The sequence below is a fragment of the Scyliorhinus torazame genome, chromosome 14, assembly GCF_047496885.1.
Source record: "Scyliorhinus torazame isolate Kashiwa2021f chromosome 14, sScyTor2.1, whole genome shotgun sequence".
NCBI lineage: Eukaryota > Metazoa > Chordata > Chondrichthyes > Carcharhiniformes > Scyliorhinidae > Scyliorhinus > Scyliorhinus torazame.
The window spans coordinates 621,399-765,577 of NC_092720.1; the positions used below are offsets into that span (position 1 = coordinate 621,399).

At 51.9% G+C, this 144,179-nt stretch overlaps 1 protein-coding gene across 2 annotated transcripts; it reads right to left on the reverse strand.

The window, feature by feature from the left end:
• Window positions 1–22,877: 22,877 nt before the first annotated feature.
• lrrc34 (leucine rich repeat containing 34) lies at window positions 22,878–119,688 on the reverse strand. 2 transcript variants are annotated; one of them, XM_072473617.1, is made up of 11 exons: window positions 119,584–119,688; window positions 118,666–118,787; window positions 115,271–115,395; window positions 94,061–94,125; window positions 91,112–91,195; window positions 90,433–90,561; window positions 83,889–83,984; window positions 81,071–81,225; window positions 75,926–76,081; window positions 49,447–49,573; window positions 22,878–23,821 (listed from the first exon to the last, which is right to left on the reverse strand). In XM_072473617.1, the coding sequence occupies exons 1-11, from the start codon at window positions 119,611–119,613 to the stop codon at window positions 23,540–23,542; spliced, it is 1,371 nt and encodes a 456-aa protein (XP_072329718.1). In that variant the 5' UTR covers window positions 119,614–119,688; the 3' UTR covers window positions 22,878–23,539. The 2 variants fall into 2 exon arrangements, with proteins under 2 accessions (XP_072329718.1, XP_072329717.1); XM_072473616.1 differs by having other exon boundaries at window positions 119,578–119,621.
• Window positions 119,689–144,179: the final 24,491 nt, after the last annotated feature.

A 144,179-nucleotide genomic window follows, 5' to 3' on the forward strand; every position in this document is an offset into this window, starting at 1 on the left:
CAGCGAGTGGGAGACAGTGAGTGGGAGACAGTGAGTAGGAGGCAGTGAGTGGGAGACAGTGAGTGGGAGACAGTGAGTGGGAGACAGTGAGTGGGAGACAGTGAGTGGGAGACAGTGGGAGACAGTGAGTGGGAGACAGTGAGTGGGAGACAGTGAGTGGGAGACAGTGAGTGGGAGACAGTGAGTGGGAGACAGTGAGTGGGAGACAATGAGTGGGTGACAGTGAGTGGGAGACAGTGAGTGGGAGACGGTGAGTGGGAGACAGTGAGTGGGAGACAGTGAGTGGGAGACAATGAGTGGGTGACAGTGAGTGGGAGACAGTGAGTGGGAGACAGTGAGTGGGAGACAGTGAGTGGGAGACAGTGAGTGGGAGACAGTGAGTGGGAGACAGTGAGTGGGAGACAGTGAGTGGGAGGCAGTGAGTGGGAGGCAGTGAGTGGGAGACAGTGAGTGGGAGACAGTGGGAGACAGTGAGTGGGAGACAGTGAGTGGGAGACAGTGAGTGGGAGACAGTGAGTGGGAGACAGTGAGTGGGAGACAGTGAGTGGGTGACAGTGAGTGGGTGACAGTGAGTGGGAGACAGTGAGTGGGAGACAGTGGGAGACAGTGAGTGGGAGCCAGTGAGTGGGAGCCAGTGAGTGGGAGACAGTGAGTGGGAGACAGTGAGTGGGAGACAGTGAGTGGGAGACAGTGAGTGGGAGACAGTGAGTGGGAGACAGTGAGTGGGTGACAGTGAGTGGGTGACAGTGAGTGGGAGACAGTGAGTGGGAGACAGTGGGAGACAGTGAGTGGGAGCCAGTGAGTGGGAGCCAGTGAGTGGGAGACAGTGAGTGGGAGACAGTGAGTGGGAGACAGTGAGTGGGAGACAGTGAGTGGGTGACAGTGAGTGGGAGACAGTGAGTGGGAGACAGTTAGTGGGAGACAGTGAGTGGGAGACAGTGAGTGGGAGACAGTGAGTGGGAGGCAGTGAGTGGGAGGCAGTGAGTGGGAGACAGTGAGTGGGAGGCAGTGAGTGGGTGACAGTGAGTGGGAGACAGTGAGTGGGAGGCAGTGAGTGGGTGACAGTGATTGGGAGACAGTGAGTGGGAGACAGTGGGAGACAGTGAGTGGGAGCCAGTGAGTGGGAGCCAGTGAGTGGGAGACAGTGAGTGGGAGACAGTGAGTGGGAGACAGTGAGTGGGAGGCAGTGAGTGGGAGACAGTGAGTGGGAGACAGTGAGTGGGTGACAGTGGGAGACAGTGAGTGGGAGACAGTGGGGGACAGTGAGTTCAGACAGTGAGTGGGTGACAGTGGGAGACAGTGAGTGGGTGACAGTGAGTGGGAGGCAGTGAGTGGGAGACAGTGAGTGGGAGACAGTGACTGGGTGACAGTGGGAGACAGTGAGTGGGAGACAGTGAGTGGGAGACAGTGAGTGGGAGACAGTGAGTGGGAGACAGTGAGTGGGAGACAGTGAGTGGGAGACAGTGGGAGACAGTGAGTGGGAGACAGTGAGTGGGAGACAGTGGGAGACAGTGAGTGGGAGACAGTGAGTGGGAGACAGTGAGTGGGAGACAGTGAGTGGGAGACAGTGAGTGGGAGACAGTGGGAGACAGTGAGTGGGAGTCAGTGGGAGACAGTGAGTGGGAGACAGTGAGTGGGAGACAGTGAGTGGGAGACAGTGAGTGGGAGACAGTGAGTGGGAGACAGTGAGTGGGAGACAGTGAGTGGGAGACAGTGAGTGGGTGACAGTGGGAGACAGTGAGTGGGTGACAGTGGGAGACAGTGAGTGGGAGTCAGTGGGAGACAGTGAGTGGGAGACAGTGAGTGGGAGACAGTGATTGGGAGACAGTGAGAGGGAGACAGTGAGTGGGAGACAGTGGGAGACAGTGAGTGGGAGACAGTGGGAGACAGTGAGTGGCAGACAGTGAGTGGAAGACAGTGGGAGACAGTGAGTGGGTGACAGTGAGTGGGAGACAGTGAGTGGGAGACAGTGGGAGACAGTGGGTGGGAGACAGTGAGCGGGAGAAAGTGACTGGGAGACAGTGAGTGGGAGACAGTGAGTGGGAGACAGTGAGTGGGAGACAGTGAGGGGGAGACAGTGAGTGGGAGACAGTGAGCGGGAGAAAGTGAGTGGGAGACAGTGGGAGACAGTGAGTGGGAGACAGTGAGTGGGAGACAGTGAGTGGGAGACAGTGAGTGGGTGACAGTGAGGGGGAGACAGTGAGTGGGAGACAGTGAGGGGGAGACAGTGAGTGGGAGACAGTGAGTGGGAGACAGTGAGTGGGAGACAGTGAGCGGGAGAAAGTGAGTGGGAGACAGTGGGAGACAGTGAGTGGGAGACAGTGAGTGGGAGACAGTGAGGGGGAGACAGTGAGTGGGAGACAGTGAGCGAGAGAAAGTGACTGGGAGACAGTGGGAGACAGTGAGTGGGAGACAGTGAGTGGGAGACAGTGAGTGGGAGACAGTGAGTGGGAGACAGTGAGTGGGTGGCAGTGAGTGGGAGACAGTGAGGGGGAGACAGTGAGTGGGAGACAGTGAGTGGGAGACAGTGAGTGGGAGACAGTGTGTGGGAGACAGTGAGTGGGAAACAGTGAGTGGGAGACAGTGAGTGGGAGACAGTGAGTGGGAGACAGTGAGTGGGAGACAGTGAGTGGGAGACAGTGAGGGGGAGACAGTGAGTGGGAGACAGTGAGTGGGAGACATTGGGAGACAGTGAGTGGGAGACAGTGAGTGGGAGACAGTGAGTGGGAGACAGTGAGTGGGTGACAGTGAGTGGGAGACAGTGAGTGGGAGACAGTGAGTGGGTGACAGTGAGTGGGTGACAGTGAGTGGGAGACAGTGAGTGGGAGACAGTGAGTGGGAGACAGTGAGTGGGTGACAGTGAGTGGGTGACAGTGAGTGGGAGACAGTGAGTGGGAGACAGTGAGTGGGAGACAGTGAGTGGGAGACAGTGAGTGGGAGACAGTGAGTGGGTGACAGTGAGTGGGAGACAGTGAGTGGGAGACAGTGAGTGGGAGACAGTGAGTGGGAGACAGTGAGTGGGAGACAGTGAGTGGGAGACAGTGAGTGGGAGACAGTGGGAGACAGTGAGTGGGAGACAGTGAGTGGGAGACAGTGAGTGGGAGACAGTGAGTGGGTGACAGTGAGTGGGAGACAGTGAGTGGGATACAGTGAGGGGGAGACAGTGAGTGGGAGACAGTGAGTGGGAGACAGTGAGTGGGAGACAGTGGGTGGGAGACAGTGAGTGGGAGACAGTGAGTGGGAGACAGTGAGTGGGAGACAGTGAGTGGGAGACAGTGAGTGGGAGACAGTGAGTGGGAGACAGTGGGAGACAGTGATTGGGAGACAGTGAGTGGGAGACAGTGAGTGGGAGACAGTGAGTGGGTGACAGTGAGTGGGAGACAGTGAGTGGGAGACAGTGAGTGGGAGACAGTGAGTGGGAGACAGTGAGTGGGGGACAGTGAGTGGGAGACAGTGGGAGACAGTGAGTGGGAGACAGTGAGTGGGAGACAGTGAGTGGGAGACAGTGGGAGAGAGTGAGTGGGAGACAGTGAGTGGGAGACAGTGGGAGACAGTGAGTGGGAGACAGTGAGTGGGAGACAGTGAGTGGGAGACAGTGGGAGAGAGTGAGTGGGAGACAGTGAGTGGGAGACAGTGGGAGACAGTGAGTGGGTGACAGTGAGTGGGAGACAGTGAGTGGGAGACAGTGGGAGACAGTGAGTGGGAGACAGTGAGTGGGAGACAGTGAGCGGGAGAAAGTAACTGGTAGACAGTGGGAGACAGTGAGTGGGAGACAGTGAGTGGGAGACAGTGGGAGACAGTGAGTGGGAGACAGTGAGTGGGAGACAGTGAGTGGGAGACAGTGAGTGGGAGACAGTGAGTGGGAGACAGTGAGTGGGAGACAGTGGGAGACAGTGAGTGGGAGACAGTGAGTGGGAGACAGTGGGAGACAGTGAGTGGGTGACAGTGAGTGGGAGACAGTGAGCGGGAGAAAGTAACTGGTAGACAGTGGGAGACAGTGAGTGGGAGACAGTGAGTGGGAGACAGTGAGTGGGAGACAGTGAGTGGGAGACAGTGAGTGGGAGACAGTGAGCGGGAGAAAGTAACTGGTAGACAGTGGGAGACAGTGAGTGGGAGACAGTGAGTGGGAGACAGTGAGTGGGAGACAGTGAGTGGGAGACAGTGAGTGGGAGACAGTGAGTGGGAGACAGTGGGAGACAGTGAGTGGGAGACAGTGGGAGACAGTGAGTGGCAGACAGTGAGTGGGAGACAGTGGGAGACAGTGAGTGGCAGACAGTGAGTGGGAGACAGTGAGTGGGAGACAGTGAGTGGGAGACAGTGGGAGACAGTGGGTGGGAGACAGTGAGCGGGAGAAAGTGACTGGGAGACAGTGGGAGACTGTGAGTGGGAGACAGTGAGTGGGAGACAGTGAGTGGGAGACAGTGAGGGGGAGACAGTGAGTGGGAGACAGTGAGCGGGAGAAAGTGAGTGGGAGACAGTGGGAGACAGTGAGTGGGTGACAGTGAGGGGGAGACAGTGAGGGGGAGACAGTGAGTGGGAGACAGTGAGGGGGAGACAGTGAGTGGGAGACAGTGAGCGGGAGAAAGTGAGTGGGAGACAGTGGGAGACAGTGAGTGGGAGACAGTGAGGGGGAGACAGTGAGGGGGAGACAGTGAGTGGGAGACAGTGAGCGGGAGAAAGTGACTGGGAGACAGTGGGAGACAGTGAGTGGGAGACAGTGAGTGGGAGACAGTGAGTGGGAGACAGTGTGTGGGAGACAGTGAGTGGGTGGCAGTGAGTGGGAGACAGTGAGGGGGAGACAGTGAGTGGGAGACAGTGAGTGGGAGACAGTGAGTGGGGGACAGTGTGTGGGAGACAGTGAGTGGGAGACAGTGAGTGGGAGACAGTGAGTGGGAGACAGTGAGTGGGAGGCAGTGAGTGGGAGACAGTGGGAGACAGTGAGTGGGAGACAGTGAGTGGGAGACAGTGAGTGGGAGACAGTGAGTGGGAGACAGTGGGAGACAGTGAGTGGGAGACAGTGAGTGGGAGACAGTGAGTGGGAGACAGTGGGTGGGAGACAGTGGGAGACAGTGAGTGGGAGACAGTGAGTGGGAGACAGTGGGAGACAGTGAGTGGGAGACAGTGAGTGGGAGACAGTGAGTGGGAGACAGTGGGTGGGAGACAGTGGGAGACAGTGAGTGGGAGACAGTGAGTGGGAGACAGTGGGAGACAGTGAGTGGGTGACAGTGAGTGGGAGACAGTGAGTGGGAGACAGTGGGTGGGAGACAGTGGGTGGGAGACAGTGAGTGGGAGACAGTGAGTGGGAGACAGTGGGAGACAGTGAGTGGGAGACAGTGAGTGGGAGACAGTGAGTGGGAGACAGTGAGTGGGAGACAGTGAGTGGGAGACAGTGGGAGACAGTGAGTGGGAGACAGTGAGTGGGAGACAGTGGGAGACAGTGAGTGGGAGACAGTGGGAGAGTGAGTGGGAGACAGTGAGTGGGAGACAGTGAGTGGGAGACAGTGAGTGGGAGACAGTGAGTGGGAGACAGTGAGTGGGAGACAGTGAGTGGGAGACAGTGAGTGGGAGACAGTGGGAGACAGTGAGTGGGAGACAGTGGGAGACAGTGAGTGGCAGACAGTGAGTGGGAGACAGTGGGAGACAGTGAGTGGGAGACAGTGAGTGGGAGACAGTGAGCGGGAGACAGTGAGTGGGAGACAGTGGGAGACAGTGGGTGGGAGACAGTGAGTGGGAGACAGTGAGTGGGAGACAGTGAGGGGGAGACAGTGAGTGGGAGACAGTGAGCGGGAGAAAGTGAGTGGGAGACAGTGGGAGACAGTGAGTGGGTGACAGTGAGGGGGAGACAGTGAGTGGGAGACAGTGAGGGGGAGACAGTGAGTGGGAGACAGTGAGCGGGAGAAAGTGAGTGGGAGACAGTGGGAGACAGTGAGTGGGAGACAGTGAGTGGGAGACAGTGAGGGGGAGACAGTGAGTGGGAGACAGTGAGCGGGAGAAAGTGACTGGGAGACAGTGGGAGACAGTGAGTGGGAGACAGTGAGTGGGAGACAGTGAGTGGGAGACAGTGAGTGGGAGACAGTGAGTGGGAGACAGTGTGTGGGAGACAGTGAGTGGGTGGCAGTGAGTGGGAGACAGTGAGGGGGAGACAGTGAGTGGGAGACAGTGAGTGGGAGACAGTGAGTGGGGGACAGTGTGTGGGAGACAGTGAGTGGGAGACAGTGAGTGGGAGACAGTGAGTGGGAGACAGTGAGTGGGAGACAGTGAGTGGGAGACAGTGGGAGACAGTGAGTGGGAGACAGTGAGTGGGAGACAGTGAGTGGGAGACAGTGAGTGGGAGACAGTGAGTGGGAGACAGTGAGTGGGAGACAGTGAGTGGGAGACAGTGAGTGGGAGACAGTGAGTGGGAGACAGTGAGTGGGAGACAGTGAGTGGGAGACAGTGGGAGACAGTGAGTGGGAGACAGTGAGTGGGAGACAGTGGGTGGGAGACAGTGAGTGGGAGACAGTGGGTGGGAGACAGTGGGAGACAGTGAGTGGGAGACAGTGAGTGGGAGACAGTGGGAGACAGTGAGTGGGAGACAGTGAGTGGGAGACAGTGGGTGGGAGACAGTGGGAGACAGTGAGTGGGAGACAGTGAGTGGGAGACAGTGGGAGACAGTGAGTGGGTGACAGTGAGTGGGAGACAGTGAGTGGGAGACAGTGGTGGGAGACAGTGGGAGACAGTGAGTGGGAGACAGTGAGTGGGAGACAGTGGGAGACAGTGAGTGGGAGACAGTGAGTGGGAGACAGTGGGTGGGAGACAGTGGGAGACAGTGAGTGGGAGACAGTGAGTGGGAGACAGTGGGAGACAGTGAGTGGGAGACAGTGGGAGAGTGAGTGGGAGACAGTGAGTGGGAGACAGTGAGTGGGAGACAGTGAGTGGGAGACAGTGAGTGGGAGACAGTGGGTGGGAGACAGTGGGTGGGAGACAGCGAGTGGGAGACAGCGAGTGGGAGACAGCGAGTGGGAGACAGTGAGTGGGAGACAGTGAGTGGGAGACAGTGGGAGACAGTGAGTGGGAGACAGTGAGTGGGAGACAGTGAGTGGGAGACAGTGAGTGGGAGACAGTGAGTGGGAGACAGTGGGTGGGTGACAGTGAGTGGGAGACAGTGGGAGACAGTGAGTGGGTGACAGTGGGAGACAGTGAGTGGGAGACAGTGGGAGACAGTGAGTGGGAGACAGTGGGTGGGAGACAGTGAGTGGGAGACAGTGGGAGACAGTGAGTGGGTGACAGTGGGAGACAGTGAGTGGGAGTCAGTGGGAGACAGTGAGTGGGAGTCAGTGGGAGACAGTGAGTGGGAGTCAGTGGGAGACAGTGAGTGGGTGACAGTGGGAGACAGTGAGTGGGAGTCAGTGGGAGACAGTGAGTGGGTGACAGTGAGTGGGAGACAGTGAGTGGGAGACAGTGAGTGGGAGACAGTGAGTGGGAGACAGTGAGTGGGAGACAGTGAGTGGGAGACAGTGAGTGGGAGACAGTGAGTGGGAGGCAGTGAGTGGGAGACAGTGAGTGGGAGACAGTGAGTGGGAGACAGTGAGTGGGAGACAGTGAGTGGGTGACAGTGAGTGGGAGACAGTGAGTGGGAGACAGTGAGTGGGTGACAGTGGGAGACAGTTAGTGGGAGGCAGTGAGTGGGAGACAGTGAGTGGGAGACAGTGAGTGGGAGACAGTGAGTGGGAGACAGTGAGTGGGAGACAGTGAGTGGGAGACAATGGGAGACAGTGAGTGGGAGACAGTGAGTGGGAGACAGTGAGTGGGAGACAGTGAGTGGGAGACAGTGGGAGACAGTGAGTGGGAGTCAGTGGGAGACAGTGAGTGGGAGACAGTGAGTGGGAGACAGTGAGTGGGAGACAGTGAGTGGGAGACAGTGGGTGGGAGACAGTGGGTGGGAGACAGTGGGAGACAGTGAGTGGGAGACAGTGAGTGGGAGACAGTGAGTGGGAGACAGTGAGTGGGAGACAGTGAGTTGGAGACAGTGAGTGGGAGACAGTGAGTGGGAGACAGTGAGTGGGAGACAGTGAGTGGGAGACAGTGAGTGGGAGACAGTGAGTGGGAGACAGTGGGAGACAGTGAGTGGGAGTCAGTGGGAGACAGTGAGTGGGAGACAGTGAGTGGGAGACAGTGGGTGGGAGACAGTGAGTGGGAGACAGTGGGAGACAGTGAGTGGGAGTCAGTGGGAGACAGTGAGTGGGAGACAGTGAGTGGGAGACAGTGGGAGACAGTGAGTGGGAGACAGTGAGTGGGAGACAGTGAGTGGGAGACAGTGAGTGGGAGACAGTGAGTTGGAGACAGTGAGTGGGAGACAGTGGGTGGGAGACAGTGAGTGGGAGACAGTGGGAGACAGTGAGTGGGAGACAGTGAGTGGGAGACAGTGAGTGGGAGACAGTGAGTGGGTGACAGTGAGTGGGAGACAGTGAGTGGGTGACAGTGAGTGGGAGACAGTGAGTGGGAGACAGTGAGTGGGAGACAGTGAGTGGGTGACAGTGAGTGGGAGACAGTGAGTGGGAGACAGTGAGTGGGAGACTGTGAGTGGGAGACAGTGAGTGGGAGACTGTGAGTGGGAGACTGTGAGTGGGAGACAGTGAGTGGGAGACAGTGAGTGGGAGACAGTGAGTGGGAGACAGTGAGTGGGAGACAGTGAGTGGGAGACAGTGAGTGGGAGACAGTGAGTGGGAGACAGTGAGGGGGAGACAGTGAGTGGGAGACAGTGAGCGGGAGAAAGTGAGTGGGAGACAGTGGGAGACAGTGAGTGGGTGACAGTGAGGGGGAGACAGTGAGTGGGAGACAGTGAGGGGGAGACAGTGAGTGGGAGACAGTGAGCGGGAGAAAGTGAGTGGGAGACAGTGGGAGACAGTGAGTGGGAGACAGTGGGGGACAGTGAGTGGGAGACAGTGAGTGGGTGACAGTGGGAGACAGTGAGTGGGTGACAGTGAGTGGGTGACAGTGAGTGGGAGACAGTGAGTGGGAGACAGTGAGTGGGAGACAGTGAGTGGGAGACAGTGAGTGGGAGACAGTGAGTGGGAGACAGTGAGTGGGAGACAGTGAGGGGGAGACAGTGAGTGGGAGACAGTGAGCGGGAGAAAGTGAGTGGGAGACAGTGGGAGACAGTGAGTGGGTGACAGTGAGGGGGAGACAGTGAGTGGGAGACAGTGAGGGGGAGACAGTGAGTGGGAGACAGTGAGCGGGAGAAAGTGAGTGGGAGACAGTGGGAGACAGTCAGTGGGAGACAGTGAGTGGGTGACAGTGAGTGGGAGACAGTGAGTGGGAGACAGTGAGTGGGAGACAGTGAGTGGGAGACAGTGAGTGGGAGACAGTGAGTGGGAGACAGTGAGTGGGAGGCAGTGAGTGGGAGACAGTGAGTGGGAGACAGTGAGTGGGAGACAGTGAGTGGGAGACAGTGAGTGGGAGACAGTGAGTGGGTGACAGTGAGTGGGAGACAGTCAGTGGGAGACAGTGAGTGGGAGACAGTGAGTGGGAGACAGTGAGTGGGAGACAGTGAGTGGGAGACAGTGAGTGGGAGACAGTGAGTGGGAGACAGTGAGTGGGAGACAGTGAGTGGGAGGCAGTGAGTGGGAGACAGTGAGTGGGAGACAGTGAGTGGGAGACAGTGAGTGGGAGACAGTGAGTGGGAGACAGTGAGTGGGTGACAGTGAGTGGGAGACAGTGAGTGGGAGACAGTGAGTGGGTGACAGTGGGAGACAGTGAGTGGGAGGCAGTGAGTGGGAGACAGTGAGTGGGAGACAGTGAGTGGGAGACAGTGAGTGGGAGACAGTGAGTGGGAGACAGTGAGTGGGAGACAATGGGAGACAGTGAGTGGGAGACAGTGAGTGGGAGACAGTGAGTGGGAGACAGTGAGTGGGAGACAGTGAGTGGGAGACAGTGAGTGGGAGACAGTGAGTGGGAGACAGTGAGTGGGAGACAGTGGGTGGGAGACAGTGGGTGGGAGACAGTGGGAGACAGTGAGTGGGAGACAGTGAGTGGGAGACAGTGAGTGGGAGACAGTGAGTGGGAGACAGTGAGTTGGAGACAGTGAGTGGGAGACAGTGAGTGGGAGACAGTGAGTGGGAGACAGTGAGTGGGAGACAGTGAGTGGGAGACAGTGGGAGACAGTGAGTGGGAGTCAGTGGGAGACAGTGAGTGGGAGACAGTGAGTGGGAGACAGTGGGTGGGAGACAGTGAGTGGGAGACAGTGGGAGACAGTGAGTGGGAGTCAGTGGGAGACAGTGAGTGGGAGACAGTGAGTGGGAGACAGTGGGAGACAGTGAGTGGGAGACAGTGAGTGGGAGACAGTGAGTGGGAGACAGTGAGTGGGAGACAGTGAGTGGGAGACAGTGAGTGGGAGACAGTGGGTGGGAGACAGTGAGTGGGAGACAGTGGGAGACAGTGAGTGGGAGACAGTGAGTGGGAGACAGTGAGTGGGAGACAGTGAGTGGGAGACAGTGAGTGGGAGACAGTGAGTGGGAGACAGTGAGTGGGAGACAGTGGGTGGGAGACAGTGGGTGGGAGACAGTGGGAGACAGTGAGTGGGAGACAGTGAGTGGGAGACAGTGAGTGGGAGACAGTGAGTGGGAGACAGTGAGTTGGAGACAGTGAGTGGGAGACAGTGAGTGGGAGACAGTGAGTGGGAGACAGTGAGTGGGAGACAGTGGGAGACAGTGAGTGGGAGTCAGTGGGAGACAGTGAGTGGGAGACAGTGAGTGGGAGACAGTGGGTGGGAGACAGTGAGTGGGAGACAGTGGGAGACAGTGAGTGGGAGTCAGTGGGAGACAGTGAGTGGGAGACAGTGAGTGGGAGACAGTGGGAGACAGTGAGTGGGAGACAGTGAGTGGGAGACAGTGAGTGGGAGACAGTGAGTGGGAGACAGTGAGTGGGAGACAGTGAGTGGGAGACAGTGGGTGGGAGACAGTGAGTGGGAGACAGTGGGAGACAGTGAGTGGGAGACAGTGAGTGGGAGACAGTGAGTGGGAGACAGTGAGTGGGAGACAGTGAGTGGGTGACAGTGAGTGGGAGACAGTGAGTGGGTGACAGTGAGTGGGAGACAGTGAGTGGGAGACAGTGAGTGGGAGACAGTGAGTGGGAGACAGTGAGTGGGAGACTGTGAGTGGGAGACTGTGAGTGGGAGACAGTGAGTGGGAGACTGTGAGTGGGAGACAGTGAGTGGGAGACAGTGAGTGGGAGACAGTGAGTGGGAGACAGTGAGTGGGAGACAGTGAGTGGGAGACAGTGAGTGGGAGACAGTGAGTGGGAGACAGTGAGTGGGAGACAGTGAGGGGGAGACAGTGAGTGGGAGACAGTGAGCGGGAGAAAGTGAGTGGGAGACAGTGGGAGACAGTGAGTGGGTGACAGTGAGGGGGAGACAGTGAGTGGGAGACAGTGAGGGGGAGACAGTGAGTGGGAGACAGTGAGCGGGAGAAAGTGAGTGGGAGACAGTGGGAGACAGTGAGTGGGAGACAGTGGGGGACAGTGAGTGGGAGACAGTGAGTGGGTGACAGTGGGAGACAGTGAGTGGGTGACAGTGAGTGGGTGACAGTGAGTGGGAGACAGTGAGTGGGAGACAGTGAGTGGGAGACAGTGAGTGGGAGACAGTGAGTGGGAGACAGTGAGTGGGAGACAGTGAGGGGGAGACAGTGAGTGGGAGACAGTGAGCGGGAGAAAGTGAGTGGGAGACAGTGGGAGACAGTGAGTGGGTGACAGTGAGGGGGAGACAGTGAGTGGGAGACAGTGAGGGGGAGACAGTGAGTGGGAGACAGTGAGCGGGAGAAAGTGAGTGGGAGACAGTGGGAGACAGTGAGTGGGAGACAGTGATTGGGAGACAGTGAGGGGGAGACAGTGAGTGGGAGACAGTGAGCGGGAGAAAGTGACTGGGAGACAGTGGGAGACAGTGAGTGGGAGACAGTGAGTGGGAGACAGTGAGTGGGAGACAGTGAGTGGGAGACAGTGAGTGGGAGACAGTGTGTGGGAGACAGTGAGTGGGTGGCAGTGAGTGGGAGACAGTGAGGGGGAGACAGTGAGTGGGAGACAGTGAGTGGGAGACAGTGAGTGGGAGACAGTGTGTGGGAGACAGTGAGTGGGAGACAGTGAGTGGGAGACAGTGAGTGGGAGACAGTGAGTGGGAGACAGTGAGTGGGAGACAGTGAGTGGGAGACAGTGAGTGGGAGACAGTGAGTGGGAGACAGTGAGTGGGAGACAGTGGGAGACAGTGAGTGGGAGACAGTGAGTGGGAGACAGTGGGTGGGAGACAGTGAGTGGGAGACAGTGGGTGGGAGACAGTGGGAGACAGTGAGTGGGAGACAGTGAGTGGGAGACAGTGGGAGACAGTGAGTGGGAGACAGTGAGTGGGAGACAGTGGGTGGGAGACAGTGAGTGGGAGACAGTGGGAGACAGTGAGTGGGAGACAGTGAGTGGGAGACAGTGGGTGGGAGACAGTGGGAGACAGTGAGTGGGAGACAGTGAGTGGGAGACAGTGGGAGACAGTGAGTGGGTGACAGTGAGTGGGAGACAGTGAGTGGGAGACAGTGGGTGGGAGACAGTGGGTGGGAGACAGTGGGAGACAGTGAGTGGGAGACAGTGAGTGGGAGACAGTGGGAGACAGTGAGTGGGAGACAGTGAGTGGGAGACAGTGGGTGGGAGACAGTGGGAGACAGTGAGTGGGAGACAGTGAGTGGGAGACAGTGGGAGACAGTGAGTGGGAGACAGTGGGAGAGTGAGTGGGAGACAGTGAGTGGGAGACAGTGAGTGGGAGACAGTGAGTGGGAGACAGTGAGTGGGAGACAGTGGGTGGGAGACAGTGGGTGGGAGACAGCGAGTGGGAGACAGCGAGTGGGAGACAGCGAGTGGGAGACAGCGAGTGGGAGGCAGTGAGTGGGAGACAGTGAGTGGGAGACAGTGAGTGGGAGACAGTGAGTGGGAGACAGTGAGTGGGAGTCAGTGAGTGGGAGACAGTGAGTGGGAGACAGTGAGTGGGAGACAGTGAGTGGGAGACAGTGAGTGGGAGACAGTGAGTGGGAGACAGTGAGTGGGAGACAGTGAGTGGGAGACAGTGAGTGGGAGACAGTGAGTGGGAGACAGTGAGTGGGAGACAGTGGGAGGGTGACAGTGAGTGGGAGACAGTGGGAGACAGTGAGTGGGTGACAGTGGGAGACAGTGAGTGGGAGACAGTGGGAGACAGTGAGTGGGAGACAGTGGGTGGGAGACAGTGAGTGGGAGACAGTGGGAGACAGTGAGTGGGTGACAGTGGGAGACAGTGAGTGGGAGTCAGTGGGAGACAGTGAGTGGGAGTCAGTGGGAGACAGTGAGTGGGAGTCAGTGGGAGACAGTGAGTGGGTGACAGTGAGTGGGTGACAGTGGGAGACAGTGAGTGGGAGTCAGTGGGAGACAGTGAGTGGGTGACAGTGAGTGGGAGACAGTGAGTGGGAGACAGTGAGTGGGAGACAGTGAGTGGGAGACAGTGAGTGGGAGACAGTGAGTGGGAGGCAGTGACTGGGAGGCAGTGAGTGGGAGACAGTGAGTGGGAGACAGTGAGTGGGAGACAGTGAGTGGGAGACAGTGAGTGGGAGACAGTGAGTGGGAGACAGTGAGTGGGTGACAGTGAGTGGGAGACAGTGAGTGGGAGACAGTGAGTGGGTGACAGTGGGAGACAGTGAGTGGGAGGCAGTGAGTGGGAGACAGTGAGTGGGAGACAGTGAGTGGGAGACAGTGAGTGGGAGACAGTGAGTGGGAGACAGTGAGTGGGAGACAGTGGGAGACAGTGAGTGGGAGACAGTGAGTGGGAGACAGTGAGTGGGAGACAGTGAATGGGAGACAGTGAGTGGGAGTCAGTGGGAGACAGTGAGTGGGAGACAGTGAGTGGGAGACAGTGAGTGGGAGACAGTGAGTGGGAGACAGTGGGTGGGAGACAGTGGGTGGGAGACAGTGGGAGACAGTGAGTGGGAGACAGTGAGTGGGAGACAGTGAGTGGGAGACAGTGAGTGGGAGACAGTGAGTGGGAGACAGTGAGTGGGAGACAGTGAGTTGGAGACAGTGAGTGGGAGACAGTGAGTGGGAGACAGTGAGTGGGAGACAGTGAGTCGGAGACAGTGAGTGGGAGACAGTGAGTGGGAGACAGTGAGTGGGAGACAGTGAGTGGGAGACAGTGGGAGACAGTGAGTGGGAGTCAGTGGGAGACAGTGAGTGGGAGACAGTGAGTGGGAGACAGTGAGTGGGAGACAGTGGGTGGGAGACAGTGAGTGGGAGACAGTGGGAGACAGTGAGTGGGAGTCAGTGGGAGACAGTGAGTGGGAGACAGTGAGTGGGAGACAGTGGGAGACAGTGAGTGGGAGACAGTGAGTGGGAGACAGTGAGTGGGAGACAGTGAGTGGGAGACAGTGAGTGGGAGACAGTGGGTGGGAGACAGTGAGTGGGAGACAGTGGGAGACAGTGAGTGGGAGACAGTGAGTGGGAGACAGTGAGTGGGAGTCAGTGGGAGACAGTGAGTGGGAGACAGTGAGTGGGAGACAGTGAGTGGGTGACAGTGAGTGGGAGACAGTGAGTGGGAGACAGTGAGTGGGAGACAGTGAGTGGGAGACAGTGAGTGGGTGACAGTGAGTGGGAGACAGTGAGTGGGAGACAGTGAGTGGGTGACAGTGAGTGGGAGACAGTGAGTGGGGGACAGTGAGTGGGAGACAGTGAGTGGGAGACAGTGAGTGGGAGACAGTGAGTGGGAGACAGTGAGTGGGGGACAGTGAGTGGGAGACAGTGAGTGGGAGACAGTGAGTGGGTGACAGTGGGAGACAGTGAGTGGGAGACAGTGGGGGACAGTGAGTGGGAGACAGTGAGTGGGTGACAGTGGGAGACAGTGAGTGGGTGACAGTGAGTGGGTGACAGTGAGTGGGAGACAGTGAGTGGGAGACAGTGAGTGGGAGACAGTGAGTGGGAGACAGTGAGTGGGAGACAGTGAGTGGGAGACAGTGAGTGGGAGACAGTGAGTGGGTGACAGTGAGTGGGTGACAGTGAGTGGGTGACAGTGAGTGGGAGACAGTGTGTGGGAGACAGTGAGTGGGAGACAGTGGGAGACAGTGAGTGGGAGACAGTGAGTGGGAGACAGTGAGTGGGAGACAGTGGGAGACAGTGAGTGGGAGACAGTGGGTGACAGTGAGTGGGTGACAGTGAGTGGGAGACCGTGAGTGGGAGACAGTGAGTGGGTGACAGTGGGAGACAGTGAGTGGGAGACAGTGGGTGGGAGACAGTGGGTGACAGTGAGTGGGTGACAGTGAGTGGGAGACCGTGAGTGGGAGACAGTGAGTGGGTGACAGTGGGAGACAGTGAGTGGGAGACAGTGAGTGGGAGACAGTGGGTGACAGTGAGTGGGTGACAGTGAGTGGGAGACCGTGAGTGGGAGACAGTGAGTGGGTGACAGTGGGTGACAGTGAGTGGGAGACAGTGAGTGGGAGACAGTGAGCGGGTGACAGTGGGAGACAGTGAGTGGGAGACAGTGGGGGACAGTGAGTGGGAGACAGTGAGTGGGTGACAGTGGGAGACAGTGAGTGGGTGACAGTGAGTGGGTGACAGTGAGTGGGAGACAGTGAGTGGGAGACAGTGAGTGGGAGACAGTGAGTGGGAGACAGTGAGTGGGAGACAGTGAGTGGGAGACAGTGAGTGGGTGACAGTGAGTGGGTGACAGTGAGTGGGTGACAGTGAGTGGGAGACAGTGAGTGGGAGACAGTGAGTGGGAGACAGTGAGTGGGAGACAGTGGGAGACAGTGAGTGGGAGACAGTGAGTGGGAGACAGTGAGTGGGAGACAGTGAGTGGGAGACAGTGGGAGACAGTGAGTGGGAGACAGTGGGTGACAGTGAGTGGGTGACAGTGAGTGGGAGACCGTGAGTGGGAGACAGTGAGTGGGTGACAGTGGGAGACAGTGAGTGGGAGACAGTGGGTGACAGTGAGTGGGAGACAGTGAGTGGGAGACAGTGAGTGGGAGACAGTGAGCGGGTGACAGTGAGTGGGAGACAGTGGGAGACAGTGAGTGGGAGACAGTGAGTGGGAGACAGTGAGTGGGTGACAGTGGGAGACAGTGAGTGGGAGACAGTGGGTGACAGTGAGTGGGTGACAGTGAGTGGGAGACCGTGAGTGGGAGACCGTGAGTGGGAGACAGTGGGAGACAGTGAGTGGGAGACAGTGAGCGGGTGACAGTGAGTGGGAGACAGTGGGAGACAGTGAGTGGGAGACAGTGAGTGGGAGACAGTGAGTGGGTGACAGTGGGAGACAGTGAGTGGGAGACAGTGGGTGACAGTGAGTGGGTGACAGTGAGTGGGAGACCGTGAGTGGGAGACCGTGAGTGGGAGACAGTGGGAGACAGTGAGTGGGAGACAGTGAGTGGGAGACAGTGAGTGGGAGACAGTGAGTGGGAGACAGTGAGTGGGAGACAGTGAGTGGGTGACAGTGAGTGGGAGACAGTGGGAGACAGTGGGTGACAGTGATTGGGAGACAGTGAGTGTGAGACAGTGGGAGACAGTGAGTGGGAGACAGTGGGAGACAGTGAGTGGGAGACAGTGAGTGGGAGACAGTGAGTGGGTGACAGTGAGTGGGATATATGACTGGGAATGGCGGAAGCAGTGTCCGGGAATACCGGGGGCTGTGTCCGGGGCACATAGGCACTAACGAAATAGATAAAAAAACAGGATCAGGTCCTACAAGCTGAATTCAGGGAGTTAGGAGTTAAACTAAAAAGTAGGACCTCAAAGTTAGTAATAACATAGAACATAGAACCTAGAACGATGCAGCGCAGTACAGGCCCTTCGGCCCACGATGTTGCACCGAAACAAAAGCCATCTAACCTACACTATGCCATTATCATCCATATGTTTATCCAATAAACTTTTAAATGCCCTCAATGTTGGCGAGTTCACTACTGTAGCAGGTAGGGCATTCCACGGCCTCACTACTCTTTGCGTAAAGAACCTACCTCTGACCTCTGTCCTATATCTATTACCCCTCAGTTTAAGGCTATGTCCCCTCGTGCTAGCCATTTCCATCCGCGGGAGAAGGCTCTCACTGTCCACCCTATCCAACCCCCTGATCATTTTGTATGCCTCTATTAAGTCTCCTCTTAACCTTCTTCTCTCTAACGAAAACAACCTCAAGTCCATCAGCCTTTCCTCATAAGATTTTCCCTCCATACCAGGCAACATTCTGGTAAATCTCCTCTGCACCCGCTCCAAAGCATCCACGTCCTTCCTATAATGCGGTGACCAGAACTGTACGCAATACTCCAAATGCGGCCGTACCAGAGTACTGTCCAGCTGCAACATGACCTCCCGACTCCGGAACTCAATCCCTCTACCAATAAAGGCCAACACTCCATAGGTCTTCTTCACAACCCTATCAACCTGGGTGGCAACTTTCAGGGATCTATGTACATGGACACCTAGATCCCTCTGCTCATCCACACTTTCAAGAACTTTTCCATTAGCCAAATATTCCGCATTCCTGTTATTCCTTCCAAAGTGAATCACCTCACACTTCTCTACATTAAACTCCATTTGCCACCTCTCAGCCCAGCTCTGCAGCTTATCTATATCCCTCTGTAACCTGCTACATCCTTCCACACTATCGACAACACCACCGACTTTAGTATCGTCTGCAAATTTACTCACCCACCCTTCTGCGCCTTCCTCTAGGTCATTGATAAAAATGACAAACGGCAATGGCCCCAGAACAGATCCTTGTGGTACGCCACTTGTGACAGAACTCCATTCTGAACATTTCCCATCAACCACCACCCTCTGCCTTCTTTCAGCTAGCCAATTTCTGATCCACATCTCTAAATCACCCTTGAATGCATATAACTAATAAGCAAAATATTAAAAGTGTCTTGACTATGGGAACCCAGTCATTTTCTCGTATAGGGCAGCACGGTAGCATGGTGGTTAGCACAGTTGCTTCACAGCTCCAGGATCCCAGGTTCGATTCCCCTCTGGGTCACTGTCTGTGTGGAGTCTGCATGTTCTCTCCGTGTCTGCGTGGGTTTCCTCCGGATTCCTCCCACAGTCCAAAGATGTGCGGGTTAGGTGGGTTGGCCATGATAAATTGCCCTTAGTGTCCAAATAATGTTAAGTGGAGTTACGGGGATAGGGTAGATACGTGGGCTTCAGTAGGGTGCTCTTTGTAAGGGCTGGTGCAGACTCGATGGGCTGAATGGCCTCCTTCTGCACTGTAAATTCTATGGTTCTATGATAATGAATTAACCATTGTATTCAATACTGAGATCAGAGTGTTCTTGTGCAATCAACTAATCAGTTTTAGTTATGATGTGGCGATACTGGCGTTGGACTGGGGTGAGCCCAATAAGAAGTCTTACAACACCAGGTTAAAGTCCAACAGGTTTGTTTCGATGTCACTAGCTTTCGGAGCGCTGCTCCTTCCTCAGGTGAATGAAGAGGTCTGTTCCAGAAACACATATATAGACAAATTCAAAGATGCCAAACAATGCTAGGAATGCGAGCATTAGCAGGTCATTAAATCTTTACAGACCCAGAGATGGGGTAACCCCAGGTTAAAGAGGTGTGAATTGTGTCAAGCCAGGACAGTTGGTAGGATTTCGCAGGCCAGGTGTTGGGGGATGAATGTAATGCGACATGAATCCCAGGTCCCGGTTGAGGCCGCACTCATGTGTGCGGAACTTGGCTATAAGTTTCTGCTCGGCGATTCTGCGTTGTTGCGCGTCCTGAAGGCCGCCTTGGAGAACGCTTACCCGGAGATCAGAGGCTGAATGCCCTTGACTGCTGAAGTGTTCCCCGACTGGAAGGGAACATTCCTGCCTGGTGATTGTCGCGCGATGTCCGTTCATTCGTTGTCGCAGCGTCTGCATGGTCTCGCCAATGTACCACGCTTCGGGACATCCTTTCCTGCAGCGTATGAGGTAGACAACGTTGGCCGAGTCGCACGAGTATGTACCGCGTACCTGGTGGGTGGTGTTCTCACGTGTAATGGTGGTATTCATGTCGATGATCTGGCACGTCTTGCAGAGATTGCCATGGCAGGGTTGTGTGGTGTCGTGGTCACTGTTCTGAAGGCTGGGTAGTTTGCTGCAAACAATGGTTTGTTTGAGGTTGCGCGGTTGTTTGAAGGCAAGTAGTGGGGGTGTGGGGATGACCTTGGCAAGATGTTCATCTTCATCGATGACGTGTTGAAGGCTGTGAAAAAGATGTAGTAGTTTCTCCGCTCCGGGAAAGTACTGGACGACGAAGGGTATTCTATCGGTTGTGTCCCATGTTTGTCTTCTGAGGAGGTCGGTGCGTTTTTTTGCTGTGGCGCGTTGGAACTGTCGATCGATGAGTTGAGCGCCATATCCCGTTTGTACGAGGGCATCTGTCAGCGTCTGTAGATGTCTGTTACGCTCCTCCTCATCTGAGCAGATCCTGTGCATACAGAGAGCTTGTCCATGGGGGATGGCTTCTTTAATGTGTTTAGGGTGGAAGCTGGAGAAGTTTTAGTTAGGTCTCCGCCAAACTATGAAATATGGCAAGGTGTGAGAAAACACATCCAGTTCTTTTCCTAAGACTGCACGCGCAAACGCGAAGCTAGTTTTGATAGACCCCAATCAATCTCAAGTACAAATAACAAAGAGCAAAGGAAAGTACAGCACAGGAACAGGCCCTTCGGCCCTCCAAGCCTATGCTGACCATGCTGCCCGTCTAAACTAAAATCTTCTGCACTTCCAGGGTCCATATCCCTCTATTCCCATCCTATTCATGTATTCGTCAAGATGCCCTTTAAACGTCACTATCGTCCCTGCTTCCACCACCTCCTCCGGCAGCGGGTTCCAGGCACCCACTACCCTCTGTGTAAATTAATACCCTCTAAAGTAATGCCCAATGGTTGATTGACAAGTTATCCTCTAAACAACAGACATTCACAATAACCTTTATTATTGTCACAAGTAGGCTTACATTAACACTGCAATGAAGTTACTGTGAAAAGCCCCTAGTCGCCACACTCCAGAGCCTGTTCGGGTACACAGAGGGAGAATTCAGAATGTCCAATTCATCTAAAAAAAGCTCGTCTTTTGAGACTTGAGGGAGGAAGCCAGAACACCCGGAGGAAACCCACGCAGACACGGGGAGAACGTGCAGACTCCGCACAGACAGTGACCCAGCAGGGAATCGAACCTGGGACCCAGGTGCCGTGAAGCAACAGTGCTAACCACTGTGCTACTGTGCCGCCCAACAAAGAGTTTAAAAAAAATAAATTTAGAGTACCCAATTTTTTTTTCCCCCCAATTAAGGGGCAAGTTAGCATGGCTAATCCACCTACCCTGCACATCTTTGGGTTGTGGGGGTGAGACCCACGCAGACACGGAGAATGTGCAAACTTCACACGGATAGTGACCCAGGGCACGGATCGAACCTGGGTTCTCGGTGCCGTGAGGCAGCAGTGCTAACCACTGCGCCACCGTGCTGCCCAACAAAGATAAAATCACAGTGGAGAATCTGGGCATTGATCCCACTACCTCTCACATGCAAAGCGAATGCTCTAACAATTGAGCTAATTCCCCCAGTCCGCTGAACAAACCATGAGGTCCCAGCTGAGAATTGGAAGCTGGTGAACACAAGTGAGGGGTTAAACCAGAGATAAGTTTCCATAAAATAGGAGGTTCTTTGTTCCTGAATTCTTGAATCATCTGTTTGTGTTTAGTGATCTCTTTCTGCTTTTGCCCATGTGCTTGACTTTTCTGTATTGTTCGATATTACGTTTCTCAGTTTTATGCAGTTTACTCGCCCATGGACCCAATTTTATTCAGTTCTTTGTTCTTATTCAAGTGAGTAACTAACAATAAATTTGTATCTTTGAATCTCCGCCAACCAGACTTCTGATTCTTATTAGAAGATAAAAATAAGAGACCCTGCAGCTCATGTTGGAAGCTCGTTCCCCACGAGTCCCACAGGGAGATCAGTGATGGTTTCCTCTTGGTTCCTGTGGAGGTTCTGACAAGGACAAAATAGTCACATAGACAGGTGCAGACTAACTCAAGAAAGCTGGCATGGATTCATTAACGGAAAATCTTGTTTAATTTACTTGTTCGAGTCTTTTGATCAGGTAGCAGAGAAAGTTGATAAGGGCAACACTGTTGTTGTGGTTTATGCGGATTTGCAAAAGGCATTTGATACAGTACCACACAACAGACTGGGGAGAAAAATTCCAGCTCCTGGAATAAAAGGGAAAAGTAGGAACCTGGATAAGAAATTGACTGAGTGACAGGAAACAGTTGTGGAAAATGGTTGTTTTTAAGATTGGGGGAAGGTTTGTAATGGAGTTCCCCAGGGGTCGGTGTTGGGACAATTGTTCTTCCTGATATAGGTTAATGACCAGACTGTGGTGTTCAGGGCATTATATCAAAATTTGCAAATTATTTGAAGATTGGAAACCTTGTCAATTGTGATGAGGATGGCCTTATTTTCAACAGGACACAGACCTGTTGGTGGATTGGGCAGACAAGTGGCAGATGAAGTTCAATGCAGAGAAGTGTGAGGTGATTCATTTTGGCAGGAAGAATGTGGAGAGACAAAAAGCAAGAGACTCTAAAGGAGGGACAGCGGGACCTCGGTGTATCTGTACATAAATCATTGAAGATGGCAGAGCAGGTTGAAAGAGTGGTTAATAAAAAATATTGGCCGGAGTTCTCCGGCTGTTCGCTGGCGGTAAGATTCTCAGTTGCTGCTGGCAGCACACCCCTGCTCGAGGCTTTCCCAACGGAATGCTGGGTCTTCAATGGGAATTCCCATTGACAGCGGCAGGAACAGAGAATCCCGCTGCCAGTGAATGGCACCCTGCCTCCCGCCTCCGGAGAATCCAGCCCATAATATCCTAGGTTTAATTAATAGGGGAATTGAGTACAAGAGTAAGGGAGTCATGTTGAACTGATATAAGACATTAATTTGGCCTCGTCTGTAGCACTGTGTCAAGTTCTGGGCACCATACTTGAGGAAGGATGTGACTGTGTTGGAGGGAGTACAGAGCAAATTAATAATGATTCCAGAGAGAGGTTGGAATTGCGATCCTTGGAGAAAAGGTGGTTGAGAGGAGACTTGAACGAAAATCGCTTATTGTCACAAGTAGGCTTCAAATGAAGTTACTGTGAAAAGCCCCTAGTTGCCACATTCCGGCGCCTGTTCGGGGAGGCTGTTACGGGAATCGAACCGTGCTGCTGGCCTGCCTTGGTCTGCTTTCAAAGCCAGCGATTTAACCCTGTGCTAAACCAGCCCCTATTATTCAAAATCCTGAGAGGTATGGACAGGGTAAATGGAGAGAAACTTGCCTCTCAAGAAAGCATCAAGAACGAGCCGACACAGATTCAAATTAATGGGGAAAATGAGGAGAAGTGAAGTGAGGGAATAATTTTCACCCAAGAGGTGTTTGGAATCTGGAACAAACTTTCTGAGTGGTGGATCCAGTTTCAATTGAGGTATTCAAAAGGGAATTGGATTGTTAGCTTAAACATGTGCAAGGTTATGGTGACGAGAGAGGGCAGTGGGACTAGATAGATTGCCCTTTTGGAGGATCAGTGCAGACTCGATGGTCAAATGGCTTCCTCTTCCACTGTAAAGATTAGTGATTCTGTGAAGTCAGAATGGCGTGTCTTGGAGGGAAACCTGCCGGTGGGGGGTGCTGTTCCTATACATCTGCTGCCTTTGGCCTTTCAGACAGTAGAGATGGTGGGTTTGGAAGGTGCTATTGAACTGCTGAGTTCCTGCAGTGAATCCTTTGGGTGGCACACCTCCGGTTTGACACCTAGAGCTTCGCTGAGTGAGAATTAGAGCAAAGGCTAAACATGACAATTAACAGTAACAGAAAATCCACACTGATACGATTGATCATTAGGTTAAATATTTATTTGAACAACTATTTGCTTCAACAATCTGAGGTTACATATGTTTAAATGGTATAATTTAAACGCGTGTATGTGAACAGCAATGTAGCGTTCACAAGCACCAATCCTTGAAGTTGCCAAGTTAAAGCTGTTAAAAAGATCTCTGGAATTTTTGGCTGAATCAATTGAAGGACAAAGTACAAAACTAGAGACATTATCGTAAACCTTTCATAAAACAGAGTCAAGCATTGCTGCAGTGTTGTGTTCAACTTGGAGCAGCTCACTTTAGGAAGGAGAATGTTTTCAGGGATGTGGAAATTCTGTTATTTGGAGGGACTGGAAACGCTGGACTTTTCTCCTTCAGACAAAGAAGATTATGAGGTGGTAAAAATTTTGAGGGGTTTTGATGGAGTAAATAAGGAGACAACTGGCTAAGGAATCAATAATTAAAGGACATAAGTTTAAGGTAATTAGCAAAAGAATCATATGGGAGATGAGAATACGTTTTTGGAATAGAGCTTTTGTGATTTGTGCTGTCTGAAAGGTTGGTTGAAGTCGGTTCAATGGTCAATTTTGAAGGTAATTAGATTGTTTACTTCAAAAGGAAACATCTACAGAACTATGGGGGGAAAAGCAAGAGAATGGAATTCATTGGAAAACTGTTAGAACGAGCTAGTCGAGAAGTAATGTCCCCCTTCTGGACTGGAAACATCTGTTGATTCTTCTATATCGATCTGGCTCAGTGAACTATGTGCATCTTTCAGCAGGTATGTGCTGGCATTCAAAGCTGCATCATCCTTCTCACCATGTGGGGGAGCCCAGTAATAATTCATCTGCAGCCCATTAGCAAGTTCAGCCAGGTAGACCCGCCCGTCAATCCAGTATGGGCTGACGTCCGTCCGCTTCGGTTTCAGTCGCCCAGATTTTAATAGACTTGCAAAATCCTGAAATATTAAATGAGAAAGTTAAATGGCACTAAGCTGGTCAGCTGTTGTCCCAAATGACATACTTTAACTTTCCTTGCTCCTTTCGAGTTTCAATAATACTCATTAAAGAATATGAAATTCTGGTTCCTGTCCAAGCTCTCTGACACAAGACAATCACCCTCTTCATCTTGGAATGTCAATGTAATTGTCCAATTATCTGACCCTCATACTTTACCCAATTCAAAATGCATGCTGGAAAAACACAGCATTTTGAGGCACTAAGATTCTGTGCTAAATTAACTGCTCCATGTGCAGTGTGGTTTCGGGGTGGGTGGTTTGGGAGGTGGCTGGGTTCTGGGCTGGAGGAGATCATGAACGATTTGCTTGAACATCAGGATCCATTAAACCCCTTGGCATGACCAGCCCTGGCAGATTACCCCTCAACTGCTTTCCAGGCCAATTCTGTGCCATGGACAAAAACATTTGCTACAATGTCAATTCATTTTGCCACCAAACCCACCATTGTTTATGGTCTTTGACATTGTCCCAGGTAGGTAGCATGCCCCTTTAAGGGGGTGGGTTCCCAGATTGTCATGTGACCCACTCGGCCAATGGGCGGGAGCATATGAACCCTGGGGCGGAGTACGGTTTTCCCAGTTGGTCAGGAATTTGGACTCTTGGACAAGGGTAACTTTTTTATCTCACACCTTGTATATAGTTATTACTTTAATAAACTGCTATTCGTTAATCAACTTGGTTGTCACCCGTCTGCCAGGGTGTTACATTCGGGCCTTCCTACTGAAGTAACTCATTCAGCAGTCTGTCAGTGTCAAAATACCTCCTTTTGGCAAACGAGAACCATTTGACCCCAATACAGAGAAATGGGCGCGAGATGTCGAATGCCTCTGCTTTTTTTTTTAAGGCCAACAAGAGAAGAGAAGCAGCGGATAATCCTATTAGCAGCCTCCGGGGCTCCCACATATAATCTGATTAGGTGTCTGACTTCTCCAGAAGCTCCCGACTCAAAAACCTTCGATGGGCTTGTGGGATTAGTCAAGGGAATAATCACCAAAAGCCTTCAATGATAATGCAACAATACAAGTTCAATTCAACAACAAGGGACACAGGGAGATGATTGTGGTGTTCGTGGCATGCCGAAAACAAATGACTGAACAATGCACTCAATGACATGTTGAGAGACAGGCTGGTCTGTGGTGTTAACGACGCGGCCAGACAAAGAATTGCTAGCAGAGGCAGAGATTGCCTTAAAGAAGGCATTAGAGGTCACCCAGACTTTAGAAAGTGCTGTGGTTGGGGGGTGGGGGGACGGGGGAATGGAGTTACAGAACGTGCAAGCAGGCAAGGTCCAGCAGGTTTGGTGCGAAGCCTCTGGCAGTCTTGCCGTTAAAGATGAAGAATTCTACTGGCGCAGGGGTGACCATCCCCAGGAAAGTTGTAAATTCAGGGAAGCGACATGTTCTGCCTGCAATAGGGGCGGCACATTATGAGAAAATACAAGACTGGCAGAGCCACAGGGGGCCAATAAAAAGAAAACTCCGACGCCAGCACATAGCATTGAGAATAACTCTGGAAACCGATGTGAAGTTTACAGTTTAAACAAAATAAAAGTGAGAAAGACACCCCCAATGTTGATAATGGAGGTGGACACGGGGGCCTCCACTACAGTTGTCGCTATCATTATTTGCAAGGTGGGATCCAGCCCCTGAAGTTAAAAGCACGATGGCCAGGATGGTCAGGTATTCTGGGAAGCTTTAAGAATCCTGGGAATAACCACAATGCCCGTAGGCTACTGGCACCAGTTCAAAGTGCATGTTAGGTGGGTTGGCCATGGTAAATCGCCTCTTAGTGTCTACGGAGGTGCAGGTTAGGTTATGGGGTTCCGGGGATAAGGGGAGAGGGCAAGGATGGACATTTGAAGGGTCGGTGCAGACTCGGTGGGCCGAGTAGGGATTCTATGATTCTATCAACTCAACTGCAGTTAATGGAAATGAAAGTCTCTGCCCAAAACATAATTAGCTAGCCTCTTATCCATCCGCTGGTGGAGAGCGAGGTGACAGAAACCTGCCCCACCCACTCACGCTTTAACTTTAAATGCTCCTTGTCATTCAAATGAGGGTCTTGTAACAAGGCTCTGTCTACGTTCTCCGTTTTAAGGGCAGTTTCCTTTGATAGGATGATGAATTCCTCGCACGTTCCAGGAGGGAAGTTTTAAATCACCGGCTGCCATTGCACAATCCACCACATTCTCCATCGGCTGACGCTGGAATCGGGAAACGCAATTGGACGGAGGATCGGTTTCGCCGCCAAAATCATGGCAGGCGCTGATTTGACGCCAAATCACAATTCTCCGGTATCTCGACAGCGCCGTCAATGCGTTCCGCTCCACACACACAGTAAACACCGTTCGCATCTCAATAGGATGCCTGACATGGTATTCCCCGGATCCTCCGCAATTCTCCACCTCCACGGCGGCAATTCCCGATGGCAAGGTTCACTTGTGCTGGGCTGGGAATTGTGAGGGAGAGCGAGGAGGTCGGACACAGAGAGGCGCGACCGTGTGCTGCCGGTCCTGAAACTGGCATGGTCAGCTGGGGGGGGGGGGTGACAGGTGGTAGGGCCGTGGGACCAGGGTGACCCCCACAGGACTGGGGTGGCATTCAGAGATGGACCACCATTGCCGCGTCCTGCAAGCCAGCCATGGTTCATGGTTCGCAGTGATTGGGGGAGGGGATGTGAAGGCGGGATTGTGGGGGGGGGGGGGGGGTCGCATGGAGTTGGGGGAAATTGAGCCCTTGGTCTCTGGATTACTAGTCCAGTGACAATACCTCACTGTGTGGGAGGGAGAGGGTGGGCAGGACATGGGGCCTGGGTAGGCATTGGAGGCCCCCAACGTGTGCGCCAAGGCCAACACGTACGGGTTCATGGGATGGAGGATGATGATAGCCCGCTCTGCGATGAGCTCTGTGCTCCACATCGTTAGACAATGTCTGACTCATGCCCACAATAGCATCTTCCATCCCTGCATGTGAGCTGGCCAGTCCATCACACAGTCACGTCGAATCCTTGGGGTAAGGGTGCTGGGGATGGTCGGGGTATGGGGATTGTTGGGGGGGGGGGGGGGAGCACGGTCCACCTACAGGGCCTGCATTCATCCCCCACCCCCACTCCATCTGGCCAGCATTGACCGCCACACCCCCACGCCCATCAGGCAGAGCACAGAGGCAGGTTTGAACGGTGTGAACAGGTGTTTAATGTGAAGAGGTATATACAGTCTACACCCTGTAACTAAACTGTGCCCTTCACCCGTGCCAACCTAACCGGTGTTTAACTTTCTGGCCTTATGGGCCCTAACATTACATCTAGGTGGTTCGCTCAAGTACAGCAGGAGTGGAGGTGGCCTGCTGTGACTCCTGCCCTGCGACAAGGGACCCTGTTGGCGCACGTCTCCTGGGGGGGTCCAGCCTGGATGGACTCGGCCGCTGCTCGGCGTCCCGGCTGGTGTGGTGCCACCCTGTTCTGCCCGCTTCCCACCAGATGCGGCAGGGACAGGAGGGGAGCAGTCCGAGGTGCTGTGCTGCTTTGGCACCTCCACTTTGGGGGTCACTGGCATGGGCCCCATCTGTGAGAGGGCAGCCCTGTCCTGGGCCTCGGCCCCCGCCTGTACAGAATGCCCCAGGTCTTCACACACTGACCCATATCCAACACCATTGCCTCCACCCCCGGACGACACCCGTGCGGTGTCGGCCTGGGTGGCACCCATGGCTGGCATCACCCCCTGCACGCAGATGGACTCCTCCGCCTGCCCCTGCAGGTGCTGGAAGCCGGCCATCCCCTCCCGTAGTCCCTGGCTCTCTGCACCGGCACTGTGGATGGGACTGGATGTTGCAGGAACCCGGGACCAGTCTGGGTGGCAGCTGGTTCCTGGAGCCAGTCTGCCCTCCGACCGTCCGGCCCCTCGGCTGCTCCTACCTCCACCTGCTGCACCAGACCGACTGTGTGGTGTGCATCAGATAGTGTCCCAGGAGGCTCTTCACTAATTTACCCAACCGAGGTGATAGTGTTTGAGATGGTGGAGGGTGTTGGAGAAGCTGTGACGGAAAGTCCGTGTCCTCCTCCGACCCGAGCTCGGGGTCTCCTGAGTCTCGGGCGGAGGGCTGGTGGTCCGGCTGCTCTCCCCGTCAGTGCTCGGCTGTCTGGGGGCATCGGCTCCGGCACTGGCTGGGGGTGGGGGGCTCCGGATGGACCGGCCCCATCTCCGGCTAGGTCCTGTAAGAGACAAGATGGCAGAATGGAGGCATGGGGGTGGGGTGGGTTGCGGGGGGGATTGGATTGGATTGGATTTGTTTATTGTCACGTGTACCGAGGTACAGTGAAAAGTATTTTTCTGCGAGCAGTTCAACAGATCATTAAGTACATGGGAAGAAAAGGGAATAAAAGAAAATACATAATAGGGCAACACAACATATACAATGTAACTACATAAAGACTGGCATCGGGTGAAGCATACAGGGTGTAGTGTTAATGAGGTCAGTACATAAGAGGGTCATTTAGGAGTCTGGTAACAGTGGGGAAGAAGCTGTTTTTGAATCTGTTCGTGTGTGGTGGAGGTGGGGAGGGGTGTGGGGAGGTAGGGGTGGGGGTGGGGGGGAAGTGTGTGGAGGTGGGGGGGGTGGTGGGGAGGTGGGGGGGTGGGGAGCTGGGGGTGGGGGGTGTTTGGGGGGGAGGTGGGAGGGGTGGTGTGGGGGGATGGGGAGGTGGGGGGTGGGGAGGTGGGGGGGTGTATGGGGGGTTGGGAGGTGGGGGTGTGTGGGGGGGGTGGGAGGTGGGGGGGCGGTGTGGGGGGATGGGGAGGTGGGGGGGTGGGGAGGTGGGGGGGTGTATGGGGGGTTGGGAGGTGGGGGTGTGTGGGGGGGGTGGGAGGTGGGGGGGCGGTGTGGGGGGATGGGGAGGTGGGGGGGTGGAAATGGGGGGGGCAGTGTGGGAGGATGGGGAGGTGGGGGTGTGTGGAGGTGGGGGGCGGTGTGGGGGGGTGGGGAGGCGGGGGCGTGTGGGGAGGTGGGGGGTGTGGGGGTGGGTGGGGAGGTGGGGGGGGGTGATGTGTCGGGTGCTCTGGATCCGTGGAACACATACAGGCCACCAACACTTAAAATAGTGCAACACTATTTTATTAAGTTAGAAACTGTTGAACATACTTTCACTGTGGGTTAACACGATGTTAGATTAAACTAAAGACCTATGCCTGTCCGAACCAGTCTATGCACTCAGCACATGGTGAATATCTGTGCTGCAGGCTGTAAGCTCTGTCCTCCTAGCTAGCTGCAGCTCGAATGAGCGGGAACTTTGATGCCCCCTGTCTTTATAGTGCGTGTGCTCTCACTGGTGATTGGCTGCGGTGTTGTGTGTGTTGATTGGTCCCACTGTGTGTCCATCAGTGTGTGTCTGCACCATGATATACTGGTGTATATTATGACATCCCCCCTTTTATAAAAAATGTATGTGTGCGGCAATAAATAATGTGTGGTGAGAATGTTCCTCACTACGTGTGGGGTGCGCAGACATATTTACAGGACTCCGTACATGAGAACTAAGCTATTTACATTGGAAGGTGCCTGGTGCAGAGAAGCAGTATACAACAAGAGTAACGAGATCAACACTATATACAAACCAGGGAAACGATCAAACAAAGCAACAAAACAATTCAGAGTCCATGGGCGCGATTCTCCACTCCCATGCCGGTTGGGAGAATCGCCTGGGCCGCCAAAATTTCCGGGGACGCCGGTCCGACGCCCTCCCGCGATTCTCCCAAGCGGCGGGAACGGCCCGGTCGAGTTTCGCAGGCCGCAGGCCGGAGAATCGCCAGAGACACCGAAAAAGGCGATGCTCCGGCACCCCCGCTATTCTGAGGCCCGGATGGGCCGAGCGGCCAGGCCAAAACGGCGGGTTCCCCCGGGCGACGTCCACACCTGGCCGCTGCAGTCGTGAGCGGTGCGTGAACGCTGGGTGGGGGGCGGCCTGTGGGGAGCGAGGGGGGTTCCTGCACCGGGCTTCACCTGGAATGTGGGGTGGCCCGCGATCGGTGCCCACCGATCGTCGGGCCGTCCTCTCTGAAGGAGGACCTCCTTCCTTCCGCAGCCCCGCAAGATCCGTCCCCCATCTTCTTGCGGGGCGGACGTAGAGAGGGCGGCAACCACGCATGCGCGGGTGACGTCCGTTATGCGGCGACGCTTTTACGCGGCGACAAGGCCTGGCGCGTGTAGATGACGCGGCCCCGAAAATGGCCCGTTGTCAGGGCCTGAATCGGTCGGGACCGGGGCCGTTCCGCGCCGTCGTGAACCTCGACGGCATTCACGACGGCGCGGCCACTTCGGCGTGGGGGTGGAGAATCCCGCCCATTAAATTTGAAAAGTTCATAAATCTAGTCTCTGACGTGGGCGACGAATTCTGGTTGACCGCCTCAAGGGTGGGTCGAGAGCCGCCGGTTCAGGAGCGGGCTGGACCGCGTCAGAGTCAGGGGGAGGCAGAGTGACAGGGAGCTCTGAAAAGTCCATGGCAGGGTCAGCAGGAGGGCGAGGCGACACTGGAGGATCACGTGGCGAGCGTGGAACGAGGCGAAGGGCGCGTCGATTGCGGCGCAGAATGGAGCCATCCGGTAGACGAACCAGGAACGAGCGGGGGGCCACCTGCCGAAGGACAACAGCGGTTGCAGACCAGCCCCCATCCGGAAGATGGACGCGGACGTTGTCATCTGGAGCCAGAGCCGGGAGATCAGCTGCACGGGAGTCATGAGCCGCCTTGTGCTGTGCACGAGACAGCTGCATCCGGGCGAAGGACCGGAACGTGGTCGAGGTCTGGGACATGAATGGACGACACCGTCGTCCTCAGGGTGCGACTCCTGAGTAACTGGGCTGGCGACAGGCCAGGGGACAGTGGAGCGGAGCGACAGGCCAGCAAGGCAAGGTAGAAATCGGACCCAGCATCGGCAGCCTTGCAGAGGAGCCGTTTGACGATATGTATTCCCTTCTCCGCTTTGCCGTTGGATTGGGGGTACAGGGGACTGGATGTCACATGGGCAAAATTGTACCGCCTGGCAAAGTTGGACCATTCTTGGCTGGTGAAGCAGGGGCCATTGTCCGACATAACCGTGAGCGGGATGCTGTGTCGAGCAAAGGTTTCCTTACACGCACGAATGACTGCAGACGAGGTGATGTCGTGCATCCGTATCACCTCCAGGTAATTCGAAAAGTAGTCCACGATCAGGACATAGTCTCTACCCAGCGCGTGGAACAGGTCGATGCCCAGCTTGGTCCATGGTGACGTGACCAACTCATGGGGCTGCAGGGTCTCACGTGGTTGGGCCGGCTGGAAGCGCTGACAAGTGGGGCAGTTGAGCACTGTGTTGGCGATGTCCTCATTAACGCCGGGCCAGTACACTGCCTCTCAGGCCCGTCGGCGGCACTTTTCCACGCCAAGGTGGCCCTCGTGTAGTTGTTCCAAGACGAGCTGCCGCATGCTATGCGGGATGAAAATGCGGTCCAGTTTTAGAAGAACCCCGTCTACTGCCGTCAGATCATCTCTGACATTATAGAATTGAGGGCATTGGCCCTTGAGCCACCCGTCCGTTAGGTGGCGCATGACACGCTGTAGCAAGGGGTCAGCCGCCGTCTCGCGGCGAATTTGGACGAGGCGTTCATCCGTGGCAGGTAGATTGGAGGCCGCGAATGCCACATGGGCGTCAACCTGGCAGACAAATCCCGCTGGGTCACACGGAGTGTTGACAGCCCTGGAGAGAGCGTCGGCATTGATTAGGTCTTTGCCCGGGGTGTATACCAGCTGGAAGTCATATCGCCAGAGCTTGAGAAGAATACGCTGGAGGCGAGGCGTCATGTCGTTCAAGTCTTTCTGTATTATATTGACCAGCGGGCGATGGTCGGTCTCGACGGTGAATTTAGGAAGTCCGTAGACATAATCGTGAAACTTAACCACACCGGTCAGAAGGCCCAGGCACTCCTTTTCTATCTGCGCGTAGCGCTGCTCCGTGGGGGTCATCGCACGTGACGCATATGCAACGGGGGCCCATGATGAGGCCTCATCACATTGAAGGAGCACTGCCCCAATGCCGGATTGACTGGCATCGGTCGAAATTTTGGTCTCCTTTGCTGGATCAAAGAAAGCGAAGACCGGGGCCATGGTCAGTTTTGTTTTGAGTTCTCTCCATTCGCGCTCGTGGGCAGGGAGCCATTGGAAGTCTGTCGTCTTCCTGACCAGGTTCCTGAGAGCCGTGGTATGAGAGGCGAGGTTAGGGATGAATTTCCCTAAAAAATTGACCATGCCCAGAAATCGGAGGACCGCCTTCTTGTCCTCTGGCGTTTTCACAGCTGTGATGGCAGCCACCTTGTCCGCATCGGGCTGCACAAATTGGGAGATGTGGTCCCCGAGGAACTTAAGTTCTGTCTGACCCAAAGAGCATTTGGCCCTGTTGAGGCGGAGGCCATGCTCATGTATACGTCTGAATACGCACTGGAGGCGACTAACATGCTCCTGCGGGGTGGTGGACCAAATGATTATGTCATCGACATAGACGCGAACACCTTCAATGCCTTCCATCATTTGTTCCATAATCCTATGGAACACTTCTGATGCAGAGATGATCCCGAACGGCATCCTGTTGTAACAATATCTGCCAAAGCGGGTGTCAAATATGCAGAGTTTCCTGCTGGATTTATCGAGCTGGATTTGCCAGAATCCTTTTGAGGCATCAAGTTTGGTAAAGAGCTTGGCGAGAGCCATCTCACATGTGAGCTCTTCGCGCTTGGGAATTGGATAGTGCTGTCTCATAATATTGCGATTTAGATCCTTGGGATCAATGTAAAGTCTCAATTCGCCGGAAGGCGTTTTTACACATACCATGGAACTGACCCAGTCGGTCGGTTCCGTCACTCTGGAGATCACTCCTTGGTTCTGGAGGTCCTGCAGCTGCTGCTTGAGGCGGTCCTTAAGGGGTGCTGGGACCCTGCGAGGTGCGTGCACCACAGGCGTGGCATTCGGTTTTAATAAAATCTTGTAGGTGTATGGGAGCGTGCCCATGCCCTCGAAGACGTTGTGGTGCTGGTTGATAATGGTGTCGAGCTGCGCCCTGAAGTCGGTGTCCTGAAAGGCAGATGCGTCAGCAGGAGAGAGAGAGTGAACTCTCTGAACTAGCTTCAACAGCTTGCATGCCTGCGCGCCAAGCAGGGAGGCTTTCGAGGAGCCCACGATTTCAAAGGGAAGGATGGCTTTGCGTGACCTGTGCGTCACTTCAAGTTGGCACGAGCCACTGGAAGCAATGGCATTGCCATTATAATCTAATAGCTGGCAGGCTGATGGAAGGATGGCTGGTTTGACACAAAGGCTTTGGAGGTCAGACCGCGCAATGAGATTGACGGAGGCACCAGTGTCCAGGCGGAATCGGATTTGGGACCGGTTGACCGTAAGGGTGGCACACCACTCATCGTTCGGATCGATGGTGTATACCGATAGAGGCTGGATTCTTTGCTTCGGGGACACCCTGTTTTTTGTAATGATACCGACTCGACAGGTGCCTTCGGGTCCTCGGTGTCAATGTCGGGTAGCAGGTCCGCACCGGGCTCGGTGACCGTGGGTTGAATGGCCCGGATATTCCTGCGAGGCTGGCTGGAGCGACAAGAGTTGGCAGGCTGAGCTGATCTGCATAAAGCAGCCTAGTGGCCAAGTTTGCCACATCGCAGGAATCGTCGGGATTTGGCAGGACATTGCCGCTTTAAGTGGGCGGAGCCACAGTTGCCACACGTTGTAGCGTCAGTACATTTGCTGCACCACAGCGCATGCGAGTGTGGTCGTACGTGGTGCGCGCCTGCGCAGTACGTTCGTCAATGTCGCCGTCCCCTCGTTCGGTGCGCACAAGCGCGGGAGTCCGCGAAAAACGAGCGAAATGGCCGCCATCATCCAGGCTGAGGCCCTGGAGTTGCTCGATTGCTTGGACCCGTTCTGCCTTGTGGGGACCTTGTCGCGCCGTTTCAGCCGCTTGGATGTGGGAATACCGACTAGTGGTGTGTTCGTGTAGCACGCAGGTCTCGATGGCGGTCGCTAGGGTGAGCTGCTTTACCTCGAGGAGCTGCTGGCGTAGGGGGTCCGACTGAACACCGAAAACGATCTGGTCGCGTATCATGGAGTCGGAGGTGGGCCCGTAATTACAGGACTGCGCAAGGATGCGGGGGTGGGTGAGAAAGGACTGGAAAGGTTCATCCTTACCCTGCAAACGCTGTTGGAATACATAGCGCTCGAAACTTTCATTATGCTCGATGTTGCAGTGAGTGTCAAACTTGAGGAGGACCATCTTGAATTTTGATTTATCTTCACCATCAGGAAAGGTGAGAGAATTGAAAATGTGGATGGCATGGTCCCCGGCCGTGGATAGGAAGAGAGCGATCTTCCTGGTGCCTGAGGCAGCTTCCCGGTCTGTGGTTCAAGGTAGAGCTGGAAGCGGTGTTTGAATATCTTCCAGTTGGCCCCCAGGTTACCGGTGATGCGGAGCGACGGCGGCGGGCGGACGCTGTCCATTTTGCAGGATGGCTGTATGCTGGTGGAAGGCAGATCACTTGCAGGTAGGTCTGAGAAGTTCTAATATCCCTCAACTCCTGGTATCATGATGTGTTGGGTGCTCTGGATCCGTGGAACACATACAGGCCACCAACACTTAAAATAGAACAACACTAACATTAAGTTAGAAACTGTTGAACATACTTTCACTGTGGGTTAACACGATGTTAGATTAAACTAAAGACCTATGCCTGTCCTAACCAGTCTATGCACTCAGCACATGGTGAGGACCTGTGCTGTAAGCTGTAAACTCTGTCCTTGTAGGAGGCTGCATCCCGAATGAGCGGGAACTCTGATGCCCCCTGTCTTTATAGTGCGTGTGCTCTAACTGGTGATTGGCTGCGGTGTTGTGTGTGTTGATTGGTCTTGCTGTGTGTCCATCAGTGTGTGTGTCTGCACCATGATATACTGGTGTATATTATGACAGGTGGGGGGGGGGGTGGAGATGGGGGAGGTGAGGGGTGTGTGGGGGGGATGGGGAGGTGGGGGGGCATGGGGAGGTGGGAGGTGTGGGGAGGTGGGAGGTGGGGGTGTGTGTGTGAGGGGGGTGCGGGTGGGTGTGGGGGGATGGGGAGGTGGGGGTGTGTGGGGGGATGGGGAGGTGGGGGTGTGTGGGGATGTGGGAAGGTGGGGGGGGGGAGGGGTGGGGGGGGTGGGGGGGCTGTGGGGGGAGGTGGGGTGCCAGGGGCAAGCGCTGCCAACTCACCGTGGCCACCCTGAGGAGATCGTGGAGTTTCTTCCGGCACTGCTGGCCAGTCCGGGTGACGTTACCCACGGCGCTGACCGCGCCTGCCACCTGCGCCCAGGCACGACGAACAGCGGGCGTTCACAAGAACATAAGAACATAAGAACTAGGAGCAGGAGTAGGCCATCTGGCCCCTCGAGCCTGCTCCACCATTCAATGAGATCATGGCTGATCTTTTGTGGACTCAGCTCCACTTTCCGGCCCGAACACCATAACCCTTAATCCCTTCATTCTTCAAAAAACTATCTATCTTTATCTTAAAAACATTTAATGAAGGAGCCTCTACTGCTTCACTGGACAAGGAATTCCATAGATTCACAACCCTTTGGGTGAAGAAGTTCCTCCTAAACTCAGTCCTAAATCTACTTCCCCTTATTTTGAGGCTATGCCCCCTAGTTCTGCTTTCACCCGCCAGTGGAAACAACCTGCCTGCATCTATCCTATCTATTCCCTTCATAATTTTATATGTTTCTATAAGATCCCCCCTCATCCTTCTAAATTCCAATGAGTACAGTCCCAGTCTACTCAACCTCTCCTCGTAATCCAACCCCTTCAGCTCTGGGATTAACCTAGTGAATCTCCTCTGCACACCCTCCAGTGCCAGTACGTCCTTTCTCAAGTAAGGAGACCAAAACTGAACACAATACTCCAGGTGTGGCCTCACTAACACCTTATACAATTGCAGCATAACCTCCCTAGTCTTAAACTTCATCCCTCTAGCAATGAAGGACAAAATTCCATTTGCCTTCTTAATCACCTGTTGCACCTGTAAACCACATTTTTGCGACTCATGCACTAGCACACCCAGGTCTCTCTGCACAGCAGCATGTTTTAATATTTTATCATTTAAATAATAATCCCTTTTGCTGTTATTCTTACCAAAATGGATAACCTCACATTTGTCAACATTGTATTCCATATGCCAGACCCTAGCCCATTCACTTAACCTATCCAAATCCCTCTGCAGACTTCCAGTATCCTCTGCACTTTTTGCTTTACTACTCATCTTAGTGTCGTCTGCAAACTTGGACACATTGCCCTTGGTCCCCAACTCCAAATCATCTATGTAAATTGTGAACAATTGTGAGCCCAATCCCTGAGGGACACCACTAGCTACTGATTGCCAACCAGAGAAACACCCATTAATCCCCACTCTTTGCTTTCTATTAATTAACCAATCCTCTATCCATGCTACTACTTTACCCTTAATGCCATGCATCTTTATCTTATGCAGCAACCTTTTGTGTGGCACCTTGTCAAATGCTTTCTGGAAATCCAGATATACCACATCCATTGGCTCCCCGTTATCTACCGCACTGGTAATGTCCTCAAAAAATTACACTAAATGAGTTAGGCACGACCTGCCCTTTATGAACCCATGCTGCGTCTGTCCAATGGGACAATTTCCATCCAGATGCCTCGCTATTTCTTCCTTGATGATAGATTCCAGCATCTTCCCTATGACCGAAGTTAAGCTCACTGGCCTATAATTACCCGCTTTCTGCCTACCTCCTTTTTTAAACAGTGGTGTCACGTTTGCTCATTTCCAATCCGCCGGGACCACCCCAGAGTCTAGTGAATTTTGGTAAATTATCACTAGTGCATTTGCAATTTCCCTCGCTATCTCTTTTAGCACTCTGGGATGCATTCCATCAGGACCAGGAGACAGGTCTACCTTTAGCCCCATTAGCTTGCCCATCACTACCTCCTTGGTGATAACAATCATCTCAAGGTCCTCACCTGTCATAGCCTCATTTCCATCAGTCACTGGCATGTTATTTGTGTCTTCCACTGTGAAGACCGACCCAAAAAACCTGTTCAGTTCCTCAGCCATTTCCTCATCTCCCATTATTAAATCTCCTTTCTCATCCTCTAAAGGACCAATATTTGCCTTAGCCACTCTTTTTTGTTTTATATATTTGTAGAAACTTTTACTATCTGTTTTTATATTCTGAGCAAGTTTACTCTCATAATCTATCTTACTCTTCTTTATAGCTTTTTTAGTAGCTTTCTGTTGTCCCTAAAGGTGTCCCAGTCCTCTAGTCTCCCACTAATCTTTGCCACTTTGTATGCTTTTTCTTTCAATTTGATACTCAATTTGTTCCTCCCGGGCCGGGATACAGGATCATCTGCCTCTCCTCCACGGCCTCCAGGAGGGTGTCCAGCTCAGTGTCCCTGAACCGTGGCTGCTCTCCTTGCAGCCATCTTGTTGGCTGGGATGGTGTGTGGGGGGGGGGGATGGATCATTTAAGTGTGGCTACGGCGTGTGAGTCTCATGTGCGGCAATCACAGACCCGGCGAATCCGGCGCCGCTGTGCTTGGAACCGGTTGCGTGCCACGTGGCGATGGTGCTGACCTATTCAGAGTTGCTGAATCGCTGCAGCTGTTGCGCCATTTTTGCTGCCGTAAAACACCACGGTCCCCACGCCGGCGTCAGCACTTAGTCTCAGAAACAGAGACCAGCCCCTTATCTTTTTCTGTCTCTTCAACAATTAGTTTCAACTTTGTGTCTGCTACTGGCAGTGTTCAGTGATCATGTTGATGTGAGCCTGTACATCTTCCCCAGCGTAGCAGACATTGCGTACTGTTGGAGCTCTGGATAAAGCATCAGCTACCACTATATGTTCGCCAGGCGTGTATATCAACTCAAAGTCGTATCTTTGAAGCTTTATCATGAGACGCTTATTCGTGGAGACATGTCATTCAGATTATTTTTACTGATTGCAACCAGTGGTCTCAACGGTAAATGTCGGTAGGCCATATATATATATATATATATATTATATAGAACATAGAACGATACAGCGCAGTGCAGGCCCTTCGGCCCACGATGTTGCACCGAAAAAAAAGCCATCTAACCTACACTATGCCATTATCATCCATATGTTTATCCAATAAACTTTTAAATGCCCTCAATGTTGGCGAGTTCACTACTGTAGCAGGTAGGGCATTCCACGGCCTCGCTACTCTTTGCGTAAAGAACCTACCTCTGACCTCTGTCCTATATCTATTACCCCTCAGTTTAAAGCTATGTCCCCTCGTGCTAGCCATTTCCATCCGCGGGAGAAGGCTCTCACTGTCCACCCTATCTAACCCCCTGATCATTTTGTATGCCTCTATTAAGTCTCCTCTTAACCTGCTTCTCTCCAACGAAAACAACCTCAAGTTCATCAGCCTTTCCTCATAAGATTTTCCCTCCATACTAGGCAACATCCTGGTAAATCTCCTCTGCACCCGCTCCAAAGCCTCCACGTCCTTCCTATAATGCGGTGACCAGAACTGTACGCAATACTCCAAATGCGGCCGTACCAGAGTTCTGTACAGCTGCAACATGACCTCCTGACTCCGGAACTTAATCCCTCTACCAATAAAGGCCAACACTCCATAGGCCTTCTTCACCACCCTATCAACCTGGGTGGCAACTTTCAGGGATCTATGTACATGGACACCTAGATCCCTCTGCTCATCTACACTTCCAAGAACTTTACCATTAGCCAAATATTCCGCATTCCTGTTATTCCTTCCAAAGTGAATCACCTCACACTTCTCTACATTAAACTCCATTTGCCACCTCTCAGCCCAGCTCTGCAGCTTATCTATATCCCTCTGTAACCTGCTACATCCTTCCACACTATCGACAACACCACCGACTTTAGTATCGTCTGCAAATTTACTCACCCACCCTTCTGCGCCTTCCTCTAGGTCATTGATAAAAATGACAAACAGCAATGGCCCCAGAACAGATCCTTGTGGTACTCCACTTGTAACTGAACTCCATTCTGAACATTTCCCATCAACCACCACCCTCTGTCTTCTTTCAGCTAGCCAATTTCTGATCCACATCTCTAAATCACCCTCAATCCCCAGCCTCCGTATTTTCTGCAATAGCCTACCGTGGGGAACCTTATCAAACGCTTTGCTGAAATCCATATACACCACATCAACTGCTCTACCCTCGTCTACCTGTTCAATCACCTTCTCAAAGAACTCAATAAGGTTTGTGAGGCATGACCTACCCTTCACAAAGCCATGCTGACTATCCCTGATCATATTATTCCTATCTAGATGATTATAAATCTTGTCTCTTATAATCCCCTCCAAGACTTTACCCACTACAGACGTGAGGCTCACCGGTCTATAGTTGCCGGGGTTGTCTCTGCTCCCCTTTTTGAACAAAGGGACCACATTTGCTATCCTCCAGTCCTCTGGCACTATTCCTGTCGCCAATGATGACATAAAAATCAAAGCCAAAGGTCCAGCAATCTCATCCCTGGCCTCCCAGAGAATCCTAGGATAAATCCCATCAGGACCCGGGGACTTATCTATTTTCAGCCTGTCCAGAATTGCCAACACCTCTTCCCTACGTACACAATGCCATCTATTCTAATAGCCTGGGTCTCAGCATTCTCCTCCACAACATTATCTTTTTCCTGAGTGAATACTGACGAAAAATATTCATTTAGTATCTCGCCTATCTCTTCAGACTCCACACACAACTTCCCATCCCTGTCCTTGACTGGTCCTACTCTTTCCCTAGTCATTCGCTTATTCCTGACATACCTATAGAAAGCTTTTGGGTTTTCCTTGATCTTTCCTGCCAAATACTTCTCATGTCCCCTCCTTGCTCGTCTTAGCTCTCTCTTTAGATCCTTCCTCGCTACCTTGTAACTATCCATCGCCCCAACTGAAACTTCACACCTCATCTTCACATAGGCCTCCTTCTTCCTCTTAACAAGAGGTTCTTTGGTAAACCACGGTTCCCTCGCTCTACGCCTTCCTCCCTGCCTGACCGGTACATACTTATCAAGAACACGCAGTAGCTGATCCTTGAACAAGCTCCACTTATCCAGTGTGCCCAACACTCGCAGCCTACTTCTCCACCTTATCCCCCCCAAGTCACGTCTAATGGCATCATAATTGCCCTATATATGGAATTTTTCCAGAACAACTGTTTCAACCTGTGCATATCTGCACTCAGACCCCGTCATTGACCCGAGAAGCATATGCCACATGTTTCCAGTTGTTTCCATCTTCCTGTTGCAGCAATACTGCACCTATACCATCCTTTGATGCATTAGTAGATATTTTGGTGCTCCTTGTTGGATGAAAAGCATCAGCACGGGCGTGGGTGTAAGAACTTTCTTTAGCTGGAGCCACTCCTGCTCATGTTGCTCTGCCCAAGACAAATCATTCACTTTCCGTACGATGTCTCTGAGACGCTGTTTTGGCTGAGATGCCCATCATTTGTAGTAATCCGTTTTTATCCGTCAGTCGGGGCATGTTTAGTATGTCACTAATCTTCATTTCATCTGGCCCTAATCCGTGAACAGAAAGCTTGTCACCCAGGAATAGAACATAGAACATTACAGCGCAGTACAGGCCCTTCGGCCCTCGATGTTGCGCCGACCTGTGAAACCACTCTAAAGTCCATCTACACTATTTCCTTATCGTCCATATGTCTATCCAATGACCATTTGAATGCCCTTAGTGTTGGCGAGTCCACTACTGTTGCAGGCAGGGCATTCCACGCCCTTACTACTCTCTGAGTAAAGAACCTACCTCTGACATCTGTCTTATATCTATCTCCCCTCAATTTAAAGCTATGTCCCATCGTGCTAGACATCATCATCCGAGGAAAAAGGCTCTCACTGTCCACCCTATCCAATCCTCTGATCATCTTGTATTCCTCAATTAAGTCACCTCTTAACCTTCTTCTCTCTAACGAAAACAGCCTCAAGTCCCTCAGCCTTTCCTCATAGGATCTTCCCTCCATACCAGGCAACATTCAGGTAAATCTCCTCCGCACCCTTTCCAATGCTTCCACATCCTTCCGATAATGCGGCGAGCAGAATTGCACGCAATACTACAATTGCGGCCACACCAGAGTTTTGTACAGCTGCAACATGACCTCATGGCTCCGAAACTCAATCCCTCTACCAATAAAAGCTAACACACCGTACGCCTTCTTAACAACCCTCTCAATCTGAGTGGCAACTTTCAGGGATCTATGTCCATGGACACCGAGATCTCTCTGCTCATCCACACTGCCAAGAATCTTACCATTAGCCCAGTACTCTGTCTTCCTGTTATTCCTTCCAAAATGAATCACCTCACACTTTTCTGCATTAAACTCCATTTGCCACCTCTCAGCCCAGCGCTGCAGCTTATCTATCTCCCTCTGTAACTTGTAACATCCTTCCGCACTGTCCACAACTCCACCGACTTTAGTGTCATCTGCAAATTTACTTACCCATCCTTCTACGCCCTCCTTCAGGTCATTTATACAAATGACAAACAGCAGTGGCCCCAAAACAGATCCTTGTGGTACACCACTAGTAACTGGACTCCAGTCTGAACACTTCCCATCAACCACCACCCTTTGTCTTCTTCCAGCTAGCCAATTTCTGATCCAAACTGCTAAATCTCCCTGAATCCCATGATTCCGTATTTTCTGCAGTAGCCTACTGTGCGGAACCTTATCAAACGCTTTACTGAAATCCATATACACCACATCAACTGCTTTACCCTCATCCACCTGTTTGGTCACCTTCTCAAAGAACTCAATAAGGTTTATGAGGCACGACCTACCCTTCACAAAACCGTGTTGACTATGTCTAATCAAAATATTCCTTTCAGATGATTATACACCCTATCTCTTATAAACCTTTCCAAGATTTTGCCCACAACAGAAGTAAGGCTCACTGGTCTATAGTTACCGGGGTTGTCTCTACTCCCCTTCTTGAACAAGGGGACAACATTTGCTATCCTCCAGTCTTCTGGCACTATTCTTGTAGACAAAGATGACTTAAAGATCAAAGCCAAAGGCTCAGCAATCTCCTCCCTAGCTTCCCCGAGAATCCTAGGATAAATCCCATCCGGCCCAGGGGACTTATCTATTTTCACACTTTCCAGAATTGTTAACACCTCCTCCTTATGAACCTCAAGCCCGTCTAGTCTGGTAGCCTGAATCTCAGTATTCTCCTCGACAACATTGTCTTTTTCCTGTGTGAATACTGACGAAAAATATTCATTTAGCACCTCTTCTATCTCCTCGGACTCCAAGCACAACTTCCCACTACTGTCCTTGACTGGCCCTACTCTTACCCTAGTCATTCTTTTATTCCTGACATGTAATCTCCTGGACTCCAAACTGATATTTGGCCTTATTGAGCCTCAGCCCATTCCGCCTGATGCTTTGCAAAACCTTGATCAGTCTGTCATTGTGTTGCTCTGAGGTGGAACCCCATACAATGATGTCGTCTACACAGACAGACCTGTACCCCCTCAATGCCCTCAATGAGATGTTCCATAGCTCTGTGTCATATCTCAGACACAGATATAATGCCAAAAGGTTTGCGAAGAAAGCAATATCTGCCAAAAAGAGTATTGAATGTGCAAAACTTGGTACTTTTTCATCAAGCTTGAGCTGCCAGAATCCCTGCGATGCATCAAGTTTGGCAAAATATTTCACACCAGACATCTTGTTTGTGACCTCTTCCCTATTTGGAATCTGATGATGCTCCCTTTTGATGTTTGCGTTCAAATCCTTGGGATCCATACAAAACCTGAGATTATTCTTCTTTTTCACACAGACCACTGAGTTTATCCAATCTTTAGGTTTTTCTATTTTCCTTATGAATTCATGTTGTGTCATCCTGTCTAACTCTGCCTTGAGACGGTCACACAATGGTGCTGGAACACTTCGAGGAGCGTGTATCACCAGTTGAGCATCCTCTCTGTGTACTCAGTGCACAGCACAGTCAGTGCCATAGACTATTCACACCAATTCCTGTGCCTCACACACTTCATCGCCCAATAATGATTCACGGCCTCAGCAACAATTCAGAACTTCAGCTTGGCACATTGTTTTTTTCTTGCATGTCTAATTCGCACATACCAAAGTGTCACTCTTCTTACCATTGTTTAAGTAAGACCGGCTTATTTTGAATTCTCAGCTTTAGCTGCATAGTCTTAATATCACTTATACTGATCAGGTTTGCCTTCGCACCAGTATCTAATTTAACAGAAATTAGCGAACGATTGATGATTACAGGTACAGTCCATTTGTCCCTTGTTACTGCTGCATTATGGCAATGACAGCACAGTAGCACAAGTGGATAGCTGTAGAAGCTAGGTATTTTGAATACAACTAGTATAGGTAAAAGATAGCTGTTTAAGTATAAATATTAAGCCCCAGTTTTAAATACTCATTTAAAAAATGAGAATTTCAGCACCCATAAATTCAGGTCTTCAATAGATACATGAAACAGCATAAAATTCCATCATAGATTAAAACACCACAGTTGCAAGACAATTTGACACTGCTTGTGCTAATTGTCAAGGACAAGGGCTGAGTTCCATGGCAACGAGGTGGCAGGAGTCCAGTTCAGTTTGTAGAGCATTGAATCAAATATATATTTGATTCAATCTTTCTCGATATGAAGTCTCCATTGTTACATTAGCCAAGCCATCTTAAAACCAGTTTATTGCTGGTAAAGATTAGCAGAATATCACATTCCATAACATGTAGACATGAAACAATTAAAAGCTAATGTTGCACATTGAAGATGGACGGCTTGCCATCAAATCAAATGTGTTTGAGTCTAACCCAAACCAATTAGGATTATATTGGGGTGTGATTAGATGACTTAAGACAGATATGAAAGTGTATAACTGAAAAGTTTCCCCCGCCATTTTAGTTTTGTTTATTTTGGGGGGTCGGTCGGTCGGTCGGTCTGTCAGTCTGTTAGTCTGTTTAGTACTTTGAGTTTGAGTTTAGCTGAAGATTAGCTCTCTCTCTCTCTTCATGTTTCATTTCCAGACTTTGACCTTTTAAAAGTTACTTTCGAGCTGTCTGCCTAAGCAAAAAGATAATGTCTGTAATTCTTCTGAAAGCGTCAAATTGCCTTTTAAATGACTTTCAAATTGTAATCAATAGAAGACAAATAAAATAATTCCTTTTGGCCCCTGAGAAGTTTTAACTGCAAATTTCTGCTGAGTCCCAGTAATCGCAAAGTGCTACTGATAACCGAATAGCAGAAATAATATAAATTCCTTCAACTTTACACAGTCGAATAATACAAGGAATCCATCAACTTGGCGTAGTCCAAAAATATTACAAATCTTTCAACTTGTCGTAGTGCGCCAGGACTTTGATTCATCAACTAAGCTTCCCCCAACTTGCCGTAGTTTGGCAGGTTAAGAGCCTTCAAATTAAAGATTCCAACAATAGCACTGTGACTTCACAGCACTAGGGTTTCAGGTTTGATTCCCCGCTGGGTCACTGTCTGTGCGGAATCTGTACGTTCTCCCCGTGTCTGTGTGAGTTTCCTCCAGGTGCTCCGGTTTCCTCCCACAGTCCAAAAGACGTGCAGGTTAGGTGGATTAGAACATTGAACATAGAACAGTACAGAACAGTACAGGCCCTTCAGCCCACGATGTTGTGCCGACCATTTATCCTAATCTAAGATCAACCTAACCTACACCCCTTCAATTTACTGCTGTCCATGTGCCTGTCTCAGAGTCGCTTAAATGTCCCTAATGACTCTGACTCCACCACCTCTGCTGGCAGTGCATTCCACACACCCACCACTCTCTGTGTAAAGAACCGACCTCTGACATCTCCCCTATACCTTCCTCCAATCACCTTAAAATTATGTCCCCTCGTGACAGCCATTTCGACCCTGGGGAAAAGTCTCTGGCTATCCACTCTATCCATGCCTCTCATCACCTTGTACACCTCTATCAAGTCACCTCTCTGCCTTCTTCGCTCCAGTGAGAAAAGCCCTAGCTCCCTCAACCTTTCTTCATAAGACATGCCCTCCAGTCCAGGCAGCATCCTGGTAAATCTCCTCTGCACCCTCTCCAAAGCATCCACACCCTTCCTATAATGAGGCGACCAGAACTGGACACAATATTCCAAGTGAGGTCTAGCTAGAGTTTTATAAAGCTGCAGCAAAACCTCGCGGCTCTTAAACTCAATCCCCCTGTTAATGAAAGCCAACACACCATAGGCCTTCTTTAACAATCCTATCAACCTGGGTGGCAACTTTGAGGGATCTATGTACGTGGACCCCAAGATCCCTCTGTTCCTCCACACTTCCAAGAATCCTGCCTTTAACCCTGTATTCAGCATTCAAATTCGATCTTCCAAAATGAATCACTTCCCATTTATCTAGGTTGAACTCCATCTGCCACTTCTCAGCCCAGCTCTGCATCCTGTCAATGTCCTGTTGTAACCTGCAACAACCCTCAACACTATCTACAACTCCCCCAACCTTCGTGTCATCGGCAAACCTTCGTGTCATCGGTGAAGTTGCATGTCTGCACTTTCAGCTTAAGGTCAGTAAGAAAACTATTGAATGATTCGCCAGTCTTCTGGATGCACATTCGAAAAATGAGGCTTTCAAGTGCTTCATTTTTCTTAGGTGTACAATGCTCATCAAATTTTTTGATCACAGCATCAAATTTCTTACTGTCTTCCTCATGAATGTATTTTATATTTAAATCATCTGGGGGTTTGCGACCGTGAGCAATAACACAATTTTTCTCCATCCGGCTGTGCCTGCAAGCTGGTCCACACAGCGTGAGGTGCTGCTTAAACACGTGCCAATTTCCATCCACATTATCAATAAGTTGAAGCTGTTCCTGTGATGTGAATCCCTGCCTCACTTACATTAGTCGTGTTGAACATAGAACATAGAAAAATACAGCACAGAACAGGCCCTTCGGCCCACGATGTTGTGCTGAACCTTTGTCCTAGATTAATCATAGATTATCATAGAATTTACAGTGCAGGAGGCCATTCGGCCCATCGAGTCTGCACCGGTTCTTGGAAAGAGCACCCTACCCAAGGTCAACACCTCCACCCAACACTAAGGGCAATTTTGGACACTAAGGGCAATTTATCATGGCCAATCCACCTAACCTACACATCTTTGGACTGTGGGAGGAAACCGGAGCACCCGGAGGAAACCCACGCACACACGGGGAGGATGTGCAGACTCCGCACAGACAGTGACCCAAGCCGGAATCGAACCTGGGGCTGTGAAGCAATTGTGCTATCCACAATGCTACCGTGCTGCCCTTAAGAACAAATTAATCTACACTATATCATTTTACCGTAATCCATGTACCTATCCAATATCCGCTTGAAGGTCCCTAATGTTTCCGACTCAACTACTTCCACAGGCTGTGCATTCCATGCCCCCACTACTCTCTGGGTAAAGAATCTACCTCTGACATCCGCCCTATATCTTCCACCATTCACCTTAAATTTATGTCCCCTTGTAATGGTTTGTTCCACCCGGGGAAAAAGTCTCTGACTGTCTACTCTATCTATTCCCTTGATCATCTTATAAACCTCTATCAAGTTGCCCCTCATCCTTCTCCGTTCTAATGAGAAAAGGCCTAGCACCCTCAACCTTTCCTCGTACGACCTACTCTCCATTCCAGGCAACATCCTGGTAAATCTCCTTTGCACCTTTTCCAAAACTTCCACATCCTTCCTAAAATGAGGCGACCAGAACTGTACACAGTACTCCAAATGTTGCCTTACCAAAGTTTTGTACAGCTGCATCATCACCTCACGGCTCTTAAATTCAATCCCTCTGTTAATGAACGCTAGCACACCATAGGCCTTCTTCACAGCTCTATCCACTTGAGTGGCAACTTTCAAAGATGTATGAACATAGACCCCAAGATCTCTCTGCTCCTCCACATTGCCAAGAACTCTACCGTTAACCCTGTATTCCGCATTCATATTTGTCCTTCCAAAATAGACAACCTCACACTTTTCAGGGTTAAACTCCATCTGCCACTTCTCAGCCCAGCTCTGCATCCTATCTATATCTCTTTGCAGCCGACAACAGCCCTCCTCACTATCCACAACTCCACCAATCTTCGTATCGTCTGCAAATTTACTGACCCACCCTTCAACTCCTTCATCCAAGTCATTAATGAAAACAAAAACAGCAGAGGACCCAGAACTGATCCCTGCGGTACACCACTGGTAACTGGGATCCAGGCTGAATATTTGCCATCCACCACCACTCTCTGACTTCTATCGGTTAGCCAGTTCGTTATCCAACTGGCCAAATTTCCCACTATCCCATGCCTCCTTACTTTCTGCATAAGCCTACCATGGGGAACCTTATCAAATGCCTTACTAAAATCCATGTACACTACATCCACTGCTTTACCTTCATCCACATGCTTGGTCACCTCCTCAAAGAATTCAATAAGACTTGTAAGGAAAGACCTACCCCTCACAAATCCGTGCTGACTATCCCTAATCAAGCAGTGTCTTTCCAGATGCTCAGAAATCCTATCCTTCAGTACCCTTTCCATTACTTTGCCTACCACCGAAGTAAGACTAACTGGCCTGTAATTCCCAGGGTTATCCCTAGTCCCTTTTTTGAACAGGGGCACAACATTCGCCACTCTCCAATCCCCTGGTACCACCTCTGTTGACAGTGAGGACGAAAAGATCATTGCCAACGGCTCTGCAATTTCATCTCTTGCTTCCCATAGAATCCTTTGATATATTCCGTCAGGCCCGGGGGACTTGTCTATCCTCAAGTTTTTCAAAATGCCCAACACATCTTCCTTCCTAACAAGTATTTCCTTGAGCTTTCCAGTCTGTTTCACACTGTCCTCTCCAACAATATGGCCCCTATCATTTGTAAATACAGAAGAAAAGTACTCGTTCAAGACCTCTCCTATCTCAATACACAATCTCCCGCTAATGTCCTTAATCGGACCTACCCTCTCTCTAGTCATTCTCATATTTCTCACATATGTGTAAAAGGCCTTGTGTTTTCCTTGATCCTACCCGCCAAAGATTGTTCATTACCTCTCTTAGCTCTCCTAATCCCTTTCTTCAGTTCCCTCCTGGCTATCTTGTACCCCTCCAGCGCCCTGTCTGAACCTTGTTTCCTCAGCCTTACATAAGTCTCCTTTTTCCTCTTAACAAGACATTCAACCTCTCTTGTCAACCATGGTTCCCTCACTCGACCATCTCTTCCCTGCCTGACAGGGACATACATATCAAGGATACGTAGTACCTGTTCCTTGAACAAGTTCCACAGTTCAATTGTGTCCTTCCCTGACAGCCGATGTTCCCAACTTATGCACTTCAATTCTTGTCTGACAACATCGTATTTACCCTTCCCCCAATTGTAAACCTTGCCCTATTGCACGCATCTATCCCTCTCCATTACTAAAGTGAAAGTCACAGAATTGTGGTCACTATCTCCAAAATGCTACCCCACTAACAAATCTATCACTTGCCCTGGTTCATTGCCAAGTACCAAATCCAATATGGCCTCCCCTCTGGTCGGACAATCTACATACTGTGTTAGAAAAGCTTCCTGGACACACTGCACAAACACCACCCCACCCAAACTATTTGATCTAAAGAGTTTCCACTCAATGTTTGGGAAGTTGAAGTCACCCATGACTACTACCCTGTGACTTCTGCACCTTTCCAAAATCTGTTTCCCAATCTGTTCCTCCACATCTCTGCTACTATTGGGGGGCCTATAGAAAACTCCTAACAAGGTTTTTCTTTTCAAGGTTGCTCCTTTCCTATTTCTGACTTCAACCCATACTACCTCAGTAGGCAGATACTCCTCGAACTGCCTTTCTGCAGCTGTTATACTATCTCTAATTAACAATGCCACCCCCCACCTCTTTTACCACCCTCTCTAATCTTATTGAAACATCTATAACCAGGGACTTCCAACAACCATTTCTGCCCCTCTTCTATCCAAGTTTCCGTGATGGCCACCACATCGTAGTCCCAAGTACCGATCCATGCCTTAAGTTCACCCACCTTCTTCCTGATGCTTCTTGCGTTGAAGTATACACACTTCAACCCATCTCCGTGCCTGCAAGTACTCTCCTTTGTCAGTGTTCCCTTCCCCACTGCCTCACTACACGCTTTGGCGACCTGAATATCGGCTACCTTAGTTGCTGGATTACAAATCCGGTTCCCATTCCCCTGCCAAATTAGATTAAACCCTCCCGAAGAGTACTAGAAAACCTCCCTCCCAGGATATTGGTGCCCCTCTGGTTCAGATGCAACCCGTCCTGCTTGTACAGGTCCCACCTTCCCCAGAATGCGCTCCAATTATCCAAATACCTGAAGCCCTCCCTCCTACACCATTCCTGCAGCCACGTGTCCGACTGCACTCTCTCCCTATTCCTAGCCTCTGAGGACGGAGACATTAAAATCAAAAGGAAAGGATATGTTTTTTCTTACTGAGCAAGATGATTCATCAAAGTTATTTCCCCAGATGTACACATTACTTAAAGTTCTGTTGGATTTCAAGGCATTTGCAAGCGCCATCAGGCCAATGCCAGAGATGTTGTTCCTGGCCACAGATAATCTGGTGGGGAAAAATATATAAATTAATTCCATAAATGGGTTTCAAATCTTTGAGCATAATTACTTCTGTATTTTAGTGTTTGGAAACTATGATTTTATTTCAAATCAAGCCATTGGGCTGGATTCTCTGTACCTCGATGCCAGAATCGCGGGCGGCGCCGGGGCGGTGAATCCAGTTTGACGCTGAAATCGGGCCCGGCGCAGGTTCGTCAATTCTCCGGGCACCGAAAATCGGCTTCACCGGGAAGTGCTCTGCACCGTCGGGGCCATTGCCAGAGGCCTGCTGCAGCACCGGCCGGGTTCCGACGGCGTGAATCTAACCTGGTATTGCCGGTCGGGATACCCGCGTGGTGGCTGCGGACTCGGTCCGCGGCCGTCCTGGTCGGGGGCGGGCCGATCAGAGGCTGGGGGGGGGCCTTATAGGTGGCCGGGGAATGATTGCGCGGGGTTTGAGCGTTGGGCACACGGCCGATCAGGGGGGGGTCTCTTTCTGAGGTCTGGCTCCGCGATCTGAGTCCACCATGAAGCACGGCGCGGTCATGCACGGCCTCTGACCCAGGCGTGCGGGGGTATCTGCAGCAAAAGGCTGTGAGATTCACTCCGGGTCGCTGCCAGCCCCCTGCAGGGCTGGGTCTCTTTGATCCAGGATTTTCAGGAGTAACTCTCCACCGGTTTGACGCTGGCGTGGGGACATAGTCCCAATAATGGAGAATCCAGACCCTCGTGTCCAAGTCTATCACTGACTTCATCACCTCTGGAGATATTACCCCCACAACTTCCAACTTCATAGTCCCCCAACCCTGAACAGCCTCTTCCACCTCCTACCCAAAATCCATAAACGTGACTGTCCTCGTAAACACGTCATTTCAGCCAATTCCGAGCCCACAGAACTCATGCGGGATTCTCCGTTTCTGACACTAAGTGTTGATGCCGACGCAGGATTCGTGGAAAAGCTGTCGGCGGATCTGGAGCAATTCAGCGACTGTGGAGGGGCAGCACCGGGGCCGCGTGGAACACACTCGATTCCAATGGGACACGGGGCCGGATTCACCGGGTCCGTGATTGACACTCGGGAGGCTGACAAGCTGCAGCCGCGCACACACATTACACTCCCCACACACACTCATCCCAGCCGCACACACACATTACACTCCCCACACACGCTCATCCCAGTCGCACACACACATTACACTCCCCACACACACTCATCCCAGCCGCACACACACATAACACTCCCCACACTCACTCATCCCAGTCGCACACACACATTACACTCCCCACACACGCTCATCCCAGTCGCACACACACATTACACTCCCCACACACGCTCATCCCAGCCGCACACACACATTACACTCCCCACACACACTCATCCCAGCCGCACACACACATTACACTCCCCACACACGCTCATCCCAGTCGCACACACACATTACACTCCCCACACACACTCATCCCAGTCGCACACACACATTACACTCCCCACACACACTCATCCCAGCCGCACACACACATTACACTCCCCACACACACTCATCCCAGTCGCACACACACATTACACTCCCCACGCACACTCATCCCAGCCGCACACACACATTACACTCCCCACACACACTCATCCCAGCCACACACACACATTACACTCCCCACACACACTCATCCCAGCCGCACACACACATTACACTCCCCACACACACTCATCCCAGCCGCACACACACATTACACTCCCCACACACACTCATCCCAGCCGCACACACACATTACACTCCCCACACACACTCATCCCAGCCGCACACACACATTACACTCCCCTCACACACTCATCCCAGCCGCACACACACATTACACTCCCCACACACACTCATCCCAGCCGCACACACACATTACACTCCCCACACACACTCATCCCAGCCGCACACACACATTACACTCCCCACACACACTCACCCCAGCCGCACACACACATTACACTCCCCTCACACACTCATCCCAGCCGCACACACACATTACACTCCCCACACACACTCATCCCAGCCGCACACACACATTACACTCCCCACACACACTCATCCCAGCCGCACACACATTACACTCCCATCACACACTCATCCCAGCCGCACACACACATTACACTCCCCACACACACTCATCCCAGCCGCACACACACATTACACTCCCCACACACACTCATCCCAGCCGCACACACACATTACACTCCCCACACACACTCATCCCAGCCGCACAGACACATTACACTCCCCACACACACTCATCCCAGCCGCACACACACATTACACTCCACTCTCACACTCACCCCAGCCGCACACACACATTACACTCCCCACACACACTCATCCCAGCCGCACAGACACATTACAATCCCCACACACACTCATCCCAGCCGCACAGACACATTACACTCCCCACACACGCTCATCCCAGCCGCACACACACATTACACTCCCCACACACACTCATCCCAGCCACACACACACATTACACTCCCCACACACACTCATCCCAGACAGACACACACATTACACTCCCCACACACACTCATCCCAGCCGCACACGCACATTACACTCCCCACACACACATCCCAGCCGCACACACACATTACACTCCCCACACACACTCATCCCAGCCGCACACACACATTACACTCCCCACACACACTCAACCCAGCCGCACACACACATTACACTCCCCACACACACTCATCCCAGCCGCACACACACATTACACTCCCCACACACACATCCCAGCCGCACACACACATTACACTCCCCACACACGCTCATCCCAGTCGCACACCCACATTACACTCCCCGCACACACTCATCCCAGCCGCACACACACATTACACTCCCCACACACACTCATCCCAGCCGCACAGACACATTACACTCCCCACACACGCTCATCCCAGTCGCACACACACATTACACTCCCCACACACACTCATCCCAGCCGCACACACACATAACACTCCCCACACACACTCATCCCAGTCGCACACACACATTACACTCCCCACACACACATCCCAGCCGCACACACACATTACACTCCCCACACACACATCCCAGCCGCACACACACATTACACTCCCCACACACGCTCATCCCAGTCGCACACACACATTACACTCCCCACACATACTCATCCCAGTCGCACACATACATTACACTCCCCACACACGCTCATCCCAGCCGCACACACACATTACACTCCCCACACACACTCATCCCAGCCGCACACACACATTACACTCCCCACACACGCTCATCCCAGTCGCACACACACATTACACTCCCCACACACACTCATCCCAGTCGCACACACACATTACACTCCCCACACACACTCATCCCAGCCGCACACACACATTACACTCCCCACACACACTCATCCCAGTCGCACACACACATTACACTCCCCACGCACACTCATCCCAGCCGCACACACACATCACACTCCCCACACACACTCATCCCAGCCACACACACACATTACACTCCCCACACACACTCATCCCAGCCGCACACACACATTACACTCCCCACACACACTCATCCCAGCCGCACACACACATTACACTCCCCACACACACTCATCCCAGCCGCACACACACATTACACTCCCCACACACACTCATCCCAGCCGCACACGCACATTACACTCCCCACACACACTCATCCCAGCCGCACACACACATTACACTCCCCACACACACTCATCCCAGCCGCACACACACATTACACTCCCCACACACACTCATCCCAGCTGCACACGCACATTACACTCCCCACACACACTCATCCCAGCCGCACACACACATTACACTCCCCACACACACTCATCCCAGCCGCACACACACATTACACTCCCCACACACACTCATCCCAGCCGCACACACACATTACACTCCACACACACACTCATCCCAGCCGCACACGCACATAACACTCCCCACACACACTCATCCCAGCCGCACACACACATTACACTCCCCACACACACTCATCCGAGCTGCACACACACATTACACTCCCCACACACACTCATCCCAGCTGCACACATACATTACACTCCCCACACACACTCATCCGAGCTGCACACACACATTACACTCCCCGCGCACACTCATCCCAGCCGCACACACTGCACTCCCCACACACACTCATCCCAGCCGCACACACTGCACTCCCCACACACACTGCACTCCCCACACACACTGCACTCCCCGCACACACTGCACTCCACACACACACTCATCCCAGCCGCACACACACATTACACTCCCCATGCACACTCATCCCAGCCGCACACACATTACACTCCACACACACACTCATTCCAGCCGCACACACATTACACTCCCCACACACACTCACCCCAGCCGCACACACACATTACACTCCCCACACACACTCATCCCAGCCGCACACACACATTACACTCCCCACACACACTCATCCCAGCCGCACACACACATTACACTCCCCACACACACTCATCCCAGCCGCACACACATTACACTCCCCACACACACTCATCCCAGCCGCGCACACACATTACACTCCCCACACACACTCATCCCAGCCGCACACACATATTACACTCCACACACACACTCATCCCAGCCACACACACACATTACACTCCCCACACACGCTCATCCCAGTCGCACACCCACATTACACTCCCCGCACACACTCATCCCAGCCGCACACACACATTACACTCCCCACACACACTCATCCCAGCCGCACAGACACATTACACTCCCCACACACGCTCATCCCAGTCGCACACACACATTACACTCCCCACACACACTCATCCCAGCCGCACACACACATAACACTCCCCACACACACTCATCCCAGTCGCACACACACATTACACTCCCCACACACGCTCATCCCAGTCGCACACACACATTACACTCCCCACACACGCTCATCCCAGTCGCACACACACATTACACTCCCCACACACACTCATCCCAGTCGCACACACACATTACACTCCCCACACACACTCATCCCAGCCGCACACACACATTACACTCCCCACACACACTCATCCCAGCCACACACACATTACACTCCCCACACACACATCCCAGCCGCACACACACATTACACTCCCCACACACACTCATCCCAGCCGCACACACACATTACACTCCCCGCACACACTCATCCCAGCCGCACACACATTACACTCCCCACACACACTCATCCCAGTCGCACACACACATTACACTCCCCACGCACACTCATCCCAGCCGCACACACACATTACACTCCCCACACACACTCATCCCAGCCACACACACACATTACACTCCCCACACACACTCATCCCAGCCGCACACACACATTACACTCCCCACACACACTCATCCCAGCCGCACACACACATTACACTCCCCACACACACTCATCCCAGCCGCACACACACATTACACTCCCCACACACACTCATCCCAGCCGCACACACACATTACACTCCCCTCACACACTCATCCCAGCCGCACACACACATTACACTCCCCACGCACACTCATCCCAGCCGCACACACACATTACACTCCCCTCACACACTCATCCCAGCCGCACACACACATTACACTCCCCACACACACTCATCCCAGCCGCACACACACATTACACTCCCCACACACACTCATCCCAGCCGCACACACACATTACACTCCCCACACACACTCATCCCAGCCGCACAGACACATTACACTCCCCACACACACTCATCCCAGTCGCACACACACATTACACTCCCCACGCACACTCATCCCAGCCGCACACACACATCACACTCCCCACACACACTCATCCCAGCCGCACAGACACATTACACTCCCCACACACGCTCATCCCAGCCGCACACACACATTACACTCCCCACACACACTCATCCCAGCCACACACACACATTACACTCCCCACACACACTCATCCCAGACAGACACACACATTACACTCCCCACACACACTCATCCCAGCCGCACACGCACATTACACTCCCCACACACACATCCCAGCCGCACACACACATTACACTCCCCACACACACTCATCCCAGCCGCACACACACATTACACTCCCCACACACACTCAACCCAGCCGCACACACACATTACACTCCCCACACACACTCATCCCAGCCGCACACACACATTACACTCCCCACACACACATCCCAGCCGCACACACACATTACACTCCCCACACACGCTCATCCCAGTCGCACACCCACATTACACTCCCCGCACACACTCATCCCAGCCGCACACACACATTACACTCCCCACACACACTCATCCCAGCCGCACAGACACATTACACTCCCCACACACGCTCATCCCAGTCGCACACACACATTACACTCCCCACACACACTCATCCCAGCCGCACACACACATAACACTCCCCACACACACTCATCCCAGTCGCACACACACATTACACTCCCCACACACACTCATCCCAGTCGCACACACACATTACACTCCCCACACATACTCATCCCAGTCGCACACATACATTACACTCCCCACACACGCTCATCCCAGCCGCACACACACATTACACTCCCCACACACACTCATCCCAGCCGCACACACACATTACACTCCCCACACACGCTCATCCCAGTCGCACACACACATTACACTCCCCACACACACTCATCCCAGTCGCACACACACATTACACTCCCCACACACACTCATCCCAGCCGCACACACACATTACACTCCCCACACACACTCATCCCAGTCGCACACACACATTACACTCCCCACGCACACTCATCCCAGCCGCACACACACATTACACTCCCCACACACACTCATCCCAGCCACACACACACATTACACTCCCCACACACACTCATCCCAGCCGCACACACTCATTACACTCCCCACACACACTCATCCCAGCCGCACACACACATTACACTCCCCACACACACTCATCCCAGCCGCACACACACATTACACTCCCCACACACACTCATCCCAGCCGCACACGCACATTACACTCCCCACACACACTCATCCCAGCCGCACACACACATTACACTCCCCACACACACTCATCCCAGCTGCACACGCACATTACACTCCCCACACACACTCATCCCAGCCGCACACACACATTACACTCCCCACACACACTCATCCCAGCCGCACACACACATTACACTCCCCACACACACTCATCCCAGCCGCACACACACATTACACTCCACACACACACTCATCCCAGCCGCACACGCACATAACACTCCCCACACACACTCATCCCAGCCGCACACACACATTACACTCCCCACACACACTCATCCGAGCTGCACACACACATTACACTCCCCACACACACTCATCCCAGCCGCACACACACATTACACTCCCCACACACACTCATCCCAGCCGCACAGACACATTACACTCCCCACACACACTCATCCCAGCCGCACACACACATTACACTCCACTCTCACACTCACCCCAGCCGCACACACACATTACACTCCCCACACACACTCATCCCAGCCGCACAGACACATTACAATCCCCACACACACTCATCCCAGCCGCACAGACACATTACACTCCCCACACACGCTCATCCCAGCCGCACACACACATTACACTCCCCACACACACTCATCCCAGCCACACACACACATTACACTCCCCACACACACTCATCCCAGACAGACACACACATTACACTCCCCACACACACTCATCCCAGCCGCACACGCACATTACACTCCCCACACACACATCCCAGCCGCACACACACATTACACTCCCCACACACACTCATCCCAGCCGCACACACACATTACACTCCCCACACACACTCAACCCAGCCGCACACACACATTACACTCCCCACACACACTCATCCCAGCCGCACACACACATTACACTCCCCACACACACATCCCAGCCGCACACACACATTACACTCCCCACACACGCTCATCCCAGTCGCACACCCACATTACACTCCCCGCACACACTCATCCCAGCCGCACACACACATTACACTCCCCACACACACTCATCCCAGCCGCACAGACACATTACACTCCCCACACACGCTCATCCCAGTCGCACACACACATTACACTCCCCACACACACTCATCCCAGCCGCACACACACATAACACTCCCCACACACACTCATCCCAGTCGCACACACACATTACACTCCCCACACACGCTCATCCCAGTCGCACACACACATTACACTCCCCACACATACTCATCCCAGTCGCACACACACATTACACTCCCCGCGCACACTCATCCCAGCTGCACACGCACATTACACTCCCCACACACGCTCATCCCAGCCGCACACACACATTACACTCCCCACACACACTCATCCCAGCTGCACACGCACATTACACTCCCCACACACACACATTACACTCCCCACACACACTCATCCCAGCCGCACACACACATTACACTCCCCACACACACTCATCCCAGCCGCACACACACATTACACTCCACACACACACTCATCCCAGCCGCACACGCACATAACACTCCCCACACACACTCATCCCAGCCGCACACACACATTACACTCCCCACACACACTCATCCGAGCTGCACACACACATTACACTCCCCGCGCACACTCATCCCAGCCGCACACACTGCACTCCCCACACACACTCATCCCAGCCGCACACACTGCACTCCCCACACACACTGCACTCCCCACACACACTGCACTCCCCACACACACTGCACTCCCCGCACACACTGCACTCCACACACACACTCATCCCAGCCGCACACACACATTACACTCCCCATGCACACTCATCCCAGCCGCACACACATTACACTCCACACACACACTCATTCCAGCCGCACACACATTACACTCCCCACACACACTCATCCCAGCCGCACACACACATTACACTCCCCACACACACTCATCCCAGCCGCACACACACATTACACTCCCCACACACACTCATCCCAGCCGCACACACATTACACTCCCCACACACACTCATCCCAGCCGCGCACACACATTACACTCCCCACACACACTCATCCCAGCCGCACACACATATTACACTCCACACACACACTCATCCCAGCCACACACACACATTACACTCCCCACACACGCTCATCCCAGTCGCACACCCACATTACACTCCCCGCACACACTCATCCCAGCCGCACACACACATTACACTCCCCACACACACTCATCCCAGCCGCACAGACACATTACACTCCCCACACACGCTCATCCCAGTCGCACACACACATTACACTCCCCACACACACTCATCCCAGCCGCACACACACATAACACTCCCCACACACACTCATCCCAGTCGCACACACACATTACACTCCCCACACACGCTCATCCCAGTCGCACACACACATTACACTCCCCACACACGCTCATCCCAGTCGCACACACACATTACACTCCCCACACACACTCATCCCAGTCGCACACACACATTACACTCCCCACACACACTCATCCCAGCCGCACACACACATTACACTCCCCACACACACTCATCCCAGTCGCACACACACATTACACTCCCCACGCACACTCATCCCAGCCGCACACACACATTACACTCCCCACACACACTCATCCCAGCCGCACACACACATTACACTCCCCACACACACTCATCCCAGCCGCACACACACATTACACTCCCCACACACACTCATCCCAGCCGCACACACACATTACACTCCCCACACACACTCATCCCAGCCGCACACACACATTACACTCCCCACACACACTCATCCCAGCCGCACACACACATTACACTCCCCTCACACACTCATCCCAGCCGCACACACACATTACACTCCCCACACACACTCATCCCAGCCGCACACACACATTACACTCCCCTCACACACTCATCCCAGCCGCACACACACATTACACTCCCCACACACACTCATCCCAGCCGCACACACACATTACACTCCCCACACACACTCATCCCAGCCGCACACACACATTACACTCCCCACACACACTCATCCCAGCCGCACAGACACATTACACTCCCCACACACACTCATCCCAGCCGCACACACACATTACACTCCACTCTCACACTCACCCCAGCCGCACACACACATTACACTCCCCACACACACTCATCCCAGCCGCACAGACACATTACAATCCCCAGACACACTCATCCCAGCCGCACAGACACATTACACTCCCCACACACGCTCATCCCAGCCGCACACACACATTACACTCCCCACACACACTCATCCCAGCCACACACACACATTACACTCCCCACACACACTCATCCCAGACAGACACACACATTACACTCCCCACACACACTCATCCCAGCCGCACACGCACATTACACTCCCCACACACACATCCCAGCCGCACACACACATTACACTCCCCACACACACTCATCCCAGCCGCACACACACATTACACTCCCCACACACACTCAACCCAGCCGCACACACACATTACACTCCCCACACACACTCATCCCAGCCGCACACACACATTACACTCCCCACACACACATCCCAGCCGCACACACACATTACACTCCCCACACACGCTCATCCCAGTCGCACACCCACATTACACTCCCCGCACACACTCATCCCAGCCGCACACACACATTACACTCCCCACACACACTCATCCCAGCCGCACAGACACATTACACTCCCCACACACGCTCATCCCAGTCGCACACACACATTACACTCCCCACACACACTCATCCCAGCCGCACACACACATAACACTCCCCACACACACTCATCCCAGTCGCACACACACATTACACTCCCCACACACGCTCATCCCAGTCGCACACACACATTACACTCCCCACACATACTCATCCCAGTCGCACACATACATTACACTCCCCACACACGCTCATCCCAGCCGCACACACACATTACACTCCCCACACACACTCATCCCAGCCGCACACACACATTACACTCCCCACACACGCTCATCCCAGTCGCACACACACATTACACTCCCCACACACACTCATCCCAGTCGCACACACACATTACACTCCCCACACACACTCATCCCAGCCGCACACACACATTACACTCCCCACACACACTCATCCCAGTCGCACACACACATTACACTCCCCACGCACACTCATCCCAGCCGCACACACACATTACACTCCCCACACACACTCATCCCAGCCACACACACACATTACACTCCCCACACACACTCATCCCAGCCGCACACACTCATTACACTCCCCACACACACTCATCCCAGCCGCACACACACATTACACTCCCCACACACACTCATCCCAGCCGCACACACACATTACACTCCCCACACACACTCATCCCAGCCGCACACGCACATTACACTCCCCACACACACTCATCCCAGCCGCACACACACATTACACTCCCCACACACACTCATCCCAGCTGCACACGCACATTACACTCCCCACACACACTCATCCCAGCCGCACACACACATTACACTCCCCACACACACTCATCCCAGCCGCACACACACATTACACTCCCCACACACACTCATCCCAGCCGCACACACACATTACACTCCACACACACACTCATCCCAGCCGCACACGCACATAACACTCCCCACACACACTCATCCCAGCCGCACACACACATTACACTCCCCACACACACTCATCCGAGCTGCACACACACATTACACTCCCCACACACACTCATCCCAGCCGCACACACACATTACACTCCCCACACACACTCATCCCAGCCGCACAGACACATTACACTCCCCACACACACTCATCCCAGCCGCACACACACATTACACTCCACTCTCACACTCACCCCAGCCGCACACACACATTACACTCCCCACACACACTCATCCCAGCCGCACAGACACATTACAATCCCCACACACACTCATCCCAGCCGCACAGACACATTACACTCCCCACACACGCTCATCCCAGCCGCACACACACATTACACTCCCCACACACACTCATCCCAGACAGACACACACATTACACTCCCCACACACACTCATCCCAGCCACACACACATTACACTCCCCACACACACTCATCCCAGCCCCACACACACATTACACTCCCCACACACACTCATCCCAGACACACACACACATTACACTCCCCACACACTCATCCCAGCCACACACACACATTACACTCCCCACACACACTCATCCCAGACAGACACACACATTACACTCCCCACACACACTCATCCCAGCCGCACACGCACATTACACTCCCCACACACACATCCCAGCCGCACACACACATTACACTCCCCACACACACTCATCCCAGCCGCACACACACATTACACTACCCACACACACTCAACCCAGCCGCACACACACATTACACTCCCCACACACACTCATCCCAGCCGCACACACACATTACACTCCCCACACACACATCCCAGCCGCACACACACATTACACTCCCCACACACGCTCATCCCAGTCGCACACCCACATTACACTCCCCACACACACTCATCCCAGCCGCACAGACACATTACACTCCCCACACACACTCATCCCAGCCGCACACACACATTACACTCCCCACACACGCTCATCCCAGCCGCACACACACATTACACTCCCCACACATACTCATCCCAGTCGCACACATACATTACACTCCCCACACACGTTCATCCCAGCCGCACACACACATTACACTCCCCACACACGCTCATCCCAGTCGCACACACACATTACACTCCCCACACACACTCATCCCAGTCGCACACACACATTACACTCCCCACACACACTCATCCCAGCCGCACACACACATTACACTCCCCACACACACTCATCCCAGCCACACACACACATTACACTCCCCACACACACTCATCCCAGCCGCACACACACATTACACTCCACACACACACTCATCCCAGCCGCACACGCACATAACACTCCCCACACACACTCATCCCAGCCGCACACACACATTACACTCCCCACACACACTCATCCCAGCTGCACACATACATTACACTCCCCACACACACTCATCCGAGCTGCACACACACATTACACTCCCCGCGCACACTCATCCCAGCCGCACACACTGCACTCCCCACACACACTCATCCCAGCCGCACACACTGCACTCCCCACACACACTCATCCCAGCCGCACACACTGCACTCCCCACACACACTGCACTCCCCACACACACTGCACTCCCCGCACACACTGCACTCCACACACACACTCATCCCAGCCGCACACACACATTACACTCCCCACACACACTCATCCCAGCCGCACACACATTACACTCCACACACACACTCATTCCAGCCGCACACACATTACACTCCCCACACACACTCACCCCAGCCGCACACATACATTACACTCCCCACACACACTCATCCCAGCCGCACACACACATTACACTCCCCACACACTCTCATCCCAGCCGCACACACACATTACACTCCCCACACACACTCATCCCAGCCGCACACACATTACACTCCCCACACACACTCATCCCAGCCGCGCACACACATTACACTCCCCACACACACTCATCCCAGCTGCACACACATATTACACTCCACACACACACTCATCCCAGCCACACACACACATTACACTCCCCACACACACTCATCCCAGCCGCACACACACATTACACTCCCCACACACACTCATCCCAGCCGCACACACATTACACTCCAGACACACACTCATTCCAGCCGCACACACATTACACTCCCCACACACACTCACCCCAGCCGCACACACACATTACACTCCCCACACACACTCATCCCAGCCGCACATACACATTACACTCCCCACACACACATCCCAGCCGCACACACACATTACACTCCCCACACACGCTCATCCCAGTCGCACACCCACATTACACTCCCCGCACACACTCATCCCAGCCGCACACACACATTACACTCCCCACACACACTCATCCCAGCCGCACAGACACATTACACTCCCCACACACGCTCATCCCAGTCGCACACACACATTACACTCCCCACACACACTCATCCCAGCCGCACACACACATAACACTCCCCACACACACTCATCCCAGTCGCACACACACATTACACTCCCCACACACGCTCATCCCAGTCGCACACACACATTACACTCCCCACACATACTCATCCCAGTCGCACACATACATTACACTCCCCACACACGCTCATCCCAGCCGCACACACACATTACACTCCCCACACACACTCATCCCAGCCGCACACACACATTACACTCCCCACACACGCTCATCCCAGTCGCACACACACATTACACTCCCCACACACACTCATCCCAGTCGCACACACACATTACACTCCCCACACACACTCATCCCAGCCGCACACACACATTACACTCCCCACACACACTCATCCCAGTCGCACACACACATTACACTCCCCACGCACACTCATCCCAGCCGCACACACACATTACACTCCCCACACACACTCATCCCAGCCACACACACACATTACACTCCCCACACACACTCATCCCAGCCGCACACACACATTACACTCCCCACACACACTCATCCCAGCCGCACACACACATTACACTCCCCACACACACTCATCCCAGCCGCACACACACATTACACTCCCCACACACACTCATCCCAGCCGCACACGCACATTACACTCCCCACACACACTCATCCCAGCCGCACACACACATTACACTCCCCACACACACATTACACTCCCCACACACACTCATCCCAGCCGCACACACACATTACACTCCCCACACACACTCATCCCAGCCGCACACGCACATTACACTCCCCACACACACTCATCCCAGCCGCACACACACATTACACTCCCCACACACACTCATCCCAGCCGCACACACACATTACACTCCCCACACACACTCATCCCAGCCGCACACACACATTACACTCCCCACCCACACTCATCCCAGCCGCACACACACATAACACTCCCCACACACACTCATCCCAGCCGCACACACACATTACACTCCCCACACACACTCATCCGAGCTGCACACACACATTACACTCCCCACACACACTCATCCCAGCTGCACACATACATTACACTCCCCACACACACTCATCCCAGCCGCACACACTGCACTCCCCACACACACTCATCCCAGCCGCACACACTGCACTCCCCACACACACTCATCCCAGCCGCACACACTGCACTCCCCGCGCACACTCATCCCAGCCGCACACACTCCACTCCCCACACACACTGCACTCCCCACACACACTGCACTCCCCACACACACTGCACTCCCCGCACACACTGCACTCCACACACACACTCATCCCAGCTGCACACACACATTACACTCCCCATGCACACTCATCCCAGCCGCACACACATTACACTCCACACACACACTCATTCCAGCCGCACACACATTACACTCCCCACACACACTCACCCCAGCCGCACACACACATTACACTCCCCACACACACTCATCCCAGCCGCACACACACATTACACTCCCCACACACACTCATCCCAGCCGCACACACACATTACACTCCCCACACACACTCATCCCAGCCGCACACACATTACACTCCCCACACACACTCATCCCAGCCGCGCACACACATTACACTCCCCACACACACTCATCCCAGCCGCACACACACATTACACTCCACACACACACTCATCCCAGCCGCACACACACATTACACTCCCCACACACACTCATCCCAGCTGCACACACACATTACACTCCCCATGCACACTCATCCCAGCCGCACACACATTACACTCCCCACACACACTCATCCCAGCTGCACACACATTACACTCCCCACACACACTCATCCCAGCCGCACACACACATTACACTCCCCACACACACTCATCCCAGCCGCAAACACACATTACACTCCCCACACACACTCATCCCAGCCGCACACACACATTACACTCCCCGCACACACTCATCCCAGCCGCACACACACATTACACTCCCCACACACACTCATCCCAGCCGCACACACACATTACACTCCCCACACACACGCATCCCAGCCGCACACACACATTACACTCCCCACACGCACTCATTCCAGCCGCAAACACACATTACACTCCCCACACACACTCATCCCAGCCGCACACACACATTACACTCCCCGCACACACTCATCCCAGCCGCACACACATAACTCTCCCCACGCACACTCAACCCAGCCAACAAGATGGCACTGGTTGTGCTGGAGGGTGCCCATGCAGCTGATGGGTCGGCTGGGGCCAGAGGGCACCCAGGGGGGTGACCTGGGGGGGACCCATACGACCCGTGACCCTCAGTTCACAGTGTGCTGTCAGCGATGCGCAGCTGCGTGGCTGCCTTGCCGGCTGCGGCAATGGTGTTCCGTGTCCGTCCACCCCCACCCCACAGCCCACCTCCTGGCCACCACCCACTACTCCCTTCGACCCTGGCAGAAGCCCCCGGCCTACGGCACAACTGTCAGCAAACTATGGTGATGTTGGACACTTTCCGTCCCCCTCTCTCTCCCTCAGCAGCTGCCTCGCCGTTTCACGATTTTTTAAAGCACAAGCGAACTTCGCAATCGGGAACTTGGCCCATCGAAGGTGGAGAATCGCAGAATTTAGAGTGCAGAAGGAGGCCACTTGGCCCATCAAGTCTGCACCGGCTCCTGTAAAGAGCAACCACTCAAGCCTACGCCCCCACCCTATCCCCGTAACCCAGCATCGTGGAGGCTCCGGAGAATACCGGGCCGGGCCCGCTAATGATATGCAAACGGTGTTTACTGTACGTGCGTCCCGGTACGCATTGACGCCGCTGTCGAGGTGACGGAGAACCGTGGTTTGCCGTTTTATTGCCACCCGCTTTAGCGTGGGAGTACATTCTCCGCCCAATCACGTTTCTTGATTTTGGCGCCAGCAAACGCAGAATCCCGTTTCTTCCTTCACCGGATCCATCTTCTCTCCTCCTGTCCAGTCCCTTCCCACCTACATTTGTGATCCTTCCAATGTCCTACTTCATATCAACAACTTCCACTTTCCTGCCTTAACTGTTCCCTCTTCACTCTGGATGTCTAATCCCTCTACACATCCACCCCCCACCAGGATGGTTTGTGGACTCTCTGCATCTCCATCCACCACCTCTTTGTACCTGGAAAGACATCGACTTTTGCTTCCAATTTCTCTCTCACCTTCACATGGTCCATCCCTTTGACCATTTCTGGTGATAACCTGACTACCGATATTCATTACAAACTCACTGACTCCCTCAGTGACACCTTGACCCACTCCTCCATCACATCCAACTCCTCAACCCCTTCCCATGGCCCCTTCCCAGGCAATTGCAGAAGGTGCACACCGGCCCCTTTACCTGCCCCCTCCTCACTAAGGCCCCAAATATTCCTTTCAGGTGAAGCAGTGTTTCATTTGCAGCTTATTCAATTTGTTCTCCTGTATTGGCTGCTCCCAGTGTGGTCTTTACACGGGAGTCGAAACGCAGACTGGGTGAGCCGTTTGCGGATCACCTTCGCTCCCACTGTATGGAGGACCCTAACCTTCCTGTCACTCTCCATTTCAACTCACCCTCCTGCCCACTTGTCGGTCCTCGGCCTACTGCAGAGATGTTGCAGTGAAGCTCAGCCTGGAGGAGCAGATCCTCTTGTCCTAATTGGAAATGTCACAGCCCTCAGTACTCAATCGCTTCAGGCTGTCAATTCTCTCCTCCACCTTGTTCCCTTTGTTAAATTCAAAGTTGTTGTTCCAATAGCCGTCGCCATCCTTCCCACAGGGCCGTCTGTCACAGTCTTGCTTTCACTCCGCACTGAGCTTTGTTCTCATATCAACACATTCTACTTTCTTAATATGTTACAACAGCACCTTTTGTAATCAAAGAACAAAGAAATGTACAGCACAGGAACCGGCCCTTCGGCCCTCCAAGCCCGTGCCGACCATGCTGCCCGACTAAACTACAATCTTCTACACTTCCGGGGTCCGTATCCCTCTATTCCCATCCTATTCCTGTATGGATGAATCCTTAACACTTCCTTTGTCCAATCTCTCCGAGTTTACACCTATCACAGACCGACTAATTTGCTCCACCCTCTCTGAAACACTAATCCATCACACTTCTCGCTGTCTTACAAACTCGAAACATGAACTCGCCTTCTCCCTCCACAGCTGCTGCCAGATCTGCTGAGATTTTCCAGCATTTTCTGTTTGTATTTATGATATTATGGGGGATTTGGCAATACTATTTCATAAATTTGAGGAGAAGGTTGGCTTCTCGCTTGCTGGAGATGCGCATTGTCTGGCACGTGTGTGACATGAATGTTATTTGCCACTCAGCAGCCCACGCCTGAACATTGTTCATGTGTTGCTGAACTGTTTCAGTGCCTGAGATGTGACTGGAACAATTAGCAGCGAACATCCCTACTTCTGACTTTATGATGGAGAACTTTATTGATGAAGATAGTTGGGCCTAGAAGATATCCCTGCAGAAATCTACTCATTTCACTCTTGAAAACGTTTGATCGACATCCAGCATCCATGCCCTCAATTGAGTAAAAACTTGAAATGGCACAGAAATAAGCCATTCAGCCCATCTAGGACATGCCAGTGTTTAGGCTCCACATGAGCCTCCACCCTCACCTCTTCATCTGACCCTATCACCATATCGTCTACATCTTTTCCTGTTCATGTGTTTATTTAGCTCCCCCTAAAGGTCCCACACCCGTCCCTGGGTAAAGGAGTTTTCCTGTCTACTCCATTAGATTTATTAGTGCCTGTTTAATATTTATGGCTCTCAGTTCTGATCTTACCCACGCTGGAGAGTGTAATCACTGGATGTCTATAATTTGTGGAATTTAAACACTGTGCCTCTGTTTGTGCATCTCAGAGAGTGGATCTCACTGGATCTCAGAGATTGAATCTCAGAGACTGGATGTTAGAGAGTGGATCTCAGACAGTGGATCTCAGACAGTGGATCTCAGAGACTAGATCTCAAGGGATCTCAGAGACTGGGTCTTAGAGAGTGGATCTCAGAGACTGGATCTTAGAGAGTGGATCTCAGACAGTGGATCTCAGAGACTGGATCTAAGAGACTGGATCTCAGAATGTGGATCTCAGAATGTGGATCTCAGAGACTGGATCTCAGAGACTGGATCTCAAAGACTGGAGCTCAGAGACTGGATCTCAAGGGATCTCAGAGACTGGATCTTAGAGAGTGGATCTCATAGACTGGATCTCAGAGACTGGATCTCAAGGGATCTCAGAGACTGGTCTCAGAGACTGGTCTCAGAGACTGGATCTCAGAGACTGGATCTCAAGGGATCTCAGAGAGTGGATATCAGAGAGTGCATCTCAGAGACAGGATCTCAGAGACTGGATCGCAGAGACTGGATCTCAGAGAGTGGATCTCAGAGAGAAGATCTCAGAGAGTGGATCTCAGAGAGTGGATCTCAGAGAGTGGATCTCAGAGACTGGATCTCAGAGACTGGATCCCAGAGACTTGATCTCATGGAGTGGATCTCATGGAGTGGATCTCAGAGACTGGATCTCAGGTAGTGTATCTCAGAGACTGGATGTCAGAGACTGGATCTAAGGGTGTGGATCTCAGAGTCTGGATCTCAGGTAGTGGATCTCAGAGACTGGATGTCAGAGACTGGATATAAGGGAGTGGATCTCAGAGACTGGGTCTCAGGGAGTGGATCTCAGATGCTGGAACATGGAGAGTGAATCTCAGAGACTGGATCTCACTGAATTTCAGAGACTGGATCTCAGAGACTGGATCTCAGATACTGGATCTCAGAGTCTGGCTCTCAGAGACTGGATCTCAAAATAGATTTCACAGAGTGGATCTCAGAGACTGGATCTCAGAGACTGGATCTCACTGGATCTTGGAGTAGATTTCAAAGAGTGGATCTCGGAGAATGGATCTCAGATACCGGGTCTCAGAGACTTGATCTCAGAGACTGGATATCAGAGAGTAGATCCCAAAGAGCGGATCTCAGAAAGTGGATATCAGAGCGTGCATCTCAGAGACAGGATCTCAGAGACTGGATCGCAGAGAATGGATCTCAGAGAGTGGATCTGAGAGAGTGGATCTCAGAGACTGGATCGCAGAGACTGGATCGCAGAGACTGGATCTCAGCGAGTTGATCTCAGAGACTGGATCTCAGAGAGTGGATCTCAGAGCCTGGATCTCAGAGCCTGGATCTCAGAGACTGGATCTCAGAGAGTGGATCTTAGAGAGTTGATCTCAGAGAGTGGATGTCAGAGAGTGGATCTCAGGGAGTGGATCTCAAAGACAGGATCTCAGAGAGTGGTTCTCAAAGACAGGATTTCAGAGAAAGTGACTGGGACTCACTTAGTGCCAGGGGCTTAGACGGGGCAGAGTTTGTAAGGAGCATCCAGGAGGGCTTCTTAAAACAATATGTAGACAGTCCAACTAGGGAAGGGGCGGTACTGGACCTGGTATTGGGGAATGAGCCCAGCCAGGTGGTAGAAGTTTCAGTAGGGGAGCATTTCGGGAACAGTGACCACAATTCAATAAGTTTTAAAGTACTGGTGGACAAGGATAAGAGTGGTCCTAGGGTGAATGTGCTAAATTGGGGAAGGCTAATTATAACAATATTAGGTGGGAACTGAACAACTTAGATTGGGGGCGGATGTTTAAGGGCAAATCAACATCTGACATGTGGGATGCTTTCAAGTGTCAGTTGAAAGGAATTCAGGACCGGCATGTTCCTGTGAGGAAGAAGGATGAATACGGCAATTTTCGGGAAACCTGGATAACGAGAGATATTGTAGGCCTCGTCAAAAAGAAAAAGGAGGCATTTGTCAGGGCTAAAAGGCTGGGAACAGACGAAGCCTGTGTGGAATATAAGGAAAGTAGGAAGGAACTTAAGCAAGGAGTCAGGAGGGCTAGAAGGGGTCACGAAAAGTCATTGGCAAATAGGGTTAAGGAAAATCTCAAGGCTTTTTACACGTACATAAAAAGCAAGAGGGTAGCCAGGGAAAGGGTTGGCCCACTGAAGGATAGGCAAGGGAATCTATGTGTGGAGCCAGAGGAAATGGACGAGGTACTAAATGAATACTTTGCATCAATATTCACCAAAGAGAAGGAATTGGTAGATGTTGAGTGTGGAGAAGGGTGTGTAGATAGCCTGGGTCACATTGAGATCCAAAAAGACGAGGTGTTGGGCGTCTTAAAAAATATTAAGGTAGATAAGTCCCCAGGGCCTGATGGGATCTACCCCAGAATACTGAAGGAGGCTGGAGAGGAAATTGCTCAGGCCTTGACAGAAATCTTTGGATCCTCACTGTCTTCAGGTGATGTCCCGGAGGACTGGAGAATAGCCAATGTTGTTCCTCTGTTTAAGAAGGGTAGCAAGGATAATCCAGGGAACTACAGGCCGGTGAGCCTTACTTCAGTGGTAGGGAAATTACTGGAGAGAATTCTTTGAGACAGGATCGACTCCCGTTTGGAAGCAAATGGACGTATTAGTGAGTGGCAGCATGGTTTCGTGAAGGGGAGGTCGTGTCTCACTAACTTGTTTTTCGAGGAGGTCACTAAGATGATTGATGCCGGTAGGGCAGTGGATGTTGTCAATATGGACTTCAGTAAGGCCTTTGACAAGGTCCCTCATGGTAGACTAGTACAAAAGGTGAAGTCACACGGGATCAGGGGTGAGCTGGCAAGGTGGATACAGAACTGGCTAGGTCATAGAAGGCAGAGAGTAGCAATGGAGGGATGCTTTTCTAATTGGAGGGCTGTGACCAGTGGTGTTCCACAGGGATCAGTGCTGGGACCGTTGCTCTTTGTAGTATATATAAATGATTTGGAGGAAAATGTAACTGGTCTGATTAGTAAGTTTGCAGACGACACAAAGGTTAGTGGAATTGCGGATAGCGATGAGGACTGTCAGAGAATACAGCAGGATTTAGATTGTTTGGAGACTTGGGCGGAGAGATGGCAGATGGTGTTTAATCCGGACAAATGTGAGGTAATGCATTTTGGAAGGTCTAATGCAGGTAGGGAATATTCAGTGAATGGTAGAACCCTCAAGAGTATTGAAAGTCAGAGAGATCTAGGTGTACAGGTCCACAGGTCACTGAAAGGGGCAACACAGGTGGAAAAGGTAGTCAAGAAGGCATACGGCATGCTTTCCTTCATTGGCCGGGGCATTGAGTATAAGAATTGGCAAGTCATGTTGCAGCTGTATAGAACCTTAGTTAGGCCACACTTGGAGTATAGTGTTCAATTCTGGTCGCCACACTACCAGAAGGATGTGGAGGCTTTAGAGAGGGGGCAGAAGAGATTTTCCAGAATGTTGCCTGGTATGGAGGGCATTAGCTATGAGGAGTGGTTGAATAAACTCGGTTTGTTCTCACTGGAACGATGGAGGTTGAGGGGCTACCTGATAGAGGTCTACAAAATTATGAGGGGCATAGACAGAGTGGATAGTCAGAGGCTTTTCCCCAGGGTAGAGGGGTCAATTACTAGGGGGCATAGGTTTAAGGTGAGAGGGGCAAGGTTTAGAGTAGATGTACGAGGCAAGTTTTTTACACAGAGGGTAGTGGGTGCCTGGAACTCGCTACCGGAGGAGGTGGTGGAAGCAGGGACGATAGTGACATTTAAGGGGCATCATGACAAATACATGAATAGGATGGGAATAGAGGGATACAGACCCAGGAAGTGTAGAAGGTTGTAGTTTAGTCGGGTAGCATGGTCGGCACGGGCTTGGAGGGCCGAAGGGCCTGTTCCTGTGCTGTACATTTCTTTGTTCTTTGTTTGGATCTCAGAGACTGGTTCGCAGAGAGTGGATGTCAGAGAGTGGATGTCAGAGAGTGGATCTCAGAGAGTGGATCTCAGAGACTGGATCTCAGAGACTGGATCTCAGAGACTGGATCTCAGAGAGTGGATTGCAGAGACTGGATCTCAGGTAGTGCATCCCAGAGACTGGATGTCAGAGACTGGATCTAAGGGAGTGGATCTCAGGGACTGGATCTCAGGGACTGGATCTCAGAGACTGGATGTCAGAGACTGGATCTCAGGGACTGGATCTCAGAGACTGGATGTCAGAGACTGGAGCTAAGGGAGTGGATCTCAGAGACTGGGTCTCAGGGAGTGGATCTCAGAGACTGGGTCTCGGAGACTGGATCTCAGAGACTGGATCTCAGAGACTGGGTCTCAGAGACTGGATCTCACTGGATCTCGGAGTAGATTTCAAAGAGTGGATCACAGAGAGTGGATCTCAGAGAGTGGATCTCAGAGACTGGATCTCATAAAGTAGATCTCAGAGAGTAGATCTCAGAGAGTAGATCTCAAAGAGTGGATCTCAGAGAGTGGATGTGAGAGTGGATCTCAGAGACTGGATCTCAGAGACTGGTTCTCAGAGACTGGATCTCAGAGACTGGATCTCAAGGGATCTCAGAGACTGTATCTTAGATAGTGGATCTCAGAGACTGGATCTTAGAGAGTGGATCTCAGAGAGTGGATATCAGAGAGTGGATCTCAGAGACTGGATAGCAGAGACTGGATATCAGAGAGTGGATCTCAGATACTGGATCGCAGAGACTGGATCTTGGTGAGTGGATCTCAGAGACTGGACCCCAGAGAGTGGATCTCAGAGAGTGGATCTCAGATAGTGGATATCAGAGACTGGATCGCAGAGACTGGATCCCAGAGAGTGGATCTCAGATAGAGGATCTCAGAGACTGGATCTCAGAGACTGGAGCTCAGAGTCTGGATGTCAGAGACTGGATCTAAGGGAGTGGATCTCAGGCACTGGATCTCAGGTAGTGGATCTCAGAGACTGGACCTCAGAGACTGGATCTCAGAGAATGGATCTCAGAGCCTGGATCTCAAAGACTGTATCTTGGCGAGTGGATCTCAGAGACTGGATCCCAGAGAGTGGATCTCAGAAAGTGGATCTCAGAGAGTGGATCTCAGGGAGTGGATGTCAGAGAGTGGATGTCAGAGAGTGGATCTCAAAGACAGGATCTCAGAGAGTGGTTCTCAAAGACAGGACTTCAGAGAGAGTATCTCACTGGATCGCAGAGAGTGGATCTCAGAGAGTGGATCTCAGAGAGCGGATCTCAGAGACTGGATCTCAGAGAGTGGATCTCAGAGAGTGGATCTCAGAGAGTGATCTCAGGGATCTCGGAGCTGTTTCAGCCTCACAGTACTGAAGAACTTATAGATTTCAGGACTTTGGTTTTTCCAGTTTGATTGTCACACTTTTCCAGATAATGTTTTCATAGTATTGAGTCAGAGTCATACAGCGATCTCCATTTCCAGAACTTAACACAGAGAGTCAAACAGCACAGAACAGTCCGTTTGGCCCATCACGTCTGCGCCGGTCAAAAACAACCATCTAACTATACTAACCCCATTTCCCAGCACTTGGCCCATCGCCGTGTCTGCCCTGGGATCGCTGGTGCACATCTAAATACTTCCTAAATGTTCTGAGGGCCTCTGCCTCCACCTTTCAGGCAGCGAGTTCCAGACTCCCACCCCCCTCTGGGTGAAAGGTTTTTCCTCACATCCCCTCGAAACCTCCTGCCCCTCACCTTAAATCTCTGCCCCCTGGTCATTGATCCCTGCACCAAGGGGAAAAGTTTCTTCCTGTCTACTCTATCTGTACCCCTCATAATTTTATACATCTCAATCCTGTCCCCCCTCAGTCTCTCTGCTCCAAGGAAAACAACCCCAGTCTATCCAATCACTCTTCATAACTAAAACTCTCCAGCCCGGGCAACATCCTGGTAAATCTCCTCTGCTCCCTTTCCAGTGGCTATCACATCCCTCCTGTAATGTGGATTCCAGAACCGAACACAATACTCTCGCTGTGGCCTAACCAACGTTTTATACACTTCCAGCATAACCTCCCTGCTCTGAAACTCTATGCCTCGGCTAATAAAGGCAAATATACCACAGGCCTTCTTAACCACTATCCACCTGCTCTGCCACCTTAAGGGACGGGTGTACATGCCCACCAAGGTCCCTCTGATCCTCGGTGCTTCCCAGGGTCCTGCCATTTATCCTGTATTCCCTTTGCCTTGTTTGTCTTGCCCAAGTGTATCACCTCACACTTATCCGGATTGAATTCCATTTGCTCCTGACCAGCCCATCTAACCAGCCCGTCTGTATCCTCCTGCAATCGAATACTGTCCTCCGTACTATTTAACCAATTTTCATATCTCCGTGAGTTCATCCTCAAATGACTGAATTTACTCACTCTGGTCCTAACTGTAGCATGGGACTTAGGAACAGGATGAGGCCTTCCCCTCAAGCTTGCTCTTCCATCCTATTACAAATGGAGGATGGAACTTAATTGAGCTGCACCATTCCAGGCATTGGGATGGGGGCTGGTTACTAGGGGAATAGGACTGTCCGGTGGCACAGTGGTTAGCACTGCTGCCTCAAACTGGCACAGTGGTTAGCACTGCTGTCTCACGTTGGCACAGTAGTTAGCACTGCTGTCTCACACTGGCACAGTGGTTAGCACTGCTGCCTCACAGCTCCGGGGTTCCGGGTTCAATTCGGGCCTCGGGTGACTGTGTGGAGTTTACACGTTCTCCCCGTGTCTGCGTGTTTCCTCCGGGTGCTCCGGTTTCCTCCCACTGTCCAAAGATGTGCAGGTTAGATGAATTGGCCATGATAAATTGCCCCTTAGTGTCCAGGGATGAATTAATGAGAGTCTCATGCCTCTCCTGTGCTCTCTGTAGGCCACCTAGCAAAACCCCGTCAGGTTCCCTGTGCCCTTGTCGGGTGAGCAGTTTATGCCCAATTGTGGGACCCGGCATTGCTCAAAACCAACCTCCTGTCCTGGCCTCCAATCACACTGCACCCCATCCCAATGCCCCTACCTCTCTGGAAATGCCTTTTCCTGCAAACACCATCCCTCCTCCACTCTCCTGTGCACCCTGTCCTTGGGACTGGCATTCAATCCTCCAAATGGTGGGAGGGACCCCCATCATTAACTGGGGGAATCACCCCAATGTGAAAATAAACATTTATTCCTGACTTATGAGGAAGAATTCTTTTACCCAAGTTAGTGAATGTTGAGGTTTTTAATTAGGAGGGTTCCTTAGTCCTGAAAACCTGTTTATCAGACTACATTTTGGACAGGTTAGATTATAGAGCTGGGAGACTCACGCTAACAGCTGGTCATTCAGGTAGCGAATGGCTTCACTAATGTAAACCAGTCCATCATCCTCAATTCTGTTTGCTGCCAAATCGAGAATCCTTAGCGCAGTGTTGTGTTTCAGCAGTTCAGCCAACGACTTTGCTCCATCAGAAGATATCTTGTTACTGTCACAACACATTGAATGATTTGTCTCCGCTACACATTGAGATAAATCGACAGAATAATCCCCCATCCCTCCCCCACATCCCCCTGCCCCATCACCCACTCAAACAGCCCAAAGAGGAGTGAGATAGAGCGGAAGGTAGACAGAGGGGTTTCCACTGCAATGGGTCCAGGGAGCTACTGTCATGGCCGCCATTGACACAGATGTTAAAATTAGGATGGTTGATAGGCCAAACTTAGAGGAGCGTACATATCTCAGAGGATCATAGAATGGAATGAGGTTACAAAGATAGGGAGGTGTGAGGGCATCGAGGGATTTAAACACAAGGATGAAAATACTTTAAATTTGAAACGTTGTCAGATTAGACGCCAATTGTGAGCAGTGACAACAGGGAGTGTAGGGGACTTGCCATGTGTTAGAGAGCAGGCAGCAGATTCTCAGATGAACTTGTTCACAGAAGGTGCAGAGTGGGCACCTGAACAAGCGGCCATCGCAATAGTCAGGTGTGGAGGTAAAGAAAGTCTGGGTGAAGTTTCAGCTGCAGATCAGCTGACAATGCCAGCAATGTGGAAACAGTATTGGTGCCTTTACGTGACCGCGTGTATTATACTGGCAAAGACAGAGAGGAACACATTTGAAGAAAAATTGAAGGGAAATGCAAATGTAGCGACGATGGAGAAATTTAATTATCGTACTACAGACTGGAACAACGGCAATGGGAAGAATGTAACCCGCCCTCTCCCCACCATTTCTAGGGAGGGGTTGAGCATAACATTTGTCAGGTAGTCTTTCCGCCTGTCCTAACTGCTGTGCAATTTTACACAGGGAGGGCGAGGCCTACTCTTGCCCCAATTGAGGCTCTTAGGTGGTCAATACCCAGGCTGGCCGCAGGAGTTCCAGAAACAGTGTCGGATTCGCCGGGTCCGCGATTGACACTCAGGTGGTTGGCAAGCTGCAGCCGCATATTGTCAATATGCACTCCCCACGTACCCTGCACTCCCCGCGCACCCTGCACTCCCCGCGCACCCTGCACTCCCCGCGCACCCTGCACTCCCCGCGCACACTGCACTCCCCGCGCACACTGCACTCCCCGTGCACACTGCACTCCCCCCGCACACTGCACTCCCCCCGCACACTGCACTCCCCCCGCACACTGCACTCCCCCCGCATACTGCACTCCCCCCGCACACTGCACTCCCCCCGCACACTGCACTCCCCCCGCACACTGCACTCCCCGCGCACCCTGCACTCACCGCGCACCCTGCACTCCCCGCGCACCCTGCACTCCCCGCGCACACTGCACTCCCCGCGCACCCTGCACTCCCCGCGCACACTGCACTCCCCGCGCACACTGCACTCCCCCCGCACACTGCACTCCCCCCGCACACTGCACTCCCCCCGCACACTGCACTCCCCCCGCACACTGCAATCCCCCCGCACACTGCACTCCCCGCGCACACTGCACTCCCCGCGCACACTGCACTCACCGCGCACACTGCACTCCCCGCGCACACTGCACTCCCCACGCACACTGCACTCCCCGCCCACACTGCACTCCCCGCACACACTGCACTCCCCGCGCACACTGCACTCCCCGCGCACACTGCACTCCACGCACACACTGCACTCCACGCACACACTGCACTCCCCGCACACACTGCACTCCCAGCACACACTGCACTCCCCCCAGACACTGCACTCCCCCCACACACTGCACCCCCCCGCACACACTGCTCTCCCCGCACACACTGCACTCCCCGCACACACTGCACTCCCCGCACACACTGCACTCCCCGCACACACTGCACTCCCCACACACACTGCACTCCCCTCACACACTGCACTCCCCGCACACACTGCACTCCCCGCACACACTGCACTCCCCACACACACTGCACTCCCCTCACACACTGCACTCTCCGCACACACTGCACTCCCCGCACACACTGCACTCCCCAGATACACTGCTCTCCCCACACACACACTGCACTCCCCTCACACACGGCACTCCCCGCACACACTGCACTCCCAGCACACACTGCACTCCCCCCAGACACTGCACTCCCCCCACACACTGCACCCCCCCGCACACACTGCTCTCCCCGCACACACTGCACTCCCCGCACACACTGCACTCCCCTCACACACGGCACTCCCCGCACACACTGCACTCCCCAGATACACTGCTCTCCCCACACACACTGCACTCCCCTCACACACTGCACTCCCCACACACACTGCACTCCCCTCACACACTGCACTCCCCACACACACTGCACTCCCCTCACACACTGCACTCCCCCCACACACTGCTCTCCCCGCACACACTGCACTCCCCACACACACTGCACTCCCCACACACACTGCACTCCCCTCACACACGGCACTCCCCGCACACACTGCACTCCCCAGATACACTGCTCTCCCCGCACACTGCACTCCCCACACACACTGCACTCCCAGCACACACTGCACTCCCCTCACACACTGCACTCCCCACACACACTGCACTCCCCACACACACTGCACTCCCCACACACACTGCACTCCCCACACACACTGCACTCCCCTCACACACTGCACTCCCCAGATACACTGCTCTCCCCGCACACTGCACTCCCCACACACACTGCTCTCCCCGCACACACTGCACTCCCCGCACACACTGCAGTCCCCGCACACACTGCACCCCCCGCACAGACACCATCCCAGCCAACAAGGTGGCAGCGAGGATGGCGGCCCCAAGATTCACCGACTCTGAGGAGAGATGGCTACCCTGAACCTCGGTGGATGGAGGTTGCCACCCGTCACCGTGCACTGTGATTGGGCGCAGGTGGCAGAGGTGGTCAGTACCGTTGGTATCACCATCCGGGCACTTCCGGTAGAAACTGGACAACCTCCTCATGGCGGCCAGGGTGAATAGGCAGCGCTGTGCCCCGGCACCAACCCCCCTGCCCCCCGACCTGGAGGTTGACCGAACCCATACCGGCCGCCATGGCCGAGTGCCCGGGCCACAAAGACCACCAGCTACCCACCCCTATGCTGGAAGCGTCCAACTGTCGAACACTGTGCGCTTTTTATCGCCACCTCCAAGGCAGCTCACAACCTGAGTGAGAGTGAAAAGACCGGGGGGCGCCCGCCCGCCAGACCTGCAGCCCCACACCACAGCAGAGCAGCGGGCACTGCACCTGGGAGAGGCTGATCACCGAGGCAGAGGTTGGCATTGGGCGAGTAGGTGAGACCCCGCTGAGTTGCGGTACCCCATGGCACGTATCGCCACTGACATCACCACCACCACAGCCCCCACCATCCCCGCCCCTCCTGACAACCCCAACCCACCATCCAATAATACGTCATGTCGTGGAGGGTCTCCTGGCGACGAGGCGGGCGCTTCTGCTTTGATAGAATCACAGAATTTACAGTGCAGAAGGAGGCCATTCGGCCCATCGAGTCTGCACCGGCTCTTGGAAAGAGCACCCTACCCAAGCCCACACCCCCGCCCTATCCCCAGTAACCCAGTAACCCCACCCAACACTAAGGGCAATTTTGGACACTAAGGGCAATTTAGCACGGCCAATCCACCTAACCTGCACATCTTTGGACTGTGGGAGGAAACCGGAGCAGCCGGAGGAAACCCACGCACACACGGGGAGGACGTGCAGACTCCGCACAGACAGTGACCCAAGCCGGGAATTGAACCTGGGACCCTGGAGCTGTGATGTAATTGTGCTAACCACTGTGCTTCCCCAACCCTAGGCGGAGAGCAGCAAGGCAGAGGATACGGACAGAGACGGGAAACCTCGACCCGCAGCTCGAGACCCCCGAGAGCCACAGGGCCATGACAGGGGACGACGTGGACTTTTCGTAACAGCTGTCCCCAACAACCCCGACCATTCGTGAGACACTCACCTCAGCTTGGCATGTCAGTGAAGAGGCTCCTGGGACACTATCTGGTGTTCCAGGACAGCTGGTGGAGGTAGGAATTCCCGGGGGGGGGGAACAGTTGGAGGGCGGCCGGCCCCCGGGACGAGCTGCTGTCCAGACAGGTCTCGGGCTTCTGGAACGGACAGTCTCATCGACTGAGGAGATGCTGTTACAGAGCCAGGGACTACATGAAGGGTTGTTAGCGAGCATCCAGCAGCTGCAGGCACAGTTGGAGGAGTTAAACCGCGTGCCGGAGCAGGAGGCTGTGCCGGTCATGTGTGCTGACACCCAGGCCAACACTGCAGGGGTGGCGTGCGTGGCGAAGGCCTTGGGGGCGCAGGTTTTGGCCATGTGCCACGGTGTCCAAGGCCTGGGGCATTCTGTGCAGGCGGGGGCCGGGGCCAGGCCCGCTCACAGGCAATCATGTGCCAAAGCCACCTGGACATCACAGCGGCTCGCCTCAGCATGGCCCAGGCACAGCAGGCCATGGCTGAGGGTGTCAGCAGCATCGCCCAGCGACTGGCCGGCATGGCCCAGTCACAGCAGGCCATGGCTGAGGGTGTCAGCAGCATCGCCCAGCGACTGGCCGGCATGGCCCAGTCACAGCAGGCCATGGCTGAGGGTGTCAGCAGCATCGCCCAGCGACTGGCCGGCATGGCGCAGACCCAGAAGGTGGTGGCAGTCGCAGCGTGATGTGGCGGTGTCCCAGAGGGAGGCGTTCCACTCCCTGTGCTCCATGGTATCGAAACTCTGGTCAGGACAGGAGGGGGCCTCCAGGACTGGCAGCGGGGGAGGGAGCCTCAGGGGTTAGCTGTGCTCGCTCCCCTGTCCCATGGTGTGACGGGGGCCATTGGGCCGTCACGGGCTGGGGAGGGTGGGGTGGGGGGGAGGGGGGAGAGACGGGTCCCCAACCAACATCTTGTAAAATCCACGCTAGTTACAATTTCTTAACTGCCCTCCCCAACCCGAAACAGAACCAAATTCTCAAAACATTCGACAAAGAAAGAGGCCATTCAATTCCTCAGGGTCCTGGCCACTGAAAAGAAAAAGTACAAATATCATTTACCAGCGGAGATCAAGGAGCCGGAGACCTTGGTTCTGAACTAATTTTTCACAAAGTCGCTCCACCCCAAAGTTGGTCATTCCCATTTTCGCCAGATGCAGCTCCTGAAGAGTTTGGTTGACATGAAGCATGTAGGCCAAGTGCACAATAGCCTCTTCCTGAAAGACAAGAGCAAGGCAGCTGGTGGGAATTTAAAGTTTGGTTCCTGTCTGATGCGAAGGACAAGCTGCACATAAAGGGGGCTGTTTAGCACTGGGCTAAATCGCTGGCTATGAAAGTAGACCAAGGCAGGCCAGCAGCACGGTTCAATTCCCGTATCCGCCTCCCCGAACAAGCGCCGGAATGTGGCGACTAGGGGCTTTTCACAGTAACTTCATTTGAAGCCTACTTGTGACAATAAGCGATTTTCATTTTCAAGAGGAGGTCAGCTGCTGGGAGATAACTCAGTGTGGAGCACGAACAACTCAGTGTGGAGCACGAACAACTCAGTGTGGAGCACGAACAACTCAGTGTGGAGCACGAACAAAGATTATTGGTTAGGAAGGAAAATTCTTTCCTTCGATCGCATTTGAGTCTCGATAAAAGCTCATTTAACAGGAGCAGAGGCTGCATCAGCCCACTCCCCATCGCCCACTGCCCATCGCCGACTCCCCATCGCCCACTCCCCCATCGCCCACCGCCCACTCCCCCATCGCCCACTCCCCATTCGGCCCATCGAGTCTGCACCAGCTCTTGGAAAGAGCACCCTATCCAAGCCCATGCCTCCACCCTATCCCCATAACCCAGTAACCCTACCCAACACTAAGGGCAATTTTGAACACTAAGGGCAATTTAGCATGGCCAATCCACCTAATCTGCACTTCTTTGGACTGTGGGAGGAAACCGGAGCACCCGGAGGAAACCCACACAGACACGGGGAGAACGTGCAGACTCCGCACAGACAGTGACCCAAGCGGGAATCGAACCTGGGACCCTGGAGCTGTGAAACATTTGTGCTAACCACTGTGCTACCGTGCTGCCCACGTGTTGGGGACGTGTTGGGAATGTCCAGAACTCGGGGTCACAGCCTAAGATTAAGGGGTCAGCCATTCAGGACTGAGATGAGGAAGAACTTCTCTCAGAGAGTTGTGAACTTGTGGAATTCTCTCCCACAGGAAGCTGTTGGGGCCGGTGTTGGATATATTCAAGCGGGAGCTGGACATGGCCCTTGCGGCTAAAGGGATCGAGGGGTATGGAGAGAAAGCGGGATTGCATGATCAGCCAGGATATTGAATGGTGGTGCCGGCTCGAAGGGCCGAAGGGCCGCCTCCTGCACCTAGTTTCTATGTTTCTGTGTTTCTATCTGCCGTGGCTCCCAGAATGTTGTACAGTAAGAAGCCTTACAACACCAGGTTAAAGTCCAACAGGTTTGTTTCAAACACTAGCTTTCGGAGCGCTGCTCCTTCCTCAGGTGAATGGAGAGGTATGTTCCAGAAACATATATACAGACAAATTCAAAGATGCCAGACAATGCTTGGAATGCGACCATTAGCAGGTGATTAAATCTTTACAGATCCAGAGATGGGGTAACCCCAGGTTAAAGAGGTGTGAATTGTCTCAAGCCAGGACAGTTGGTAGGATTTCGCAGGCCAGATGGTGGGGGATGAATGTAATGCGACATGAATCCCAGGTCCCGGTTGAGGCCGCACTCATGTGTGCGGAACTTGGCTATCAGTTTCTGCTCGGCGATTCTGCGTTGTCGCGGGTCCTGAAGGCCGCCTTGGAGAACGCTTACCCGGAGATCAGAGGCTGAATGCCCTTGACTGCTGAAGTGTTCCCCGACTCGAAGGGAACATTCCTGCCTGGCGATTGTCGCGCGATGTCCGTTCATTCGTTGTCGCAGCGTCTGCATGGTCTCGCCAATGTACCACACTTCAGGACATCCTTTCCTGCAGCGTATGAGGTAGACAACGTTGGCCGAGTCGCACGAGTATGTACCGCGTACCTGGTGGGTAGTGTTCTCACGTGTAATGGTGGTATCCATGTCGATGATCTGGCACGTCTTGCAGAGATTGCCATGACAGGGTTGTGTGGTGTCGGTGGTCACTGTTCTGAAGACTGGGTAGTTTGCTGCAAACAATGGTTTGTTTGAGGTTGCGCGGTTGTTTGAAGGCAAGTAGTGGGGGTGTGGGGATGAACTTGGCAAGATATTCATCTTCATCGATGACGTGTTGAAGGCTGTGAAGAAGATGACGTAGTTTCTCCGCTCCGGGAAAGTACTGGACGACGAAGGGTATTCTGTCGGTTGTGTCCCATGTTTGTCTTCTGAGGAGGTCGGTGCGGTTTTTCGCTGTGGCGCGTTGGAACTGTCGATCGATGAGTCGAGCGCCATCTCCCGTTCGTACGAGGGCATTCCAGAATGTTGCCTGGGGATTACCAGCCCAGAGGCAATACCACTGTGTCACCATCTTCATACCTGACTGACCTGGCCTTATCTTTATCCACTTTTTGAATAACTATAGAGCCGGCTGTGTGAGTTGCTACATTGTGTAATGACAAAGAGTTAATGCCTCTGAGGTGGAACAGACTCTGGGGAAGTGTGAGAATAATGTGCTTGCAATTTATACTGAGTTTGAAAGTGATTTGTTTAATTTTGATGGTTAGGGTTGACCGCTGAGGTAGAGCAAGAAACTAGCTTAAAATATATAATAGCGGATAAACAATGTCAAACATTTAGAGGATTGATTCATGATTAAGTAAACATTCCCATAAGGAATAAAAACACCCTTCAGAAAAGTGGCTCGGGGGACAAGTTTCCTCAGCCAGTGATTCCAAACCGTACCTGAATGCTGTAAAGGATTGGTCGACCAACATCGAGGGCTTTGAGAGTTTTGTTGTTGTTTAAAACTGTCGCAAAAGCAATCAGGCTTTGAATTTCCTGAAAATACGGAATGAAAAAAAATCAGAAATTCTACACCAAAAATAACGTTTCCTGAAACCAACTGAGAGAACTTGGTGCAGCTTCACACATCAATGGTTCTAGTGACAAAACATTTGTCAAAAGATTTTAATGTTCTTTAAAATGTTAACATTTCAGTGAGAAAGGAACAATAACTGGAGAGTAACAATTCGGCAACAGTAGGAGTGAAGATTACAGAAGATTCAAGTGCACATGGAGGACATTCGGGTCACTGGACTGCTGCTGGCTCCCCAGTTAGTTCCACTCCCTTCTCTATCCCATTAGTATTTTCCATTTTAATGTTAATTTAGGCGTAGACTATTTTCTAACTGGGGAAATGCTCAGGAAAGCAGAAGCACAAAGGGACTTGGGAGTCCTTGATCACGATTCTCTTAAGGTTAATGTGCAGGTTCAGTCGGCAGTGAAGAAGGCAAATGCAATGTTAGCATTCATGTTGAGAGGGCTAGAATACAAGACCAGGGATGTACTTCTGAGGCTGTATCAGGCTCTGGTCAGACCCCATTTGGAGTATTGTGAGCAGTTTTGGGCCCGTATCTAAGGAAGGATGTGCTGGTCTTGGAAAGGGTCCAGAAAAGGTTCACAAGAATGATCCCTGGAATGAACAGCTTGTCGTATGACGAACAGTTGAGGACTCTGGGTCTGTACTCGTTGGAGTTTATAAGGATGAGAGGGGATTTTATTGAAACTTACAGGGTACTGCGAGGCTTCGATAGAGTGGGCGGGGTAGGAAAAACTAGAAGCAGAGGACACAATTTCAGACTAAAGGGACGATTCTTTAAAACAGAGATGAGGAGGAATTTCTTCAGCCAGAGGGTGGGGAATCTGTGGAACTCTTTGCCGCGAGGCTGTGGAGGCCAATTCACTGAGTGTCTTTAAGGCAGAGATAGATAGGTTTTTGATTAATAAGGGGATCAGGGGTTATGGGGAGAAGGCAGGAGAATGGGGATGAGAAAATATCAGCCATGATTGAATGGCGGAGCAGACTCGATGGGCCGAGTGGCCTAATTCTGCTCCGATGTCTTATGGTGTTATGGCAAAGTATTAATTTGGTACCTTGCCCATTTCCTCTGGCCCAACACATAAATTCCCCCCACTGTCCTTAATTGGTCCAATCCTTTCCCTGGCCACCCTCTTGCTTTTTATATATGAATAAAAAGCTTTGGGATTCACCATAATCCTACTTGCCAAGGACGTTTTATGTCTCCTCCTCGCCCTCCTAATTTCCCACTCAGTATCTTCCTACTTTCTTTATACTTAAGAGTTTTGATTGTTCCCACCCTTCCATGCCGTACAAAAGTCTCCTTTTTCTTCTCGACGAGGTTCACAATACCCCTCATTATCCAAGGCTCCCTAAACTTCCCATACTTATCCTTTGTTGCCTCAGGAACGTGATTTTTGTTTTGTTATGCTCTGGTCGTAGCATAAGCTGCTTCCTTGATGTGCACTCTGACAAAGGAAGGTTCAGACTTGGAGATAGCTTTAACACATTTATTAAATTATTAACAATTCTCCTACTTGGATTTGACGCTACTGTTAATCCTGCTATAGCTACTCAGACTGACGAACCAGTCTGCTACAATCCACGTGGTGGGTGTGATGTTCAATCAACCCTGTGTCTGTGCTCACTGAGAGTCTCCACTGGAAAGAGACTGAGCATGTGTGATGTGTCCTTTTATATATGGGTTGGTGTAATGCCCCACTGTGGTAGTGTCACCTCTGTGTATCGTGACTGCCCATTGGTCATGTGTCTGTGTGTCATGTCTCTGGTGTTCCCTCTAGTGTCTAGCTAGGTGTAGTGTATGTACATTAACTCTTTGTGTACTTACAGTGATGTATATCACCACAACATGCCTGAATCCTAATCAACTGTCGCTTGAAAGACTCCCACATTTCCAATGTTGATTTACCCTCCAACAGCTTGACCTAATCCAGATTCTTCAATTCCTGCCTGTTATCGTAATTTGCCTTTCCCCAGTTTAGCACCTTAGCGCGAGGGTTACCCTCATCCCTGTCCAAAAGTACCCCAAAACTTACAGAATTGTGGTCACTGCTCCCAAATTGTTCCCCTACTGAAACCTCAGCCACCTGTCCGGGCTCATTCCCCAATACCAGATCCAGTACTGCCCCTTCCCGAGTTGGACTATCTACATATTGCATTAAGAAGACTTCCTGGATACACAATCACCAAAATCAGAAGATAACACAGGGTTCAAGTTAATACAGTTCATTTCAATCAAATAAATTAGAAAATTAACAGCAAAAATTTTCATTAGGGGCTCAGATTCTTCGGAGGTTTGGTCAGACTATTGGACTTTTTTGGATTTATGTTTATTGTCACGTGTACCGAGGTTCAGTGAAAAGTATTTTTCTGCGAGCAGCTCAACAGATCATTAAGTACATGGGAAGAAAAGGGAAGAAAAGAAAATACATAATAGGGCAACACAACATATCCAATGTCACTACATAAGCACCGGCATCGGGTGAAGCATACAGGGTGTAGTGTTAATCGGGTCAGTCCATATTGGGGGGGCCAAATTGATCTGGAGTTAAATTGTGAGGGGGGGTTAGATCATAGCGGGGTTAGATTGTTGAGGGGATAGATTGTTTCATAGAAACAGTGTGTGCTAGAATGTTGGGGGTTAGATTGGTTTGAGGTTAGACTATGGGGAGTTAGATTGTTGACTATAGAAAGATAGATTATAAGAGTAAACTTGCTCAGAATATAAAAACAGATAGTAAAAGTTTCTACAAATATATAAAACAAAAAAGAGTGGCTATGGTAAATATTGGTCCTTTAGAGGATGAGAAGGGAGATTTAATAATGGGAGATGAGGGAATGGCTGAGGAACTGAACAGGTTTTTTGGGTCGGTCTTCACAGTGGAAGACACAAATAACATGCCAGAGACTGATGGAAATGAGGCTATGACAGGTGAGGACCTTGAGAGGATTGTTATCACCAAGGAGGTAGTGATGGGCAAGCTAATGGGGCTAAAGGTAGACAGGTCTCCTGGACCTGATGGAATGCATCCCAGAGTGCTAAAAGAGATGGCTAGGGAAATGGCAAATGCACTAGTGATAATTTACCCAAATTCACTAGACTCTGGGGGTGGTCCCAGCGGATTGGAAATTAGCAAATGTGACACCACTATTTAAAAAAGGAGGTAGGCAGAAAGCGGGTAATTATAGGCCAGTGAACTTAACTTCGGTAGTAGGGAAGATGCTGGAATCTACCATCAAGGAAGAAATAGCGAGGCATCTGGATGGAAATTGTCCCATTGGGCAGACGCAGCATGGGTTCATAAAGGGCAGGTCGTGCCTAACTCATTTAGTGGAATTTTTTGAGGATATTACCAGTGCGGTAGATAACGGGGAGCCAAGGGATGTGGTATATCTGGATTTCCAGAAAGCCTTTGAAAGGTGCCACACAAAAGGTTGCTGCATGAGATAAAGATGCATGGCATTAAGGGGAAAGTAGTAGCATGGATAGAGGATTGGTTAATTAATAGAAAGCAAAGAGTGGGGATTAATGGGTGTTTCTCTGGTTGGCAATCAGTAGCTAGTGGTGTCCCTCAGGGATCAGTGTTGGGCCCACAATTGTTCACAATTTCCACAGATGATTTGGAGTTGGGGACCAAAGGCAATGTGTCCAAGTTTGCAGACAACACTAAGATGAGTAGTAAAGCAAAAAGTGCAGAGGATACTGGAAGTCTGCAGAGGGATTTGGATAGGCTAAGTGAATGGGCTAGGGTCTGGCAGATGGAATACAATGTTGACAAATGTGAGGTTATCCATTTTGGTAGGAATAACAGCAAAAGGGATTATTATTTAAATGATAAAATATTAAAACATGCTGCTGTGCAGAGAGACCTGGGTGTGCTAGTGCATGAGTCACAAAAAGTTGGTTTACAGGTGCAACAGGTGATTAAGAAGGTGAATGGAATTTTGTCCTTCATTGCTAGAGGGATGGAGTTTAAGACTAGGGAGGTTCTGCTGCAATTGTATAAGGTGTTAGTGAGGCCACACCTGGAGTATTGTGTTCAGTTTTGGTCTCCTTACCTGAGAAAGGACGCACTGGCGCTGGAGAGTGTGCAAAGGAGATTCAGTAGGTTAATCCCAGAGCTGAAGGGGTTAGATTACGAGGAGAGGTTGAGTAGACTGGGACTGTACTCGTTGGAATTTAGAAGGATGCGGGAGATCTTATAGAAACATATAAGATTATGAAGGGAATCGATAGGATAGATGCGGGCAGGTTGTTTCCACTGGCGGGTGAAAGCAGGACTAGGGGGCATAGCCTCAAAATAAGGGGAAGTAGATTTAGGACTGAGCTTAGGAGGAACTTCTTCACCCAAAGGGTTGTGAATCTATGGAATTCCTTGCCCAGTGAAGCAGTAGAGGCTCCTTCATTAAATGTTTTCAAGATAAAGATAGATAGTTTTTTGAAGAATAAAGGGATTAAGGGTTATGGTGTTCGGGCCGGAAAGTGGAGCTGAGTCCACAAAAGATCAGCCATGATCTCATTGAATGGTGGAGCAGGCTCGAGGGGCCAGATGGCCGACTCCTGCTCCTAGTTCTTATGTTCTATTTAGACTGTTGCAAGTAACAGATTGTTGCATTGTTGGATTGGAGGGGGTTACAGTGTTGAGGGCTTGATCATTGGAGGGGGTGGAATGTTGGGGGAATGGATTGCGTTGGGGGTTTGATTGTTCAGAGGGTTAGATTCTTTGGAGGGTGGATGGTTAGGGGTCCGATTGCTTGGGGATTTTGTTTGTGTTGGGGAGTTCAATTGTCTGGTGGTTTTGATTTTTGGGGGGTTCTGTTGTTTGGGGTGTTTGGGATGGTTGATTGTTTGGGGAGTTGGTTTTTTGGGGAGTTGGTTGTTTGAGACGGTTGATTGTTTGGGGAGTTGGTTGTTTGAGAGGTCTGGTAGTTTGGGGTTTTGATAGTTGGGTGGTTTACATAGAATCTACGGCACGGAGACAGACCCTTCGGCCCACACTGGTCCATGCCAACCAAAAAGTCCATCTAAGCTAACCCCATTTGCCTGCATTTGGCCCATATCCCTCTAAATCTTTCCTATCCATATATGTGTCCAAATGCCTTTCAAATGTTAGCAACGTCCCTGCCTCACCCACTTCCTCCGGCAGCTCATTCCACATACGTCCCACCCTCTGCGTAAAAAAGTGGCTCCTCAGCTTCCCATTAATGCTTTCCCCTCTTAACTGAAACCTGTGCCCTCTAGCTCTCGATTCCCCAACCCTGGGTGAAAGACTAAGTGCATTCACCCTATCCATGCCTCTCATGATCTTATTCACCTCTATAAGATCACCCCTCAGTCTCCTACGCTCCAAAGAAAAAAGTCCCAGCCTGTCCAATCTCTCCCTGTAACTCTGTCCCTCGAGTCCTGGAAACATCCTTGTAAATCTCTTCTGCACTCTCTCCAGTTTAATAACATCTTTCCTACAGCAAGGCGACCAAAACTGAACACAATACTCCCGGTGTGGCCTCACCAACTTCCTGTACAACTGCAACATAACTTCCCAACTTCGATACTCAGTGCTCTGACTGATGAAGGCCAACATGCCAAAAGCCTTCTTCACTGCCCTATCTACCTGTGACTCCACCTTTAGAGAACCGTGCACCTGAACTCCAAGCTGCCTCTGTTCCACGAGACTCCCCAAGATCCTCCCCATGTGAAAGTCCTACCTTAATTTGACTTTCCAAAATGCAACACCTCACACTTATCTGTATTGAACTCCATTTGCCATTTCTCAGCCCACTTCCCCAGCTGATCAAGATCTTCCTGCAACTTTTGATAACCTTCCTCACCGACTTCAGTGTCATCTGCAAACTTACTGATCATGCCTTGTACATTCTCATCCAAATCGTTGATATAGATAACAAACAGCGATGGGCCCAGCACTGAGCCCTGAGGCAGACCACTAGTCACAGGTCTCCAGTCCAACAAGCATCCTTCCACCATTACCCTCTGCTCCCGACCATCAAGCCAATTGTATATCCAATTTGCCAGCTCTCCCTGGATTCCATGTGATCTAACTTTCCAAGCAGCCTACCATGTGGAACCTGAACATTGACAATCTGACATACTCAAGCTGAGACAGACTAACATATATGTTCATCGAATCATAGAATGTACACTGCAGAAGGAGGCCTTCAGCCTGTGAGGACTACCCCAGCTCTTGGACAGAGCACCCGACTTAAACCCATGCCTCCACCCAGTAACCCCACCGAACCAGTTGCACAGTCTCTGCGCTCTGCAGCTTTTGTTCCACCAGGAACCCCTTGATCGCACAAAGCCAACACCATCACTGTCTCAGGGATCATGGGAAACTGCTAATTGTCCATTCGTGATTGGTTTGTGTTAATGAATCTTGCTGAACGACTCACCAAATCACAGTCACCGAGATCCAGAGATTCCAACGTCTTGTTTAGCTGAAGCATTGTTGCAAAATGCATCCCACCTGCGTCGCCAATTTTATTCCCATTCATCCTCAGAGTCTTCAGTGATCTGTTCAACTGCATTAAAGTTTTTTATTTACAATGAGATTGTGTCCTTGTGATAAAGTTTCGATAGATTTTACTTTGAAGCTTTTTATCTCCCACAATGCTGCTTCAGGACCCAAACTGCAAACCAATCCCAACAAATTTTCTTCTTTAACCTAATTTGAAACGACCCCTCAATCCATGGTCTGCTCAAACTCTCCCCTGGCTGGGTAAATACTCACATGCACCTCTCCCTGACCCCGAGCATCACTCAATCCAAACCCCAAGACAGAGAGGAAGAAATATCATCCGCAAAACACCGGCTCATATTCCGTTTGCAGTGACCCCATTGCAAGGGTAAACCGCAATCAAACCAGGGACAACGTGCCCCCTGGCCTCAGGTTTCCATTGGACATTAACTCTGTTTCCATGGTGATAGGGTGCTCTGTTGCAGTATTGGCTTGTGTGCGTCAGGCATTACCATGTGTAAGATCTGTCTGTGGGTGACAAAGTGGCCATTGATCTCACAGAGCAGCACTGCTTCCAGCCCTATCCGGCGATGTCTGAGAAATCAGGTACTCACCTGTAAACCTTTTGCCAACCATTCAGCACCATTGCGGCCAATGTCATTGCACATCAGGTTCAGATCAGTAACTGTGCAGGATTCCTAGGAAGTGAAGACCCAGGTGTGAAACCAACAGGGTAACAATCAGGATGGAGTCACCAGAAACACCCACACAAAGGTCATATTCCACCCATATTCGCAACATAGGATCAGCAGATTCAAACTATCACTTTTGTTACATCAAAATCCCAAACTAATCCCACTGCCCCGCTTTCTTCCCATAGCCCTGTATCAATCCCAAACTAATCCCACTGTCCCGCTCTCTCCCCATAGCCCTGTATCAATCCCAAACTAATCCCACTGCCCCGCTTTCTTCCCATAGCCCTGTATCAATCCCAAACTAATCCCACTGCCCCACTCTCCCCCCATAGCCCTGTATCAATCCCAAACTAATCCCACTGTCCCGCTCTCTCCCCATAGCCCTGTATCAATCCCAAACTAATCCCACTGCCCCACTCTCTCCCCATAGCCCTGTATCAATCCCAAACTAATCCCACTGCCCCACTCTCTCCCCATAGCCCTGTATCAATCCCAAACTAATCCCACTGCCCCACTCTCTCCCCATAGCCCTGTATCAATCCCAAACTAATTCCACTATACCGCTATATCCCCACAGCCCTGTACCAATCCCAAACTAATCCCACTGCCCCGCTCTCTCCCCATAGCCCTGTATCAATCCCAAACTAATCCCACTGCCCCACTCTCTCCCCATAGCCCTGTATCAATCCCAAACTAATCCCACTGCCCCGCTCTCCCCCCATAGCCCTGTATCAATCCCAAACTAATTCCACTGGCCCGCTCTCTCCCCATAGCCCTGTATCAATCCCAAACTAATCCCACTGCCCCGCTTTCTTCCCATAGCCCTGTATCAATCCCAAACTAATCCCACTGTCCCGCTCTCTCCCCATAGCCCTGTATCAATCCCAAACTAATCCCACTGCCCCACTCTCTCCCCATAGCCCTGTATCAATCCCAAACTAATTCCACTATACCACTCTCTCCCCACAGCCCTGTACCAATCCCAAACTAATCCCACTGCCCCGCTCTCTCCCTATAGCCCTGTATCAAATCCAAACTAATCCCACTGCCCTGCTCTCTCACCATAGCCCTGTATCAACCCCCAAACTAATCCCACTGCCGCACTCTTTCCCCATCGCCTGTCTCAATCCCCACACTAATCCCACTGCCCCTCACTCCCCATAGCCCTGTATCAATCCCAAACTAATCCCACTGTCCCGCTCTCTCCCCACTGCCGTGTATCAATCCCAAACTATTCCCACTGGCCCGCTCTCTCCCCATAGCCCTGTATCAATCCCAAACCAATCCCACTGCCCTGCTCACTCCCCATAGCCCTGTATCAATCCCCAAACTAATCCCACTGCCCTGCTCTCTCCCCACAGCCCTGTATCAATCACCAAACTAATGCCACTGCCCCTCTCTCCCCATAGCACTTTATCAATCCCCAAACTAATCCCACTGCCCCGCGCTCTCCCCATAGCCCTGTATCAATCCCCAAACTAATCCCACTGCCCCGCTCTCTCTCCCCATAGCCCTGTATCAAACCCAAACTAATTCCACTCTCTCCTCATAGCCCTGTATCAATCCCCAAATTAATCCCACTGACCCGCTCTCTCTCCCCATAGCCCTGTATCAATCCCAAACTAATCACACTGCCCCGCTCTCTCCCCATAGCCCTGTATCAATCCCAAACTAATCACACTGCCCCGCTCTCTCCCCATAGCCCTGTATCAATCCCAAACTAATCACACTGCACCACTCTCTCCCCATAGCCCTGTATCAATCCCCAAACTAATCTCACTGCCCCACGCTCTCCCCATAGCCCTGTATCAATCCCCAAACTAATCCCACTGCCCCGCTCTCTCTCCCCATAGCCCTGTATCAAACCCAAACTAATTCCACTCTCTCCCCATAGCCCTGTATCAATCCCAAACTAATCACACTGCCCCGCGCTCTCCCCATAGCCCTGTATCAATCCCCAAACTAATCCCACTGCCCCGCTCTCTCTCCCCATAGCCCTGTATCAAACCCAAACTAATTCCACTCTCTCCCCATAGCCCTGTATCAATCCCAAACTAATCACACTGCCCCGCGCTCTCCCCATAGCCCTGTATCAATCCCCAAACTAATCCCACTGCCCTTCTCTCTCCCCATAGCCCTGTATCAATCCCAAACTAATCCCACTGCACCGCTCTCTCCCTATAGCCCAGTAGCAATCCCCAAACTAATCCCACTGTCCCACTCTCTCCCCATAGCCCTGTATCAATCCCCAAACTAATCCCACTGCCCTGCTCCATCCCCATAGCCCTGTACCAATCCCAAACTAATCCCACTGCACCGCTCTCTCCCCGTAGCCCTGTATCAATCCCCAAACTAATCCCACTGGCCCGCTCTCTCCCCATAGCACTGTATCAATCCCAAACTAATCCCACTGTCCCGCTCTCCCCATAGCCCTGTATCAATCCCCAAACTAATCCCACTGCCCCGCTCTCTCCCCATAGCCCTGTATCAATCCCAAATAATCCCACTGTCCTGCTCTCTCCCAGTAGCCCTGTATCAATCCCAAACTAATCCCACTGGCCCGCTCTCTCCCCATAGCACTCTATCAATCCCAAACTAATCCCACTGTCCCGCTCTCTCCCCGTAGCCCTGTATCAATCCCAAACTAATCCCATTGTCCCGCTCTCTCCCCGTAGCCCTGTATCAATCCCAAACTAATCCCACTGCCCTGCTCTCTCCCCATAGCCCTGTATCAATCCCAAACTAATCCCACTGCCCCACTCTCTCTCCCCATAGCAATGTATCAATCCCCAAACTAATCCCACTGGCCCGCTCTCTCCCCGTAGCCCTGTATCAATCCCAAACTAATCCAAGTTGATTAACACATACCAGAAGCATTTTGCCAAACAATTCTGCCCCACAGTTTGTGATGTTGTTGTATTTTAAATCAAGACCTGAAAAATAAATTGGAAAATGTTGAGGACATTTCACGAGATATTTATTTCCCTTCAGTCCCGAATCCCAACTGAATCTAAAACCATCTTGACCTTTGCAAGTTGTAGTGTGAGAAAAGTCATCAAATCATGGGGGAAATCGCAAACTAACCCCACAGCCCCACTCTCTCCACAAACTAACCCCACAGCCCCACTCTCTCCACAAACTAACCCCACAGCCCCACTCTCTCCACAAACTAATCCCACAGCCCCACTCTCTCCACAAACTAACCCCACAGCTCCACTCTCTCCACAAACTAACCCCACAGCCCCACTCTCTCCCCAAACTAATCCCACAGCTCCACTCTCTCCACAAACTAACCCCACAGCTCCACTCTCTCCACAAACTAACCCCACAGCCCCACTCTCTCCTCAAACTAACCCCACAGCCCCACTCTCTCCTCAAACTAACCCCACAGCTCCACTCTCTCCACAAACTAATCCCACAGCTCCACTCTCTCCACAAACTAATCCCACAGACCCACTCTCTCCACAAACTAACCCCACTCTCTCCACAAACTAATCCCACAGCCCCACTCTCTCCACAAACTAACCCCACAGCCCCACTCTCTCCACAAACTAACCCCACAGCCCCACTCTCTCCTCAAACTAACCCCACAGCCCCACTCTCTCCACAAACTAACCCCACAGCTCCACTCTCTCCACAACCTAACCCCACAGCCCCACTCTCTCCACAAACTAACCCCACAGCCCCACTCTCTCCACAAACTAATCCCACAGACCCACTCTCTCCACAAACTAACCCCACAGCCCCACTCTCTCCACAAACTAACCCCACAGCTCCACTCTCTCCCCAAACTAATCCCACAGCCCCACTCTCTAGACAATCTAATCCCACAGCCCCACTCTCTCCCCAAACTAATCCCACAGCCCCACTCTCTCCCCAAACTAATCCCACAGCCCCACTCTCTCCCCAAACTAATCCCACAGCCCCACTCTCTAGACAATCTAATCCCACAGCCCCACTCTCTCCCCAAACTAATCCCACAGCCCCACTCTCTCCCCAAACTAATCCCACAGCCCCACTGTGATGAACGGTTACTGCCTTATCATCATGTAAGGTGATGTCCCCGTTAAGACCGGGCTTGGAACCCTGGGGACTCCGCCTCTGGCTCCGCCCATCTGGGAGCCATACATAAAGGGCTGCCTCATGGTCTGTAACAGTCAGCTCTCGTCTCTAGCTCTAGCATAGTTATTAGCCTAATAAAGCCTTCTTTACAGTTTCATCTCTAAGCGTCATTATTGAGGGCACCTCAATTTATTAGACTAAACTAGATTCAGGATGGACGCAGGCCTAAAACCAGAGAAGCTCAATCTGGAAGCACGAACGCCGGAGGCAAAGGAAATTTTTTAATACTGGCTGCGGTGCTTCGAGGCCTACCTGGACTCCGCAGAGACTCCCATCCTGGGGCCACGCAAGCTGGGTCTACTCCACGCCCGGGTGAGTCACAGAATCTCCGCCACGCTCGAAAAGGCGACGACTTATGAGGAAGCGATTGAGTTGCTCCGCAAGCGGTTTGTCAAACCCGTCAATGAGGTGCACGCCCGGCATCTGCTCTCTACCTGCCGGCAGCGCTCGGGGGAATCGCTCGACGAGTTTGTTGAAAAACTCACCGCGCTTGCCAGGGACTGTGACCATCAGGATGTGACAGGGGAAGTCCATATGAACCTGCACATCAGAGATTCTTTCGTGTCCGGCATCCGCTCGACCTGCATCCGGCAGCGGCTGCTCTAAAACGGGGCAAAAGACCTCCAGGAGATGCTAACGCTCGCCTCCTCGCTGGAGGTTGACATAACTTGGGTACGTACCCCGTGGACTCTGCCAGCCCCCCCCGGACTTCCTCAGACTCAACCGTATTACAGGCCTGCGCCACGCGGCGACCCGCTCACCATGGGGGCACACCTTGCTACTTCTGCGGGCAGGGCCAGCACCCACGCCCACGCTGCCCAGCCCGCTCCGCGATCTGCAGCGACTGCGGGAAGAAAGGGCACTTTGCGAGGGTCTGCCTGGCCAGACCCAGGGGCCAGAAAAACAAAGAACAGCCGGCCCGAAAATCAGGCTCTCAGGCCCGCAGGCCTCGCAATGCTGCTGCGCACCGACCCGACACGCCCTCTTCTGACGCGTCATCAGCCTCGTGCGAATCATGGGAGCGGCCATCTGGTCGGCGGCCATCTTCTCGACCCGACACGTGCGACCAACGGCAGCGGCCATTTTACGACTCCGACTACCCGCGACTGGGTGCGATCACCCTCGATCAAACTCGGCCAAAACATCTGCAGAACTCCATGATGCAGGTCCAGGTCAACGGGCACGACACTGCATGCCTCTTCGGCTCCGGGAGCACGGAGAGCTTTATCCACCCTGAAACGGTAAGGCGCTGCTCCCTACGCACCCATCCCACATCCCAAACCATAGCCCTCGCATCTGGGTCCCACTCGGTACAAATCACGGGGTACTGTATTGCGGATCTCTCGATCCAGGGTGCCAAATACACCCGTTTCAAATTTTATATCCTCCCTCACCTCTGTGCCCCCCTGCTGCTCGGACTGGATTTCCAGTGCAGCCACCGAAGCCTGACACTGAAGTTCGGCGGACCCTTGCCCCCATCTCACGGTGTGCTGCCTTGCGACACTGAAAGTCGCACCCCCCTCGCTATTCGCTAACCTCACTCCTGACTGTAAGCCCGTCGCGACCAGGAGCCGGCGCTACAGTGCCTAAGATATAGAACATAGAACATAGAACAATACAGCGCAGTACAGGCCCTTCGGCCCACGATGTTGCACCGAAACAAAAGCCATCCAACCTACACTATGCCATTATCATCCATATGTTTATCCAATAAACTTTTAAATGCCCTCAATGTTGGCGAGTTCACCACTGTAGCAGGTAGGGCATTCCACGGCCTCACTACTCTTTGCGTAAAGAACCTACCTCTGACCTCTGTCCTATATCTATTACCCCTCAGTTTAAAGTTATGTCCCCTCGTGCCAGCCATATCCATCCGCGGGAGAAGGCTCTCACTGTCCACCCTATCCAACCCCCTGATCATTTTGTATGCCTCTATTAAGTCTCCTCTTAACCTTCTTCTCTCCAACGAAAACAACCTCAAGTCCATCAGCCTTTCCTCATAAGATTTTCCCTCCATACCAGGCAACATCCTGGTAAATCTCCTCTGCACCCGCTCCAAAGCCTCCACGTCCTTCCTATAATGCGGTGACCAGAACTGTACGCAATACTCCAAATGCGGCCGTACCAGAGTTCTGTACAGCTGCAACATGACCTCCCGACTCCGGAACTCAATCCCTCTACCAATAAAGGCCAACACTCCATAGGCCTTCTTCACAACCCTATCAACCTGGGTGGCAACTTTCAGGGATCTATGTACATGGACACCTAGATCCCTCTGCTCAGCCACACTTTCAAGATCTTTACCATTAGCCAAATATTCTGCATTCCTGTTATTCCTTCCAAAGTGAATCACCTCACACTTCTCTACATTAAACTCCATTTGCCACCTCTCGGCCCAGCTCTGCAGCTTATCTATATCCCTCTGTAATCTGCTACATCCTTCCACACTATCGACAACACCACCGACTTTAGTATCGTCTGCAAATTTACTCACCCACCCTTCTGCGCCTTCCTCTAGGTCATTGATAAAAATGACAAACAGCAACAGCCCCAGAACAGATCCGTGTGGTACTCCACTTGTGACTGTACTCCATTCTGAACATTTCCCATCAACCACCACCCTCTGTCTTCTTTCAGCTAGCCAATTTCTGATCCACATCTCTAAATCATCCTCAATCCCCAGCCTCCGTATTTTTTGCAATAGCCTACCGTGGGGAACCTTATCAAACGCTTTGCTGAAATCCATATACACCACATCAACTGCTCTACCCTCGTCTACCTGTTCAGTCACCTTCTCAAAGAACTCAATAAGGTTTGTGAGGCATGACCTACCCTTCACAAAGCCATGCTGACTATCCCTGATCATATTATTCCTATCTAGATGATTATAAATCTTGTCTCTTATAATCCCCTCCAAGACTTTACCCACTACAGACGTGAGGCTCACCGGCCTATAGTTGCCGGGGTTGTCTCTGCTCCCCTTTTTGAACAAAGGGACCACATTTGCTGTCCTCCAGTCCTCTGGCACTATTCCTGTAGCCAATGATGACATAAATATGGCTTTTATCAAGTCAGAGGTCCAGTGTTTACTGGGAGAGGGGGTCATCAAGGCTAGCAACAGCCCTTGGAGAGCGCAAGTGGTGGTAGTCCGGTCCGGGGAGAAGAAACGGATGGCCGTGGATTATAGCCAGACCATAAACCGATTCACGCAGCTTGATGCGTACCCCCTTCCTCGCATCGCGGAAATGGTAAATCGGATCGCCCAATACCGAGTCTTTTCCACGGTCGACCTCAAATCCGCCTACCACCAGCTCCCCATCCGACCAAAAGACCGCCCTTATACTGCCTTCGAAGCAGCCGGCCGGCTCTTCCACTTCCTCAGGGTCCCCTTTGGTGTCACAAATGGGGTCTCCGTCTTTCAAAGGGCGATGGACCAAATGGTGGACCAGTACGGTTTGCGGGCTACATACCCGTACTTGGACAATGTCACCATCTGCGGACATGATCAGCAGAACCATGACGCTAACCTCAAAAAGTTCCTCCAGACCGCCCGAGCCCTTAACCTGACCTATAACGAGGGCAAATGCGTTTTCCACACCACCCAGCTGGCCATCCTCGGCTATGTCGTGGAAGACGGGGTCCTAGGTCCCGACGCCGACCGCATGCGCCCCCTTAAGGAACTCCCTCTCCCCCGCAGCCTCAAGGCCCTCAAACGGTGCTTGGGGCTTTTCTCCTATTACGCCCAGTGGGTCCCCAAGTATGCGGACAAAGCCCGCCCACTCCTAAAGACCACCACTTTTCCCCTCTCGGCTGAGGCTCAATTGGCCTTCAACCGCATCAAGGCCGACATCATCAAGGCCGCCATGCACGCGGTGGACGAAACCATCCTTTTCCAGGTAGAGAGCGATGCATCAGACATCGCCCTGGCTGCTACCCTCAATCAAGGAGGCAGACCAGTAGCGTTCTTCTCCCGAACCCTCACCGCGTCCGAGGTTCGACACACTGCAGTCGAAAAGGAGACACAAGCCATTGTGGAGGCTGTGCGGTGCTGGAGACACTACCTCGCCGGTAGGAGGTTTACCCTCGTCACCGACCAACGGTCGGTCGCCTATATGTTCGATAACACGCAACGGGGCAAAATAAAAAACGATAAAATTTTGAGGTGGAAGATCGAACTCTCCACCAACTCGTACGATATCAAGTATCGTCCAGGGGAGCTCAACGAGCCCCCAGATGCCCTGTCCCGCGGCACATGCGCCAACGCGCAGGAGGACCGCCTGCAAGCCATCCACAATGACCTCTGCCACCCGGGGGTTACCCGGCTCGTCCATTTCATCAAGTCCCGCAACCTACCTTACTCAACCAAGGAGGTCAAGGCCATGGTCAGGGCCTGCCAGGTCTGTGCGGAGTGCAAACCGCACTTCTATCGGCCAGACAAGGTTCGGCTCGTGAAGGCCTCGGGCCCCTTTGAGCGACTGAGCGTGGACTTCAAGGGGCCCCTCCCGTCCATCAACCGTTATGCCTATTTCCTCACCGTGATCGATGAGTTCTCCCGTTTCCCATTCGCCATTCCCTGCACCGACATGACCTCAGCCACGGTGATTAAGGCACTGTGCAGCATCTTCACCCTGTTCGGTTTCCCTGCTTATATCCACAGCGACCGGGGTACATCGTTCATGAGCGATGAACTGCGTCAGTATCTGCTCAGCAAAGGCATCGCCTCGAGCAGAACGACCAGTTATAACCCACGGGGAAACGGGCAGGTGGAGAGGGAGAACGCGACCGTGTGGAAGGCTGTCCTTCTGGCCCTGCGGTCGAGAAATCTCCCAACCACCCGCTGGCAGGAGGTCCTACCCGATGCCCTACACTCCATCAGGTCACTCCTCTGCACGGCCACGAATGAGACCCCTCACGACCGATTATTTCTCTTCCCCAGGAAGTCTACCTCCGGGGTCTCGCTTCCACCTTGGCTGACGGCTCCGGGACCTGTTCTTCTCCGGAGGCACACGAGGAGCCATAAAGCGGACCCCCTAGTTGAAAAGGTCCGACTGCTCCACGCCAACCCCAGTTACGCCTACGTGGAGTACTCCGACGGCAGGCAAGATACGGTTTCCCTCCGGGATCTGGCACCCGCTGGATCCTCCACCACAGACGCCCCTTCCCGCGCTGCTCCCCTGCAGGACCCGTTGCCCCCTACAACACCCCCTTCCGGCCCTACCACCCGTTGGTGAGCTCCTACCGTGCGCCCCCCCTTGCGACCCCCCCTTTACACACCCCGCCGGCGCCGCCCACTCTCTCCCCAAACTAATCCCACAGACCCACTCTCTCCCCAAACTAATCCCACAGCCCCACTCTCTCCACAAACTAATCCCACAGCCCCACTCTCTCCACAAACTAATCCCACAGCCCCATCCTCTCCTCAAACTATCCCCACAGCCCCACTCTCTCCCCAAACTAATCCCACAGACCCACTCTCTCCGCAATCTAATCCCACAGCCCCTCTCCCCAAACTAATCCCACAGCCCCATCCTCTCCTCAAACTATCCCCACAGCTCCACTCTCTCCACAAACTAACCCCACAGCCCCACTCTCTCCACAAACTAACCCCACAGCCCCACTCTCTCCACAAACTAACCCCACAGCTCCACTCTCTCCACAAACTAATCCCACAGCCCCACTCTCTCCACAAACTAATCCCACAGCCCCACCCTCGCCCCAACTAACCCCACAGCCCCACTCTCTCCTCAAACTAACCCCACAGCCCCACTCTCTCCACAAACTAACCCCACAGCCCCACTCTCTCCACAAACTAACCCCACAGCTCCACTCTCTCCACAAACTAACCCCACAGCCCCACTCTCTCCACAAACTAATCCCACAGCCCCACCCTCGCCCCAACTAACCCCACAGCCCCACTCTTTCCACAAATTAACCCCACAGCCCCACTCTCTCCACAAACTAACCCCACAGTCCCACTCTCTCCCCAAACTAATCCCACAGCCCCACTCTCTCCACAAACTAACCCCACAGCCCCTCTCCCCAAACTAATCCCACAGCCCCACCTCTCCCCAAACTGATCCCACAGCCCCACCTCTCCCCAAACTAATCCCACAGCCCCATCCTCTCCCTAAACTAATCCCACAGCCCCACCTCTCCCCAAACTAATCCCACAGCCCCACCTCTCCCCAAACTAATCCCCATCGACCTGTTGTTACGACACCCTGGGGAAGCACACGGTCATTTCCAGCCCGAGTGGTCCCAGAATCACAAAATAAGTGAATTAACCAATAATTCTCAGAGAAATACCCAAAATCTTTGGCTCCTTCCCTGCCCAATAATTACAGTCACCAGGTTTGTAAGTTTAATGTTGTCATTCATCTCAAGAGGCTTGGAATATAAAAGCAGGGATGTACTTCTGAAGCTTTATAAAGCATTAGTTAGGCCCCATTTAGAATACTGTGAGCAATTTTGGGCCCCACACCTCAGGAAGGACATACTGGCACTGGAGCGGGTCCAGCGGAGATTCACAAGGATGATCCCAGGAATGGTAGGCCTAACATACGATGAACGTCTGAGGATCCTGGGATTATATTCATTGGAGTTTAGGAGGTTGAGGGGAGATCTAATAGAAACTTACAACATAATGAATGGCTTAGATAGGGTGGACGTAGGGAAGTTGTTTCCATTAGCAGGGGAGACTAGGACCTGGGGGCACAGCCTTAGAATAAAAGGGAGTCACTTTAGAACAGAGATGAGGAGAAATTTCTTCAGCCAGAGAGTGGTGGGTCTGTGGAATTCATTGCCACAGAGGGCGGTGGAGGCCGGGACGTTGAGTGTCTTTAAGACAGAAGTTGATAAATTCTTGATTTCTCGAGGAATTAAGGGCTATGGAGAGAGAGCGGGTAAATGGAGTTGAAATCAGCCATGATTGAATGGCGGAGTGGACTCGATGGGCCGAATGGCCTTACTTCCACTCCTATGTCTTATGGTCTTATGGGCGTTTTTATCCATAACAAGAACAATAATGAAATGTGCAGTTAACTATGAACTAATTCCTAACTCGTCACAATAACCTGTCCCTTCACCCACTACACACACACAGACACACAAACGCACTCACACACAGAGACACACACACAGAGACACACGCACACAAACACAGACACACTCACACACAGAGACACACACACAGAGACACACACACACAGAGACACACACACAGACACACTCACACTCAGCGACACACACACACAGCGACACACACACACACACAGACACACACACACAGACTCACACACACAGACTCACACACAAAGACACACACACACACACAGCGACACTCACACACACACAGACTCACACACACACTCACACACACACTCACACTCACACTCATACAGACATACACTCACACACACTCATACAGCCACACATCGACACACACACTCACACACACATACTCACACAGACACACACTCATACAGACACACTCACACAGACACAGACACACGCACATTCACTCACACACACACACACATAAGGGGCAGCACGGTAGCATTGTGGATAGCACAGTCCAAAGATGTGCGGGTTAGGTGGATTGGCCATGATAATTTGCCCTTAGTGTCCAAAATTGCCCTTAGTGTTGGGTGGGGTTACTGGGTGATGGGGTGGAGGTGTTGACCTTGGGTGGGGTGCTCTTTCCAAGAGCCGGTGCAGACTCGATGGGCTGAATGGCCTCCTGCACTGTAAATTCTATGATAAATTCTATGATACTCACACAGACACACTCACACAGACACAGACACAGACACAGACACACAAACTCACACAAACACACTCACACAGACAGACAGACACACATAGACATAGACACAGACACACACACTCACACACTGACACACACTCACACAGACACACACACACACTCACATAGACACAGAAAGACACAGACACACAAGACAGAGAAACACAGAGCGGTGGAAAGTGGTTAAAAATAATAAATAACCACTTATTATGTCAGATGATGGTTTGTTTCTGATGATGTTTTTTAGCACAGTTTCCTTCACAGCCAGTTTGCTGACTAAAGTCTCTGTTTGCAGCCTGTAATGGTCTCTCTGTAGAATCATTCATTCAGGCTTTCTGTACTTTAGAAATGCAGTACTTGTAGATTTTCTGGAGAGGCTCCTTACTTCTGTTCAAATGTTGCTTTCAGTTCGCAGTTTGTATTCAGGACTGTGTAGCTCCGTGAAAATAGCCCTCACAGCAGGCCTTCCGGACAGAGAGAGAGATAGCACTCAGATGCACGATCAATTATTAGTAAAATAAGGTAATAACAGAACCGAAGGCTTTAATAGACTAGAACTGTTCCCCAGCAGCTTTGGTGCAGAATGAGGGCTGCTGGGACGGCACCGGTTCTTATACCCCACTTGTCAGGGCGGAGCCACATACCAAACAGCCAATGGTAAGCTGCTAGGTTTAACCAATGGTCTTCAGCCTCTCGGGTACTGCAATACCTGATAATACCACATTCACCCCCTGTTAAAAAAGAGTCCGGTGGGGGTGGTGGCCAGTGGTTACAATTGCATCTAACATGGTATGATCAGATACGAAGGTACCGTGATACCTCCTTACAAGGCTGTCGAGAATATTTACAATCGTGGAAGGTATATACAGTCAGTGTTTATTTACAGATACAGATCGGTTATACTGAGGCAATCAGTCGGTCGGGTGGCCTGGTCGTCCTCCTGGATTGTCTGAGCCTTGGTGGTGATTCCGGTGGGGGTCCGGGCGTCTGCGACTGCGGGACCGTGGCGTCGGCCTCCATGGCAGTTTGTCACCCCTAGACGGTGCTGGTGGGGCAAACGGTTGACAAGAGAGGGGGGTGCCTGTAGGGGGCGTCAGTGGGTGGGAGGGCCTAGGCAGGAGCGGCGGGAGGACTGACCCTCCTGTGTGGTGCTGTGGAGGGGGGGGGGGTGGGGTTCGGTTGTACGTGGGATTCCGGTGGGCGCCAGGTCCCGTAGGGAGACCGTATCTTGCCGGACGTCAGGGAACGCTACGTAGGCGTACTGGGGGTTAGCGTGCAGCAGGTGGACCCTCTCGACCAACGGGTCCGACTTGTGCGCCCGCACGTGCTTCCGAAGCAGGATGGGTCTGGGTGTCGCTAGCCAGGTTGGGAGCGAGGTCCCGGAAGAGGACTTCCTGGGGAAAACAAGGAGACGTTCATGAGGTGTCTGATTGGTGGTTGTACAGAGCAGCGACCGGATGGCGTGGAGGGCCACCGGGAGGACTTCCTGCCAGCGGGAGACTGGGAGATTCCTGGACCGTAGGGCCAGTAGAACGGTCTTCCAGACCGTTCCGTTCTCCCTCTCTACCTGCCCGTTTCCCCGGGGGTTGTAACTGGTCGTCCTGCTTGAGGCGATGCCCCTGCTGAGCAGGAATTGACGCAGTTCGTCGCTCATAAAGGAGGACCCCCTATCACTGTGTATGTACGCGGGGAAACCGAACAGTGTAAAGATACCCTGGAGGGCCTTGATGACGGTGGTTGCGGTCATGTCTGTGCAGGGGATGGCGAATGGGAACCGGGAGTACTCGTCAATCACGTTGAGGAAGTACGTGTTGCAGTCGGTGGAGGGGAGGGGGCCTTTGAAGTCCATGCTGAGGCATTCAAAGGGGCGGGAAGCCTTTATCAGGTGCGCCCTCTCTGGCCGGTAGAAGTGCGGTTTGCACTCTGCGCAGATTTGGCAGTCCCTGGTGACTGTCCTGACCTCCTCGATGGAGTAGGGCAGGTTGCGGGTCTTAATAAAGTGGAAAAAGTGAGTGACCCCCGGGTGGCAGAGGTCCTCGTGGAGGGCTCGGTGGCGGTCCACTTGTGCGTTGGCACATGTGCCGCGGGACAGGGCATCAGGAGGCTCGTTTAGCTTCCCAGGACGATACAAGGTCTCGTAGTTGTAGGTGGTCCGTTGGTCCGTGAGGAGAGTGAATCTCCTGCCGGGCAGGTAATGCCTCCAATGTCGCACAGCTTCAACTATGGCTTGTGCCTCTTTTTCGACCGAGGAATGGCGAATTTCGGAAGCATGGAGAGTGCGGGAGAAGAAGGCCATGGGTCTGCCCGCTTGGTTGAGGGTGGCGGCCAGAGCTACGTCGGATGCATCGCTCTCGACCTGGAAGGGGAGGGACTCGTCGATGGCGTGCATCGTGGCCTTTGCAATGTCTGCTTTGATGCGGCTGAAGGCCTGGCGGGCCTCCGTCGACAAGGGGAAGGTTGTGGACTGGATCAGGGGTCGGGCTTTGTCAGCGTAGTTAGGGACCCACTGGGCGTAATAACTGAAAAACCCGAGGCAGCGTTTCAGGGCCTTGGGGCAGTGAGGGAGGGGGAACTCCATGAGGGGGCGCATCTGTTCAGGGTCGGGGCCTATAACTCCATTTCGCACTACGTAGCCGAGAATGACCAGACGGTCGGTGCTAAATACGCATTCATCCTTCTTATACGTTAAGTTAAGGATTTTAGCGGTCTGGAGAAATTTCCGGATGTTAGTGTCGTGGTCCTGCTGGTCATGGCCGCAGATAGTGACGTTATCGAGATACGGAAACGTTGCGCTCGAGCCGTACCGGTCATCCATTCGGTCCATCTCGCGTTGGAAGACCGAGACCCCGTTAGTGACACCAAAGGGAGCCCTTAAAAAATAATAGAGCCGCCCATCTGCTTCGAAGGCAATGTATTTGCGGTCACTAGTACGGAGGGGTAGTTGATGGTAGGCGGACTTGAGATCCACCGATGAGGTCACTAAGATGATTGATGCAGGTAGGGCAGTGGATGTTGTCTATATGGACTTCAGTAAGGCCTTTGACAAGGTCCCTCATGGTAGACTAGTACAAAAGGTGAAGTCACACGGGATCAGGGGTGAGCTGGCAAGGCGGATACAGAACTGGCTAGGCCATAGAAGGCAGAAAGTAGCAATGGAAGGATACTTTTCTCATTGGAGGGCTGTGACCAGTGGTGTTCCACAGGGATCAGTGCTGGGACCTTTGCTCTTTGTAGTATATATAAATGATTTGGAGGAAAATGTAACTGGTCTGATTAGTAAGTTTGCAGACGACACAAAGGTTGGTGGAATTGCGGATAGCGATGAGGACTGTCGGAGGATACAGCAGGATTTAGATTGTTTGGAGACTTGGGCGGAGAGATGGCAGATGGAGTTTAATCCGGACAAATGTGAGGTAATGCATTTTGGAAGGTCTAATGCAGGTAGGGAATATACAGTGAATGGTAGAACCCTCAAGAGTATTGAAAGTCAAAGAGATCGAGGAGTACAGGTCCACAGGTCATTGAAAGGGGCAACACAGGTGGAGAAGGTAGTCAAGAAGGCATACGGCATGCTTGCCTTCATTGGCCGGGGCATTGAGTATAAGAATTGGCAAGTCATGTTGCAGCTGTATAGAACCTTAGTTAGGCCACACTTGGAGTATAGTGTTCAATTCTGGTCGCCACACTACCAGAAGGATGTGGAGGCTTTAGAGAGGGTGCAGAAGAGATTTACCAGAATGTTGCCTGGTATGGAGGGCATTAGCTATGAGGAGCGATTGAATAAACTCGGTTTGTTCTCACTGGAACGAAGGAGGTTGAGGGGAGAACTGATAGAGGTATACAAAATTATGAGGGGCATAGACAGAGTGGATAGTCAGAGGCTTTTCCCCAGGGTAGAGGGGTCAATTACTAGGGGGCATAGGTTTAAGGTGAGAGGGGCAAGGTTTAGAGTAGATGTACATAGAACATAGAACATAGAACAATACAGCGCAGTACAGGCCCTTCGGCCCACGATGTTGCACCGAAACAAAAGCCATCTAACCTACACTATGCCATTATCATCCATATGTTTATCCAATAAACTTTTAAATGCCCTCAATGTTGGCGAGTTCACTACTGTAGCAGGTAGGGCATTCCACGGCCTCACTACTCTTTGCGTAAAGAACCTACCTCTGACCTCTGTCCTATATCTATTACCCCTCAGTTTAAAGTTATGTCCCCTCGTGCCAGCCATATCCATCCGCGGGAGAAGGCTCTCACTGTCCACCCTATCCAACCCCCTGATCATTTTGTATGCCTCTATTAAGTCTCCTCTTAACCTTCTTCTCTCCAACGAAAACAACCTCAAGTCCGTCAGCCTTTCCTCATAAGATTTTCCCTCCATACCAGGCAACATCCTGGTAAATCTCCTCTGCACCCGCTCCAAAGCCTCCACGTCCTTCCTATAATGCGGTGACCAGAACTGTACGCAATACTCCAAATGCGGCCGGACCAGAGTTCTGTACAGCTGCAACATGACCTCTCGACTCCGGAACTCAATCCCTCTACCAATAAAGGCCAACACTCCATAGGCCTTCTTCACAACCCTATCAACCTGGGTGGCAACTTTCAGGGATCTATGTACATGGACACCTAGATCCCTCTGCTCAGCCACACTTTCAAGAACTTTACCATTAGCCAAATATTCCGCATTCCTGTTATTCCTTCCAAAGTGAATCACCTCACACTTCTCTACATTAAACTCCATTTGCCACCTCTCAGCCCAGCTCTGCAGCTTATCTATATCCCTCTGTAACCTGCTACATCCTTCCACACTATCGACAACACCACCGACTTTAGTATCATCTGCAAATTTACTCACCCACCCTTCTGTGCCTTCCTCTAGGTCATTGATAAAAATGACAAACAGCAACGGCCCCAGAACAGATCCTTGTGGTACTCCACTTGTGACTGTACTCCATTCTGAACATTTCCCATCAACCACCACCCTCTGTCTTCTTTCAGCTAGCCAATTTCTGATCCACATCTCTAAATCACCCTCAATCCCCAGCCTCCGTATTTTTTGCAATAGCCTACCGTGGGGAACCTTATCAAACGCTTTGCTGAAATCCATATACACCACATCAACTGCTCTACCCTCGTCTACCTGTTCAGTCACCTTCTCAAAGAACTCAATAAGGTTTGTGAGGCATGACCTACCCTTCACAAAGCCATGCTGACTATCCCTGATCATATCATTCCTATCTAGATGATTATAAATCTTGTCCCTTATAATCCCCTCCAAGACTTTACCCACTACAGACGTGAGGCTCACCGGTCTATAGTTGCCGGGGTTGTCTCTGCTCCCCTTTTTGAACAAAGGGACCACATTTGCTGTCCTCCAGTCCTCTGGCACTATTCCTGTAGCCAATGATGACATAAAAATCAAAGCCAAAGGTCCAGCAATCTCTTCCCTGGCCTCCCAGAGAATCCTAGGATAAATCCCATCAGGTCCCGGGGACTTATCTATTTTCAGCCTGTCCAGAATTGCCAACACCTCTTCCCTACGTACCTCAATGCCATCTATTCTATTAGCCTGGGACTCAGCATTCTCCTCCACAACATTATCTTTTTCCTGAGTGAATACTGACGAAAAATATTCATTTAGTATCTCGCCTACTCTTCAGACTCCACACACAATTTCCCATCCCTGTCCTTGACTGGTCCTACTCTTTCCCTAGTCATTCGCTTATTCCTGACATACCTATAGAAAGCTTTTGGGTTTTCCTTGATCCTTCCTGCCAAATACTTCTCATGTCCCCTCCTTGCTCGTCTTAGCTCTCTCTTTAGATCCTTCCTCGCTACCTTGTAACTATCCATCGCCCCAACCGAAACTTCACACTTCATCTTCACATAGGCCTCCTTCTTCCTCTTAACAAGAGATTCCACTTCCCTGGTAAACCACGGTTCCCTCGCTCGACGCCTTCCTCCCTGTCTGACCGGTACATACTTATCAAGAACACGCAGTAGCTGATCCTTGAACAAGCCCCACTTATCCAGTGTGCCCAACACTTGCAGCCTACTTCTCCACCTTATCCCCCCCAAGTCACGTCTAATGGCATCATAATTGCCCTTCCCCCAGCTATAACTCTTGCCCTGCGGTGTATACTTATCCCTTTCCATCATTAACGTAAACGTCACCGAATTGTGGTCACTGTCCCCAAAGTGCTCTCCTACCTCCAAATCCAACACCTGGCCTGGTTCATTACCCAAAACCAAATCCAACGTGGCCTCGCCTCTTGTTGGCCTGTCAACATATTGTTTCAGGAAACCCTCCTGCACACACTGTACAAAAAACGACCCATCTATTGTACTCGAACTATATCTTTTCCATTCAATATTTGGAAAGTTAAAGTCTCCCATAATAACTACCCTGTTACTTTCGCTCATATCCAGAATCATCTTCGCCATCCTTTCCTCTACATCCCTAGAACTATTAGGAGGCCTATAAAAAACTCCCAACAGGGTGACCTCTCCTTTCCTGTTTCTAACTTCAGCCAATACTACCTCGGAAGAAGAGTCCCCATCTAGCATCCTCTCCGCCACCGTAATACTGCTCTTGACTAGCAGCGCCACACCTCCCCCTCTTTTGCCTCCTTCTCTGAGCTTACTAAAACACCTAAACCCCGGAACCTGCAACATCCATTCCTGTCCCTGCTCTATCCATGTCTCCGAAATGGCCACAACATCGAAGTCCCAGGTACCAACCCACGCTGCCAGTTCCCCTACCTTGTTTCGTATACTCCTGGCATTGAAGTAGACACACTTCAAACCACCTACCTGAACGCTGGCCCCCTCCTGCGACGTCAAATCTGTGCTCCTGACCTCTATACTCTCATTCTCCCTTACCCTAAAACTACAATCCAGGTTCCCATGCCCCTGCTGCATTAGTTTAAACCCCCCCAAAGAGCACTAACAAATCTCCCCCCCAGGATATTTGTGCCCCTCAGGTTCAGATGTAGACCATCCTGTCTGTAGAGGTCCCACCTTCCCCAGAAAGAGCCCCAGTTATCCAAAAATCTGAAACCCTCCCGCCTGCACCATCCCTGTAGCCATGTATTTAAATGCTCTCTCTCCCTATTCCTCATCTCACTATCACGTGGCACGGGCAACAACCCAGAGATAACAACTCTGTTTGTTCTAGTTCTGAGCTTCCATCCTAGCTCCCTGAAAGCCTGCCTGACATCCTTGTCCCCTTTCCTACCTATGTCGTTGGTGCCAATGTGGACCACGACTTGGGGCTGCTCCCCCTCCCCCCTAAGGACCCGGAAAACACGATCCGAGACATCACGTACCCTTGCACCTGGGAGGCAACATACCAAACGTGAGTCTCTCACGCTCCCACAAAATCTCCTATCTGTGCCCCTGACTATAGAGTCCCCAATTACTAATGCTCTGCTCCTCTCCCCCCTTCCCTTCTGAGCAACAGGGACAGACTCCGTGCCAGAGGCCCGTACCCCATGGCTTACTCCTGGTAAGTCGTCCCCCCCACAAGTATCACAAGTACGAGGCAAGTTTTTTACGCAGAGGGTAGTGGGTGCCTGGAACTCGCTACCGGAGGAGGTGGTGGAAGCAGGGACGATAGTGACATTTAAGGGGCATCTTGACAAACACATGAATAGGATGGGAATAGAGGGATACGGACCCAGGAAGTGTAGAAGATTGTAGTTTAGTCGGGCAGCATGGTCGGCACGGGCTTGGAGGGCCGAAGGGCCTGTTCCTGTGCTGTACATTTCTTTGTTCTTTGTTTGTTCTTTGTTCACCGTGGAGAAGACCTTATATTGCGCGATCCTGTTTATCAGGTCGGCTATACGGGGAAGAGGTACGCGTCCAGCTGCGTAAACCTGTTGATGGTCTGCCTGTAGTCAATGACCATCCTATGTTTCGCCCCGGTCTTTACCACCACTACTTGAGCTCTCCAGGGACTGTTGCTAGCTTCAATGACCCCTTCCCCCAGCATCCTTTGGACCTCTGACCTGATGAAGGTCCGGTCCTGGGCACTGTACCGTCTGCTCTTGGTGGCGACGGGTTTGCAATCCGGGGTGAGGTTCGCAAACAGGGAAGGTGGGTCGACCTTAAGGGCCGCGAGGCCGCAGACAGTAAGGGGGGGTATAGGGCCGCCGAATTTGAAGGTCAGGCTTCGCAAGTTACATTGGAAGTCCAGCCCCAGGAGTGTAGCCGCGCAGAGGTGCGGCAGGACATAAAGGCGGAACTTGTTGAATCTCCTGCCTTGGACAGTGAGGTTCGCTAGGCAGAACCCCTTTATCTCCACCGAGTGTGACCCGGAGGCCAGGGAGATCCTTTGGTTTACAGGGTGGGTAACAAGTGAACAGCGCCTTACCGTGTCGGGGTGTATAAAGTTCTTCATGCTCCCAGAGTCGATCAGGCAGGGCGTCTCATGGCCGTTGATGAAGACCTTCGTCGTTGCTGTTGAGAGTGTCCGAGGTCGATTTTGGTCCAGAGTCACCGAGGCCAGATGAAGCAGTTGCGGGTTTTGATCGGGCAGCGTGAAGTCGGCCGTGCTGGGGTCCTGGGGCCCCATCCAAGATGGCGTCTCCCATGGGTCGCACATGGTGGTCGGGGATGGGCAAAATGGCGGCGCCCATCCGTCCAGCGTGGTGTCCGAGGAACAAGATGGCCGCGTCCGTGGGCCATACGTGGGCCTAGGATAGGGGGGTGGCGGTGAATGCTGGCCGCCTGGGGCCCGAAGAGAAGATTGCTGCGGCGGTCCGGAGTCGCCGCTGGAGACCGCGACCACCGCTCGTGCCTGGCAGACCCCACAAAATGGCCCTTCTTGCCGCACCCTTTGCAGGTGGAGGTGTGGGCCGGGCAGCGCTGGCGGGGGTGCTTCGCCTGCCCGCAGAAGAAACAGCGGGGCCCGACGGAGTTAGCGGGCCGTCTTACAGCGCAGGACTGCGGGGACACGGGGAAACTGCCGCTGCGGGATGCCATGCTGCCCAAGGGGCATTTTTTTGAGCAATTAACCAGGTGTGTAGATGAGGGTAGTGCAGTTGATGTAGTTGACATGGATTTCAGCAAAGCCTTTGACAAGGTCCCACATGGGAGACTTATAAAGAAGGCAAATGTACCTGGGATACAGGGGAACTTGATAAGGTGGATTCAGAGCTGGCTGAGCTGTAGGAGACAGAGGGTGATGACAGACGGCTGCTTTAGTGACTGGAAGCCAGTGATGTACCACAGGGATCTGTGCTGGGTCCCCTATTGTTTGTCATTTATATAAATGACTAAGATGACTATGTGGGTGTAGGATCAGTAAGTTTGCGATGACACAAAGATTGGCCGGGTGGTTAACAGTGAGGCTGAGTGTCTTGGGTTACAGGAAGATACAGACGGGATGGTCAAATGAGCAGAAATGTGGCAGATGGAATTTAACCCTGAAAAGTGTGAGGTGATCCACTTTGGAAGGAGTAATGTGACAAGGAAAGATTCAATGAATGCCCTGACATGGGGAAGTTCCGAAGAACAAAGGGACCTTGGCGTGTTTGTCCACAGATCTCTGAAGGCGGGAGGGCAGGTTAATAGGGGGGTGAAAAAGCTTATGGGACACTCGCTTTTATCAATCGGGGCATAGATTACAAAAGCAGGGAGGTCATGTTGGAGTTGTATAGAACTTTGGTGAGGTCACAGCTGGAGCACTGTGTGCAGTTCTGGTCACCACATTATAGGAAGGATGTGATTGCACTGGAGGGGGTGCAGAGGAGATTCACCAGGATGTTGCCTGGGATGGAACATTTAAGCTATGAAGAGAGTTTCGATAGGCTTGGGTTGTTTTCGCTGGAGCAGAGAAGACTGAGGGACCTGATCGAGGTGTACAAGGTTATGAAGTGCATGGACAGGGTGGATACGGGGCAGCTGTTCCCCTTAGTTGAAGGGTCGGTTACGAGGGGACACAAGCTCAAGGTGAGGGGCGGGAGGTTTAGGGGAGATTGGAGGAAAAAACTTTTTGCCCAGAGGGTGGTGAGGGTCTGGAACGCACGGCCTGGGAGGGGGGTAGAGGCGGGTTGCCTCACATCCTTTAAAAAGTACCTGGATGAGCACTTGGCACGCCATAACATTCGATGCTTTGAGCTATGGCAGTGGTTCGCACACCTGCTTCACAGCATCAGGGTTCCAGGTTCGATTGCCGCTTGGGTCACTGTCTGTGCAGAGTCTGCACATTCTCCCCGTGTCTGCGTGGGTTTCCTCCGGGTGCTCCGGTTTCCTCCCACTAGTCCCATAAGACCTGCTTGTTAGGTAATTTGGGCATTCTGAATTCTCCCTCTGTGTACCTGAACAGGCGCCGGAGTGTGGCGACTGGGGGCTTTTCACAGTAACTTCATTATGGTGTTAATGTAAGCCCACTTGTGACACTAATAAAGATTTTTTTTTTTAAATATGGGCAGAAGGCAGTGGAGGCCAAATTACTGAGTGTCTTTCGGACAGAGATAGATAGGTTCTTGATTAATAAGGGGAGCAGACTCGATGGGCCGAGTGGCCTAATTCTGCTCCTATGTCTTATGGTCTTATGAATTTACCATACGTTGTTCTGCCTATCCCCTATTTCTGGTGTGTTATTTCTGTTTTCTACCTGCGAAGACAGCTACAAATATTTGTTCAATGTCTCTGTCATTTTTCTTCTTTTTTTCAAATAAATTTAGAGTACCCAATTTAGTTTTTCCCCAATTAAGGGGCAATTTAGCGTGGCCAATCCACCTACCCTGAACATCTTTGTGTTGTGGGGGTGAGACCCACGCAGACACGGGGAGAATGTGCAAACTCCACACGGACAGTGACCCAGAGCCGGGATCGAACCTGGGACCTCGGCATCATGAGGCAGCAGCGCTAAGTCACTGTGCCACCCTGCTGCCCCACCCAATGTCTCTGTCATTACAAATGAACACACATATGAACGTAGGACCAGGAGTAAGTCACTCAGCCCCTCAAACCTGTTCCAACATTCAGTCGGATCACAAGCTTTGTTTGATTACAACCTCACCTCCACATTCCAACCTACCCCTGATAACCTTTCACCCCATGTTTATCAAGAATTGATCCATCTTTGCCTTAAAAATATTCAGATTATTCTTCCACCTACTTCTGAAGATGAAAGTTCTAAATCACTACCCTCTGAGCTAAAAATAATTATCCACACCGCTGTCTTCAATGGGCGCCTCTTTATTTATAAAATGATCCTTAGTTCTGGATTCTCCCACAAGAGGAAATATCCCATCTACATACATCCTGTCAAGTCCCCTCAAAATCTTATGTTTCATCATTCTCCATGATCATTTCACCTGTCTTTGTATCAAAGGGATCAATGGTTACTTTAGCTACTTTCCTCCTTTTTATGTATTTGTTAAAGCTCTTACAATTCGTTTTTTAAATTTCAGGCCAGTTTACTTTCATATTCTATTTTACCCCTTTTATCAACTTTTTGGTCTCCCTTTGTTGGTTTTTAAAACATTCCCAATCCTCAGGCTTAACACCATCCTCTGTAACATTATGAGCCTTATGTTAATATACTGCTATCCCTCACTTCCGCGGTGAACCAGGACTAGATTGTTCTTGTTGGCTTGTTTTTCAGTGGAATCTACTTTTTTTGAATACTTACAAATTGTTCCTTTAAATATTTCACACTTTATTTTTGGCATATCTTTTTATTCTATAAACCTAATTAATCTTAGCCAGTACACTCCTCCCCACCTCCCATACAAAGATTCACATTAAGAAGAGTTGGCCGCTCAGATCTGTCCATCATTATATACCACCTTCCCCCAATAACCTTTCACCCCCTTGTTTATCAAGACACTATCTATCTCTGCCTTAAAACAAATTTTTTGGGCAACGGAATATTTCGCTTTCAAACTTCATATGGAACTCAATTGTATTATGATCACTATTTCCCACAGATCTTCTACTATGAGATTATTAATTAGCACTGCCGAATTGCGTTATCCTAGAAGTTGATTAGCTTTATCCCTAGCTAGTTCTACAATGCATTGTTCCATGAAACAGTTAAGAAAGCGCAGTGAGGAAGTCATGGAATAAAGTAAATTAAATTCTAAATAAAATTAAGGCCAAATGTTGGTTGGCTTGGACTGAGAGGGGCTGACCTGTGATGTATGTGTTTTGTCGGAGGAGATGAACCAGAATTGTAACATCATCATCGGTTAGTTTCTGGCCTTCGACAAGCTGCGTGCTTCCGCTCAGATTCATTGTAAATCCACCATACATAGTCCTGAAGGAAAAGCATAAACAATTCAACAACTGGACCTGGAGCACCTGTTATTGATCACCCATTTGGAATTCAACCTGATAGTGCTGTTTACTGATCATAACCACACTGTAACTCGCAGTGACTAAACCAGGGATGTTAAATAGAGGCCCTTCCGTCGTGCCCGTACACCTGGTGTCCAAATATTCTGAGAAATCGGTATTCTGCCCTGGCTGTAAAGCATTTAGGGAATAGAGCTCAGGAACCCTCGCCCCCCTCTCTGCTCCCCCCCCCCCTCCCCAATATGACCAAAGTAAAACAGAGGAAAGCTGACAGAGACGTTATTCACTGATCAGATTCCTTTCTATGTTTCACTTGAGCAGGACGATAAGTTATAAATGCACAAAGTATTCCGAATGAATCAGCAACTTAAAGCACCAATTGATAGAGACTAAATTCGCACCAAACCCCAACAGCCCCCACCCCCTCAGCTCCCCAACATCCCTCACACCCCACTCTATCCCCCCACCCAACTCTCCACCTTCCACCCTACCCCCACTCCACCCTGTACCCCCTATTCCATCCCCCACCCCCCCCACTCCACCCCCCATCCCCCCATCCAAACCCCCACCCTACCCTGCACCCCCACTCCATCCCCCCCCACCCAACACCCAGCACCCCCCACCCAACTCCCCACCCTCCACTCCATCCCCCAACCCTCATTCCACCCCTCCACCCTCCACTCCACCCCACCCAACTCCCCATCCCCCACTCCACCCAACACCCCACCCCCCACTCCATCACCCCCCCACTCCACCCCCCCATCCCCCACTCCACCCAACACCCCACCCCCCACTCCATCACCCCCCCACTCCACCCCCCTATCCCCCACTCCACCCAACCCCACTCCCCTACCCCACCCCCCACTCCATCCCCCCACCCCACCCCCCCATCCCCCACCAAATCCCCCACCCAACGCCCACTCCTCCCCACCCTCCACTCCAACCCCGCCACCCCCCACTCCACCCCCCACCACCCCGCACCCCCCACTCCATCCCCCCACCTCCCCACTCCACCCCCCACCACCCCCCACTCTCCACACCAACCCCCACCCACACCCCCTCCACTCCATCCCCCCACCTCCCCACTCCACCCCCCACCACCCCCCACTCTCCACACCAACCCCCACCCACACCCCCTCCACTCCATCCCAAACCACCCCCCACCCAACCCCCCCACACTCCACTCCATCCAACCCCCCCCACTTCACACCCCACCCTCCACTCCACCCCCCCCACTCCACCCCACCCTCCACTCCACCCCCCACTCCATCCACCACTCCACCCACACACCCCCACTCCATCCCTCCCCACCCCCCACCCAACCCCCGTCTTCCACTCCATCCCCCCACCCCACCTCCCCGCCCAACCCCCAGCCCCCCACCCCCCACTCCATCCCTCCCCACCCCCGCACCCCCCACTCCCCCACTCCACCCCTAGAGATATTTTACTGCAATTGTATTGGGCCAAGGTGAATCCACACTTGGAGTATTGTGGGCAGTTTTTGTGTCCTTATCTGAAGAAGGATGTTCTTGCTGTGGAGGGAGAGCAGCGAAGGTTTACCAGACTGATTCCTGGGATGGCGGGACTGTGATATGAGGAGAGACTAAGTCGGTTTGGGTGATATTCATTGGAGATTAGAAGACTGAGAGGGGATCTCATAGAAACTTATAAAATTCTCATAGGATCAGACAGGGTAGATTCAGGAAGAATGTTCCCGATGGTGGGGGAGTCCCGAAGATGGGGTCATAGTTTGAGGATAAGGTGTAAACCTTTTAAGACTGAGGTGAGGAGAAATTTCTTCACCCAGGGAGCGGTGAATCTGAGGAATTCACTCCCACAGAAAGTAGTTGAGGCCAAAACGTTGTGTCATTTCAAGAAGGAATTTGATACAGCTCTTGGGGCTAAAGGGATCAATGGATATGGGGGGGGGGGGGGAAGGGTTCCGGGGTGGGGGGTCAAGGGATCCGGGGAGGGTCAAGGAGTCCGGGGGGGCAAGGGATCAGAGAGGGATCAATGCATCAGGGAGGGATCAAGGGGAGATAAAGGGATCCTAAGGTCATAAGACATGGGAGCAGAATTAGGCCATAATTAGGCCACTGTGAGCCTCCTCTGGACCCTTTCCAAGGCCATCACATCCTTCCTGAGATACGGGCCCAAACTGCTCACAATACTCCAATTGGGAGTATTACAGCCACAGAAGTACATCCCTGGTCTTGTATTTTAGCCCTCTTGACATGAATGCTAACATTGCATTTGCCTTGTTAACTGCCGACTGAACCTGCACATTAACCTTAAGAAAATCGTGAACAAGTTCCTTTGTGCTCTGATCTGGGGGGAATCAAGGGACCTGGGGGGGGGAATCAAACAATATGGGGGTGGGATAAGGGATCAAGGGATATGGGGGGAAGCGGGTTCAGGGTATTGAACTCGATGATCAGCCATGATCATAATGAATGGCGGAGCAGGCTCGAAGGGCCGAATGGCCTCCTCCTGCTTCTATTTTCTCTGTATGGAAATATGAGATCACTAACAGTAGTGGACTCGCCAACACTAAGGGCATTCAAATGGTCATTGGGTCGACATATGGACGATAAGGGAATAGTGTAGATGGGCTTTAGAGTGGTTTCACAGGTCGGCACAACATCGAGGGCCGAAGGGCCTGTACTGCGCTGTAATGTTCTATGTTCTAATTTTGTTGGGGCAAAGGGAGTTTGGATGTGGAGTTGGAGATTATCCACAATCTCATTGATTGGTAGAAGAGGGTTAAGAGACAGAGTGGCTGTGCTTTGTTTGAGTCAGTGTTTACAGTGCAGAAGGAGGCCAATCGTTTGGATATTCCGAATACTGTTTGAATACTTGAGCTGCAATGGAGGTGGAAGCTGATTCAATAAATGATTCTGAAAGTACAGAGACCTGTGATTGAGTGACAGAGCGCTAAACAAAACAAAACTGGGCCATGAGACGAAGCACAACCGCTTTCAAAGAGCTAGAATTGGCATGCTGGACCGAATGATCTCCACTGTTGCTGTTTCTATTTTCTGATCACTGAAATTTATCCTCTTGTTGCTCTCTGATCAGACAAAGTTAATTGATTGTTCTCCACAAACCTCCTGCATCACCTCATCTCCCTCAGTCTCTCTTCAGATTAGGAATAGAGAAGGTTTTACGATCAGCCTAAAGGTTAATTGTAAGATTGATGAGCTTGGTTGAGGTGAATATTGTGCAGACTGACCCTGGTGGCAGCTGGTCAATCTCTCGAGTCACTTCATAAATGTAGGGGTTGTAGTCTCGCTGCGAGTCCGAGCAGGTGGTCAGGTAGAGTTGGGCCAACTGCCCCGGATTGGTCACCCTCGACTAAAACACAACAAATAGAAACCATCACAAACACAGCAGCGTCAACTCCCTCCCTCCCTCCACCTTCCCCTCCCTCCATCGCTCCACCTTCTCCTCCCTCCATCGCTCCACCTTCTCCTCCCTCTATCGCTCAACCTTCTCCTCCCTCCCTCCCTCCCTCCACCTTCCTCTCCCTCCCTCCCTCCCTCCCTCCACCTTCCCCTCCCTCCCTCCACCTTCCCCTCCCTCCCTCCCTCCCTCCACCTTCTCCTCCCTCCTTCCATCCCTCCCTCCACCTTCCCCTCCCTCCCACCATCCCTCCCTCCCTCCACCTTCCCCTCCCTCCCTCCCTCCCTCCACCTTCTCCTCACTCCTTCCATCCCTCCCTCCACCTTCCCCTCCCTCCCACCATCCCTCTCTCCCTCCACCTTCAACTCCCTCCATCCACCTTCCCCTCCCTCCATCTTCAACTCCCTCCCTCCCTCCACCTTCAACTACCTCTCTCACTCCATCCATCCCTTCCTCCACCTTCAACTCCCTCCATCCCTCCCTCCACCTTCCCCTCCCTCCCTCCCTCCCTCCACCTTCTCCTCCCTCCTTCCATCCCTCCCTCCACCTTCCCCTCCCTCCCACCATCCCTCTCTCCCTCCACCTTCAACTCCCTCCATCCACGTTCCCCTCCCTCCATCTTAAACTCCCTCCCTCCCTCCACCTTCAACTACCTCTCTCACTCCATCCATCCCTTCCTCCACCTTCAACTCCCTCCATCCCTCCCTCCACCTTCCCCTCCCACCTTCCCTCTCTCTCTCACTCTAACCGGGGCCTCCTCCTCCTGCTCAAACTCCATCTTCGCGATGCCGCTCCGCGCGTTTCCACAGCGACCAATAAACAGAGACAAACAGAACCCGGAACAGAGAGAGAGAGAAAGTGAGAGAGACTGGGATAGAGAGAGAGAGAGAGACTGCGATAGAGAGAGAGAGAGAGACTGGGATAGAGAGAGAGAGACTGGGATAGAGAGAGAGAGACTGGGATAGAGAGAGAGAGACTGGATAGAGAGAGAGAGACTGGGATAGAGAGAGAGAGAGACTGGGATAGAGAGAGAGAGAGACTGGGATAGAGAGAGAGACTGGGATAGAGAGAGAGACTGGGATAGAGAGAGAGACTGGGATAGAGAGAGAGAGACTGGGATAGAGAGAGAGAGAGAGACTGGGATAGAGAGAGAGAGACTGGGATAGAGATAGAGAGAGAGACTGGGATAGAGAGAGAGAGAGACTGGGATAGAGAGAGAGATTGGGATAGAGAGAGAGAGAGACTGGGATAGAGAGAGAGAGAGACTGGGATAGAGAGAGAGAGAGAGACTGGGATAGAGGAGAGAGAGAGACTGGGATAGAGAGAGAGAGAGACTGGGATAGAGAGAGAGAGAGACTGGGATAGAGAGAGAGAGAGACTGGGATAGAGGAGAGAGAGAGACTGGGATAGAGAGAGAGAGAGACTGGGATAGAGAGAGAGACTGGGATAGAGAGAGAGAGAGAGAGACTGGGATAGAGAGAGAGAGAGACTGGGATAGAGGAGAGAGAGAGACTGGGATAGAGAGAGAGAGAGACTGGGATAGAGAGAGAGAGAGACTGGGATAGAGGAGAGAGAGAGACTGGGATAGAGAGAGAGAGAGACTGGGATAGAGAGAGAGAGACAGGGATAGAGACAGAGAGAGAGACTGGGATAGAGGAGAGAGAGAGACTGGGATAGAGAGAGAGAGAGACTGGGATAGAGAGAGTGAGAGAGACTGGGATAGAGAGAGAGAGAGACTGGGATAGAGAGAGAGAGAGACTGGGATAGAGAGAGAGAGAGACTGGGATAGAGAGAGAGAGAGAGACTGGGATAGAGGAGAGAGAGAGACTGGGATAGAGAGAGAGAGAGACTGGGATAGAGAGAGAGAGAGAGACTGGGATAGAGAGAGAGAGAGACTGGGATAGAGAGAGAGAGAGAGACTGGGATAGAGGAGAGAGAGAGACTGGGATAGAGAGAGAGAGAGACTGGGATAGAGAGAGAGAGAGACTGGGATAGAGAGAGAGAGAGAGACTGGGATAGAGGAGAGAGAGAGACTGGGATAGAGAGAGAGAGAGACTGGGATAGAGAGAGTGAGAGAGACTGGGATAGAGAGAGAGAGAGACTGGGATAGAGAGAGAGAGAGAGACTGGGATAGAGAGAGAGAGAACTGGGATAGAGAGAGAGAGAGAGACTGGGATAGAGAGAGAGAGAGACTGGGATAGAGAGAGAGAGAGAGACTGGGATAGAGAGAGAGAGAGAGACTGGGATAGAGAGAGAGAGACTGGGATAGAGAGAGAGAGAGAGACTGGGATAGAGAGAGAGGCTGGGACAGAGAGAGAGAGAGAGAGAGAGAGACTGGGAAAGAGAGAGAGAGAGACTGGGATAGAGAGAGAGAGTGAGAGACTGGGATAGAGAGAGAGAGAGACTGGGATAGAGAGAGAGGCTGGGACAGAGAGAGAGAGAGAGAGAGAGACTGGGATAGAGAGAGAGAGAGAGAGACTGGGATAGAGAGAGAGAGAGAGACTGGGATAGAGAGAGAGAGAGACTGGGATAGAGAGAGAGAGAGACTGGGATAGAGAGAGAGAGACTGGGATAGAGAGAGAGAGAGAGAGAGACTGGGATAGAGAGAGACTGGGATGGATAGAGAGAGACTGGGATAGAGAGAGAGAGAGACAGGGATAGAGAGAGAGAGACTGGGATAGAGAGAGAGAGAGACTGGGATAGAGAGAGAGAGAGACTGGGATAGAGAGAGAGAGAGACTGGGATAGAGAGAGAGAGAGACTGGGATAGAGAGCGAGAGACTGGGATACAGAGATAGAGAGACTGGGCTAGAGAGAGAAACTGGGATAGAGAGAGAGAGAGAGAGACTGCGATAGAGAGAGAGAGACTGGGATAGGGAGAGAGAGACTGGGATAGAGAGAGAGACTGGGATAGAGAGAGAGAGACTGGGCTAGAGAGAGAGAGACTGGGATAGAGAGAGAGAGAGAGACTGGGATAGAGAGAGAGAGGGACTGGGATAGAGAGAGAGAGACTGGGATAGAGAGAAAGAGAGACTGGGATAGAGAGAGAGAGAGAGACTGGGATAGAGAGAGAGAGACTGGGATAGAGAGAGAGAGAGACTGGGATAGAGAGAGAGAGAGAGACTGGGATAGAGAGAGAGAGAGACTGGGATAGAGAGAGAGAGAGACTGGGATAAAGAGAGAGAGAGACTGGGATAGAGAGAGAGAGAGACTGGGACAGAGAGAGAGAGAGAGACTGGGATAGAGAGAGAGAGAGAGAGAGAGACTGGGATAGAGAGAGAGAGAGACTGGGATAGAGAGAGAGAGAGACTGGGATAAAGAGAGAGAGAGAGACTGGGATAGAGAGAGAGAGAGAGACTGGGATAGAGAGAGAGAGAGACTGGGATAGAGAGAGAGAGAGAGACTGGGATAGAGAGAGAGAGAGATGGACTGGGATAGAGAGAGAGAGAGACTGGGATAGAGAGAGAGAGAGGCTGGGATAGAGAGAGAGAGAGAGACTGGGATAGAGAGAGAGAGAGACTGGGATAGAGAGAGAGAGAGACTGGGATAGAGAGAGAGAGAGAGACAGGGATAGAGAGAGAGAGACTGGGATAGAGAGAGACGGGGATAGAGTGAGAGAGACTGGGATAGAGAGATAGAGAGACTGGGCTAGAGAGAGAAACTGGGATAGAGAGAGAGAGACTGGGATAGAGAGAGAGAGAGAGACTGGGATAGAGAGAGAGAGAGACTGGGATAGAGAGAGAGAGAGACTGGGATAGAGAGAGAGAGAGAGACTGGGATAGAGAGAGAGAGAGACTGGGATAGAGAGAGAGAGAGAGACTGGGATAGAGAGAGAGAGACTGGGATAGAGAGAGAGAGAGAGACTGGGATAGAGAGAGAGAGAGACTGGGATAGAGAGAGAGAGACTGGGATAGAGAGAGAGAGAGAGAGAGACTGGGATAGAGAGAGAGAGAGAGACTGGGATAGAGAGAGACTGGGATAGAGTGAGAGAGACTGGGATAGAGAGATAGAGAGACTGGGCTAGAGAGAGAGAGAGACTGGGATAGGGAGAGAGAGACTGGGATAGAGAGAGAGACTGGGATAGAGAGAGCGGGAGACTGGGATAGGGAGAGAGAGACTGGGATAGAGAGAGAGAGAGACTGGGATGGAGAGAGAGAGACTGGGATAGAGAGAGAGACTGGGATAGAGAGAGAGGGAGACTGGGATAGGGAGAGAGAGACTGGGATAGAGAGAGAGAGAGACTGGGATAGAGAGAGAGAGAGAGACTGGGATAGAGATAGAGAGACTGGGATAGAGAGAGAGAGAGACTGGGATAGAGAGAGAGAGACAGGGATAGAGACAGAGAGAGACTGGGATAGAGAGAGAGACTGGGATAGGGAGAGAGAGACTGGGATAGGGACAGAGAGACAGGGAGAGAGAGACTGGGATAGAGAGAGAGACAGACTGGGATAGAGAGAGAGAGACTGGGATAGAGAGAGAGAGAGACTGGGATAGAGAGAGAGTGAGAGACTGGGATAGAGAGTGAGAGACTGTGATAGAGAGAGAGAGAGACTGGGATAGAGAGAGAGAGACTGGGATAGAGAGAGAGAGAGAGAGACTGGGATGGAGAGAGAGAGACTGGGATAGGGTGAGAGAGAGACTGCGATAGAGAGAGAGAGACTGGGATAGAGAGAGAGAGACTGGGATAGAGAGAGAGAGAGACTGGGATAGAGAGAGAGAGAGACTGGGATAGAGAGAGAGAGAGAGAGAGACTGGGATAGAGAGAGAGAGAGAGACTGGGATAGAGAGAGACTGGGATAGAGTGAGAGAGACTGGGATAGAGAGATAGAGAGACTGGGCTAGAGAGAGAGAGAGACTGGGATAGAGAGAGAGACTGGGCTAGAGAAAGAGGGAGACTGGGATAGGGAGAGAGAGACTGGGATAGAGAGAGAGAGAGACTGGGATAGAGAGAGAGATACTGGGATAGAGAGAGAGACTGGGATAGAGAGAGAGAGAGACTGGGATAGAGATAGAGAGACGGGGATAGAGAGAGAGAGAGACTGGGATAGAGAGAGAGAGACAGGGATAGAGACAGAGAGAGACTGGGATAGAGAGAGACTGGGATAGGGAGAGAGAGACTGGGATAGAGAGAGAGAGAGACTGGGATAGAGATAGAGAGACTGGGATAGAGAGAGAGAGAGACTGGGATAGAGAGAGAGAGACAGGGATAGAGACAGAGAGAGACTGGGATAGAGAGAGAGACTGGGATAGGGAGAGAGAGACTGGGATAGGGACAGAGAGACAGGGAGAGAGAGACTGGGATAGAGAGAGAGACAGACTGGGATAGAGAGAGAGAGACTGGGATAGAGAGAGAGAGACTGGGATAGAGAGCGAGTGAGAGACTGGGATAGAGAGTGAGAGACTGGGAGAGAGACAGAGAGACTGGGATAGAGAGAGAGAGACTGGGATAGAGAGAGAGAGAGAGAGAGACTGGGATAGACAGGGAGAGAGAGACTGGGATAGAGAGGGAGAGAGAGACTGGGATAGAGAGAGAGACAGACTGGGATAGAGAGAGAGAGTCTGGGATAGAGAGAGAGAGAGACTGGGATAGAGAGAGAGTGAGAGACTGGGATAGAGAGTGAGAGACTGGGAGAGAGACAGAGAGACTGGGATAGAGAGAGAGAGACTGGGATAGAGAGAGAGAGAGAGACTGGGATGGAGAGAGAGAGACTGGGATAGAGAGAGAGAGACTGGGATAGAGAGAGAGAGAGACTGGGATAGAGAGAGACTGGGATAGAGAGAGAGAGAGAGAGAGACTGGGATAGAGAGAGAGAGAGAGACTGGGATAGAGAGAGACTGGGATAGAGTGAGAGAGACTGGGATAGAGAGATAGAGAGACTGGGCTAGAGAGAGAGAGAGACTGGGATAGAGAGAGAGACTGGGCTAGAGAGAGAGGGAGACTGGGATAGGGAGAGAGAGACTGGGATAGAGAGAGAGAGAGACTGGGATAGAGAGAGAGAGACTGGGATAGAGAGAGAGACTGGGATAGAGAGAGAGAGAGACTGGGATAGAGATAGAGAGACTGGGATAGAGAGAGAGAGAGACTGGGATAGAGAGAGAGAGACAGGGATAGAGACAGAGAGAGACTGGGATAGAGAGAGAGACTGGGATAGGGAGAGAGAGACTGGGATAGAGAGAGAGAGAGACTGGGATAGAGATAGAGAGACTGGGATAGAGAGAGAGAGAGACTGGGATAGAGAGAGAGAGACAGGGATAGAGACAGAGAGAGACTGGGATAGAGAGAGAGACTGGGATAGGGAGAGAGAGACTGGGATAGGGACAGAGAGACAGGGAGAGAGAGACTGGGATAGAGAGAGAGACAGACTGGGATAGAGAGAGAGAGACTGGGATAGAGAGAGAGAGACTGGAATAGAGAGAGAGTGAGAGACTGGGATAGAGAGTGAGAGACTGGGAGAGAGACAGAGAGACTGGGATAGAGAGAGAGAGACTGGGGTAGAGAGAGAGAGACTGGGATAGGGTGAGAGAGACTGGGATAGGGAGAGAGAGAGACTGCGATAGAGAGAGACTGGGATAGAGAGAGAGAGACTGGGATAGAGAGAGAGAGTCTGCGATAGAGACAGAGAGACTGGGATAGAGAGAGAGAGAGACTGGGATAGAGAGAGAGAGACTGGGATAGAGAGAGAGTGAGAGACTGGGTTAGAGAGTGAGAGACTGGGAGAGAGAGAGAGAGAGACTGGGATAGGGAGAGAGAGAGACTGGGATAGAGAGAGAGAGACTGGGATAGGGAGAGAGACACTGGGATTGAGAGAAAGACTGGGATAGATAGAGAGAGAGACTGGGATAGGGAGAGAGAGACTGGGATAGAGACAGAGAGAGACTGGGATAGAGAGTGAGAGACTGGGATAGAGAGGGAGAGACTGGGATAGAGAGAGAGAGAGACTGGGATAGGGAGAGAGAGAGACTGGGATAGGGAGAGAGAGACTGGGATAGAGAGAGAGAGAGAGAGACTGGGAGAGAGAGAGAGACTGGGAGAGAGAGAGAGACTGGGATAGAGAGAGAGAGACTGGGATAGAGAGAAGTGAGAGACTGGGAGAGAGAGAGAGACTGGGATAGGGAGAGAGAGACTGGGATAGAGAGAGAGAGACTGGGATAGAGAGAGAGAGAGAGAGAGAGACTGGGATAGAGAGAGAGAGACTGCGATAGAAAGAGAGAGACTGGGATAGGGAGAGAGAGACTGGGATAGAGAGTGAGAGACTGGGATAGAGAGAGAGAGAGAGACTGGGATAGAGAGAGAGAGAGAGAGAGAGACTGGGATAGAGAGAGAGAGATTGGGATAGAGAGAGAGAGAGACTGGGATAGAGAGAGAGAGAGACTGGGATAGAGAGAGAGAGACTGGGATAGGGAGGGAGAGACTGGGATAGAGAGAGAGAGACGGGGAAAAGGTGAGAGAGAGACTGGGATATAGAGAGAGAGACTGGGAATAGGAGAGGGAGAGACTGGGATAGAGAGAGAGAGACTGGGATAGGGAGAGAGAGAGACTGGGATAGGGAGAGAGAGACTGGGATAGAGAGAGAGAGAGAGACTGGGAGAGAGAGAGAGACTGGGAGAGAGAGAGAGAGACTGGGATAGAGAGAAGTGAGAGACTGGGAGAGAGAGAGAGACTGGGATAGGGAGAGAGAGACTGGGATAGAGAGAGAGAGACTGGGATAGAGAGAGAGAGAGACTGGGATAGAGAGAGAGAGACTGGGATAGAGAGAGAGAGAGACTGGGATAGAGTGAGAGAGACTGGGATAGAGATATAGACTGGGATAGAGAGAGAGTGAGAGACTGGGATAGAGAGTGAGAGACTGGGATAGAGAGAGAGAGAGACTGGGATAGGGAGAGAGAGAGACTGGGATAGGGAGAGAGAGACTGGGATAGAGAGAGAGAGAGAGACTGGGAGAGAGAGAGAGACTGGGAGAGAGAGAGAGACTGGGATAGAGAGAGAGAGACTGGGATAGAGAGAGAGAGACTGGGATAGAGAGAGAGAGAGAGACTGGGATGGAGAGAGAGAGACTGGGATAGGGTGAGAGAGACTGGGATAGGGAGAGAGAGAGACTGCGATAGAGAGAGAGAGACTGGGATAGAGAGAGAGAGACTGGGATAGAGAGAGAGAGAGAGACTGGGATAGAGAGAGAGAGAGACTGGGATAGAGAGAGAGAGAGAGACTGGGATAGAGAGTGAGAGACTGGGATAGAGAGAGAGACTGGGATAGAGAGAGAGGGAGACTGGGATAGGGAGAGAGAGACTGGGATAGAGAGAGAGAGAGACTGGGATAGAGAGAGAGAGAGAGACTGGGATAGAGATAGAGAGACTGGGATAGAGAGAGAGAGAGACTGGGATAGAGAGAGAGAGACAGGGATAGAGAGAGAGAGAGAGACTGGGAGAGAGAGAGAGACTGGGATAGAGAGAGAGAGAGACTGGGATAGGGAGAGAGAGAGACTGGGATAGGGAGAGAGAGACTGGGATAGAGAGAGAGAGAGACTGGGAGAGAGAGAGAGACTGGGAGAGAGAGAGAGACTGGGATAGAGAGTGAGAGACTGGGATAGAGAGAGAGAGAGACTAGGATAAAGAGAGAGAGAGAGACTAGGATAGAGAGAGAGAGACTGGGATCGGGAGAGAGAGACTGGGATATAGAGAGAGACTGGGATAGAGAGGGAGAGAGACTGGGATAGAGAGAGAGAGACTGGGATAGAGAGAGACAGAGACTGGGATAGGGAGAGAGAGACTGGGATAGAGAGAGAGACTGGGATAGAGAGAGAGGGAGACTGGGATAGGGAGAGAGAGACTGGGATAGAGAGAGAGAGAGACTGGGATAGAGAGAGAGAGAGAGACTGGGATAGAGATAGAGAGACTGGGATAGAGAGAGAGAGAGACTGGGATAGAGAGAGAGAGACAGGGATAGAGACAGAGAGAGACTGGGATAGAGAGAGAGACTGGGATAGGGAGAGAGAGACTGGGATAGGGACAGAGAGACTGGGATAGGGAGAGAGAGACTGGGATAGAGAGAGAGACAGACTGGGATAGAGAGAGAGAGACTGGGATAGAGAGAGAGAGACTGGGATAGAGCGAGAGTGAGAGACTGGGATAGAGAGTGAGAGACTGGGAGAGAGACAGAGAGACTGGGATAGAGAGAGAGAGACTGGGGTAGAGAGAGAGAGACTGGGATAGGGTGAGAGAGACTGGGATAGGGAGAGAGAGAGACTGCGATAGAGAGAGAGAGACTGGGATAGAGAGAGAGAGACTGGGATAGAGAGAGAGAGTCTGCGATAGAGACAGAGAGACTGGGATAGAGAGAGAGAGAGACTGGGATAGAGAGAGAGAGACTGGGATAGAGAGAGAGTGAGAGACTGGGATAGAGAGTGAGAGACTGGGATAGAGAGAGAGAGAGACTGGGATAGAGAGAGAGAGAGACTGGGATAGAGAGAGAGAGACTGGGATAGGGTGAGAGACACTGGGATAGAGAGAGAGACTGGGATAGATAGAGAGAGAGACTGGGATAGGGAGAGAGAGACTGGGATAGAGAGAGAGAGAGAGACTGGGATAGAGAGAGAGAGAGACTGGGATAGAGAGAGAGAGAGACTGGGATAGAGACAGAGAGAGACTGGGATAGAGAGTGAGAGACTGGGATAGAGAGGGAGAGACTGGGATAGAGAGAGAGAGACTGGGATAGGGAGAGAGAGAGACTGGGTTAGGGAGAGAGAGACTGGGATAGAGAGAGAGAGAGAGACTGGGAGAGAGAGAGAGAGTGGGATAGCGAGAGAGAGACAGACTGGGATAGAGAGAGAGAGAGAGAGGCTGGGATAGAGAGAGACTGGGATAGAGATAGAGAGACTGGGATAGAGAGAGAGAGAGACAGGGATAGAGAGAGAGAGAGAGACTGGGAGAGAGAGAGAGACTGGGATAGAGATAGAGAGAGACTGGGATAGGGAGAGAGAGAGACTGGGATAGGGAGAGAGAGACTGGGATAGAGAGAGAGAGAGAGACTGGGAGAGAGAGAGAGACTGGGAGAGAGAGAGAGACTGGGATAGAGAGTGAGAGACTGGGATAGAGAGTGAGAGACTGGGATAGAGAGAGAGAGAGACTAGGATAAAGAGAGAGAGAGACTAGGATAGAGAGAGAGAGACTGGGATCGGGAGAGAGAGACTGGGATAGAGAGAGAGACTGGGATAGAGAGGGAGAGAGACTGGGATAGAGAGAGAGAGACTGGGATAGAGAGAGACAGAGACTGGGATAGGGAGAGAGAGACTGGGATAGAGAGAGAGACTGGGATAGAGAGAGAGGGAGACTGGGATAGGGAGAGAGAGACTGGGATAGAGAGAGAGAGAGACTGGGATAGAGAGAGAGAGAGAGACTGGGATAGAGATAGAGAGACTGGGATAGAGAGAGAGAGAGACTGGGATAGAGAGAGAGAGACAGGGATAGAGACAGAGAGAGACTGGGATAGAGAGAGAGACTGGGATAGGGAGAGAGAGACTGGGATAGGGACAGAGAGACTGGGATAGGGAGAGAGAGACTGGGATAGAGAGAGAGACAGACTGGGATAGAGAGAGAGAGACTGGGATAGAGAGAGAGAGACTGGGATAGAGCGAGAGTGAGAGACTGGGATAGAGAGTGAGAGACTGGGAGAGAGACAGAGAGACTGGGATAGAGAGAGAGAGACTGGGGTAGAGAGAGAGAGACTGGGATAGGGTGAGAGAGACTGGGATAGGGAGAGAGAGAGACTGCGATAGAGAGAGAGAGACTGGGATAGAGAGAGAGAGACTGGGATAGAGAGAGAGAGTCTGCGATAGAGACAGAGAGACTGGGATAGAGAGAGAGAGAGACTGGGATAGAGAGAGAGAGACTGGGATAGAGAGAGAGTGAGAGACTGGGATAGAGAGTGAGAGACTGGGATAGAGAGAGAGGGAGACTGGGATAGAGAGAGAGAGAGACTTGGATAGAGAGAGAGAGACTGGGATAGGGTGAGAGACACTGGGATAGAGAGAGAGACTGGGATAGATAGAGAGAGAGGCTGGGATAGGGAGAGAGAGACTGGGATAGAGAGAGAGAGAGAGACTGGGATAGAGAGAGAGAGAGACTGGGATAGAGAGAGAGAGAGACTGGGATAGAGACAGAGAGAGACTGGGATAGAGAGTGAGAGACTGGGATAGAGAGGGAGAGACTGGGATAGAGAGAGAGAGACTGGGATAGGGAGAGAGAGAGACTGGGTTAGGGAGAGAGAGACTGGGATAGAGAGAGAGAGAGAGACTGGGAGACAGAGAGAGAGTGGGATAGCGAGAGAGAGAGAGACTGGGATAGAGAGAGAGAGAGAGAGGCTGGGATAGAGAGAGACTGGGATAGAGAGAGAGAGAGACTGGGATAGAGAGAGAGAGAGAGGGATGGATAGAGAGAGGCTGGGATGGAGAGAGAGACTGGGATAGCGAGAGAGAGACTGGGATAGAGAGAGAGAGAGAGAGACTGGGATAGAGAGAGAGAGACTGGGATAGAGAGAGAGAGAGACTGGGATAGAGAGAGAGACTGGGATAGAGAGAGAGAGACTGGGATAGAGAGAGAGAGAGAGAGGCTGGGATAGAGAGAGACTGGGATAGAGAAAGAGACGGGGATAGAGAGAGAGAGAGACTGTGATAGACAGAGAGAGAGACTGGGATAGAGCGAGAGAGAGAGAGAGACTGGGATAGAGAAAGAGAGAGACTGGGATAGAGAGAGAGAGACTGGGATAGAGAGAGAGAGAGAGAGGCTGGGATAGAGAGAGACTGGGATAGAGAGAGAGACGGGGATAGAGAGAGAGAGAGACTGTGATAGACAGAGAGAGAGACTGGGATAGAGCGAGAGAGAGAGAGAGACTGGGATAGAGAAAGAGAGAGACTGGGATAGAGAGAGAGAGACTGGGATAGAGAGAGAGAGAGACGGTGATAGACAGAGAGAGAGACTGGGATAGAGCGAGAGAGACTGGGATAGAGAGAGAGAGAGAGAGGCTGGGATAGAGAGAGACTGGGATGGAGAGAGAGACTGGTATAGAGAGAGAGAGACTGGGATAGAGAGAGAGAGAGACTGGGATAGAGAGAGAGAGAGGCTACGATAGAGAGAGAGAGACTGGGATAGAGAGAGAGAGAGACTGGGAGAGAGAGAGAGAGACTGGGATAGAGAGAGAGAGACTGGGATAGAGAGAGAGAGAGAGAGGCTGGGATAGAGAGAGACTGGGATGGAGAGAGAGACTGGTATAGAGAGAGAGAGACTGGGATAGAGAGAGAGAGAGACTGGGATAGAGAGAGAGAGAGGCTGCGATAGAGAGAGAGAGACTGGGATAGAGAGAGAGAGAGACTGGGAGAGAGAGAGAGAGACTGGGATAGAGAGAGAGACGGGGATAGAGAGAGAGACTGGGATAGAGAGAGAGAGAGAGACTGGGATAGAGCGAGAGAGAGAGAGAGACTGGGATAGAGAGAGAGAGAGACTGGGATAGAGAGAGAGAGAGAGACTGGGATAGAGAGAGTGAGAGAGACTGGGATAGAGAGAGAGACTGGAATAGAGAGAGAGAGACTGGGATAGAGAGAGAGAGACTGGGATAGAGAGAGAGAGAGACTGGGATAGAGAGAGAGAGAGGCTGCGATAGAGAGAGAGAGACTGGGATAGAGAGAGAGAGAGACTGGGAGAGAGAGAGAGAGACTGGGATAGAGAGAGAGAGACTGTGAGAGAGAGAGACTGGGATAGAGAGCGAGAGAGAGAGACTGGGATCGAGAGAGAGAGACTGGGATAGAGAGAGAGAGACTGGGATAGAGAGAGAGACGGGGATAGAGAGAGAGAGACTGGGATAGAGAGAGAGAAAGACTGGGATAGAGCGAGAGAGAGAGAGAGAGACTGGGATAGAGCGAGAGAGAGACTGGGATAGAGAGAGAGAGACTGGGATAGAGAGAGAGAGAGAGAAAGGGATAGAGAGAGAGAGACTGGGATAGAGAGAGAGAGAGACTGGGATAGAGAGGGAGACTGGGATAGAGAGAGAGAGACTGGGAGAGAGAGAGAGACGGGGATAGAGAGAGAGAGAGAGAGACTGGGATAGAGAGAGAGAGAGAAACTGGGATAGAGAGAGAGAGAGAGAGAGACTGGGATAGAGAGAGAGAGACTGGGATAGAGAGAGAGAGACTGGGATAGAGAGAGAGAGAGACTGGGATAGAGAGAGAGAGAAAAGGATAGAGAGAGAGAGACTGGGAGAGAGAGAGAGAGAGAGAGACTGGGATAGAGAGCGAGAGAGATAGACTGGGATAGAGAGAGAGAGACTGGGATAGAGAGAGAGAGACTGGGATAGGGAGAGAGAGAGACAGGGATATAGAGAGAGAGACAGGGATAGAGAGAGAGAGACTGGAATAGAGAGAGAGAAACTGGGATAGAGAGAGAGAGACGGATAGGGAGAGAGAGAGACTGGGATAGAGAGAGAGAGACTGGGATAGAGAGAGAGAGCGAGACTGGGATAGAGAGAGGTAGAGACTGGGATAGAGAGAGAGAGAGAGAGAATGGGATAGAGAGAGAGAGACTGGGATAGAGAGAGAGAGAGACTGGGATAGAGAGAGAGAGACTGGGATAGAGAGAGTGAGAGAGACTGGGATAGAGAGAGAGAGGGACTGGGATAGAGAGAGAGAGACTGGGATAGAGAGAGAGAGACTGGGATAGAGAGAGAGAGACTGTGATAGAGAGAGAGAGAGACTGGGATAGAGAAAGAGACAGACTGGGATAAAAAGAGAGAGACTGGGATAATGAGAGAGACTGGGATAGAGAGAGTGAGAGAGACTGGGATAGAGAGAGTGAAAGAGACTGGGATAGAGAGAGAGAGAGACTGGGATAGAGAGAGAGACAGACTGGGATAAAAAGAGAGAGACTGGGATAGAGAGAGAGTGAGAGACTGGGATAGAGAGTGAGAGACTGGGATAGAGAGAGAGAGAGACTGGGATAGAGAGAGAGAGAGACTTGGATAGAGAGAGAGAGACTGGGATAGGGGGAGAGACACTGGGATAGAGAGATAGACTGGGATAGATAGAGAGAGAGACTGGGATAGGGAGAGAGAGACTGGGATAGAGAGAGAGAGAGACTGGGATAGAGAGAGAGAGAGACTGGGATAGAGACAGAGAGAGACTGGGATAGAGAGTGAGAGACTGGGATAGAGAGGGAGAGACTGGGATAGAGAGAGAGAGACTGGGATAGGGAGAGAGAGAGACTGGGAAAGGGAGAGAGAGACTGGGATAGAGAGAGAGAGAGAGACTGGGAGAGAGAGAGAGACTGGGAGAGAGAGAGAGACTGGGATAGAGAGAGAGAGACTGGGATAGAGAGAAGTGAGAGACTGGGAGAGAGAGAGAGACTGGGATAGGGAGAGAGAGACTGGGATAGTGAGAGAGAGAGAGAGAGACTGGGATCGAGAGAGAGAGACTGGGATAGAGAGAGAGAGAGACTGGGATAAAGAGAGAGAGAGACTGGGATAGAGAGAGAGAGACTGGGATAGAGAGAGAGAGACTGGGATAGGGAGGGAGAGACTGGGATAGAGAGAGAGAGAGACTGGGATAGAGAGAGAGAGACTGGGATAGAGAGAGAGTGAGAGACTGGGATAGGGAGAGAGAGAGAGAGAGAGAGAGACTGGGATAGAGAGAGAGAGAGACTGGGATAGAGAGAGAGAGACTGGGATAGAGAGAGAGAGAGACTGGGATAGAGAGAGAGAGACAGGGATAGGGAGAGAGAGACTGGGATAGAGAGAGAGACTGTGATAGAGAGAGAGAGAGAGACTGGGATAGGGAGAGTGAGACTGTGATAGAGAGAGAGAGAGACTGGGATAGAGTGAGAGAGACTGGGATAGAGATATAGACTGGGATAGAGAGAGAGTGAGAGACTGGGATAGAGAGTGAGAGACTGGGATAGAGAGAGAGAGAGACTAGGATAAAGAGAGAGAGAGAGACTAGGATAGAGAGAGAGAGACTGGGATAGGGAGAGAGAGACTAGGATAGAGAGAGAGAGAGACTGGGATAGAGAGAGAGACTGGGATAGAGAGAGAGTGAGAGACTGGGATAGAGAGTGAGAGACTGGGATAGAGAGAGTGAGACTGGGACAGAGAGAGAGAGAGAGACTGGGATAGAGAGTGAGAGACTGGGATAGAGAGAGAGACTGGGATAGAGAGAGAGAGAGAGACTGGGATAGGCAGAGAGAGACTGCGATAAAGAGAGAAAGTCTGGGATAGAGAGAGAGAGACTGGGATAGAGAATGAGAGACTGGGATAGAGAGAGAGAGACTGGGATAGAGAGAAAGAGAGAGACTGGGATAGGGAGAGAGAGAGACTGTGATAGAGAGAGAGAGAGACTGCGATAGAGAGAGAGAGACTGGGATAGAGAGAGAGAGAGACTGGGATAGAGAGAGAGAGACTGGGATAGAGAGAGACTGGGAGATAGAGAGAGAGAGTGGGATAGAGATAGAGAGAGAGACTGGGATAGAGGGAGAGAGAGAGAGGCTGGGATAAGGAGACTGGGATAGAGAGAGAGACTGGGATAGAGAGAGAGACTGGGATAGAGAGAGAGAGACTGGGATAGAGAGAGAGAGACTGGGATAGGGAGACCTCTTCATTTACCTGAGGAAGGAGCAGCGCTCCGAAAGCTAGTGACATCGAAACAAACCTGTTGGACTTTAACCTGGTGTTGTAAGACTTCGTACTGGGATAGGGAGAGAGAGAGACTGGGAGAGAGAGAGAGAGTGGGATAGAGAGAGAGAGAGAGAGAGAGAGACTGGGATAGAGAGAGAGAGAGAGAGGGTTGGATAGAGAGAGGCTGGGATGGAGAGAGAGACTGGGATAGAGAGAGAGAGACTGGGATATAGAGAGAGAGAGACTGGGATAAAGAGAGAGAGAGAGAGGCTGGGATAGAGAGAGACTGGGATAGAGAGAGAGACGGGGATAGAGAGAGAGAGAGACTGTGATAGACAGAGAGAGAGACTGGGATAGAGCGAGAGAGAGAGACTGGGATAGAGAAAGAGAGAGACTGGGATAGAGAGAGAGAGACTGGGATAGAGAGAGAGAGACTGGGATAGAGAGAGAGAGACTGGGATAGAGAGAGAGAGAGAGAGGCTGGGATAGAGAGAGACTGGGATGGAGAGAGAGACTGGTATAGAGAGAGAGAGACTGGGATAGAGAGAGAGAGAGACTGGGATAGAGAGAGAGAGAGGCTGCGATAGAGAGAGAGAGACTGGGATAGAGAGAGAGAGAGACTGGGAGAGAGAGAGAGAGACTGGGATAGAGAGAGAGACGGGGATAGAGAGAGAGAGAGACTGGGATAGAGAGAGAGAGAGAGACTGGGATAGAGCGAGAGAGAGAGAGAGACTGGGATAGAGAGAGAGAGAGACTGGGATAGAGAGAGAGAGAGACTGGGATAGAGAGAGTGAGAGAGACTGGGATAGCGAGAGAGACTGGGAGAGAGAGAGAGACTGGGATAGAGAGTGAGAGACTGGGATAGAGAGAGAGAGAGACTAGGATAAAGAGAGAGAGAGACTAGGATAGAGAGAGAGAGACTGGGATCGGGAGAGAGAGACTGGGATAGAGAGAGAGACTGGGATAGAGAGGGAGAGAGACTGGGATAGAGAGAGAGAGACTGGGATAGAGAGAGACAGAGACTGGGATAGGGAGAGAGAGACTGGGATAGAGAGAGAGACTGGGATAGAGAGAGAGGGAGACTGGGATAGGGAGAGAGAGACTGGGATAGAGAGAGAGAGAGACTGGGATAGAGAGAGAGAGAGAGACTGGGATAGAGATAGAGAGACTGGGATAGAGAGAGAGAGAGACTGGGATAGAGAGAGAGAGACAGGGATAGAGACAGAGAGAGACTGGGATAGAGAGAGAGACTGGGATAGGGAGAGAGAGACTGGGATAGGGACAGAGAGACTGGGATAGGGAGAGAGAGACTGGGATAGAGAGAGAGACAGACTGGGATAGAGAGAGAGAGACTGGGATAGAGAGAGAGAGACTGGGATAGAGCGAGAGTGAGAGACTGGGATAGAGAGTGAGAGACTGGGAGAGAGACAGAGAGACTGGGATAGAGAGAGAGAGACTGGGGTAGAGAGAGAGAGACTGGGATAGGGTGAGAGAGACTGGGATAGGGAGAGAGAGAGACTGCGATAGAGAGAGAGAGACTGGGATAGAGAGAGAGAGACTGGGATAGAGAGAGAGAGTCTGCGATAGAGACAGAGAGACTGGGATAGAGAGAGAGAGAGACTGGGATAGAGAGAGAGAGACTGGGATAGAGAGAGAGTGAGAGACTGGGATAGAGAGAGAGAGAGACTGGGATAGAGAGAGAGAGAGACTGGGATAGAGAGAGAGAGAGACTGGGATAGAGAGAGAGAGACTGGGATAGGGTGAGAGACACTGGGATAGAGAGAGAGACTGGGATAGATAGAGAGAGAGACTGGGATAGGGAGAGAGAGACTGGGATAGAGAGAGAGAGAGAGACTGGGATAGAGAGAGAGAGAGACTGGGATAGAGAGAGAGAGAGACTGGGATAGAGACAGAGAGAGACTGGGATAGAGAGTGAGAGACTGGGATAGAGAGGGAGAGACTGGGATAGAGAGAGAGAGACTGGGATAGGGAGAGAGAGAGACTGGGTTAGGGAGAGAGAGACTGGGATAGAGAGAGAGAGAGAGACTGGGAGAGAGAGAGAGAGTGGGATAGCGAGAGAGAGACAGACTGGGATAGAGAGAGAGAGAGAGAGGCTGGGATAGAGAGAGACTGGGATAGAGATAGAGAGACTGGGATAGAGAGAGAGAGAGACAGGGATAGAGAGAGAGAGAGAGACTGGGAGAGAGAGAGAGACTGGGATAGAGAGAGAGAGACTGGGATAGGGAGAGAGAGAGACTGGGATAGGGAGAGAGAGACTGGGATAGAGAGAGAGAGAGAGACTGGGAGAGAGAGAGAGACTGGGAGAGAGAGAGAGACTGGGATAGAGAGTGAGAGACTGGGATAGAGAGAGAGAGAGACTAGGATAAAGAGAGAGAGAGACTAGGATAGAGAGAGAGAGACTGGGATCGGGAGAGAGAGACTGGGATAGAGAGAGAGACTGGGATAGAGAGGGAGAGAGACTGGGATAGAGAGAGAGAGACTGGGATAGAGAGAGACAGAGACTGGGATAGGGAGAGAGAGACTGGGATAGAGAGAGAGACTGGGATAGAGAGAGAGGGAGACTGGGATCGGGAGAGAGAGACTGGGATAGAGAGAGAGAGAGACTGGGATAGAGAGAGAGAGAGAGACTGGGATAGAGATAGAGAGACTGGGATAGAGAGAGAGAGAGACTGGGATAGAGAGAGAGAGACAGGGATAGAGACAGAGAGAGACTGGGATAGAGAGAGAGACTGGGATAGGGAGAGAGAGACTGGGATAGGGACAGAGAGACTGGGATAGGGAGAGAGAGACTGGGATAGAGAGAGAGACAGACTGGGATAGAGAGAGAGAGACTGGGATAGAGAGAGAGAGACTGGGATAGAGCGAGAGTGAGAGACTGGGATAGAGAGTGAGAGACTGGGAGAGAGACAGAGAGACTGGGATAGAGAGAGAGAGACTGGGGTAGAGAGAGAGAGACTGGGATAGGGTGAGAGAGACTGGGATAGGGAGAGAGAGAGACTGCGATAGAGAGAGAGAGACTGGGATAGAGAGAGAGAGACTGGGATAGAGAGAGAGAGTCTGCGATAGAGACAGAGAGACTGGGATAGAGAGAGAGAGAGACTGGGATAGAGAGAGAGAGACTGGGATAGAGAGAGAGTGAGAGACTGGGATAGAGAGTGAGAGACTGGGATAGAGAGAGAGGGAGACTGGGATAGAGAGAGAGAGAGACTTGGATAGAGAGAGAGAGACTGGGATAGGGTGAGAGACACTGGGATAGAGAGAGAGACTGGGATAGATAGAGAGAGAGGCTGGGATAGGGAGAGAGAGACTGGGATAGAGAGAGAGAGAGAGACTGGGATAGAGAGAGAGAGAGACTGGGATAGAGAGAGAGAGAGACTGGGATAGAGACAGAGAGAGACTGGGATAGAGAGTGAGAGACTGGGATAGAGAGGGAGAGACTGGGATAGAGAGAGAGAGACTGGGATAGGGAGAGAGAGAGACTGGGTTAGGGAGAGAGAGACTGGGATAGAGAGAGAGAGAGAGACTGGGAGACAGAGAGAGAGTGGGATAGCGAGAGAGAGAGAGACTGGGATAGAGAGAGAGAGAGAGAGGCTGGGATAGAGAGAGACTGGGATAGAGAGAGAGAGAGACTGGGATAGAGAGAGAGAGAGAGAGGGATGGATAGAGAGAGGCTGGGATGGAGAGAGAGACTGGGATAGAGAGAGAGAGACTGGGATAGAGAGAGAGAGAGAGAGACTGGGATAGAGAGAGAGAGACTGGGATAGAGAGAGAGAGAGACTGGGATAGAGAGAGAGACTGGGATAGAGAGAGAGAGACTGGGATAGAGAGAGAGAGAGAGAGGCTGGGATAGAGAGAGACTGGGATAGAGAAAGAGACGGGGATAGAGAGAGAGAGAGACTGTGATAGACAGAGAGAGAGACTGGGATAGAGCGAGAGAGAGAGAGAGACTGGGATAGAGAAAGAGAGAGACTGGGATAGAGAGAGAGAGACTGGGATAGAGAGAGAGAGAGAGAGGCTGGGATAGAGAGAGACTGGGATAGAGAGAGAGACGGGGATAGAGAGAGAGAGAGACTGTGATAGACAGAGAGAGAGACTGGGATAGAGCGAGAGAGAGAGAGAGACTGGGATAGAGAAAGAGAGAGACTGGGATAGAGAGAGAGAGACTGGGATAGAGAGAGAGAGAGACGGTGATAGACAGAGAGAGAGACTGGGATAGAGCGAGAGAGACTGGGATAGAGAGAGAGAGAGAGAGGCTGGGATAGAGAGAGACTGGGATGGAGAGAGAGACTGGTATAGAGAGAGAGAGACTGGGATAGAGAGAGAGAGAGACTGGGATAGAGAGAGAGAGAGGCTGCGATAGAGAGAGAGAGACTGGGATAGAGAGAGAGAGAGACTGGGAGAGAGAGAGAGAGACTGGGATAGAGAGAGAGAGACTGGGATAGAGAGAGAGAGAGAGAGGCTGGGATAGAGAGAGACTGGGGTGGAGAGAGAGACTGGTATAGAGAGAGAGAGACTGGGATAGAGAGAGAGAGAGACTGGGATAGAGAGAGAGAGAGGCTGCGATAGAGAGAGAGAGACTGGGATAGAGAGAGAGAGAGACTGGGAGAGAGAGAGAGAGACTGGGATAGAGAGAGAGACGGGGATAGAGAGAGAGAGAGACTGGGATAGAGAGAGAGAGAGAGACTGGGATAGAGCGAGAGAGAGAGAGAGACTGGGATAGAGAGAGAGAGAGACTGGGATAGAGAGAGAGAGAGAGACTGGGATAGAGAGAGTGAGAGAGACTGGGATAGAGAGAGAGACTGGAATAGAGAGAGAGAGACTGGGATAGAGAGAGAGAGACTGGGATAGAGAGAGAGAGAGACTGGGATAGAGAGAGAGAGAGGCTGCGATAGAGAGAGAGAGACTGGGATAGAGAGAGAGAGAGACTGGGAGAGAGAGAGAGAGACTGGGATAGAGAGAGAGAGACTGTGAGAGAGAGAGACTGGGATAGAGAGCGAGAGAGAGAGACTGGGATCGAGAGAGAGAGACTGGGATAGAGAGAGAGAGACTGGGATAGATAGAGAGACGGGGATAGAGAGAGAGAGACTGGGATAGAGAGAGAGAAAGACTGGGATAGAGCGAGAGAGAGAGAGAGAGACTGGGATAGAGCGAGAGAGAGACTGGGATAGAGAGAGAGAGACTGGGATAGAGAGAGAGAGAGAGAAAGGGATAGAGAGAGAGAGACTGGGATAGAGAGAGAGAGAGACTGGGATAGAGAGGGAGACTGGGATAGAGAGAGAGAGACTGGGAGAGAGAGAGAGACGGGGATAGAGAGAGAGAGAGAGAGACTGGGATAGAGAGAGAGAGAGAAACTGGGATAGAGAGAGAGAGAGAGAGAGACTGGGATAGAGAGAGAGAGACTGGGATAGAGAGAGAGAGACTGGGATAGAGAGAGAGAGAGACTGGGATAGAGAGAGAGAGAAAAGGATAGAGAGAGAGAGACTGGGAGAGAGAGAGAGAGAGAGAGACTGGGATAGAGAGCGAGAGAGATAGACTGGGATAGAGAGAGAGAGACTGGGATAGAGAGAGAGAGACTGGGATCGGGAGAGAGAGAGACAGGGATATAGAGAGAGAGACAGGGATAGAGAGAGAGAGACTGGGATAGAGAGAGAGAAACTGGGATAGAGAGAGAGAGACGGATAGGGAGAGAGAGAGACTGGGATAGAGAGAGAGAGACTGGGATAGAGAGAGAGAGCGAGACTGGGATAGAGAGAGGTAGAGACTGGGATAGAGAGAGAGAGAGAGAGAATGGGATAGAGAGAGAGAGACTGGGATAGAGAGAGAGAGAGACTGGGATAGAGAGAGAGAGACTGGGATAGAGAGAGTGAGAGAGACTGGGATAGAGAGAGAGAGGGACTGGGATAGAGAGAGAGAGACTGGGATAGAGAGAGAGAGACTGGGATAGAGAGAGAGAGACTGTGATAGAGAGAGAGAGAGACTGGGATAGAGAAAGAGACAGACTGGGATAAAAAGAGAGAGACTGGGATAATGAGAGAGACTGGGATAGAGAGAGTGAGAGAGACTGGGATAGAGAGAGTGAAAGAGACTGGGATAGAGAGAGAGAGAGACTGGGATAGAGAGAGAGACAGACTGGGATAAAAAGAGAGAGACTGGGATAGAGAGAGAGTGAGAGACTGGGATAGAGAGTGAGAGACTGGGATAGAGAGAGAGAGACACTGGGATAGAGAGAGAGAGAGACTGGGATAGAGAGAGAGAGACTGGGATAGGGGGAGAGACACTGGGATAGAGAGAGAGACTGGGATAGATAGAGAGAGAGACTGGGATAGGGAGAGAGTGACTGGGATAGAGAGAGAGAGAGACTGGAATAGAGAGAGAGAGAGACTGGGATAGAGACAGAGAGAGACTGGGATAGAGAGTGAGAGACTGGGATAGAGAGGGAGAGACTGGGATAGAGAGAGAGAGACTGGGATAGGGAGAGAGAGAGACTGGGAAAGGGAGAGAGAGACTGGGATAGAGAGAGAGAGAGAGACTGGGAGAGAGAGAGAGACTGGGAGAGAGAGAGAGACTGGGATAGAGAGAGAGAGACTGGGATAGAGAGAAGTGAGAGACTGGGAGAGAGAGAGAGACTGGGATAGGGAGAGAGAGACTGGGATAGTGAAAGAGAGAGAGAGAGACTGGGATCGAGAGAGAGAGACTGGGATAGAGAGAGAGAGAGACTGGGATAAAGAGAGAGAGAGACTGGGATAGAGAGAGAGAGACTGGGATAGAGAGAGAGAGACTGGGATAGGGAGGGAGAGACTGGGATAGAGAGAGAGAGAGACTGGGATAGAGAGAGAGAGACTGGGATAGAGAGAGAGTGAGAGACTGGGATAGGGAGAGAGAGAGAGAGACTGGGATAGAGAGAGAGAGAGACTGGGATAGAGAGAGAGAGACTGGGATAGAGAGAGAGAGAGACTGGGATAGAGAGAGAGAGACACGGATAGGGAGAGAGAGACTGGGATAGAGAGAGAGACTGTGATAGAGAGAGAGAGAGAGACTGGGATAGGGAGAGTGAGACTGTGATAGAGAGAGAGAGAGACTGGGATAGAGTGAGAGAGACTGGGATAGAGATATAGACTGGGATAGAGAGAGAGTGAGAGACTGGGATAGAGAGTGAGCGACTGGGATAGAGAGAGAGAGAGACTAGGATAAAGAGAGAGAGAGAGACTAGCATAGAGAGAGAGAGACTGGGATAGGGAGAGAGAGACTAGGATAGAGAGAGAGAGAGACTGGGATAGAGAGAGAGACTGGGATAGAGAGAGAGTGAGAGACTGGGATAGAGAGTGAGAGACTGGGATAGAGAGAGTGAGACTGGGACAGAGAGAGAGAGAGAGACTGGGATAGAGAGTGAGAGACTGGGATAGAGAGAGAGACTGGGATAGAGAGAGAGAGAGAGACTGGGATAGGCAGAGAGAGACTGCGATAAAGAGAGAAAGTCTGGGATAGAGAGAGAGAGACTGGGATAGAGAATGAGAGACTGGGATAGAGAGAGAGAGACTGGGATAGAGAGAAAGAGAGAGACTGGGATAGGGAGAGAGAGAGACTGTGATAGAGAGAGAGAGAGACTGCGATAGAGAGAGAGAGACTGGGATAGAGAGAGAGAGAGACTGGGATAGAGAGAGAGAGACTGGGATAGAGAGAGACTGGGAGATAGAGAGAGAGAGTGGGATAGAGATAGAGAGAGAGACTGGGATAGAGGGAGAGAGAGAGAGGCTGGGATAAGGAGACTGGGATAGAGAGAGAGACTGGGATAGAGAGAGAGACTGGGATAGAGAGAGAGAGACTGGGATAGAGAGAGAGAGACTGGGATAGAGAGAGAGAGACTGGGATAGGGAGACCTCTTCATTTACCTGAGGAAGGAGCAGCGCTCCGAAAGCTAGTGACATCGAAACAAACCTGTTGGACTTTAACCTGGTGTTGTAAGACTTCGTACTGGGATAGGGAGAGAGAGAGACTGGGAGAGAGAGAGAGAGTGGGATAGAGAGAGAGAGAGAGAGAGAGAGACTGGGATAGAGAGAGAGAGAGAGAGGGTTGGATAGAGAGAGGCTGGGATGGAGAGAGAGACTGGGATAGAGAGAGAGAGACTGGGATATAGAGAGAGAGAGACTGGGATAAAGAGAGAGAGAGAGAGGCTAGGATAGAGAGAGACTGGGATAGAGAGAGAGACGGGGATAGAGAGAGAGAGAGACTGTGATAGACAGAGAGAGAGACTGGGATAGAGCGAGAGAGAGAGACTGGGATAGAGAAAGAGAGAGACTGGGATAGAGAGAGAGAGACTGGGATAGAGAGAGAGAGACTGGGATAGAGAGAGAGAGACTGGGATAGAGAGAGAGAGAGAGAGGCTGGGATAGAGAGAGACTGGGATGGAGAGAGAGACTGGTATAGAGAGAGAGAGACTGGGATAGAGAGAGAGAGAGACTGGGATAGAGAGAGAGAGAGGCTGCGATAGAGAGAGAGAGACTGGGATAGAGAGAGAGAGAGACTGGGAGAGAGAGAGAGAGACTGGGATAGAGAGAGAGACGGGGATAGAGAGAGAGAGAGACTGGGATAGAGAGAGAGAGAGAGACTGGGATAGAGCGAGAGAGAGAGAGAGACTGGGATAGAGAGAGAGAGAGACTGGGATAGAGAGAGAGAGAGACTGGGATAGAGAGAGTGAGAGAGACTGGGATAGCGAGAGAGACTGGAATAGAGAGAGAGAGACTGGGATAGAGAGAGAGAGACTGGGATAGAGAGAGAGAGAGACTGGGATAGAGAGAGAGAGAGGCTGCGATAGAGAGAGAGAGACTGGGATAGAGAGAGAGAGACTGTGAGAGAGAGAGACTGGGATAGAGAGAGAGAGACTGGGATAGAGAGAGAGAGACTGGGATAGAGAGAGAGACGGGGATAGAGAGAGAGAGACTGGGATAGAGAGAGAGAAAGACTGGGATAGAGCGAGAGAGAGAGAGAGAGACTGGGATAGAGCGAGAGAGAGACTGGGATAGAGAGAGAGAGACTGGGATAGAGAGAGAGAGAGAGAAAGGGATAGAGAGAGAGAGACTGGGATAGAGAGAGAGAGAGACTGGGATAGAGAGGGAGACTGGGATAGAGAGAGAGAGAGACTGGGAGAGAGAGAGAGACGGGGATAGAGAGAGAGAGAGAGAGACTGGGATAGAGAGAGAGAGAGAAACTGGGATAGAGAGAGAGAGACTGGGATAGAGAGAGAGAGACTGGGATAGAGAGAGAGAGAGACTGGGATAGAGAGAGAGAGAAAAGGATAGAGAGAGAGAGACTGGGAGAGAGAGAGAGAGAGAGACTGGGATAGAGAGCGAGAGAGAGACTGGGATAGAGAGTGAGAGACTGGGGTAGAGAGAGAGAGACTGGGATAGGGTGAGAGAGACTGGGATAGGGAGAGAGAGAGACTGCGATAGAGAGAGAGAGACTGGGATAGAGAGAGAGAGACTGGGATAGAGAGAGAGAGTCTGCGATAGAGACAGAGAGACTGGGATAGAGAGAGAGAGACTGGGATAGAGAGAGAGAGACTGGGATAGAGAGAGAGTGAGAGACTGGGATAGAGAGTGAGAGACTGGGATAGAGAGAGAGGGAGACTGGGATAGAGAGAGAGAGAGACTGGGATAGAGAGAGAGAGACTGGGATAGG

Bases quoted from the DNA above. Each gene is read 5' to 3' on its own strand.
- lrrc34 (XM_072473616.1), bottom strand. From the start codon at position 119,613: ATGGAGTTTGAGCAGGAGGAGGAGGCCCCGGTTAGA. The intron at 118,788-119,577 runs GTGAGAGAGAGA...GTTGTGTTTTAG, and splicing joins AGGAGGAGGCCCCGGTTAGA to TCGAGGGTGACCAATCCGGG. The intron at 115,396-118,665 runs GTCAGTCTGCAC...CTTTTCCTTCAG, and splicing joins ATTGACCAGCTGCCACCAGG to GACTATGTATGGTGGATTTA.